The following is a 143,001-nucleotide window of genomic DNA, read 5'->3' on the forward strand; positions in this document are numbered from 1 at the left end:
TACGGCTGGCACCACAATTCCTTTATAAAGTGTCAATACCTTGGTAAGCTGTGCTGGGTATCAAAACATGACAGAAGCACAAATGAGGGGGGGCTAGAATAGGGTGCTATGGGATGACAAAAAAGGGTCACTTAATTTGACATGAGGGTGGAGGTCTTCCCTGAAAAGATAACTCCTGGTTTGAGTCTTTAAATAGGAGTGAGTTGAGTCTTTTTTTTTTTTTTTTTCTTTTCTTTGCTGTGATTATGGAGTCCCGGAAGGAGTCAGAGATGTTGCACTGAGTCCATGCCAAGTATGAAGGAGACAAGCTGTGGTGGGAAAGCCTTAGGGTCAAAAACTTCAATCCTTCCTCTTGCCACTGGTTTGCCATAAATATTATACAGAACCCAATGGTTCTGAATGGAAAATTGGTGAGGAGCATTTGTAAATGTACTGCTCTGAAAATCTGAGTTGCTTCATTGCCACCAGGTTGGTATCCATCCATAGATGGAATCTATGGAATCCTGGTTGTTAGTGCTTAGAAGGAAACTCAGAGATCAGTGGTGCAATTCCCTGCCTTGTAAAAATGCCATTCTGGTCATGTAAGTTCCCTGATTTTTGACAGATAAAAAGTGTGACAGATAAAAAGTGTGAAGGTGTTTCCCTGCCCTCAGGGAGTTCATCGTCATTGACAGACTCCAGCTCCCTGAATCAGAGCTGCACAACTAGCCCACAGGCCTGAACTCAAATATTAGGCTTTTTGTCCTCAATCAACCAGAATTCCCAATGTTTCTACATTTGCCCTGAGGGTTTTTTTTCCCCCAGTGGAGTTTTTAAATCCAAGAGGAACCTGTGTCCAGTGCTGGAGGTGCTGTGTCCTCCCATAAGGAAGGGGCAATTCTTGAACAATGAGGTTTGTCTCTCTTTTCCTACCCTAGTGAGGGGCTGCCCTTTCAAAGGAGGATCTGAGATTCCAGCTCCTTTCTCTGACATGCAGACAGACCAAAGGGACAGGCATCCAAAAAAATTATTTTAATAAGTGAAGATACTGTTAATAACCCTTTGGGTTATTAGAAGGAGAGAGCTGGAGGCCTGGGGGCTCTGAGGCCAGAAGTTTCTTGGGTTTATTTGCTGAGCTCTTCTGAGCTGTCCCACTGGGTATTGGGATGGAGGATAGGGGAATTCCCTTTAAGGCCTAGCTTCAGAGGCCCATTCTTCTGAACGTTTTACATAATCACATTTATGAAAGTGCTTGGCACATTTACTTAATAAATGCTAGCTTCTTCCCTATCCTAAGCACCCCCCAAACTTCAGGTAGTTTCATTGAAGAAACGGGTCCAGGGAGCAAGAGAGCAAGGTCAGTGGAACTAGAGTGGTAAGTGACAAAGTGAGGATGGAGGTGGGCAGGGACCAGCTAAGGTAGGGCCTGTTGGAAATGAAAGGAGTGTGGATTTTATTCTAAGTGGAATAGGAAGCCCTAAGGCGCGGAGCAAAGGAGTGAAGTGATGTGATTTACATTTTAAAAGGATTACTCAGGTTGTGTTATTTTAGTTAAAGTCTAATTTTCCAGTATTGATGGTGAAACTAAGAAGAGATTCTTTTTTTTCCCCAAGTAGGGTAACAATTCCTTAGGGAATCACTATCAATGCCCTGCTGTGGAGAACAGACTCTAGGGGCACAGAGAATGGAAGCAGAGAGACCATTTAGCCACTGCAAGAGTCTGGGCAGTGCCGAAGGACCACTGGGCTAGAGGATAGCAGTGGAGGCCATGTGTTGTGATGGGTTTGGGGAAACATGCTCATTTAATATCCAATTGTGCCAGCTCTTCCCTCGGCTGATGAAGTAGCATTATTATCTCCATTTTATGGATTAGAAAACTGAGACTCAGAAAGTTTCAGTAACTTGTCCAAGGTCACATGGTTAATAAATGCAGCATGAACTAGAACCCATATCTCCTGATTCTCAAACTGTACAGTTGACAGATCTAGATCCTGGAAGCCAGGTCTGGGACATTGTGATGCCAGCCATTAAAAAATTCCAAGTAGGCCCACCACACAGAGCACTCCAAGTCTTGGGACACCAAAGAACCTAGGTTGAGGTGCCAGATATGGCGATGGCCGAGCTGCTGGACCTGGGAACCCCTCTTATTCCATCTCCTAGGGATTTTTGTCTGAGAACCTGGCACTATCTCCCATGGCAGTGGAGGGGATGGTTCTCAGGGCCATTGGAAGATCAAGGGGCCCCCACTCCCTCTTGAGGAAGAGCCAGAAGACAGTGTCTGTACTTATTGATGGTTAGGAGGTGACGGAACGCAGAGAACCCTACTGGGTTGAGGTGGAGAACGCTCCCTCAGACTAGTGGGGTGCAATGGGGAAGGTTGTTTCCTACCCGTTGTTCAGAACTCACTCAGAAGGCAAGATGTGGAAGAGACAGGAAACCATATCATAAGAGAAATGGTCTGAAGAATCAAGAAGTATTTAACTCAGAAAAGAGGCATCTCAGAAGAGACATGACATCATGATAACTACGTTTCAATATCAAAAGGGTTGTTTGGGAAAAGGGCGTGGCGACTACAGACAGCATTGCCCTGAAGGCAGAATTATAGCCATTGGGAGAAAATTGCAAGGAGGCAGATTCATGCTCAGTAGAAGGAAGAAATGTCTTCCAATTAATCCTGCCAAAATAATAGAAAAGCTGTTTTTTTTTAAAGTAGTAATAATAAATTAACAATACTGCATGTTTACATCTCTTAGGTTGAACCATATAACATTGCTAATGTTCGACCATTTCTGACCTACAAAAACAGCAATTTCATATGGCTTGACTTACTACATTTTCCCATCTCAGAATAATTTCCAAAGCCTTGTAATGGCCTACAAGTCCTCACAGGATCTGTTCGACCCCACCTTTCTTTCTAATAGGATTTCCTACCACCTCTCTCTACTCCCCCTGGACAGACCCCTTGCTGGGCCTTGAACCCTCTAAACTCATTTCTTACCTCAGGGCTTTGCAGCTGCTGTTCCCTGTGCCTAGAATATTCTTTTTCCAAGTTTACCTTTCCTTTTTTTTTTTAAAAGATTTATTTATTGATTGATGGATTGATTGATTGCTATGTTGGGTCTTCGTTTCTGTGCTAGGGCTTTCTCTAGTTGCGGCAAGTGAGGGCCACTCTTCATCGCGGTGCGCGGGCCTCTCACTATCGTGGCCTCTCTTGTTGAGGAGCACAGGCTCCAGACACACAGGCTCAGTAGTTGTGGCTCACGGGCCTAGTTGCTCCGCGGCATGTGGGATCTTCCCAGACCAGGGCTCAAACCCGTGTCCCCTGCATTAGCAGGCAGATTCTCAACCACTGCGCCACCAGGGAAACCCCTACCTTTCCTTTTATCTTAGAGGCTTTCTCTGACCACCCAACATAAAGTCCATCCCCCACTGTCCCCTGTATTCCGCTCTGCGTCTCTTCAGAGTACTTACCCTTATCTGACATACACCTATTTGTTTATTGTCCATCTCCCATCATTATAATATAAATGCTACGAGAGCAGGGACTTTGCATTGTTTCCTGCTGTACCCCAGGGTTTGAAACAGTGCCAGACATATGGTGAATGTTCAATAAATATTTTTTGCATGAATGAAGGAACGATTTTTATCAACAAGGAAACTGAGGCCCGAAGAGGTCAAATGATTTTCCCAAAGGCATAGAGCTGGTGCCTGGAAAAGCTGGAGGGAAACCCAAACATTCAGATTCCAAAGCCCAGACTCCATAAAAAGCCACGCTGTTTTTCTGTCCCCTGATGGCCTTGACGCAGAACCCACTTGTCTCTGAGGCCGAATAGTGGCTCCTCCTTTGGGTCCATAGTTGGACCAGATGGTCCCAGAGATGCCTTCAATTTTTGAGATTCTCTTCTCCACAGGTAAGCATCTATTTTAGTGAGGGCTCTGAGAAGAGCAAGATTGTGGTCACCCCTCAGGCTATAGCATCACTGAGGATCCAGACTAGGAGGGTTGACACGATACTGTTTGCAAAGAAATCCTAACTTGTGTCTCTTTTGGGGAGTTGGAACATTTATCTGAACCTCAAAATATGAAATATTCCCCAGTTTGCAAATGAATGCGGGATGTGTTTGCATAGCGACCGCCAAGAGAGCAGTATTATGTGGAGAGGAACAGAAAGACAAAGCTCCCCGGTTCAGTTCTGGAAGCTGAGGGCTCTGCTCTCCCCGGGAGGTTGCCTCTGTGTAGCTAATTACAATGAGTAAAGGAAGTGGGAAAGTGAGTGCTGATGAAGTGATCTTTCTCCTGCCCCAGGTTCCTGCTTTGCAAAGAGCTGGTCTTTTGGTTTCAGAACCCTGGGGACCATAAAGATGTCCTCTATTGTCCCAGCTGGATGGGCACATTCTCCCAATAGCAGGTCACTGTTAAAGCTGCCAGTATCTTGTGTGCACGTGTAGGGGTGGGGGGTACGGTTGTAGGAGCAATGTGTGTGGCATGGGATGCTGCAGAGTGGCGATGGCGTGGGGTGGGGGTGGGATGCTAGCGTGTTAATAGACCCAAGTAATCAACTCACATTTGAATAGCATTTAGCAATTTACAAAGGGCTTTTGTGTACCTCATCTCATTGTGTGTTCACAACATTTTACAGATAAAGAAAAGGCAGCTCAGAAAGATGTGCTGACCTGCCCTGAATCCGAGTTCCAGGAGGCACTGCTGGGATTTTTTTTTAACAGTTTATTTATTTATTTATTTTTGGCTGCGTTGGGTCTTCGTTGCTGCGGGCGGGCCCTCTCTAGTTGCGGCAAGCGGGGGCCACTCCTTGTTGCAGTGCGCGGGCCTCTCATTGCGGTGGCTTCTCTTGTTGCGGAGCTGGGGCTCTAGGAGCCTGAGCTTCAGTAGTTGTGGCCCGCGGGCTCCAGAGCGCAGGCCCAGTAGTTGTGGCGCACGGGCCCAGTTGCTCCGCAGCATGTGGGATCCTCCCAGACCAGGGCTCAAACCCGTGTTCCCTGCATTGGCAGGTGGATTCCTAACCACTGCGCCACCAGGGAAGCCCCAAGCACTGCTGGGATTTTAACCTAAATCTTCTCATTCCAGATTCCATGCTCTTTTCATAACCCCTGGGCAATTGTTGACATCTTTAGTGATGTCTCTAAGGAGAGGGGCAAAGGGGAAGTGGGCAGATGCCCACTGTTCTCCTTTCTCCAGGCTAACACAAGCTAACATTTACTGAGTACTCACGTGCTGAGAACTTTGCTAAGCGCGTTATATGGGATAGGAAGTCTTAATCCATTTCACAGGGAGAAAGGTGAGACACAGAGATATAAAGGAACTTACTGTAGGGGAACAGAATTTGCCACCCTAAAATATGTTTTTAGCATATTGTTTTAATCTCGTTATTTTCTGTGAAACGGTAGACTTGGGAAGGGCTCTGAAAACTGAGTAGGCGTTGCCCTATTGTAAGAAACATTTACATCTGTAAGGGAAATCTCCGTTTGTCAGGATGTCTCCCTCCCTGTACCAGGAAGAGGAGGATGACCAAATCTATAGAAGTTCTTACCAATGAAGAAGGCAAAGACTTAAATCTGCATCGTAATCACCCTTGTTTGCTGGGTAATTATAACCTCCCATAACTGACTCTCCCCACCCTCAACCTCGATTTTTGTCTTTAGCTGAGGATGGTATTTAAGGGAAGGGCTTTGGTCATTTTGTTGAGTTACTCAGTTTTCCTGGGTCTCTCTCCTGTGTACATATTACTAAATTTTTGTTTGATTTTCTCCTGTTAATCTGCTTCATGTCAATTTAATTCTTAGACCAGCCAGAAGAACCTAGAAGGGTAGAAGAAAATTTCTTCATCCCCAACATTATCCAAGGTCAAGCTGGAGCAAGAGGTGAAGCTGTGTATTAATCAGAATAGGACACACTATGTTGCAGTAACAAACAGCTCCAAAATTTCAATATCTTAACAAAACAAAGATTCACTTCTCCCTCAAACTACGTGTTTGTCATGGGTTGTCAGAGGAGCTCTGCTTCACATCATCACTCAGGGGCCCAGGCCGAGAGGGACTCCACTATTATGAAGCTGCACCATCTGGAATAAATGAGCTCCTGTTGCTATGGCAGGTGAAGAAAGAGCTGGAGGGTCTCACACTAGCAATTAAGTGCTTTGGTCTGGAAGTGACATGTCACTTTTGTTTATAGAACACTGGCCAAAACTAGTCAGGCTGGCCTTGTCCAATAGCCAGGGGACTCAAATAGAGGACTCAGTATTAGTGAGTACTGGTAATGTCTATCAGCTTGGCAGACTGACTTGAGAGCCCATGTTTTAATCACCATGCCATCCCACTTCATCAAGGACGGACTCCTCCAGGGTAAATTCCCTTTATGCGTTATGTTTGTGGGTTTGGTTCCCTTCCCTCCATCCCTGCATTCCTTTAGCACATATTGAGCAACTATATGCCAGGGACTCTGTTAGATGATGAGCCTTCCAGCACCCTTATTTTAAGAGGAAAGTACTAATGTGTTATACACAAAACCCTGTGATCAAAGCTAACAGTTACAAATGAGATCAGTGAGAGGCAGCTCACCTGTCCTGAGACTTGCTAGGAGGGAGAGAAGGTGAGTACATAATGAATCAGGCAAGGCTTCCTGGAAGAGATGGCCTTTGAGCTGGGCCCTAAAGATATGCAAAATTTGGAAATAGGAAGGTAAAGGGACATGGGCATTCCAGGCAGAGAAAAGAGCTTAGACAAAAGCACAGAGGCAGCAAAGTGCAGGAGTATGCCAAATAAGGCATGATTCTGTCGGACTGTCTTGAAATGTTGGGTAAGTGAAAGGGAAGGATGAATGGTCTGATCCTTTGGAAAGGTGATCTTGGGGTAGATCTTGGAGGACTTTGAAGTTCACCCCTTTGGTGTGAAGGTACAGACAAGAGCACATTTGTGCCAAGGGCAAGAGCTTCTGCTGTGAGGCAGGAGACCTCCCAAGGAGGGAGTAGCTTGTTAAACTCTGCAAAGAGTGGTGATAAAGGGCCTCTTGGTGTCATTACTGTTAGGGGAACCCTGACTGAAACCGCCCGCCCTGGCCAGGCACCATAGTAACCACTTGCATGAGTTATCTTAAACAGGAGGTCCTGGTAAGGAATTCGGAACTAACAAGGTATCACCAACCAGAAGAATTCAGGAAAGGTCAAAAGGAGAGAGGAGACACCAGTCCATATGTCCTACCAACCTCCCAGAATCCTCCTCGCTGGAATCCATCTTGGCTGAGTTATGTGCACGTCACCGGGAAGGACGCTGAGTCACAATGATTGGCCAGAGACAACCCAGAAACTCATCCCATCACCATAAAACCCAAGACTGTTAGCCACGTGGCAGAGCAGTTGTCCTGGGTCCCCTTACTCTCCTGCTCTCCACCTGGGTGCCCCTTCCCAAAAAAGTCTCTTGCTTTGTCAGCATGTGTGTCTCCTCAGATAATTCATTTCCGAGTGTTAGACAAGAGCCCACTCTAGGGCCTTGGAAGGGATCCCCCTTCCCGCAACATTACTACTTGTCTTCAGGCTGGGGGTGACTTAAGGGAAGGGCTTGGGCCCCTGTCACAGGAAGAGCCCTAATACATGAGACAGGCTCAGGAAGAGCCCTAATACATGAGACAGGCTCCTGCTGCCTATCTAGTGCCTAGATATGAGAGTGGGTTCCCCCTAAAACCAAGTCCCCGTCGAGTTTATGACTAATCTCTCCATCTAAAACTTTATTCCGTTTCTTGTCCCACCCCTGTTCCCCTCAGGATTGAGAAATATCAAAGAAAAGTGGGAATTGAAACTGAACAAGACCCTGCAGGACGCTCCTGGGTACAGAAGCATTTCTGTGTCCCTCATTTCTTATTTGTAGAAAAAAGCTTTAGTCTCCTAGGTCTTCCCTGAGTTCCAAAGAGCAGACTCAAGCAGTTACTAATTAGGGAAGTGAGGGGATGCAGAAACAAAGGAAAAGCAGTCAAGAAACAATAGTTCAGTGATGGACAGAGTCCTAGTTCCTCCTCGAGGGACACACCTAACAATTTGACACACATCTTTGAGTTGTTCTGTGGGAACGAAGATGCCCACCCAGGTAGAGGATGGTGACTACATGCTGACCACAAGTCCATAGACCCCAGACTGGTTGGAACCAGAAGACTGATGATTAAGATTCCCAAAACACCACTCTGTTATCTCACCACCAACCAAAAAGAAAAAAGTCATGCTCCCTGCAACCCTCATCCCAAAATGCTGCCTTTAAAAACCTTACACCTTGGCCAGTCAGTATGATGAATCCGAGAAACGTCTCCCATCTTCTTGGTCAGTGTCCTCTTAATCAATAAACCTTTCTCTGCCCCAAACTCCAATGTTTTAGTTTGTTTGGTTCACTGTATGTAGGGCACATGAACTTGGGTTTGACAACAAGTATCGTGTGGTGCCCTATACAGCTCACAGACTTGTCCCAAAGTACCTGCTGGCCTTGGGCTGGGCTCCGGGGATGCAGAGAGGAATAAAATGCATCCCAAGCAGATACAAAGCACAGGAAACACCCCACCTAACACTACTTGGCCTAACAATTCACTTGGCCTCCATGTTTGCACAAACTTGCTTCTTCTCCTTTCTCTCTCTCTCTCTCTCTCTTTTTTTTTTAACTCTCTCTGTTTGCTTCTGGATTCCAACTATCATGCCATATTTTACCTATGCCAGTTCAACTTACCTGGCTGTAGCCTCGAGATTCACCTTGTACGGAGGCCTCTTATTCCCATCCAGGTTGAACGCCCCTTGAGCTACCTACAGGCTCTGGTCCAGGACACGCTCCAAACTGCAGCCCCCACTGCGTCCTGCCCCACCCTCTGTAGCAGCTCTGGGTTGTGCCCTACAACATTCTTGGAAATGGGTTGCATTATCTCTAAAGTATTTTTTTTCAGCTCTCTTACATCCCTAGCTCTGACTGTGTTCTGTGTCCCTTGTGTACAAAAAGGCTACTGTGGACCATCTTTAGTTTGCTGGATTGTTAACTGGATGAGGGAAACGATAAACCCTTGTACTTCTTTAGTGATTTATAGCTTTCAAAAACATTATCTGAAAACAATTTTTTCCCCCAGTTATCCTCAAACACTCCTGTGAAAAGAGTAAAGTAAAATCTTTGCAAATTCTACTAAACTCGGAGAATCTAGAATTTCTCAGCAGGATGGCCTCTGTGTGTGTGTACCGCTGCACCATCTGTTTTTTTCATGCTGTTTCACTTCAAGTTCAAAGGGTTGGTGACCTGGTAACTTTGCTTTTTACCCAAACCACTGCATTTTAAATAAATGAAATCAGTCCTGTTCATCCTCACACTCCCAAATCCTTCGCGATTTGGATCCCAGATTCATTCTCCCCCCCATTTCCTATCCCCATAATCAGATTTGGCACAGAACATTTGGATGCTGTGTTCCAAAAGCACAGAGCCTCTGGCTGTTTGTCCCTGAACTGCCATAATTGGCCTCAGGCTTCTGCAACAGACACAAACTGGTGAATAAAATGTGTTTGCCCCAAAGCCTGGAGGTGACACAAATATATAGTCTCTGCCATCTCAATCCAAAAATCTATCTTTTCCTCCAACTTAGATCATTTCACCCCAAATCAGGCAAGCTTTTAAGTAACTAGAGTTGCTCGTGCATTAAACAACACAAAACATGGTACTTTTTAAAACATTTATATTTATATATATAAAAAAATTAAATATATATAATATATAGTGTGCTTGAGACTAAAAATATAGTACATAATATTTAAAAAAAAAAGGAAAATGAAAAAAGGCAGAATAGGAAAAAGTGTGAGGGACACACAGATACACATTGCTAAAAATCTACGATGGTTTGTCCTAACAAAAATAATATTTTTTTTTCCTCTTCTCTTAATTATCATCATGGATCCATTTACTATCAGGGTTTGGGTGGAGAAAATTTAACTGGAGCCAGAAGTGGTGGTTGTAATCCCAAGAAGAGTGGGGTAGAAAAAGGGACCACAGGGAGCCCTGGGCCTCATTCTGGTGTAATTGGAGGCAGCAGCCTAATCTTCTGGGTCACTATTGCTAGCAAGATTGCGTCGAGAATTTGATTGTATTGGCAACTTGGCTGCTCTCTCCCCAGAATTAGGGGTACTCCCAGGGGGAAGCATCTGAAGATCCCAGAAGTGAACAGAAGAACCCATGGCCCACCAACACTTGCAAAGGCCAGTGGTTGGGGACAGCAAAAAGCCAGGATCAGGGGACAGGAGATTGGTAGGAATGAGTGATAGCTCTATGCAAACAGTTATTATTATCATTATTGTTATTATTTTTAAGGGCAGGCTTGTACCAGAACCGCCCAGTATGGCCTGTGACTTCTGCGCAGCAATTATTCCTCCAGGGACAGGGCCTGGAGCTCCCTCACAGTGATGCAAGAAAATGGGATTCTGCCCTGCCCCATCTCCCAAATTGAGGAATCTCCCGAGCCACACATCTTTCCATCCTCTTCCAGCAGCACAGAAGTGGAAGGTCAGGACCCAGCTGATAAGTGAGGCCAGTGCCTTACAGAAAGAGGCTGGCCTCCAGGAAAGGAGAGGTATCATGGGGGGATAAGGGGGAGGCAGGGAGAAGGGGATGGGTTATTTAAATGCTAATTTTATAGCCTCTTCACAAAAATAAATGCCTTTCCAATTACATCCCTTGGTCTGTGCACTTCAGTGTTCTATTATCACCTCCTTACTGGTCCCACCAGAGTCAGAAGCTTCACTAATGCCTTCCAGGTGATTCCCTCGACATGCAGAAGGGCCCGTAGGGGCACAGAGTGGTGACCTGGCTCAGGACACACAGCACTAAGTTGGCAGAGAAGCCAGGGTTTCCGAGGCCGGGGTGCTTGGGCGTGCAGCAGTGGGGAGAGAACCGCCCTCACAGCGGAGTGAGGCAGTGACTGAGCCAGTTCAGTCCAACTGGGCTCTTGGCTTTAACGTGGTTTTCTCCAAATCCGAATGGCCCAACACTGCTATGTACATGGGTCAAGTACACTGAGAGACCATCTGATTCCATCTGAAGGAGCCCAGGACTTGTGGCTCCTGACAGAACACCACCCGTTTAACGAGAGGGCACCAGGGTGAAAGAGACTCCAGGGCTCCATCCCGTAAAGCAGGAAAGGCTGCCTTCAAAATTATAAGGAAAGCAGCACCTGCTGGGACAAGGAGAAGGTGCAGTGCCTGGAGGCAGGGTGGGGATGGGCTGGGAATCAAACTAACCTCTTTCATCCCGTGCAGGACATCTGTGAGAGTATAGCGCTGCCCCCATCCCTGGCTGCTTTCCTTTCTGACTTATGGTGGGTTTTGCTTCATGCGTACTTTGTGGCTAGACTTGGAGGGATCTGGGATTTAGGATGCAAGCCGGGCCCTCCACAAGGAGACTGTGGGTCATCCAGAATCACAAGAACCTCTTCAAGATCCAGAACTTAAGTCAAAAACTGCTGGCCTCCCTCTTCACTCTACCAGCTGCCCTTCTGAACTGCTCCTGCAGAGAGGCCAGCTGTTCTCACGCCTTGCCCTCTGGCTCGAGACACCTTAGCCTGCAGGCTTCCCCTTGCTCAGTAAGTGAGGCTGGCTGTCCCCAGGCCACGGGAGTGCTCCTGAGGACTGGGGTGGAGGGTGGCTGCTTCCATTTCTCCCTACGGAGAAGGCTGCCTGAAACCTGGGTGCACAGACACCTTTGCAAAACTGTCAGGATTCTGAGTGGGGAGAAGCACAGTGGCCAAAGGATAACCCCACATCAATTTCACTGAGGTTTAGGATATGTTTTTTGTTGCTGTTTGGGATTAAGGGGTTTCTAGTGGAAATTCATTCACAACACTTCTGCCAAGGTGATGAAACCCACAGTGAAAGCTTCGTTCAAGATAGGAGAACCTTTCAATTCTCCCATCCCTCCCCCTGCTCGGTCACTGTTCCCAAATCCTTGCTAGGGATGGCAGGCCCTTCTACCTCACCAAATGAATACAGTAAGAGCAGGATAATTCGAGGTTTGTGCAACTCTCCCCCCTCATCTTAAAGACCAGAAAATAGGGGGCAATGAACCTAAAGAGGTTAGGCCAAGGTCACTCAGTAAATGGCAGCTTCAGAACTGGGTCCCACGTCTCCTGACCCCTTGCTCTTCCCACCAAAACTAAAATGGCAAAGGCAGTCAGGATCACCAAAGTGACCACATCAAGTACTGAGGCACCATGCTGGGGGACTCCAGCCTCAGACAGCAACCCTCCATGCTCAAGGGCACCTGCCACTCCCCAGAAAAGCAATTCCACTGGCTTAACAGGTCGGTCCCAATTCAGATTCTGGTCAGACCAGAGTGCAAGTTGCAGAGGGCAGAGATGGCCTTGGTTGCTGACATTCCCCTGTGCCTTGCATGGTGCTTGCTTGATACCCAGGTACTGTAACATGTTAAGGAACAGAGAACAGGGAAGTAGCTCTGTATCTGGCTTCCAAAACCCATGGTTCCTGCAGTGTCAGCTGAGTTACCGAGTGATCTCAGGGCCTCCTCCTCCCCATCAACAGAATGGACCCAGCACTAAAACCAAAAAGGAGTAAACAAGCGAATGTGGCCAAACCCCTAACAAAAGTAAATGTCTTTTGGAATATTCCTGTTTAAAAAGCCACCATCTTTAGATTTTAACTGTTTAGATTACCCATGGCTTCTGTGAAAATCATCAAAATATGCATGAATTTGCACAGGAACCTGCATCCTTAACAGACCTTGTCACTGAGCTCACAGAAAAGGACTCCGCAGGAAGGAGTCAGCTTCCAGGGGTGAGGGTGGAATAGCGCTGGGAGCCTGTATGATGCCTCTGGAAGGGCCGGTCCTCCGGAACTTGCCCCCGGTGAAGTGAAGGAGGATGGAGAGGCAGTTTGAGAGGCTGGAACTGGAACTACTTTCTTCCTGGGTATGAGCGGTTCCTTACCAGCCAAAGGATGGTGAGGAATGTCACCCCGCAGAGCCATCCGCAAAGGTGGCGATGGCCCGTGACTGATGGGCATGTAACTCATTAAAGCGAACATGACTAATGAACGGCGACCATGAGAAGGGCAAAGCGCTTTCTGGGGATTGCAGCGGAGGACCCGCCCGCTCAAGGGGAAGAGCAGACCCTGCTTTTTGGGAAGGGGAGGCCGGGGCAGGGGAGGGAGTTCTCTTTGGAGCGCCGGTTCTCTTTGGTCAGGTGGCGGCTGAGAATGCGGAATGCATGTGCAGGCGTGCGTGCGGCGTGTGTAGATGGAGGTGAGGGTGGGCGTGGGGGGCCGCCTGGGCCGTGGCTGCCTGCAGTGCCCTTCCGCGTGACCTTACCAGGTCCGCCTTTCCTCTTACCAGGCCCCCTCACCCGTCTGTCCCCTAAACTCTGCAACACTTGGCAGTGAGTTTGCGCTCACAATACCGGCTCCCTGCGCAGCCACCCACCCAGGGCCGGTCAACCGAAGCTGGACACTCAAGGCACTGAAACTGAAGAAGGAATCTGATTGGTCCAAGAAAAAAACAGACACAACAGAACAAAACCCGTCTAAAGAGAACATCTCCCATGCCCCCGGGAAGGTGGCCTCTCTAACCAGCTGGTTGGCCCTAGGGTAGGACAGCAGAGCCTGACAGCCAGGCCCCCTCCCTGTCCTATCAGCGCCCATCGGACGACAGGTCTCACCGCCTGAATGTTTAAAAATGGATTCAAAGCACTTCGAGACTGAAAGAGTAATGGAAGGTGTTGGGAATCTGGTGAAGAACAGATGCCCCCTTTCCTTTCCACTGGGACTTGTATTTGGGTGGGGGACTCCCTACAGCTTTTTTGCTTTTTTTCTCCAAATGAGGTCTTTATTGTTTTTTGTTGTCTTTGAAAAATAGCCTATAGCACTCCCACCCTCACCCCACCACTCCCCAGGCATGCTAGAGAGTTAAAGCCAGGAAGTGGGGCAGACTGGGGAGGGGAGGGGGCTTGGGGGGGCTCACTCTAGCGTGGGTTCTGGAAACTGCTATATAGCACACTGCTGTCTGGCTAGTGACTCAGGACATGGTTCCTGACCTTTCCTTCTCCATCACGACCCCCTGGCTTATCTGGCCGGCCCAGCACAGAGGAGAAGCAAAGGGGGCAGCACTACAGGACATACCTGGATCCCTCTGCAGGCAGACAGACAGGTGTCCCCATGGGCAGCCAGGATGACTGGCACTTTACTCCCAGCTGAAGGAGGGCTGGATCTGAACTTGGTGCCAGGACTAAAATAAATCCAAGGTCCTTTCTGCAGTCCCAAGGAGGGAGAGATGCATCCAAGGTATGAAGGCAGACGACAAATGGACTGGCCACTTATCTGTACCAGAGCCACCCACCCCTACACTTCATGCCCCCTGGGCCAAAACCTGTTCATCTCCACATGACCCCCTGTCTACTCACGGGAGATCAGAGGGGTGGGATAGAAAGGGAATGCTAAAAAGTGCCCCCTCTGCTCTCCGCAACCTTCACTTTCCCCGTCCCCAGGCTGGGGCCAGGCGAGAGTGCAGGTCAGAAGAGACACATCCTCCCGAAGAAGAGGGAAGGGCAGGCCCAGGAGGCTGGGGCATGCACAGAGCACCATCCTCGGGACGGGGTGTTTCCGGGAGACCTGCTCCCTGCCTGCCATGGTGGGAGGAGGAAGGCTGGTCCAGGACGGGAGCAACAACGAGCAATGCCCCTGAATATCAGGGAACAGCTGTGAGAGCCTTCTCCTCTGCCCCGCAGAGATGCCCCGGCCAGGCTCTAGCCCTACACGTGCGTCTGCATGCGCTGCTGGAATCTCTGGCCGTAGTCCGAGTGCTGGGAGGTGTAGGAGAATCGCGTGGCAGTGGCGTACTTGCCAATGGGGTCATATGCCTCATACGGGGTCCGCTCCAGGCCGGACGGAGGGGCCTGGGGGTAGCCCAGTCGGTAGGTGGGGTACCCTGCTGCCCCGGGGAAGGGATGGGAATTGAACTTCTCATAGTTCTCGTAGGACAGCTGGCTGGTGGTGTCGGTGCCAGCTGGGGCAGCAGGACCTGGGGGTGTGGGCTCAGGGCCGTAGTCAGAGGCCGGGGCCCGGCTGTAGGTGTTGAGCTGGGCATAGCCGCTGGAGTGGGAGAGGCGGGAAGAGGGGCGGCCATCGAAGCGGGCAGGGCCGGGGGCACGGTAGTCAGCATAGAGCACTGCCCTGGAAGACGGGCGGTCTTCATGGGCACGCACATTGTAGTAGCCATTGGTGGGATCCTGGGGGGCAACGAGAGAAGAGAATGGACGAGGGGAGTCTCTCTTGGGGGAAGGGTGTCATCGCGTCATGGCCCTCTGGGCCTCCTTCTCTGGCTCTGCCCTGGGTTCTCAGCCAATAGCTCCCCACCTCCTGTTTCCTCAATAACCTGCTGACCGCTCCTCCCCAAACCTGCCCTCACCTCCACCCTGCAGGCCCTCAGAGCCCCCCTTTCCACCAGCCCCCGTGCGCCGGCCCCTCCCGCTTTCCCACCTTCATCTCATACTCCTCCCGGGTGTCGATGGTGTCACAGCGCAGGTCCTGCTTCAGGTCCACGTCATCCTTGAAGGACTGCAGAGCAGCAGGAGTGGGGCATCAGGAGACGGACACCCTGCCCTTGTCCTCCCTTGCCCAGCCTATCCCCACACCCAGAGGTCACCTATTAAGGGGAAGGGTCTGGGGTCATGGGCAGACTTGAACTCTGTGTCCTCTCCCAGCAGAGGCTCTGGGATGTGGTGGGAAGAGGCCAGAGACCTGGGTTCTAGCACCAATTTTGTCGGTAACATGCAATGCTTGGGTATGTCCCTGCCCCTTTCTGGGGCTCTTTCCTCATCTGAGCAATGAGGCAGTTGGGCCAGAAAACTTCTAGGGGTTTCCAATTCTGACACTCTGTAGGGCGGAGGCTGGGGTGAAGGAAGCCTGTGCAGGCCCCACCTGCCTGTCCTCTAATGGAGGGAATTAGCCTGGGGAGCGGCGTGGGCACGTGAATGTGTTTATGAATGTGCATGTGCACATGTATGTGTGTGAGCGTGTGTGTGTGTATGTGTATGAGCGTGTGAGCATGTGGGGGAGGGGGCAGGACCAAGGGAGGATGACAGGGAGGAGAGAGTGACAGTATTGCTGAGCTGGGGTGGAGCCGGTCCCAAGAGTGTGAGGAGAGCTGGGCCAGGGAGGAGCGGACCCTCACCGAGTAGATGGCCTTCATGACACGGGTTGCCGTGGAGACGCTGGCAGTATCGTCCTCCCGGTCAGAATGCATCGTGAGTGGCTCCCGGTTCACTGTCTCCACCTTGATGTCCAGCTTTCTCAGGGTCACGTCTTTGCGACCTGGGACAGGAAAAGCAGCCTGGACGCTTTCTGCCAGCCTCTGCAGAGGCTGTTTCTGAACCCACCTGGCCTGGGGAGCGCTGCTGTCAACCCCCTCACCTCTCCCAGGCCCTGCCTGTTGGGGACCCCCAGGAGGGCTGAGGCCTGAGCAGGGCCCATACTCACTGCCTTTGCGGCGCCGGTAGAGGAAGAACACCAAGGCGATGAAGAAGAAGATGAGCAGGATGCCTGCGCCGATGGTGGCCCCGGCGATGATGCCCACCGGTAACACCTCTGCAGATGAGGGAAGGAAAGGGGGAGGGTGAGGATGGGGGCACACGGAGGATCTGAGCTCAGTGCTGGCTGAAGGTGAGGACAGCCGAGCTCCATGCCCCCCTGGATTGTGCACAGGTTTATGTTTCAGCTGAGCTGTGTTCAATTAAAGTCAAGGTGGGATTTGAGAGGAAGTCTGCACTGTTTGGGTTCAGACTTGTGCTTCAGCTTCATCAGAATTGGGATGAACTTGACCCTGGCCTTGGTGGTCCATCTGTCCCTCTCTTGCAGCCCACCTGTCTGTGAGGCTTGTCTCTCCTTCCTGGGTTGGGCTCTTGTCTGAGATCAGCTGTCCCCACATTCTCCCATCTGCCATGTGTTCTGACCTCTTTCACTGCCCTCCCCACCCACACCATTGTGACTGCTCCATCTGGACCTACCCTCCCAGGGCTCAAACAGTTCTGCTTGGTCCCCCCTGCTCCCCAGAGATGAGAAGGACCCAGGAATCCTGTCTCCAGCTTTTTCTCCCTTCCTGGCTGTCCTGGATGGATCAGATCCATGTAAGTCTCTTCTCCACAGAGCCTTCCCTGCAGAGTCCAACCTCACTCTACTACTCTGTTCTTCCCCACCAACCCCTTGCTCTTGCTAGTGTCCTCAGCTAAGAAAGACTCAAGGGGACCCCAGTTATTTTTCCCCATCTCCCATGTCAAATGGCTAGTTCTCATTAAAAAAAAAGAGGGGGGGGGTGGTTCTTTTCCTCATCAGAGTTGGGAGTTTCCAAAAAAGTCAAAGGCATGATGCCTCTTTCATCACACAGAAGTGCCTTAAGGGAGGGAATATGTGTCTCCTACCAGACTAAGGATTCGTGAAGAGGTAGGGGAACCGAAGATTCCTGGGCACCTATTCTATGCCAGGTACTTCATGAATATCTTCTCATTTAACGCTCACACCAACCCAGTGAGGTAGGGAGTGTTACTCCCTTTCACAGATCATTTCATTTTTCTCCATCTGAAGTCATTTGCTACCACTCTGTAAGTTCTCCACTGAACTGAAAGTTCCCGGAGGGCAAGAACTGTGTTCGTTCACATCTGTCCCTGCAGTTCCTAGAGGGGGCGCCTGGCACATAGCAGATGCTCCATAAATGCTTAAAAATGCGAGTGGGTTTTCCAGCTGAGCACCAAGGCCAGGCTCTGGTGGGCAGGCCCAGGAGGGAGCTGTCTCTCTGAGCCGTGCCCCCAGAGAGGAGAGGGAGCAGAGTCCCCAGGCTGCCCTGCACCCTGGCTACACAGCCAGTACTGCTGTCACCTCGCTCTTCCAGCTGGATGATGGCTGTGCCTGGGCCGAAGCTGTTCCAGGCTGTGCAGTTGTAGTGGGTCTGAAAGTCGGCCTCCATGACGTTATTGATGGTGAGCGTGGACAGAACCCCGCTGCCTGAGTTGGTCCTCTCCACCGTGTAGCGTTCCAGGGTCCCCACCTCCAGGAAGTTCTCCTTCCATGCCCATGCCTGGGGTGGGGAGGGCAGGATGGAATGAGGAAGAGGCAGGTGGCCCACCCTCCAGGCATCCTCACATCCTCACCTCATGTGCTCTTAAGCCCAGCCCCACACTTGCCCTGCAACAAGCCCAAGTCGCACCTGCTGCCTCAAACCCTGGCATCAAACCTCCGGTCTAAGAGAAGCAGCGGCTCCCAAACATGCCTGCAACATGTGTTAGGACCATTCAAATACGCTCAGAGACACTCTTTAACATGCAGATTCCCGGGGCTTATCTCCTAAATTTGACTCTCCAGGGCAGAGGCCCAGGAATCTCTATTTTGTTGTTGCTGTTTTTGTTGGGGCAGGGGAGAGCAATTTTATTTGGAAAGCCAGCAGACCAAGAAGACGGTAGACTACTGTCCCAAAGACCCACCTTCTCCAAGTTAGAATTCAGGCTTCTTTTATTGGGAATCTCTATTTTTGTAACAACCCCAGCTGATCCAATGAAGTAACATGTGGGACCCCTGATGTGGTAAAACAAATCCTGGGTGGAGAGCCAAGAACCCTGGGCTCTAGGCCTGACTCTCCCCTCGAGCCCTGTGTAGCCTCCCCTTCCCTCTCTGGGTCTCAGTTTCCTATAAAAGGAGAGGACCAGGCTAGAGGTAGACAATGCTCCAGCTTTCCTCCAGCTCTGATTGATAGTCTGAGATGCTAAGTAAACATAACTTAACCTTCAACCTCACCTTTAACCACCCCACAGCCAGCCCTACATAGCCCACTGGCTCTGGAGACTCATCCACAGACCCTTATAATGAGTGGGAATTGGCACCGGAGAGCTGTCTCTCCTAGGCTCCTCCATTCCCCGACCCCCTAGCCGGGGCACCCCCCCTTTGTGTCCCCTCCCTCAGCGTGGAACCCGAGGGAGGGAGAGCCACTGAGAACTGGCTCCTTTCCAGGGATCAGTCCTCCTAGCTCTGCAAGGAAAGCCCCCTGGGAGCCAAGCCGCCCACTGCCCAGGTGGCCATGGTAATGAAGTGTCCCTGGGCAGCCCTGGAGTTAGCCAAATGGTCATTAAATATGATGAGGGGTTTGACGGTTAATGGTCACGGAAGGAATTAATGGTTCATGATGTGGGGGAGAGGGAGGGGGGTGGAGAACGGCATGGGGGCTGGTAGGAGGAGGAAGGCAGGAGAAGGGAGAGGAGGGGCTGACAGGGTGGGACAGAACTGAGGGGGCAGGGTCGAGGGGCAGAAGGCAGAGGAGAGAGCAAGGAAGAGACCGGGAGGCTGAGGAAAGGGGAGGAGACGAGGGAGAGGAAACAGCAGGAGTGAAAGCCCAGGGGAACTAACAGCATATCCAGGGAGGCCCCACCCGGCCTTTCACACGTGTGGTCACATCACTTCTCATGGCAACCCTGTTTGGTAGGGATCAGTGCCCCTATTTTATGGATGAGGAAACTGGGTTTCCAAATAACAAGTAACTGGCTCAGGGTCACACAACAAGTAAGAGAGGAGATGGCATTGGAACAGGAAGAGGGACAGAGGGACAGAGGGACAGAGTCCCTCTGCACGGGGCACAGGAAAGGCCTGGGGAAAGCGGGAGGAGGCTGAGCGAAGCAGAGAAGCAAGCGGCTGCCGGCCCGAGGCCAGGCCCAGCACTCACAATGCGGTCTGGGGGAGGCGTGCTCCCGATGAAACACTCCACCTTGCCACCATCACCCCTGACAGCGTACTGCACGGCCTCGCTGGAGATAATGGGGGGCCCTGCAAGAAGCAAGAAGATGTGGTCAGGGCCAGCTGGAACCTCCAGTGCCCGCCTCCCCCCTCACAGGCCCCTCGCCCCCCTCAGGCCACTCACCATTCACATAAAGTGGCACCTCCCGCTCGGCCACTCCGATCCGAGGCACGATGGCCCGGCAGGTGTAGGTGCCGGCATCGGCCTGGGTCACCGACTTCAGCAGCAGCTGATTGCTGTTACTCAGGACCTGGGCAGAGAGAGCAGCCTCGGGTGGGGAGCCAGGAGGCCTGGGCCCCTAGATCCGTGCGGGCCCCCGCATTGGAGGCATTGGAAAGAAAGCAGGAAGGGCCACAAGTGAATTCCCAGAAGGGAAACAGGGTCCCGAGTCTATCTGGTCCATCCCCTGACTCTAAATAGGTTGGCACTTAGACACATCATCTCTATAAGAGCGGGGAGAAAGTGGGTGGAGGCTCAAGAGGGCGGGTGAGGCTGCCATCATTCTGTACAGAGGATGCAGCCGCTTCTGGTCATCTGTTCTAGTGCTTCTCTAGCCAAATGAGGTAGGAAGTTTCACTCTGAAAGCCCTCTTTTTTGCAACTGTGGCCCAAACTGTCCAAGGCAGGTCGCTGTAGAGCGGCACAATTCAGCCTTCTTTTCTCTAGTGAGTCATCCCAGCTGCTCCACCCTCCTATGCAACATTCTTTTACCAGGTCTCTTGCCACCACAACAGTTCCACTCAGGCCCCCTGCCCCCCTCCCACCCCACAGGTCATCACGTCCCTCCCACTGCCACTGCAGTGGCCAGCTGTCTGCCGAGGAGGGTGGGGTTGATTGCAAGCACCGTCCTTCTCTTCCAAATCCTGAGAACTTAGAAATAGCCCAGGTTCAAGTTGAAAAATAATGCTGCATCTCCTTTGCCCCCTCTCTCCCCAGCCTGTGGCCAGGCTCCTTCCTCCCAGCGTCCCGGAGAGGCAGCAAGCTTCTTACCATGTTTGAGTCCTTTTTGGTCCAGGTGAGGGTGAGGGGGGGATTCCCAACCCAGACACAGGTGAGGGTCACATCAGAGCCAATGTCCGTGGTCGTGGGTTTGGGGTCCACTACAATCCGGGGGGCAACTGAGGTAGAAAAGAACAGCCCGTTAGGGTCTTAGTCTCACTGGGGGTCAGCTCCAATCGCTCTCCTCTTCCTTCTCCTGTCCTGCCTCCTCCCCACGCCTCCTCAGCCTCATGGAGCCTCCCCAACTCCACCCCAGGCCCTTTAAAGCCCCGGCCCTCTGTCCCCACCCCCGGCCCTGCAGCTACTCACAGTGGACATTGACTAAAGTGCTGACATTGGTGCTCCCCACTTTGTTGTGAACCTCACAGGACACAGGCTCCGTGAAGAAGGAATAATCAACATTCGTCTCATAGCGACTCTCGTGGGCATCTTCGATCAGAAAGCCCCCCTTGGCCCACCTGGGGGAACAGGCAACACAGAGCGGGGTCAGGTCTTGGAGCCCTCTCACTCAAGTCCAGTGGCCTGTCCTCCTCAGCACCCCCACTCCTGGCCTCAAGGGCCTCCCAGTATCCTTCCCCAGAATGTGCCCCGCCCCTGCCCCTCCCACCTGTAGCCCAGGATCTCAGGGTTGGCTGTGGCCTGGCACGTAAAGACGACGCGCTCGCCCTCCTGCACCGTCTGTGGCTCAATGGACAGGGTCACCGTAGGAGGGTCTGCAAAGCAGAGGACTGGAAGTCAGGGTCTTTTCTGTCCCTCAAATTTCTTTTTCTCTCTCTAGCTCACACACTCAAACCTCACCCGTGTGGTGACCTGGGAATTTGAGTTTGCAGTGTACCAGCTCCAATAAATAAGCCTTCTTCACCTTTATTCCAGGAGCCTCTAGGGGCCGGCTAAGGTGACGACCAAGGATGATACCAGAGGGACAAATTAGTCAGAAGGTGTATTGACTAACTGTGACCACTAGGCGTCAGTGTGGGCTCGTTAGGCTCACTGACCGGGATGGGGGTGGGGCATCTCTCCAATCACTGCCACTCTCCCACCCTTCCCTGGGGAGTGGGAATTTATTGAGCACTTACCAAGTAGCATACTCCATGCTAGATGCTCTTACACTATATCTCAATGCTCACAACCCTGAGAAGCAGGTACAGGTCCACAATCCCTTATCTGAAACTCCTGGAACTAGATGTGTTTCAGAATTTGGGATATTTCGAGTGTTAGAAAGGTAACGGTGGGCACAGACCATTTACTGTGTAAGACCCCCAGCACAGTCTGGGCAATATCCCACAGACACACGCATTAATACATCTGCAGAGAAATGTATAGCTATTCCAATTAAGTGGGTTAAATAAAAGACTACGAAGAGCCTCGGTTCAGGTTTTGCCACCCAAGCACTTTTGGTTTAAAATTTCTGATAAGGTATTGTAGGCCTGCATTTTATTTTCTGCACGTATACCGAATTAGAAACTGAGGCTCAGAGAGATTATGTCATTGCCCAAAGTCACACGGTTTAAACCCGGGAACTGCCTGGCTCACAGCTGATGCCTCTTCTACCAGCCCTCAGAGTTCAAACCAGGGAATCCAAGACGACAAAGAAATGGAGCATCTGTCCCAGGGCGCCTGGGGGATTCTTCTGTGCTTCTCAAAGGGTGCTGCCCCCCGCCCTTCCCGGGCTCCTTCCCAGGATGCCACTCAAGGTGCACATTCCCCCCACCCCACGTTCCCTGCCTCCTCCCCAGGACCCTCCTCACGGTGCACGTCGAGCTCGATGGACGTCTCCTTGCCACTCGGGATGGCCTCGTTCACGCTGCGGCAGGTGAAGACACGCCCAATATCCAGGTCTGTGGGGTTGATGAGCAGCTGGCTGATGGTGGTCTCCCTCTTCCCATCCTTCAGCAGTTCCTGGGGTGGGGGAAACAAGGGTGGGAGACACGGTTAAGCTAAAAGCCCCCTCCTCTGCTCTCAGGGTGACCCGCTCAGAGCTGGCTTGCTGGAGGGGTATTTAAGCTGAAGCTCAACCCTCCCCCAGCCCCTACCTCCTCCCCAGGCTTGGGTTGGTTTAGTTTTTAATTAATAGACTTTATTATTTTTTTAAGAGAAGTTTAAAGTTTACAGAAAAGTTGAATAGAAAATACAGAGTTCCTGTATACCCTCCTCTCTGGCCCCCCAGTTTCCCCTATTATTAATTAACATGATGCACTAGTGTGATACATGTGTGACAACTGATGAACCAACATTGGTACCAATACTAACGAAAGCCCATAGCTTACATTAGAGTTCACTCTGTGTGTTGTACAGTTTTCCCCATGGTTTTTAGTCCCATTCCTGGAATGCCCTGAGTCCAACCCAAGTCCCTCCTCTTCTGGAAAGTCTTCCTTTGCTATCCCAGCCCTCAGGACTCTCTCCCAGCCTGAACTTGTGCCCCTTGCAGGCAGTCTGTCCTCCACACCGCTCTGGTCACATCCGGCCTTGCCTCTTAGGCACCGTGCATGTGTGTTTCAGTGCTGGGTCTCTCCTGCTAGACCGTAAACTCCTTGAGGGCAGGGAAGGGACTCACAGGCTCAAAATCTCATACCAGCTCAGTGATATCCAACCTGAGGTCCCTGGACATGATCATAGGAACACTTGGGCTGTTTTCCATATTGTACACTGCCTAAGGGAAACCATACTGTTAAGCAAAGTAGGGGCCCACAGTTTGACAGCAATATAGGCATCCTTGCTGGGCCCGATGTGGTACCAGAACAGCACCAGCCCAGTGCAGTAACGCCAGCTCCCTCCTGCTGCTTCAAAGCTCCATCGTGTCTTTAAAGAGTATAAAAAAGGGGGGTGGATGACAAATGGCCATTAACCAATCAGTTTGTTTGGTTGCCAAAATATTCAAAACATGAAGCCCTAGAGGAAAAAAATAACAGAGTTCTTGGTAGTGAAAAAGTTAAGCACCACTGAAGCCGAATTTCTGCTTGTCAAAGGGTGAAACGAAGGCCAGAGACAAGTGAATTGTCCAAGGTCATACAGAGAGTCAAGGGCAGAGCTAATCCGGGTACTCACTCCCTGGGGCCACACACTCCGAGGCACACACGTGAGCAGTCTCTCTCCCCTCAATGAGAACTGTCTCCTGAAGCATCTAGCAAAGGGCTGGGTACATATGTGCTTGTCCCTAGCTGGCAGGAGGAGCTCCAAACAGGAGATCTGGATTCTAATTCCAGCTCCACCGTCAACTTTGCCGTGTGATCCGGGGCAAGTCACTTGATGTCTTTCTCTGCCATAGGTTCCTCATCTATAACATGTACACATAATCCCTGCCTCCCCAAGCTCTTAGTTGCGCCGACGGGGAACGTGTACCAACTAGAGGCTGGGGGAAGAAAGTCGAGGGGCTCAGTAGTGAGAGACCACATTCTGATGCAGGCACAAACCCCAGCTCTGCTGCATGTCAGCTTTGTGACCCTGGCAAGTCACTCAACCTCTCTGACCATCAGTTCACTCTTTGTGAGTTGGAAATATCACCTAATTTATGAAACTCCTGTGAGGTTTAAGAGAGACTGTCCATAAAGATCTTAGCATGCACAGTGCCTGGTACACAGTAGGGGCTTAATCAATGTAGCTATTTTCAGTATTATTCGTAGTCTCTGCTAACTGTTGACTGGCCCTGTGAACCTGGGAATTCACTTCTCTTCTCCGGACCTCAACTTTCCCAACTATTTAATGGGAGGATTGGACCAGATGGTCTCTGAGGGCCCTGTTCACATCTGTCTCCCCCCGAGTCTGTGGTCAGATCCATGTGGGAAAGGAAAGGTGCACTGGGATGTGGCCCAGGAGCATCTGGGGGAACAGGCAGGGTCTCACCGTGCTGGCTATGGCACCCTCCTGCTGCGTCCCGTCCCGGAACCAGATGATGGTGGCAGCAGGCTTGGCGTTGAAGGCTCGGCACGTGAGGTTGTGGGGGGCGCCTGCCTGCAGCAGAATCACAGGACCACCATCGATCCTCGTGTCCTCCGGGGGGACTGTGGAGAAGAGCAGAGCAGAGTCAGTCCAGGATGCAGCCAACACTGCCCATATGACCAAAACCCCTGCCCCTGGAGGCATCTCTCCCTCTGCATGTCCACCCCTTGGCAGGGCAGGACCATCCTTACCCCCTAATTTATAATCACTGCATCTGTTGCTCCTGTGGCCTGGGGGGCCTGGCACAGAAAGGTGGCTACCTCCACGGAGCTTCTTATGTCCATTCCCTCCTGTGTGCGCCTCTGCCCTGGGGCAGCCAGATGAGGGGGTCTATCACAACAACCCCCGAAATGGACTCCCTGCCTCCAGTCCCTGCTGGCCTTAACCCATCCATCACGCTGGCAGGTTATTTTCTCTAGAGAGCAGGTCAGACTGTGCCACTTCCCTGCTCAAACACCTTCCATGTCTACCGGCTGCCATGGGCATGAGTTGCAAGCATCTCTGCCTGCCGTGCAGGGTTCCTCAGGCCAAGTCCTGCACTTTCGCATCTCCTCGTCGCGTTTTTGCTGTTCTTTCCCTCAGAGCTTCTCTTGAACTGTTGTCCATCCTGTTCACATCCTAGCTGCTGCACAGGGCCCTCCATGCCGCAACCCCCTCCATCACCACCTTGGTGGTTCCCAGCCAGTCACTTGGAGCTCCGAGCACTATCTACCTTGTGTTTGCGTTACTTAAGATGATTATCCATGCCCCCTCCCCAACCCAAACTGTCATCCCTGAAAAAGCAGGAGCTCCATCTCACTAATATTTATACAGTCTCCAGTGCCTAGAACATGACCAAAGCAGGCTCTGGCTAAATGCTTAAGGAATTGAATCAATCAGATGTCTGATACTAGGAAATAGGAGGGCCTCTCCCTGTCCTATTCCCACAGGCTTCTAAATGCTCAGGTGAACCAGACTGCAAGTTCCCTGGGAGCAGGGGCTGCTTCTTATTTTCTCTTAAAGCCTCAAGATCTAGTGCAGAGGTTGGTTGATAGCACATCCTGGGGGATATTAGCTGAATTAGTGGCTAAGTGATTGAGGAAATAAAGGCAGAAGTGTTTGGATTATAATTTTGATTTCTGGTCCACCTCATGTTCATTGGCCAGCAATGTGAAAGGGTTTTGTTTGCTTTTTGCTGGGAAAGACCAGAAAGACTCAGAGGGGCCTTTCCGAGGGAACCCTTGAGAGGAGACCCTGGGAGGCCCATGAGTCCAGTTGTGGGCAGGGCTGTCCTGTAGTTTATGAAATGACAGTCTCCATGCTGGGGTTTCTAGGAGAGAGGAACCACTTGTAGCCCATCCCAGTACTCTGCTCAACTCACGCATGCAGAGTGGGAGGGTGTGAAAAGCATGGGTTGTAGAATCAGGCTGCCCCAGTTTCAAATCCTGGCACCTTTATTCATCTGTCATGTGATCTTGGGTGAGGCCCTCAAGTCACAGTTTCTTCAACAGAGACATACGGTGCTCATTCCCGGGGCCCTCATGAAGGCCAGATGAGGGCTGTATATGGACTATCGTGTGCAGGGCACGTGTGACGTGTGCAGTGTGTTCACTTTACTGCTCGGACAAGAGGCACTAGTGCCTCCAACTCCTGACTGGTGAATGATCGCTGAATGCCGGGCTCTTCCTCTTTGTTCACTGGTGTACCTGGCTCCAATGCCAGGTGGGCGCAGATTTGCAAACAGGGTGGGAAGGAGAGAAATGGATAAAGAGCCGCCACTCGGGGTCTCCTGGTCTGCGTGGGCCCCTCCAAGGTCACACCTTGTTGCCACACCCCAGGAGGACAGTCCTGGATGGGCAGAGGAGGGGAAGGCTTCTCCTTCTATTGGCTCTCCCTTCCCTTGTAACGTTGACCCTCGCCCTTTGTTCAGGGAAGGCCGCCCACCTGTCACCTCTGCCACTAGCCCACCTTTCTCTTCGTATCTGGGGCAAAAAGGAAAATAAGGCTGTTGAGGTGTCTGCTTATCCATCACGACCATGCTCAGTTAGGCGTGTGTCCCTGTGTATGTTTATGAACACATTTTTAGGATTTGTGACTTAAGTCTGTATATCAATATGTACATGTGTCTGAGGCCTCAGCTTCCTTGTTTGTAAAATTCAAAAAACACATTGACATCTGTCCCCCAGAGTCGTTACAGTGAAGGTGAAAGGAGACCAAGGATATGAAGCTGACTGTAAACTGTAACGTGATCGACGGCATCTCCACCATCCACTGAACGCCCACCGCATGTCAGCTCAAGCGCCTCACGTATACGATTTCATTTCATCCTCACCACAAAGTACATTTCATTAATCCTTTCATGGTAAATACCATTAACCCCCATTTACAGACAAGGTACTGAGGCTCAGGGAGTTTAGGCCATTGTGCTCAGAGACGGGAGAGTGAGCTGAACGTCAGGGCTGGGATACGGACCAGGCCCGCCGACCCTGAGCCATGCCCATCACCACTGCACTCGAGCGGTTATTGCTGTGAGTAATGAGGGAGCCGTGGATCTGTAGATATATATTATGCCTGCGTCCGCATCTGCGAAGGAGTGGGAGGCAGCTTCTCAGAGTCCCGAGGAAGGAAGAATGAAAGGCCATTCTGTGACCTGGGCTGGTCTGGGTGAGCCACTGAGGGGCATGGCTACAGGGGAGGCGAGGTGATGAGGCTGGCCGTGTACAGGGAGGCTGATTCCAAGCAGTGAACACAGCCCGCTCTCGGCCCTGCCCCGCCTCTGAGCCCCAGGCTGCCATGAACGAAGGCTGTGCGCAAGCAGGTGAGCAGGGAGGATGCATAAATATCTTGCCTTCTCAGTGCCTCCACGTGGCTGCAGGAGGCAGGGAGTGTGAGAATTGCGGAGAGACAAGGAGGGGGAGGGAGGGGAAAGGAGTAGCCGGGTTCATCTTTCATCCCTTTTACTCTTGGGGCCTCCTCCTGCCCCCCTCATCCACCTAAATCACTCAGACAGGCTATGAAGGCCCACACCCTCAACACTGACTGTGCCCTGCAAACAAGCCAGTCTGCTCCTCCCTCGCTGGCTCGCAAGTTTTTGTATACAAGGTACTCCTCCTTCTGGGGTTCCCATCGATATTCTCCTCTTCCAGGAAGCCTTCCCTGATTGAACCAAGGCACTGGATGCCATTATGAAGTTCCTGGAATATCTACGGGCTTGGTTGGCCTTTACTCATCTCTCTCTATTTCTCCGTCTCTGTGCTGGGGTAGGAGAGGGAAGGGAGAGTATCAGGGGCCCCTCATTAGAATGGAAGTTCTCCAGTCTAGAAGTAGCACCTTCCAGGATCCAAGCCAAAGCAGTTAGGGAGGGAAAAAGACAGAAGGTCTCCTAAGAATCTCACGTTCCCTTGGAATGCCTGGTCGAACGTCGGGGCTCATACACTCTCCAATGAGGAGTGGAAGTTGATGTCTTGGCATCCCATGCCTACCCCTGGTGGTTAGCTAACTCTTGCTCCCTAACCTCCATCCTGCTCCTTGTTAAGTCTTCCCATTTGTCCTCACCGGAGAGGAAAAGCCAGTCATCCACCAGCCCTGAGTCCTAGTCCTTCAGGGTCTTTACATCCAGAGAAACTGGCTGTCGGGTCCCTCCAGTCCTCAGTTACTCTGACACCTCACATCTGCCCAGACCTTCGGAGTTTACAACTCCCTGCTCAGGGAGCAGCAAAGCCGCAGTTGCTAAGAAAAGGCTGGCAGCATTATGCCATGTTACCGATGAGAAAACTGTTGTCCAGAGCTTATGACCTCTTCAGGGTCGTGGTGCCAAAATGGACCAGGTCTCCTGACTCCCAGTCCAGACCGCTTCCCACCACACTCAGATGACTTGTCATGTTCTCACCTTTCTCCCCCAAGTAAGAACATGCCTTGTGTCTACACTCACTCACCTCAGCTCCCCCCTCCTTTCTCCCATCCCTCCTGGGGGTGTCCCCCACTTCAATGATTTCAGGACTGGGGAGAGAAAATAGAGGGAGCAGGACAGATCAATTGGAGGCAGGAAAAAAGAAAGGGACAGAGTGGATGACAAAGAGGAAGAAAGAGGGTGACAGGCAGACAGAGCCAGGCCGGAGACAAGCAGAGCAGAGGCAGAGGCCCAGCTTGAGGGAGACAGAAAGACTGATGGAGCTGGAGGTACCGCCAGGGAGGAGAAGGCACGGAACAGGGGAGGCGAGGGCGTGTCAGAGCTGGCCTCATTCCGTACTGCGTGCAGGAGAGAATCCCCTCATTATGCAAATGGCCCTGGGTGTTGCCATAGAGGGACATCTGTTCTGTATCCCATGGGCAGCAGCCGGGGGGCTCGGCTTCCGAGACAAGCACTCCTCCAGCAGCTCCTGCAGACTCAGCCAGGACCCCTGCCTACCCCCCCCGCCCCCACCCCCCAGTTCTCAGCCTTCAAAGCCCAGTCCTGCTCCCCTGTTCCCTGAGGAGGGCTCGAGGTGAAGCAGAAAAGAAGGGGTGTGTGCTGAGGGGGGAAAGGAGGGAGCGAAGGGAAGAGGGGCTGAGTTCAAGGAAAAGGAGCCAAGCGGGTAGTTTCTGGGGCTCCGAGGCAGCTGAGAGGGAGAGGAAGGGAGAAGCTTCCAACAAGCCCATCTGCCAGGAGAGGCCCAGTCCCCATCACCCCAATATGCCCCCACTCTGGTGGGGAGAGCTTTGTGTCCAGAAGGCAGAGCCCCGTCCCTGCGTGGCCTGGGCACAGGCAGGGGCAGAGAGGATGCCAGAGCTCACACAGTCTGCATGTCCAGCAGTGGGTGCCCACATGCCCATTTTTTCCTCTTCTATCTGAACTTGGCTTTGGAAGAAGTTTAAAGGATTTGGGGAGGGAAAGCTAGGGAGACAGTGGGGGCAGACATGAGGCCAGGAATAGAGAGGGAGAAGCTGGGAAATAAAAGAGGAAACTGGAGAAGGGGGGACAGCCAGGATGCCAAGAGAAAGAGACAGGAGGCTGGGGGCCCTGCAGGATGTCGGGGGTTATTACTGAGCACGGTGAGTTTCGCTCGCCGGGAGCGCAGGGCGGCCTCCGTGGCCTGGCACTCGTAAGAGGCGTCGTCAGAGAGTTCGGCATCTGTGATCTCCAGGTTGTACTGCCCGGCGTCTGCAGAGCCCACGACCCGGTACCGTGGCCAGGCTGCAGGAACAGAAAGGGCGAGCCCAGGTGAGCCCAGCCCCAACCTGGGGATCGACCTGGACCACCCTCCCCCGAAGGGTGCATCCTCTCCCCACGTCAGGGTCCGCATCCCATTCCAGGGCCAGCACTCCTCCCTCCACCCTCTCCTGGGACCACCCCCCCCCCAGGGGACCTTGACGAGGATGAGGTCCCCATGCAGACACTGTGATGTCACAACCTCCTACAGTGAGGATGGGAGCCACAAAGCAGGAGGAGTGATGGGGGAGAGCAGAAGAGGGGGCTGAGCAGAGGCAGATGAAATCTCCGAGGCTGTTTGCAGACAAATGTCTCTCATAATAATAGGAAAGAAAGAGGAAAAAAAAAAAAAAAAAAAAGGCAGACAGCAGGGAGAAAAGGAGAGAAAGAGAGGAGGGTGTGTGGGCGTTAAGAAATATAGGCCATCGCAGCTCAGACATGAGCTCACCAGGGCCAGAGGGAAGCCCAAGGCAGGCTAAGGTCTCACCATCACTCGCCTAGGGAGGGATGCGCAAGGCAGAGTCCTGCCAGCTCCCTGAAGGAGCCCCTAAACCAAGAGTCCCGTCCCCTGCAGAAGCCACGGCTGTGGCAGGTGAACCTCTGGCCTCTGCAATCCAGTCTCCCTCACCCTCCATCCTCCAGGCTCTTGCCCACCCCCTCACACTCTGTCCTCCTCTCTGGTGGTCCCCACCCATATCTATTGATCTCTCTCTCTCCCTGTTTCTCTCTTTCTATCATCAATAGATCTGCCAGCCCCATCTCCTTCCTTCAGACAGATTGCTCTATACAGACAAATTTCCCCTACCTGTTCTAATACACGGAACCCACAGCAAATAGTCTCAAGCCCTGGACAACAATAAGAATAAAAATACACCATCCCTCCCTACTTTCATCATTACACTGCTTTACAGTGAGCAATGTGTTTTCACAAAGTGTATTCTCTCACTTGGTTCAAAACTCGCAAACGCATTTATGAGGCAGGCAGACCCACGACTATTATGCCTGTTTTACACAGTAGTAAACTAAGGCCCAGAGAGGTGAAGTGGCTTTCCTAAGGTCACTCAGCTGGGAGGTGGCAGAGGCAGGTCTTGACTCCCCATCCACTCCGCCAGGCGGCCTTTCCAAAAAGTATCTTTACTTGCTTTGGAATATAGGAGGGTTTCCCCACCCCAGCACATTATGTTTGTTTCCGCAGTGGCTCCATAGTGCTTAATAAAGGCTTGATGAATGAATAAATAAAGTGCTCAGGCTGATATTAAAATGAATTTGTGACCACTGAGAGGACATTGCCTGGGCATGGGGCAGGAGAGAGGCTGGAGCAAAGCCAGCCTGGCATGAAACACTTGCAGGACATAGCAGTTACTGTGTCCTCCCCCTGCAAGAGCAGGGGAGCTCTGGAGTCTCCCAGCACCTCCTGCTTCGCCTGGCTGCCTGCAGCTCCCCTTGTGGTGTCTGTCTGTCTGAAGCTCTCTTATGTAAAGGTCTCTTGGTTTCTCTTGATCTCTCAGGCTTCCCGTTGGCCTTTCATGAGCCAGTCCACAGCCAGGAGGAAAGGCAGAGCTGTGGGTTTTGGAAAGCAGTGGAGACAGAGCTCGGGAGGAGAGGGAGGGAGACTGACTCACTCACACAGAAATGGGAGAGGGGAGGCTAGAGCACAGAGAAGAAACGTGGTGAGGAACGAAGGGATGTTGGGTCCAGGAGTCTCTGTTGGTGAGGGAGGGATGAAAAGATGGGGTAGTCTGGATGCTGGGCTGGCCGCATGGCCCACTCACCTTTGAGGCCCTGGCCCATGCCCAGCGCCAGCCCGTCCTTGGTCCATTGCACGATCCCCGAGTAGTTGAGCAGCACGCAGGCGAGCACGGCCCGCTGTCCAGCCACCACGGTCTGGTCGGCTGGCTCCTGGCTGAAGCGGGTCTGGGTCCCTGGCAAAGCCAAAGCGGCACTGGGTAAGGAGATGAGTGAGGAGAGGGCTCCACTAAGAGGCCGAGCCTCCCAGGCTCCCACTCCCACCCTGCAACGGGCCGGAGAGAGAGAGCTGAAGGCTGGGAAGGCGGACCCTCCAGCCCCTGTCCCACTTCAGCCTCAGCCCCTTCCCTCCAAGATGCCACGTGCTCGCCCTTGATTCCTTCCTCCCTCCGTGGCCCATGGGAATGGGTTTCAGGAACTGAGGTGCTCAGCAAGCAGAGAAAGTGGCGCAGTGTTATGTAAAGGCCTTAGAGACCAGACTAGTCCAACCCTCTCATTTTACAGACGAGGACACTGAGGCCCAGAGAGGACAGTCGCTTTCCCAAGGACACCCAATGAGTTAAGGACAGAGCAGGGATAAATCCTGAGCCTCGGCACTTCAGGTCCCAGGCTCTTCCTCAACCATCTCTACCAGTGCTCCCCTGCCCCCAGCCCCCTGTCAATGGGTGGCACATCCATGACACATGCTGTGGTGATGCCACGGTCCCCCTCAATCCCTGAGACATGAATATACCACCGTACCCCTACTTGGACTTGTGTATGTAGCCAACGTGAGGTCACACATGTGTACAACTATGCCAGGTACAATTCCCCCTTGAACGCATCAGGTACGTAAAGGCAGGTTCTACGGGACAGGCACGTCCACATGTACGCATATAAGTTTCCTGGATGGCGGTGAATCCCAAACAAAGTAGCTCTGAACCCACTTCTTGCACACTTTCCCCATTCCGTGTGTTCACCCCTTGCTCCCAAGCTCCGAGGGCATGAGTGCATACACATGGACACACCTGTACACGCCCAGCCTCCCGCCCCGTGGGAGTTGACAGGCCATGTGACTTGGTTCCGCTCTCCCTCTGGCTGCGGGAGCTACACATGGCTGCCCGGCTGGCAGCTCGGCCGGGAGCATTTGATTAGAGAACTGCAGAGTAATTGCCTTTAATTGTGGAGCCTAAATGGAGCAGGGAATTGGATTGCGGGTTTCTTCTCCCCCCACTGCTCCCACCCACCCACTCCAGCCAGCGCTGGTCGGCCCGGTGGTGGGGCAGTCCTGGCACTGTGCTGTGACCATCAGCTTCCCGCGCTGGGCCCCAGGAAATGGAGGGGCTGCGGGACAGCACAGGGAGAGGTCTGGGGCTTCCCACGCACGTCCCCAATCTGTCACACACTGTAACCCAAATCAGTTTTCCCCGAAACTCTGGGGACTCCTCCCCCTTCTTTCCCTCCCCAGCTCCCAAGTCTTTCCAGAGACCACAATCCCCAGATCCAACTCTTCCCAAACCCAGCTTTCCAAAATCTCTCTGATCCTCCATCACTCCCGTGTGTAAGCAAACAGAACTGTCCCCCGCCCATTCCAAGACCCCCCTCTAAGACACCAAAAAACAGGACCCTCGTCTTCTCATCGCCTCCCTTCTTCTTTTTCCTCCTCCAGCTCCATCTCTCCCCTTCTTTCCAAACCTGCCTCACATTCCCTTCTCCCAGGAAGTCCTCCTAGGTTGATCTTTACCGCCAGCTTGTCCCATCTTTCAGTCCTGCTGTCACAGCTCTATCCATGGCATTTCCTGTCTCACGCTATCAGTCTATGCCCATGCTTTTGTTTGCCATGGGGTAGAGGGCATCTGGTGGGTGACAGTGTTTGCCCTGTTTCACTAGAATGGGAACCTCTCCTCAAGGCCAAGGGCCATGCTGTCTTTTCTCTCTGAACCTCCCTGGACATTCGACATCCGGATTGGTAGTTGCACATAAAGAGGACCGAGAGAGGGGGCAGAGATGGGAGTGGATTGATGGCCAGCATATGATTTAATACAAAGAGGCAGCCTCTTTTGGTTAAGTGTGCAAATCCAGCTCTTTGGGTTTGCAGGGGGTCAAGAAGTTAGAAACAGCAGCTCCCCAACTCTGCTGACCTGACAGCCCATCCATGTCTTCTAAAGGAAAGGAAAAGGCTCACCCATATTTCCTGGGATTAGGGTGGCAGGAGCTGAGATCCTGGGGGAGGGGTGGGTCAGGTGAGTAAGCCGGCATTATTAATTCAGGCATTGCCCTCATTATTATTCAAATTTATTCATATCATTGCGCATTTCTCTAGTGCAGCTACAGGCTGCAAACTCTCCACACTCACGTTTCTCCTTCCCACAGCCCCCGGAGCCCAAGTCAAGGGCTTGCGAGTAGAGTGGCCTGTGACCCCTGGCTCAGAGATGGAATTTATATTCACAGCTTTCCTGCATGGGGCCTGGACACGCTGGTGTCCTGTTGAAGTCTCCCGAGGACAGTGAGAAGCTGGTTCCATCCATTGGGAGTGAGGAGGCAGCTCACCCCGCAGCAGGATGCAGTCAGAGTCAGCGATGGGCATCTTGCCGGAGGGAGGAGTGGTGTGACCTTGGGCTGTCACTGCCCCATCCCAGCCTCCTCCGTGTGCTCACCTGTACCTGTGACAAGTCTAGACTAAGTATTGCAAAGTCCCTTTTAAGAGCAGAGGTTTAGGAAACAGACTTAGGTTTGCATAGTGCCTCTGCCACTTCCTACCAGTGTGACCGTGGCTGAGTTACTCTCTAAGCCTCATTCTCCTTACTGGTAAACTGGGGGATGATGACGCTTACCCGGATTGCTGAAGAGTTAAATGGGATGAGGTGGATGACATGCCTGGTACATTCCCTTGCCTGTGCCCACTGAATGGTAGCTATGACCCTATTTCTCCTGGGCAGTTAGATAATCAGAGGGACCGGTGGAAACATGAGCAGTGACATGACAAAGAAGGTATCTGTCGTCCTGCGGATTTTGAAATAGTTCCCTCTTGGCATAGGCCTGGGTGAAGCAATTTGGAGACGGGGAAATGGAAGCAATAACCCAGAAGAGAGTCCAGAGAGGAGGGGAAACGAGGGGTCTCAGGAATTTAACTTGATGGAAAGGCCGTGTAGATCCTGAGCCTGCAAAAGTGGCAAGCAATATTGGTTGGCCCCAAAACAGCCCCTGCAGCCAAGACAGTATCTGAGAGAGAGGCCAGATGTCCATGGGTTGTCCTGACCTGGATCAAGATTAAGAGAAAGCCCCAAGCCTGCTATGCCACGGCCAAGTCCCACTCTCCCTATTTTGCACACTCCAGGCCTTTCTCCTTGCCTCCAGGTCCTTACACAGGCCTTTCCTGGACAGAACACTGCTCCCTCCCTTTCCCTTGGGATTCAAATAGTCACCTCCTCTGTGAAGTCCTCCTTGCTTGCCTTCATGCCCTCAGAGCTCTCTGTACTAACTTCCCACCTCTGCTATAGTAGGTCCACGCTGCATTGCCCACCACTGCCCAGCCCAGGGGAAACTCCTTGCGTCTGGACTGTGTCATTCAGAGCACCAGTCCCATCACCCAGCACAGGGCCTGGCTGCCAGGCACACAGCAGGTGTTGCGAATAAGTCTGTTGATTGATGGAGTGAGAGTGAGCAAATGCCTGAGTGAACAGTCCTGCCTGTGCAACCCCATCGAGGGAAGGAGGCAAAACACCCCGTTCCCCAGGTCAGGCTCACAGACTGCGGTAAAGGCAGACAGGGCAGGAGAGTAGAGGGGCGGGACAGGGCTCTCCCTGCTGGGGGGGGAGGAACGGTGCTGGGGGCAGTCCTGGGAGGCTCCCTGAAGGAGGGAGTGTGGAGCAGAGCTGAGACAGGTAGGGGAAACAGAACTCTGGAAGTTTCTGGTGCAATGATGGGGATGGGTGAAGAGGGGATATGGGGAGTGCTGAGAAAAAAAGCCTAGAAAGTGAGCCATGAGTGCAGGCATCAGACAGGCACAACAGGAAGGGAAGAGGTGGCGTTACAAACGAAAAGGAGGTACTGGGTACATGTCAAGAAGGCACCAAGAACCAGCATCAGTGGTCTCACAAGAATACACACAAATCAGAGAACACACACATGCCTCAGAGGTCCCGGTGGCCTGGGCCTTCCACCGGCCATGACGTCTGTGACATCTGTGACACCTGTGACATGGAGCAGAGTCTGCATTGGAACTGGCGGGTAGGGGTGGTGGTGAAATGTCAGCCCCATCCCTGTGCCCACACCCCACTTCCAGGAAATAAAACCAGGGCAAACCAAAATGCAGGGGACTGGCTTGATGTGGGATGGGACTCAGGAAGAGCCTGAACACAAACAGAATGGTGACAAAAGACCAGCCTCCGAAGCAGCAGCGGCAGCACTGAATCAGCAGCCTTGCCTGCCTGGCAGCTCCAGTCTGGGGCGAGTGCAAATCCGCGTGTGTGTTTTTAAGTGAATTCCCGCCTGCTTTCATCCCGCTGCCTCCCTGTCTTCAGACACCATCACAGATGTTGGTGAGCTCTCAAGCAGCCATTGTGAAGGCAGACAGAGAAGAAGTGTGCTGTACACAGCCGCACGCAAACTCACACACTTACAGACTGATGGGGAGGCTGGCAGAGGCGCCTATGACACCGGGAAGTGGAGACAAAGACAGACCAGGCAGAGGGAGAGTGAAAGAGAGAAAGGAGACTGGAGGAGAAGCAGGAAGGCAAGAGGAGATCTTAGTTAGAAAGAGGCCAGGAAAGAAAAAGACACAGGCCCAGAGCAGAGAAACAGAGAGAAAAGCACTGGGAAAGGTCTGGTGATACAAAGACGCCCCGGCGCCACAGAGACCCAGGCCAAGGCAGAAAAGCAGGGCAGGAAGGTGATGGTGAGTGTGGTCACAGGGGGCCAGGACCTCATCTCCAGCTCGGTTCCGTCTTTCAGATGTGTTGCCAGAAGGTTGGGGAGGTCTCAGACTCCAGATGGGTGCCATGGGGTGGGGCCTCTGGGCTCCTCCCCTATTTCCCCCCAGCTTCCCCCCAGCCCTCCTTCCTTCTAGGTTAACCCTGGCCCTCACCATCCCACCCCATAACACAAAGCTCCTCTGGCCTCCACCTTGGAATGGTTCCCTCCCCCCTTCTTCTTCCGCATTGTTTGGGCTTCTGGTTATAGCACTTATCACAGCCTGCCTTGGATTAAAAGTTACTCGTGTGTGTGCGTTTCTGTCTTTCGCGGTCTCCTGGGAGCCCCTGGAGAACAAGAGTTGCTTGGATTTACCTTTCTTGTCCCTTCAGTCCCAGCAATGTTCCTTAATAATGCTAACTCCCAATTAGAAGATGCTGACTATGTACTGGGCACCAGTGCAGATGTCTTAGAGACACCGTTCCCATCATTATAATCCAGGGCACAGTGGCGGTTATGGTCTCCACGTTACAGTGAAGGGAAATAAGACTCAGACAGGAAGTGGCAGAACTAGTGCTCTTGGCACTGTGCTGTGCTGTAGGAATATCCAGGAAGTATTTCCTGAATACACTGGACTCATGGCCTCCACCCCAGAGAACTTCTGGTGCCCCCAAGCTCTGCGCCCATCTGCTACTTCTGATCTCCACTCTATACTCAGACCTGCATCTTAACTGTGTTTACCTCCTGGGAGGGCGCTGCTCCCTCCTGAGATCTGGGGCTGGCCTGTACCCTATAGCCACGCAGGACTTGCCCCACACGCTGCAACCAACCATCGGAGAAGCCTTGATGTAAATATGCCTACATGAAGGGAGAGTGGTTCCAAAGGCTGGCAGGACCATCAGTGGCACCTAAAGAGGTTTTCAGTCAATCGCAAATGTCACCCTTTATAAGCCACCAATGCCCACCAGTAGAAGTGGTAGCAATAATATAGCCCCTGCTTATGAAGCGCCAGTCGCTGTGTCAAGTACCTCACGAAGACTAGTTCACTTAATGTACACACCAACATGATGAGGTAGGTACCATTAGTATCCCTAATAAGGACCTAAGGTTCAGAGAGATAAGCAACTTCCTGCCAGGCACACAGCTGGTAAGTGTCGGGGCCTGTAAGCAAGGCCAGGGGCCAGAACACCTGGCTCCCCCGGAACGCCACCTCGCCAGCCTGGCTACTGCTGCCTTCCACCTCTCACCATCCCCTGGGCCTCTTAGCTCAGACTCTGGCCATTGTGCAAACTGGGGCCTCTCCGTCTCCCCTTGATACTGTCCCCTCACTAGGACACCCTCTCCTCGTCTCTCAGCATCACCCCCCTCTCCTTCCCAACGCTGATCTTCCTGGGGTGACACTGCCTTCCAGCTCTGCTCACTCTCCAACTCCCACCTCCATCCTCAGTACAGCACAGGAGAGGCCACCTATCCCCATCTGTGTGTGTGAACACATCTTCTGTTCCCGCTGGGCCTATCCCCGCAGTTGGGAACTAGGCTCCCACAAAGGCCTGGTGAGGACAGAGAGGTTGAATCCCATTTTTGACTGAGAACTAGGAAGTGACCTCTACATCTATCGTAGAGAGGCTGGAAATGCTTACAGATTCTCAGACACAGCTGTATAGTTCTTGTGGACACATATGTACCACAGCACATAAGCACACGTTCACTGGTGCTCATGCACACACACACACACACACACACACACACAGACTTTTGCACCTTTGCATTCAAGTACAAGTTTCTGCACCCCATGGACGCCTTTTTGCACCCGTGTCTTGGCACATGTACCTTGGTGGTCAAGTTCCCGGAGCCTTGCCTGCTATGCCAGCCGGGAACAAGACAGGGAGTGGAGCCAAACACAGGAGACGCCAAGGAAGCCGGGCTGCAGGAGAGAGGGGTGGTGGAGGCCGAGCCCTGTCTCCCCGGATTTATCAAATGAGAAGTAATGAACCCCCCGGGCCGGAGCAGTCCCCATGCTCTCCACTCCAGATCGCTGCTGGTTCAAAGGGAAGACTTTGATTCGCACCGACAGCTTTCAGATGGAACTAAATCTCTCCACACTCTACTCTTCCTTCCGCCACTCTCCCTCCCTCTCTCTGCCCTCACATCTTCGCTCTCCCATCCTCCCCCAAGAGCTTCTCCCCGACCTCAGCCATCCCCTTGTTGCTCTATGAAACATACAACAGCCAGAGAGGGCCCCTCCTGTCCATTGGATTCTCTCACGGAGAGAAGAGGATTGCAATTCTCTGGGCTGGGCCAGCAAAGGGGAAAGGAGAGGAGAAAGGGAGATTTGCACTTTTGATAAAGGAGGCAGGGGAGAAGGGAGGAAGGGAGATTTCAGGGGGTGGGGGGGGTGGGAGGAACGAACTGGCTGGGGCGGGCAGAACGAGGACGAGGATAGGAGAGAAAGACAGAGACCCCGGCGGCCCACAGCAGAGACACAGAGGCAGAGAGAGAAGCAGGTTCAGAACCCTTAGACCAGAAGCTGCCAGGAGGGAAGTACCACGCCTGCCCAGCCGACTGGCCATGAGGGGTGTGGGTCTGCTGATTCTGCCTTACACAGAGCCCAGCCCAGAATCCAAAAGTGTCCAAACGTGATGTGACCTGGAGACTATAAGCCCCTCTTTTGAGAGGTCAGGGGTCAGGGGTCAGAAAGCTGCACTGACTTGCTCCCAGCAGGTAATCTCAGGCTTGGCTGTGAGTAGAGGTCTGGTGATATGGACATCAGATGAACACCCTGAAGACAAGTTTCTCAACATTCAAGGACTATTATGGCCTCCACTCTGCTGCCCACCAGCATTTACCATAGAAAGTATCTCACAGTGTGAAGTGAAAAAGACACAGTGGGCAGCAGGGGCCTCAGAAGCGGACACCTCAGCTCCACTGGCCCACCTACCTTCACCCCCTTCCCACTTTTGGTCCTTTCTCATCCCAGGAGGCCAAAGCCGTAGGTAGAAGAAGCAATCTCTCCTCCCTCCCCACAAACTGCTTGGCCAAGCCACCCCGATGTCTATCTCCAAGGCTGGGGTATGGTAGGGACAGCTGAAGGGGAATCTTTCCAGGGACCAGATGGGCTTTTACAAGTGGCCACAATCTGGCCTGGTTTCCTTGCATTGAACAGACCAGAGAGGCTGGCTGCAGAGGCCGGCCGTGGGGCTGGTATTCATAGTGACAGGGCACAGGAGTTTATTGGTCTGGGCCAGTGTGTTACTCACCGAAAGAGGCAAGAACAGAACCCTGAAAGAGGCCAGGGGAACTGGCCCAGCACCACCTGCTAGCAGGGACAAGAGCACTCTGGGCCAGAAGTCAGGAGGCGTGGGCTTATCTGGTCCCGGCTCTGCCCCATCCAGCTGCGTGACTTTGTGGGGGGCATCACTTCACTTCTCTGGGTCTCAGCTTCCTTAAACTGTAATGAGAGGGGGCTGAAGTACTAGGCATGGAAAGACCTTTCTGGCTCTGATGTTCTAAGATTCTATTGCATCTCCTGCTTTCCTGGGGCCTCAGCCAGACCTTGCTGACACTCCCAAGAACTCAGCCCCATACTCCAGACAGTGAGAGAACTGGTGTACCTGGGGCCATCCTGGCATTTCCTTCCAGCAGGGGTGTAGAGGGAGGGCTGCAGGTTTATGACACTAAGACAGCAGCTGAGAGAACCCACAGGATGCATCCAGCATCGGAAAGAAAGGCCATTCTTTGATTTCCCCTGTAAGGAACTCCCCATCAGAGTTCCTTGCATCCCCTTCCACTAGGTTCATGGTGGAAAAAAAGAGGATAGAGGGCAGGCAATCCTGAGTCTCCAAAGTGACCTGCCAGCCCAGACCCACTCACAAGGACGCTGAGCTCCTGAACTAAAAAAGACAGGCAGGTGCAGCTGGAAACGCTCCCTCCACACTGCCCCATTTGGGCCTCCAGCCCCCTCTGCCCTGCCAGCCGGGAGGCACCGGGGCCAGACCTGATCTGACAACTTTATGCAAATGTGCCCTGGCAGGGGACCCTGAGAGTGTTTTATGGGAAGGACAATGGCATTGTGAGCCCAAGTGGGGTTGGCTGGAGCAGGTATGACAGGCAGGAGGAGAAAGGGGGGGTGGCAGGGATGGTGGATAGTTCTGCTGAAAAACTGAATTTCAATCTGGCTTCAGTGGGCAAGGGAAGGGCAGTGCGGGGAGAGGAGGCAGGTGGCCGGCAAGGACTTAGCTCAGATAGGAGACAGAGGGTAAGAGGAAAGACAGCAAAAGATGAGGAGAGAGAGGGAAGGAGAAAAGAGAGCAGGACAGTCACAAAGCCAGAGAAGGCTGAAAGAGACAGAGCAAGGCCCCCGAGGGCTAGGGTTGGGAGGCAGGAAAGGAAGGAGACCCTCTGCTGCCTCCCCCCAACCTACAAGACCAAATGGAGGAGGGGCCCAAATGCCTGGCTCTCCAGCAGTCCCCAAATCCTAAAACACAGGACGCTGAAAGAGATGGCCCAACGTGCAAAGACAAAATGAGAATAGAGAAAAGGGTGGGGAGAGGGAGTCAGACAGAAAAAAAGAGAGCAAAGCAGACAAGGAGAAAGCTGGTGGCAGGAAGAGTGACAGAGAGGCTGTAAAAGAGTGTTTTAAGGGACGGAAGGAAGGAAGGAAGGAAGGAAGGAAGGAAGGGAGGAAGGAAGGAAGGGAGGAAGGAAGGAAGGGAGGGCTGAAGTGACACTGGTATAAAAGGGACAGAGGACAAGACAAAGAGACAGGACAGGGAAAGAGAAGAACATTAAATTAGAAAGAGAATCTGAAGGTTGGAGCTGGAAAGGGCCTTGATCACCAATTTAACACCTTTATTTAGAAGAAACTGGGGGTCAGTAAAGGAAAGACTGGGGGTCAGTATTTGGGGTGGGCATGTCTCCAAACTTCTGGTGGCTTCTGAGCCAGCCTCGCAATTACAGAGGGCTCCCCTTTCCCCCAGGGCACACCTCCAAAGCCTCCTCAACCTGCACTGATGATGGGGGCAAGATGGGGGTTGAGGAATCTTTACCTGGAAACCCTCCTTCCCTGAAAGGGGGGATGGGGTGGGGAAGAAGGAGCTGCAAGAGAGAAGCTATGGAGAAGGCTGGGAAGATAGATACAAATGCGGAGTGAGAGTCAGGAAAAGAAGTAGTGGGACCATCTGGGAGCGGAAAGCGAGGATGAAGATAAGGACACAGGAGGAGGAGGAAAGAAATCGGAGAAGGGGAGGGGGCAGCACAGCTTTGGGGGCTGTGCAGATGGGTGGGCGGGGACCTCTGGGGTGGATCACCACCCTAGGGCCTCATCGGAAGGTCCTGAGCATTTAGGTCAAAGGAAAGGAATGAAATCCTTGAGAAATGGAAGGGATTTTTGAAAGGATTAGCCAAGGCTGGGGAGGAGGAGAGGATGAGGTGGGCTGTATCTGAGGTAGTTCCTAAGGCAGCCGAGGGCAAGGCCCTGGTGTCTCCCCACAAATGAAGCGGGGCCCAGGTAACTGCTGGCCCTCGTCTCCTTCCCACAGGCGCCCCCGGGGGGCTAGTGCATCCTCGCCCCAGGCAGCAGTGTGCCCACCAGGGAGGTGACCAATGTGCCACTCTTCAGCCCCCGCCACCCTGCCTTTCCCCAGGCAAACACAAAGTTCATCCTGGGGTCTGACCCCATTCCCCCCTCCTACAGTGAACCCCTCCCCTCTGGCTCCTCCTCAGGCAGATGGGCGCAGGCACCCTACACGTTCTGCCCTGAAAGCTCCCTCAGCTGGCTTTAACATTCTCAGTTACCATGCTATGAATATGGCTTCAGAGTACAATCTGAGAGTGGTGAGAACTGTACCCCTGAGAGCCCCCAGCAGGCTCAAAGCCCAGGAGGAAATGCAGGTGGTCTCCAGACCCTGTCCATAGAAGTCTCCTGGCACTTTTAGGAACAGTCTCCAGAATAAAGAGCCTTAACTCTGAGAAATCCAGAAAGGTGTGGGCTGGGACAGCAGAAAGGAGGGCATTCTCTCCTTTACGCTGAAACCAAAAGAGCCCGCAGGAAATCCGGGTCTTCTGAGGCCTGACAGGAGCTCTTAGGAGCACTTCTCCATTTCAAAGTTTAATGAGCTTTATTATATTTCTGCATCACCTCGTACCCCTGTTCACCTCAAAATTAAAGAGGAAAGAGAGGAAGGAAGGAAGGGAGGGAGGGAGGGAGGAAAGAAAGAAAGAAAGAAAGAAAAGAAAGAAAGAAAGAAAGAAAGAAAAAGAAAGAAAGAAAGAAGGAAAGAAAGAAAGAGAGAGAGAGAAAGAAAGAAAAAAAGAAAAAGAAACAGCAGCAGGTCAGATCCAGGTGTTAGATCTTAATCTCCTTCCAGAGTCAGGAACCCTTCATCACAGATGACTTTACAGATTTCTCTAGGACTTCCAGATGGACTATCTGACTCTATGAGCCAGGTGAGCAGCTAATTTGGGAAGGCATGGGGCTCTGATGAGTGCTCTCAACCTTGGCCCTGGCTCTGCACTAGTGCCTCTGAGAAAGTCTGTCTTGGCAGACATGCTCCACGACCCCAGGCCCCATCACTGAGCCTTCCTTACAAACCCCCAGAAGAGACATTAATGACGGTGACCCCTAGGGGAGCAGATTTTTTAATTCATATAAGAACTATCTAATAGCACCTGGCAGTGAGCTCCCTGTCACTAAAAGTGTTCAAGATAAGGGTGGATGACCACCAGACAGCAATGTTCCAGAGGGCCCTGGGTAATACTTAAGATCCCTTTCAATTCTGGTGCTTTATGATTCTATTCACACACCTCATATATTTTCTTCTTACTTTGGGCACACACCTAACAAATAATCAATTTATAACAGTTTGATCAAGGTGGACTGAAATGGTTTGCAGAACTAAAGTTTAAAGGAAGGAATTCTGAACAGAGCCATCTACAGGGAAAAGAACAGTTCAAAAAACTGTCTAGGCTGGCAGTCAAGGATATAAATAAGACTTTGGTCCCACGGCAATTAATCAGGAAACTTCAAAGTTTCGTGTAGTTTGAGACCTGTAGTTTCATCTGTAGCTATACTGTATTTTATTCTGGCTTGTAAACTCCTTGAGGCAACAGATGTGATCTTAGTTGTGTGTCTCCCAAAGTGACTAGTACAGAAGTGCTTTGCACACAACAGGTGCTCAATAAATGTTTGTCATTTGATTCTCTGAATTAATGGATAAGGCACCTGCACCCAGAGAAAGTCAACTCAATTCAACATTCATTCATTCATGTAACAAACATTTTTTGAGTGTCTACTACAAACCAGGCACTGTCCTGGGCTCTGGGATGTAAAGTGAACAAGACAGACCTGGTCCTGCCACCACCCAGCTTACAGTCTAGTGGACACATTCACGTATCTGGGCAGTATGGCATGATGAGAGTCCTGATGGAGTGATGTGGAGGAAAGGGCATTACATCAATGGATAGACTGCATTTTTTTCACATGTCTGACTTCCACCCTGGTCTTCCCTTGGGCCGAGACCCCTATCTTCTTGGCCTTTGTTAGGTCTCAGTCCTTTCTACATCATACAAGTTAAACATTGGACACCTTGCTTGGCACACAGTAGGTATCCGATAAATACACATTTACTGATTAGAACTGCCTTGGGCCTTGAAGGCAAGAAGGATTTCAGCAGCCAGAGAGCTGGGGGCAGGGCATTGGAGACAAAGGGAACAGCATGAGCCAAGACATGGAGACATAGAAGACCAGCAAGCAGTTGGAAGTGGCTGGAATTCAGGCACATAAAGAAGTTAGAACCAAGGTCATACCTCTTTAAAAATTAAACACTTTCTCCTTCTGGGCATTCCTCAGTCTCTGCCCTCCAGAAACTTCTAGGCTGCTGAGAAAGACTGGACATAGACATAGAAAGAGGTCCAGATTCAGAGAGACAAAAGTGGAAGGTGGGGCTGATCCAAGCTCCACAGAGCCACCATGTGTCCACCTGGTAAGGTTAGGGGATGGGCTTAGAAGAATCAGAAGAACTAAGGCGGCTGTTTGGTGGTGTGAGGGTGTGTGTGGCCTTGTGTGCATTCCTGCGTCTAGTGAACTTGTGCGTGTTACCACACATCTACATACAAGTGTTGGTATGTGGCCACCAAAAGCGAGAATGGGGCACTTTCTGCCTGTAACTAGGACATCCAAGGCTTTCCGAATTAATCTCCATTTAAAAGATTTCCCGCCAAGGTGCTTCTAGAGGCCCCAAGTTGGGGTCATCTGGATCAATCCTGCATAAAGTAAAAGCAGCTCCAACCGGTAGCTCAATCGATCCATCTAACTCGGTTCATTCTACATGTGCAAGGGGCACGGAATGTTAATTTGCTGCACGGGGCTGAGGGAGTCTGGCAGTGGAGGCTCAGTAATTAACAGCTGGAGGAGCAAGGTCTCAGTATGGCAGCATTCAATAGGCAGCGGGCGGCACAGGGGAGGGAGCACCCAGAGGTAGGTCTTCAGGGTTGATGAGCGCTGGTTTCACTGATTGCTCCTGGTCTTTCCTGTTCCGCCTGACTCAGTTTGCTTGTCAGATGAAACACAAATGCCCCAAGAACAGGGGAAGCGCAGGGACACCAAAACCATTCATCGAACCACTGTTGGAAGTTTACAGGATATTGATGGCGGACATGGTGCTGATGACCAATTGGGAGTCCAGGGCAAGGGTCCGTGGAGAGACCTTCTCTTCAAGGCCATGCAAACTGATGTCTGTTCCTAGGACCCCAAAGCATGTGAAAGCCAGGGCAGCTCTATGGTCTTATTTCCATGAATGAGGCAGGAATTTAGCAGAAAGGGGAGAGCACCCTACATGTATACATGCCAACCACCCCATTATCTCCTAGCAGGTCTACACCTACACCCATCCAGTGTCTGCTACACACCTACACCCATCCAGTGTCTGCCACGCAGCCTTCAAATCTCTCTCCTCCAGGCAGTCTTCCCAGAGGGGTTGTAAAGAAGGTATTGATTTTCTTCTCCCATCCCTTCCAAACCAGCCACTCTGGCCTGTGCCCTCATCAGCTTCTCCCACGTGCCCTTTTCAACTTTTCTACAAAATTTCTACAAACATTTCACTGACCTGGGGACACCCAACCCTGCTCACTTGTCTCTTTGTCCTGTGTTCTGTGTCAGCCTCAGGACGGCCCAGACACCAGAGGAGATGCCAGGAGCACATCACTGATGGAGGTACAGACATTCAGGTATAGGAGAAACCTTGGAGAAAGCAGCCTGCCTCTCTCTGTATCTCTGATTCTTTCCTTCCCTTTCTGATCTCCCTGTGTTGCCCCCCAGGGAAATGGGGATGTGGAAAGGGGAGTCCTCTCCTTCCTCCACTTCTGTTGTCCCTGGTCTCTGCAATAACCTAATGATTTCTCATTTAGCTGCCTAGCTGTGGATGGGGAGAAGCTCCCTCTGATTGCTTGTGACGCCAATCTCACAACAAATTTATCACCTCGTTTCCTGGACGAGCCAATATTCCTCCTCGATTATCTCCCTGTGAGGGGGACAGGGCGCCATGCATTCCAACAAGCGGCTTATGCCTTCCCCGGGTATCAGAGTCAATCAAGCTCACAGCCCTGGGAAGGAAGGATGGAAGGGTGGGGTGGGAGACGGTTCTCATGGGAGCACAGGAGGGCTCCAAGAGCAAGAAAAAGACGGAGAGGACAGTGGGGAACAGACAGAAGCCTCTGGAAACGCGGCTCTCATCAGGTTTATGTGTAGGTTCTCTGAAATGGAAGCTGGTGATGGGAGCAGTGTGACCTTTGCTCAGATAATTCTGGAACTTCCTTCTCAAGCCACTCCTGAGATCCTGGCATTTCATCCAGCCACCCCCTAAATCTTGGCGTGGGGCTAACGGAGGGAGGAGAGTGATGGCCCTGGAGTCCAGCTATTTCACCCTGGAATGAAACAAGGGAGGAAGAGCCACTTGCCTACCCCATGCCCCCACTCCAGCATTCCTCAGCCCCTTGCATCCCACGGAAATGACTTTTCCTAACAAAAATCACTTGCTCCTGGCTGGGCTGCCAGAAGGGGCAGGTGTCCTGTGAGGGAACTGCCCCACATGACTGATGAGGGGAGACGAAAAGAAATTTCTCCAGCCCAAGAGGCAGTGAGTTGGAGGGATGGGGTGGGAAGTTCTCTGAAGGGAATCAACAGAGAAGGAAGGGCAGAGTGAAATCAGAGCCACAGGGGACTGCTGACAGGACCTTGGAAAATGGATCAAAGGAGAAGGAGGGAGGAGTCATGAGGAAGTGTTGCTTAAGGGCACGAGAGGAGGCCAGAGAATCATGAGAACTCCACTGGAGACAGAGGGTCCCACATGTGTGAGCACAGAAGTGGGAGAGCCTGGGCCAGGTGGGCAGTGTACAGGGGAAGGAGGGTGGGGTGGGTGCCTATGTCAGGGAGATGGAGGAGGGGCGAGGGACAGAGACTCCCAGGACATGAGAGAGGACAGGAATATCAGGGCCCCCCCATCCCCCAGGAAGGCAGGATGCAGGACCCCCATCAAGAAAGGCAGAAGGAGGAACAGAAGAGGAAAGGGAAAGGGGCTGATCACCAGGAGAGGTAGCAGATGGTTGCTATCGTTAAATGGATTCCAGTAAGTCCAGGATGCCTTAGACAGCAGAGACAGGCTTGGGTAAGCAGTGGGAGGGGGGAATTAAGGAGCGGAGCCTTAGAGGAAGGAACTTACAGAGAAGCCACACACCGATCTGTATGATTACACAGCATGTAACCCTTAGTTCTCCTTCAACACTAACCACAAGAAGGAACCCCGAACCCAGCCACAACCCAACACTAATCCCAATCCAGACCTGTCCTAACAGTCATTCTAACCCCAGATCTGAACTAGAGCATGAACTTTTTGAAGGCAACACATCTCAAATTCCCTCAGGGCCTGGTCAGCAGAAGTGATCAACAGATGTTTATTGAATACGTGAACACAGAAACTAAACCTTAACCCTTGCCCTTAACAGTCACCCCTGTTTCCAGCCTGACCCCTACTGAGCGCCGGTCAATCCCAAGCCCCAGCTCTCACTATACCCCTATCCCAATCCTAAAGGCCACCATTCTTAACTACAATTTCACTTCGTTAACTCTAATCTCCATTTTTTCTGCCTCCACACCTCTGGATAGATGGTTCAAATTCATCTGGGCAAACAAAGGTAGAGACAAACAAAAGATACCAACTCAACCTGGAGGCCAAAACAAGGTGGGAACGTAGCCCCTGAATTCTCAGGCTAATTCTGGATGCTTTCGTCTCTGGCCCAGCTGCCCAGACCTTTCTGCCCCAGGGTCCGAGAAAGTGGGACGGAGCATGGCTATAAGGTTCGGGGCAAAAGGAACCTAATGCTTGAGACCCCAGGAAGAGTGATTCAGATCTGAAGAGGCCAGAGTGAGCAGAGAGAAATGCGACAGAGAATAAGTGAATGGACTCCAGCTCAGGAGCCAGAGACCCAACATTTATCTTCCCGCTCACAGCTCCGACCTTGGGAATCACTTGCCCAGACACAGGGTGCAGGAACGCTTCGTAGGGTGCCTGTGGGAAGCCCTGCAGCAGGGAGGGTGCTGTGAAGGTGCAGAGCTGCTTCGAGACTCTCCCCCCTCCAAGGAGCAAGGCTCTCCCCATCTCTTAGGACCTGTCACTGCGGTGCCTGGGAGAGGGGCTGAGTATTCTGTTCTGTTCTTGCTGCAGCCAAATCTGATTATCGGGACGTGTGATGGGTGAGCTGGGTTTGGACCCCCAGCTCAGGGAGTGGGATGATGGAGTTAGCCTGTCCCTCTTTCCCCAGGGGATGAAGCATCGGGTCCTCGATGTCATCTGGAATGTGTGCACCTCTGAGATGTCTCTCTAACCAAGATCCTCGGGAGATCCCTCTCCAACCATTTCTTGATATAAAGACTTCTGAGCACTGAAGCGCCTGCACAAGCTCCCCACGTTCTGCCGAAAGCAGGATCGGAACCCCGGTGTGAGAATCCCCAGCCCCGGGTGAGACCTAGTGCCTCTGGCCAGCTGCTGCATCTGTGGGGGTCACTTGGAGGGAGGGAGTGGAAAAGCCTGCCTCTGCTTGGCTGGGGCCTCCAGGCATTTCTCAGTGACAGCCGTGGGCCTTGGAAGCCTGGGGCAGGGCAGGGAGGGAGGAGGGAGAGCGACAGTACAGAATAATAATGAAGGATTTTTAATAACTCATCAGCTACGGTGTCAGCTCAACAGCAGTGGCAGCGCAACCCGTTGGGAAAACTTTGCGAGGAATTGTCTTCCTGGGAAGTGAGAGGAGTCAGAAGGGCTGAGGGCAAGGGGAAGCGTCCTCCTCGTCCCCGGCTGCTCAAAGCTTTGAGTTAGTATCCAGCCAGTGGTGCAGGATGAAGTGCAAGCAAGGTCACAAAGCCCCAGGCCTGGCCCTCTGGGAGCTTCCACTCCGGATCAGACCCACGGGTCACGGACAGGACTGAGAACAGGAGCAATCTATGAAGTCACTGCAGACAGAGCACAGGCAAGCCGCCCTCCAGGAAAACACAGCCCCCCCCCCAACTTGCTCTCTGAAGTCTGCAAGGCAATTACACACTTACCGAAGGGCTCCTTCTCTTGACCTAATAATTCACCAAGGAATTGTTTGAAGTAGGGGTGTCATCAAAGACACTGTTAGAGAAAGCCCTTTCCAGTGGCCTCGTTTTCCTGATGAGGATACGGAGGTCCAAAGATGTTACAAAGACAGTTGATGGCAGGGCAGGATTCCTAGAAACGAGAAATCCAGGTCTCCAAAAAATAAATATGATTTTATAAAAACAAGTTCCATATACTTTTCAAGGGCCAACTGCTACAAAGAGAGCAGTACCCTGGGACTCCAGTGTGTCAAGGGCAGCTATCTTTTAGGTGAGAGCCATGAGGGAACTTGGGGTAACCATCATAACCATTATATGCCTTCTCTTTTCCTCAGATCACTCTAGGAAAGCTTCCTGGAGGCAGTGGCTATGGATGTGGCCTGGGAAATGGAGAGATTTCCCAAGCCCTTGGAGTGATAAGTGCAAAAGGGTTCAGTGACATGGATAGAGGGGAATATTCTAGGTCTATGAAATGTCTTGGAAAGGAATGAAAAGATAAGGCTATTTATCAAAGACATATGTGAAAGGCACGGGGGCTGATGTGTGTGGGCTCAGAAACCTTCCAGTTCTTGGGAGGTCAAGGACCCTAAAAGCTTAGTGGCTCTGAGCAGACCACCAAAGACAAAGCGGGGTTTCCCCTCCAAGTCCGTAGCAGTGAGTTAGCTACTGGAGGCCTGGCAGCCTGCAGAGAGCATCCCACACCCTCCCATATCCCCAAAATAGAGCAGAGGGGAGGGTGGGTGTCAATCCCTCAGTTGCCTTCACTTTAGGCTGCAGTGCTGGGGGCGTGGGGACTTACACCTCTATCCCATCCAATCCCAAGAGCCCCCATAGGCGGTAACATCTCTGCATCCCCAGCCCTGGCACAAAACAGTCCCTTAACCAGCGTTTGATGAATGAAAAAAGAAATGTTGGGGGCTTTCTAGGAGGTGATAAATGAAGGAGAAATGCAGGTCTGGAAGTAGGGGTTGGGGTGTGGCAAGGGGAGGCACCTCCATACCTGGCAGAAGGCCAAGACTGTCTCAGAAAGAGAAACTAAGGCACCAAGGAGTAGGCATGTGTTCCAGAGGAGAAGTACTGAAATGAAACTCGGCAGCCAGCCCCAAGCCCGGGCCCCCGCCCCTGCCCAGCCAGCCATTCTGCAAGATGTAAAGTGCTATCTAAACGTGATGCATTATTAACACTTCAGAAATCATATTTCACAGTCGCCTGGCTGAAGCTGGGAAATGAATTCTTCCTCCTGCTCTCCAGCAGGGGAATGATTGTTGGAACCAAATGTGACAGCAGTGACATGTGACCGGGGGCCAAAAGAGGGCATTGAAGGGTGGAGGCCATGGGCACCCACGCCCGGCAGGTCCCGGGTGCTCCTCCTCTGCCTGGGGCCTTGAATCAAACACTCTGCCTCCGCCCAGGCAAGGCAGCCAAGCTGACCCCTGCCTTTCCCACCTGATCAGCCTTCAGGAGTCCCTGGCAGAAGGCAGGCAGAGCCTGTGACCCAGCCCCTCACCCTGGGACACTGCTGAGCACTCCTCAGGTGCAGGAGGAGGAGTTACAGAGGGTGGAGGATGCTCCAGTCTGATGGGAGAGGCAAGGTCTCAGGATGGACACACAGGAGCAGATCTAGAAGGACGACGGGCCCTAAGTCACTACTGCAGGGGCTACACGGAAGAGGATGGCACGGAGCGCGTTGGGGAAGGAGAGCCATGAGGAAGTGGGACGAGTGTTCTGGGTGGGGTGAGAGGCCTCCAGGGAGGTCCAGATATGGAAAAGAGAACCATGTTGACAAACAGGGAGGTGTTTTGCCCAACTGGGCTGGAAGGAAAGGAGTGGGCAGGATGGGGGGAGTGGGAGGGGCATGTCCCCGGCAGACAGGAGGAAGCAGGCAGTGAGCTGCATCCTGTCCTCACTGGGATTCACCAGCCACGAAACAGGGAGGGAAGAGGGAGGTGAGGGAGAGTCCTGCCTGCAAAGACCAGTGTCTACTCATCGGTACGAAATCAGAGGGCCTCATGTGGCAGATGTGAAAGAGGAGAAGCTGCCGAAGTCACTGCCATCCCCATCCCAGGACCCAGCCCGGTCTTCCTAGAAGGTGCGGGGCTTGTGTCCGTGTGCTCCGTTAGCAGTGCAGGTGGTTTGTACTTAGGCACGGGGAACAGACGAACCGATTTTCAGTTAAAACCTTATCTACAGGGTGCAAAGATATAAAGGCGGGTGGGTTGGATTCTTTTCTAAGCCAGCCTTCAATATTTGCAGTGCCTGGAAGGAGACGAAAGGAAGGCGCCCAGGCAGCCCTGGCGACATATAAATTCTGCTCATAATTACATGACTCTCAACACCACGAGATGCCAATAACGTATTTGCAAGGCACACAGATTAATGGCGTGCCGGCATTCCCTAGGTGGTGCTTGGATGGCCAGGGCACCGGGAGGGGCTGCCGCTCTGGCCTACGTGGTTGGAGGAGCCGAGATTGCTGATGCAGACCCCTCCTCGGTTCTTCCTCAAAGCTGTCTACTCTTCAGGTCCCCCAGACCAGCCAGTTTCTCTCTCTTGGAACCCCCCAACTCTGTTAGGGTCGCAGACGTACAGGATTTAAGTTGTGTTTCTTCCAGAAGGAAGTGGACGGGGGCCTAAGGGGAGCAAGGCATAACAGAGCTGCAGAGCTGTGAACAGCTGCTGGGGATGACAGCAAATGTCAGGCTCTTGGACCTCAGGAAAGGCTCCCTCCCCTCCCTGAGTGTGGTCCCTTCCCTGGCTCCCACCTTTTTCAGGTGGGCCAGCAATAGGCTAGGCAGCCCCAAGCTCCCTCCTTCTTTTTCATCTAGAGGGGAAGGCAGATGGCGCCATGGCAAGTTCTTGGGGCTTCAGTTCCATCAATTGCCAGCTTTGCCTCTCGGAGCCCCAGTTTCATCAGTGGTCAAACAGGGATAGTGGATGGGCCGGGAAAGGCGGCAGCAAGATAGCCCAAAGAAATGAGTCTGACGATGCAACACGAAGTCCTCTAGGAAAGGAAGGTCCCCTTGTGTGCCCCCCATCGCACCCCCACCCCCACCCACAGTTTAGGCAGTAAACCTGTCAGGATGAGGAACTTCATCTTCCCCAGCTCTCTCTCTTGTTCCAATATTCCCCAGCACAGGCTGCTCTGCAGAAGAAGATACTCAATAAAATAAATATTTACTGAATTGAACAGAATGGAGGAAGAGAGACGACGAGGAACTCTCACAGCAATTTGGTGGGGGAAGGTTTTAGTAGAGGGAGTACCAAAAAGTGCATCGGCGGCTGGAAATCAGAAGAATTGGCTTGAACTCCAGCTCTGCCATTTACAACCAGGGAGATGGTGGTGGAGCCAGCACTCCTCTCCAGGCCCCTGATTCCTCATATAAAGAGCACGGGCTGGACAGAAGATCTGTGAGAAGCTTTCCAACCCCCGAGATGGTAGGAGGATGGGGAATGGGCTCCAAGAACCACCGTGAGAAAATGTCACGAGGAGTTCCTGGCACGGGCTTAGGTTGGCCATTGGCATGTTGCTCAGCACTCAGCATATTGTTTGGGATCATCAAAAATTACATAATAGCAATAGTCATGCTTCCATAAGCATCCACAGGCGACTCGTTGGCGAGAAATCCCATTGATAACTTCTGGGGAAGAGTTTCTGTCGAGTGGAAGCAGTCTGCCCCTGGTCCCACCCTCACTCACCCTCAGCTCCAGCCCATTCCTGCCACTTTGATCCCCTTCTGCCTGTGGTTCCAGCAAAAAACTGGAAGAATCCTGAAACCTAAGCAGTTGATCCAGTTCAATTCTATTCTATTCTAATCAGCAACAAGTATTGGGGACCTACTATGTGCCAGAGTTTTACTATAGAGATAAGAGGACTAACAAGGCATCACCTTGCTCTTGAGTCATTTATAATAAACCGCTTGTAGTTAAATCTAAGGCTCAGGCCAATCAGCAGCTTTGGTGTTTAGGAGAGAAGTGATTAATTTCAATGGCAGGAAGAGAGGAGGGAGTGAATAGGGACTGTGCAAAGGGTAAAATGAAGTCCTGAACCAGCAGGTATGGAAGGAAAGAGATTCTGGGCACAAAGCACACTGAGGACAAAGGCAGGGAAGAGTATGGTGTGTCTGGGGAATAGTCTGGCATGGCTGGAGCTCTGGGTATTTGTGGAAGGGCAGGGTTGTGAGGATTAAAAGTGATAATCCCCTTAAAGGCACTCGCAAGCTACATGTGCATGGCAGTTATAAGGGGCCATATTTTTACTGTTTATGGAACATAAGAAAGAATAGGTAGACCGGGATCAGATTGTGGCAGGTCTTGAATGTCATTTGTTCACTGATCCACTCACCATGTAATGCTCATTTATCCTATTAGGTATCAGGCATGGTGCAGGGGGCTAGAGACAGCAAGTAGAACCCCACGTGCCTCCAGCTCTCAAGGAATTTGCAGGGGAGTCAGACTTCAACATATGAATGCAGCATGGGGTTATAGGTGCAATGATGAAAGAATGGAAGGGATATAACGGATGCACAGAGAAAGAGTCAATTTGGCCTGGGCAAGGGGGGTGGGGGGGTGGCGATCAGGAAGGCTTTATAGAGGTGATATCACTTAGACTAAGATTTGAAAAATGGGCCCTAGGGTGGGGTCGAGGAATTCTTCCAGGCAGAATGCAAATGTGAGCAAGGGCTCAGAGGCAAGGATTTTTGGTGGACAATGGTATCTGCAAGTGGTTCGTGGTTTTTTTTTGGCCGTGACTGGGGATCGAACCCGTGCCCCTCCTGCAATGGAAGAGTGGAGTCCTAACCACTGGACCGCCAGGGAATTCCCTCTACAACTGGTTCTGATGAGGGAGGGAGAGAGAGAGAGAGAGAAACAGAAATGGGGCAAGGGAGGTAGGCTGGGGCCAGATCATACAGAGTTTTACATGCGGGATCAAGAGTTTGGATTTTAACACAGTGGCTGAGAGGAGTAAATGAAGAATTAGATAAAATTCTCTGCCAGGAGTTGGGGAGGGTGGACCCAGCAGGGAGCTGCATCACTGCTCCCGGAGAGAAATTATAAGGATGTAAAACTAAGACAGTGGATAAACTGAAATGGAATAGATATGAAATACATGAAGGAGGTAGAAACAACAGGATTTAATGGTTGGGAGAATGCGGAAGCTGAGGGGAAGGGAAACAATGTTCGGTTTGGGGAACCAGAGAGTGGGTGAAGGCAATTATGGGAATCCTGGAGAAGGAGGGTGGGGTGGTGTGGATGGCCGGGCAGCCAACCAAGGTCATTCTAAGAAGAATGGACTTTATCCTGTTGATGATGGGGAGCCACTGAAGGGTGGCGTTTAGAAAAAAATGACTCTTGCACCCATCCCAGGGAAAGAGTAAGCAAGAGAGGAGAATGAGTTAGGAGAAGGGAGGGAGAGGACAGTGGGCCTCCACTGAGTGTGTCCCTCCAAAGAAGAGATAACCGGAAGTCAAGTGTAGTGACAGTTACCCTAGTGTTGGCATTACTGTGGCTATGATTTGGTTATTGGTAGTGTCAACAGTTGTGAGGATTAAATGAGGTATACACAGAGTAAATACTTTAAAAATATTAGCCATTGTTATTATTTCATTAACATCAACTCTGTCATCTCTAGGTATTTGTTGTGTGGCCATGAACCAATAATAATAGAAGCTTGTCACCTGTGATTGTAGATGACCAGAGCTGGAAAGAGGAGCTGGGAGTCAGGGTTCTCATGTCTCCCCTTGCTTCAGGAAAGGCCATGGGAAGGAGCGGGAATAGCATGAACACAGGCACAGAGGCGGAAGGGCCGTGAAGGTACTGAGTGTGAGTGTGAGTGAACTTTACAGCTGCCGTGGGCTGCCCGTGTGCTCCTTGCTCTCCGCTCGCCAGGGCCCTCCCCATGTCCACCATCAGAATAGATGAGGGCACTCTTTAGCCAACAGTGAAGGCTGAGAGGAGGGGGCCTTTGTTCTGAGGAACGGCGAGCAGATGTTCATTCTCCCCAACAAGTGTTATACTGAAGCAGGAGAAACAGAGGGTAGACATGAAGAAGGACTTCCTGCTCTCAAGTTTTCAAGAATCAAGAAAACATAAGATTTTGAAAAAGTGTAGACAGTGAGACCAAAGGATCAAATGGGCGGCAGTTATCTGACTGCATTCTTTAGAATCACGGAATTTTAGAGTTGGAAGAGACCCATATGAGATGATCTAATCCAATCCTCTTATTTCACAGATGAAAAACCTGAGACCCAAAGAGGTGAAGTGAATTCTCCAAAGTCAACAGCAAAGCCAGGAGCATAACTCTGGTCTCTCTGGACTCCTAATCCGGTGCCATCTCCATCCCCCTCCCCACCCCAGCTCCCTGTCACCATAAAGATTTCTTGAGAACTGAACACTCTGTACTGCAGTGCTGAGTAGCCTCTCAAGTTTAAGTGACTCCTTGCTTTAATAAGCAATATTCTCCTATATTACTGTGAGCCTCCAAGTGCTCTATCTGATATCCCTGACCTCTCGCAGAACCCTGGGATGGAGGGAATTGGGATCGATCCTCTGTTCTCACCAGGAGGCTGCCGGTGCCGTGAGGGGCAGTGCTGCTGCCTGAGGTGTAAAAACACATCAGAGGTACAGGGGTCCTTGAAACACAGGAATTCCTGGCCCAATGTTCTAGATACTCTCTCCAACCAAGCACACACACACAATCTTCTCCCCGCCCACCAACACCCACCTCCAGACGCTGATTTTTGGCTTTAAACCTGAAACACTGCCAAGCCCTTGGTCTTCATCCAAGGATTTCTAGGAATTGCTCACCAGCACTTGAGACCAGCTCAGTCCACAAAAGCTGTGGACTCCGACTCTGGTTGACAAGCGGGCAGTGGCTGCTGTGATCTCGGCATCTTCAGCCTCAGTTCCTTAGGCCTTCTGCTGCCCGACCCTGCGATCTTCCCACCCTCCTCTAAACCAGGCACGCATCCCAGATGTTTTCTTCTCTCGTACCTCGTACCAGGTACCACTCAACACCCCTCCTACACAGGTCTCAATCCTCTCCCTCCCTCTCCCTCCCTCTCCCACGCCGACTCCCTTGGTTGAAGTCTTCGCCTTTGCTCCCCTGGACTATTGCGATAACCTCCGAATTGGTTCCCCTCCCCCAGTTTGCTCCCCTTAAATCCATTCTACACACAGTTGCTAGAATGAGCTTTCCAAAAGGCAAATCTGATATCATCGCCCTGTGTAAAACCCTTCAGTGGCTCCCCAGTGACTTCAGACGAAGTTCTAAAATTAGGTCAGGTCCTGTCCGACCTAGCTGCTATTTACCTCTTTAGCCTCATCTTCTGTTCTCTCCAATGTGCTCTTTACTTTCTAGAAATCCCAGATGTCAGAGGTTTCTGCACACTCCGAGCTGCATCCCACCTCAGCCCTCCACCTTTGCACGCTCCCCTCCCCCGCCATTTGCCTCACTCTTCTCCAGCCTTCAAGACACAGTTCAGGCTTGGTGCCCCAGGAAGCCTCCCCTAAACCCACGGCCTGGGCCAAGACCCCACCCCGAGCTCCCATGGTGCTCGTGCACCCTACGACTCTGAAGCACTGAACTATATAAGCTCCCTGAGGATAGACGCTATGTTTTTAATTCATCCTTATTCTTATCAAGGATGCCTGGCTTGCTCAACGAACAGCTGTTGAATTGAACTGAACTCAAAAGGTAACTTTCTCCTCCCTTTCCACCTCCCACACCACCTTGTCCTACAAATATTTTATTGGGACTTCCCTGGTGGCACAGTGGTTAAGAATCCGCCTGCCAATGCAGGGGACACAGGTTCGAGTCCTGGTCCAGGATGACCCCACATGCCAGGGAACAACTAAGCCCGTGCACCACAACTACTGAGCCTGTGCGCCTAGAGCCCGTGCTCCGCAACAAGAGAAGCCACCGCAATGGGAAGCCCGCGCACCACAACGAAGAGTAGCCCCTGTTCGCCGCAACTGGAGAAAGCCCACGCGCAGCAACAAAGACCCAACGCAGCCAAAAATAAATTAATTATAAAAAATAATTTAAAAATATATTTTATTCATTCTACCTCCTCACTTGCTAATCGAAGTGTTTCTTCTTCTCAAGTGCAACCCAAAGGTCCCCTCCTCCAGGAAGCCTTTCCTGAGGAGTCCTACCTGTCTGCTTCTCTTGATATCTCCGAGCTCAGTTTGGGCTGCATCACTTAGCATCTCTACCTTACCTTTCACTTCTCTTTTAAAAGTAAGCTCTACTCCTACCAAACTGGACTGCTCGTTCTTTCTCAAAGCTTTCATAAGCGCTTTACACTCTCTCGGTCAATGTCATACTATTTCCTACCCTTGCAATTGCCCTCCAGCTGAGGGTGGCAAGGACTTTGCCTGCCGCCTGTGGCAGCACCCAGCACACAGATTTCCTACCACAGGTGCTTGGCTGCGATTGTTAAGGGCCTGCGTTGAACTGCCGACTTGTATGCTTAATGTTATTTTTGTGTGTGGGCAAAGGTGTGTGTTCCCTTTTCCATCGTAGGTGTTTTGCTTCACCCCCCCCCTCCCCCGCCATGTCCCAATTTGGACATCTCTGAGACCCTTCCCGCTTTGATGTTCTGTGGTGCTGCAGCTGTGAGTTCACTGAAGGCAGGAACTAGATCTATTTCTTCCCCCGTAGCTTCAGCACCACGAAGCCTCAAAAAAATCATGCTGAATGAAAGCCTTCCCGAGTCTTTGTTTCTCTCCTCCTTTTTCCTCCTAAGCGAGGCAGTAGAGCACAGCAGCTTAACATGTCGACCCAGTAACCAGCTCTGCTACTCAACCTGGGGCAGTGGGCTTTACTTCTCCGTGCCTCAGGTTCCCCATTTGTAAAACGGAGATGATATTAGTATTTCCTCACACGTAGTAAGCCCGAGGTAAGTTGTTGTTATTATTATTGCCCTATCTTTCCTTCCATCCTTCTTATTTACAGTTTTTTGATATCTCAGCCTCTTTGTTTGGACTCAATAGGTCTCATCAACATCAGAGGAACCCAAGGACTGCTGGTCTAGGAAGTCAAAAGAATCCCATTTTAAGCCACTCTTGGTTTCCAGAGATCTCCTGGAAGTACGAGAATGATAAAGTAAGATCAAGAAAAGGGGAAGGGTCAGGGCCAGAGGGGAGGAGAAAGTCCTGGGCAGAGGACAGGAAACTGTCTGGTATAATCAGAGCACATTATTTTTGTGAGAAGCAGACTGGGGAAAGCTCCAAGAAATCAGGGGAGGGGGCTCGTGTTATGAAACATTTCACAAGAGACCCAGACCCTGGCCCAAAAGTACTTCTGTGCATGGGTCAAAGCAGGTTGTAATCAGCATGGCTGAGCATTTGGCAGCCCTGGGAAGGGTGTGCACATTGAACTCATGAACTTGGTTCTGGCCCCAGCTCCATCTTTATAATGATTATGTGACCTGAGGCAAGGCTCACTGCTCTGAGCCTCAGTTCGCCCAACGACAAAACAGGGATGACAGAACGATGTTGGCACAGCTGTTGTGAGGGTTAAATGTGATCTGTAAATGATAAAGCACCACCCACCTATTAGCCATCATTTTTATTAAGGCTGTATCTATATGGCCTAGTCATCCAGAAAATGTACCTGATAACTGAGGCTCAAGTACCTTTTTTTTTTTTTTTTTTTTTTATCAAGTACCTTTTTAAGCCTCCTTTATTTAGGCCAAGAGGTTCTCAGTTATCAGACGGTGGAAGATCCTCTGCGAACATTTATGACTCTCCTGCCCAGCCTGACCTTTCCCTGAACCCCCATTCCCCACCCTGTGCCCCTCCCCAGTCAGACACAGGGGCCCTTGTCAGCACTTTCCTCGTGTATTACAACTGTCTGCCCGTGTCATTCTCATCCACCAGCCAGAAGACACTGAGTCTCTCCATGACTCTCTCCCTGGTGCCCAGGTCAGTGCCTGTCACAAAGTAGGCATTCAACATTGATTTCTTGAATGAGTAAATAAATGGGGCACAGAATCCTTATTTAGGCTATGCTACAATCCTCCTCTTTGCAGCTTCTATAACCCTCCCAGCTCTTCTCTCTGGAGCCATATTAAATGAATCTAATTCTCTTCCATATGACAGTCCTTTAAGCACGTGAGGAGTTATGACATGCCCCCAGAGTCTCCTCTTCTTATGACCAAACATAGTTTCTTAAACTGCTATTTCCTCTCCACGGGCATCCGCATACAAACTTTTCTGGTCAAGGTCACCAGCAACCTCCAAGTTGCTAAATCCAACATTAATCTTCCTCTCAGTCCTTATGTTGCTTGATAGATCAGCAGCAATTGTTACAGTTGACCAATGCCTCCCTGGGTTTGTAGGACCCTCTGCTCTCCTGGTTCCCTTCCTGCTCCCCTGCCCCATCCACAGTCTCCTTGGCTAGTTCCTCCTCATCTTCCATGGGAGTGATCCAAGGTCCCAGGGGCTTGTCCTTGGCTCTCTTCTCTCTCCCCATTCACTCCCTCAGTGAATTCATCCAGTTATATAGTTTAAAATGTTTGCTCGTGTCAAACATTTTACCTCTACACTAATGTTCCAGCAGTTCTGCCCAGCTCTGATCTCTCCCTCACACTCCAGCCACACCTGTCAAACTGCTTATTTAACATCTTCGACTGGATGTCTCATTGGCATCTCAGACTTAACATATCCAAGACTGAACTCCTGATCTTCCACTCCCAAACCTGGTCCTCTCAGTAGATGACAACTTCATTCCTCCAGGTCCTCAAGACAAACTTCAAAGTCACCCTCCACTCCGCTCTTTCTCTCTTACCCTGCATCCAATCCAGCAGTGAATCCTGCTAATTCCAGAGATGGACCACTCCACATGGCCTCCATTGGTACCATTGTTGCCCAAGCCATCATCTTGTGTCTGGATTACTGAAGGAGCCTCCTAAACAGTCTCCCTGCCTCCACCTTTTCCTCACAGTCTATTCTTACCATAGCAGCCAGAGTGACTCTGTTAAAAAAGACATTATATCATGTCACTTCTGCCCAAAGCCTGCCACTGACTTTCCATCTCATTCAAAGTAAAAACCCAAGTCCTTGGGATTCCTTCAAGGTCCTTGTCCTGTAACAATCTCTCAGATCTTTGTCTTGGGTTCCTGGGACAGGGATTCTAAACCCTTGGAATTTCCCAAATGATAAGAGAGTCTTTGTTATTCATGGTGGGCATTTGGACCCTACCTGGTTTTATGCTGATAAAATGACTCTGGATGGGGCTGGTCTTGCTGGAAAGACCAACCGATTAGAGGGTTGGGGCTTTGGGGCACTGATATCAGCCAGACACGACCTGCTCACTTCCAGGGAGAGGGTAGGGCTGGAGACTGAGTTCAATCACACGCCCAGTGACTCAATAGTAAAAAAAAACTCTGGGCACTGGGGAGCTTCCTGGTTGGGGAATACCTTGATGATGGCTTTGTTCCACAGGTAGAGGACACAGAAGTTCTGCACCTGGGACCCTCTCAGACCTTGCCCTATGTGTGTGTTCATTTGGTTGGTCCTGATTTGTATCCTTTAAAAGTAAAACTGGGGGCTTCCCTGGTGGCGCAGTGGTTGAGAATCTCCCTGCCAATGCAGGGGACACGGGTTCGAGCCCTAGTCTGGGAAGATCCCACATGCCGCGGAGCAACTGGGCCCGTGGACCATAATTACTGAGCCTGCGTGTCTGGAGCCTGTGCTCCGCAACAAGAGAGGCCGCGATAGTGAGAGGCCCGCGCACCGCAATGAAGAGTGGCCCCCGCTTGCCACAACTAGAGAAAGCCTTCGCGCAGAAACGAAGACCCAACACAGCCATAAATAAATAAATTAAAAAAAAAAAAAAAATAGTAAAACTGTAACTAAGTATGGCACTTTCCTGAATTCTGTGAGTTCTATCAAATTATTGAAACTGAAGGGGTTGTGGGAATCCTGGAATTTGTAGCCAGTTGGTCAAAAGTATGGGTGGCCTGGAATGCCTTCTCCCCTTAATATGTCTGCTCCCTTGCCTCCTTTAGATCCTTTCTCAATTATCACCTTCTGAGTAAGTTTTCCCCTAAATACACTACTTAAAATGCACCACTGCCCCAGCACATTCTGGATTCCCTTTCTGTTACTTTATTATCCCCATAGCACATATCAATATCTAACTTACCATATATTTTACATACTAACTTATTTATTGTCTCTCTCCCTGACATGAGCTTTATAAAGTCTATGAGGGTAGGAATTTTTCCCCCTGCTTTGTTCATGGCTGTATCCTTACCATTTAGAAAAAGTGCCTGGTACTTTAAAAGTACTGAATGGATAAATGAACCTGTGTGACTTCTAGAAGCTTTACCACTGTCCCTTAGGAAAGCCCAGTTTGTCCACTTCCCATTGAAGTTGGTATCCAGAAAGGATGGAAGCTCTCCTGGCATGGACCTCCCAGTGCAGTTCAGAGGACCGTCCCCTCCTCCAGGGAGGAAGTCACAGTAAGCTCTGAAGCAGTAGGTTTGGGTGTTACCTCCCTGCCTTTGGAGGCAGGCAGAAGTGGGTTCACCTCCTGCTCTGCCACTTTTTTTTTATAGCTGCCTTTTACATCATGCTTCCTATACATGGCACTTATCAGGCCTTGCAGACAGTGCTCATTTCCAAAAAGGCAGGGTCCGTGGCCACTTTGCTCACTTTTGTAAATCGAGCATGTAGCACAGTCCTTGGCATCAGACTGGCACCCAGTTACATCTGCTAAATGAATGAATGAACATTCAAAACATCAAGCTTGTCATTTTGCATGGATTATCTCACTGAATCCTCAACAGCTACCATTGTGATACATATTATTAACCCCGTTTTACATACAGAAATGTGGAGTCTAAGAGAAATTAAGTAATTTGCCTAATGTCACAAAGCTAGGAATTTGCAGTTCTAGGGTGAAAAAATAGGATTAAACACTGGCCCTTTTTGGCATCACAGAGCAAGAGCCTAACCTCGGTGCTGCACTGCCTAATTGGTAATGTACCAGCGGACAAGTGAAGTTACCCCTCTAAGCCTCAGTTTCTTTCATCTGCAAAATACGACTGCAAAGATTAGAGGAACTAAAGTATGTAACGTGCTTAGCCATACAAATGCTATGTAAATGGTAGCTATTAGTAACAATTAAGACTGTAAAGTGACAAGAAGTTGCCTTAGCCCTATTGTCATCCACACCATGGCTCTCCATTCACCTTAGGCTAGTCATGGGCGCCTTCCCTTCCCTGGGAGGGAGTACAAGGTGCCCTCACAGGAAGCCCCTGGCCAACAAGCACGGGCTGCCAGAAGCCCCAGCCTCTAGGCACCTGCAGTGCTGGTCTGGGAGGGGGAAGGGGAGGGGTGTGGGGAAGAGGCCTCATCTCCATACCTCCCAGCTCCCAGCCCGGCCTCCTCAGTGCTCTACAGAAGGCACATTTTCTGCTCTGTTTCCTCCTCTCCCCCTAAGCAGGGACCCGGGAAAGCAAAAGCCTCCTCCACAGCCCCTGGAACGTAACTGTCATGGGGTACCCAGGCCAGGGGAAGGGGATGAGGAGAAGTGGCAGTGGGTGGAGAGAGACAGCGTTTATTTGGGGAGCCCCGTCTGACTTCCCAAAGCTGCCCCTTGGGCTCCCCTGAACTCTCAGTGTTCCCAGACACAGAGGCCCTGAAAGGGGGCAGCCAGGCAGAAAGACAAAGGCCATATCTGATCCCGGCTGGGGTGGAGGCCACAGGTTGGGGGAAGGGAGGAGTGCAGAAGGGGCCAAGCAAAAGGTGGAGGTAAACAGGAGCAGGGAGCGGGGAGGGGTGGCCTGGAGACAGGATTCTTTTTTTTTTTTTTTTTTTTTTAATTAATTAATTAATTAATTTTTGGCTGTGTTGGGTCTTCGTTGCTGCGTGCGGGCTTTCTCTAGTTGTGGAGACCGGGGGCTACTCTTCCTTGCGGTGCATGGGCTTCTCATTGGGGTGGCTTCTCTTGCTGCAGAGCATGGGCTCCAGGCGCGCAGGCTTCAGTACTTGTGGCTCACGGGCTTAGTTGCTCCGCGGCATGTGGGATCTTCCTGGACCAGGGCTCGAACCCGTGTCCCCTGCATTGGCAGGCGGATTCTTAACCACTGCGCCACCAGAGAAGTCCTGGAGATAGGATTCTTATTCCTCCCACCATAAGAGGGGAGATGAGATGCCAGCTGGTCACCGGGATACCTTGCACTTGTGTTGCCATTTTTATTTTTGAGGATTTTTCCATCCACTCTCTTTTCCCAATGTGGATCTCAAGGTTCACTCTGTATACAGCTTCTCCCGGTCTCCCCACCATCAACCTCCTTACAGTAGGTGTTGGAGGGCCCCACCATAAGTAACAATTCTTTACATGACGTACAATAATATTCCACACAGAGACAGGGCAGTTGGTGGTTAAGAGCACAGGCCAGAGCCAGACTGCCCAGCCTGCTGCACAACCTGTCTGCATCTGTGTTCTCACCTACACAACTGGGGAGGATACCTGCTCCCACCTCAGGTTCATGAGGCAGTGGGCACAGAACAGCGCCTGGCACTTAAGTAAGCACTCCACAAACACTAGCTATGGTTAAAGCAATATAGAGCCTTGCAGATTATCAAGTGCTTTCATTTCCAGAGTCTCACCTCATCTCAACAGCCCTGTGAGGGAGGGATGAGCATCCCCTATTACACATGTGGAAACTGAGGCTCAGGTAACAGGCAATAGCATAACCAAGGATGCAAATGCTTCTGGGCCCATGTTAAAGAATCCTTTGGAATAGCCTAGCTGCCTCTCAATGAACCAGGAAGTGGTTGGAGGACACAAGGGTCACCCATCCCCTGCCCTGAACATCCAGACTGGGCCCCCTCTTACCTGCATGCTCACTGGAAACTTTGCTCAGTTACCAATTCTCTCAAGCTCACACACACACACACACACACACACACACGCACACACTTGTCCATTGGGGAAGGGCCATACCATCACACGTCTGCTGGGTCTGCCTCTGGTCTCAGGTTTTTGAAGAGCTTTCTTCCTCTTCCTGGTCCTCACCCCATGCCTCCCGGCTGACAGCTCTGGGAATGCTGGGCAGTGCAGCAAATCCTCTGAGCTTCTGTGAAGGCCCTTGAACTTTGTTCTCACCTCCTTCCCCAGAAAGAAGCTCTGAAACTGACCAACTGTCTTAACAGTCCCATCTCCAGCTCTCCAAACTCATTTCCTCGGCCCATCCAACCAACCTGCCGCCCACAATGATGACGGCTAAAATCCTAATACCAGCTGAGGGTTTCACAACGTACAAAAGCACGTTCCCCCATTATCCCACAGCACACATGGGAGGTGGATTTGTTCACTGTCCTGCACACATTAGGTAATGGGGCTGAAGCTGGAATCTGGTTCTTCTGGGAGAGGATTAACTCAAGGAATCTGAAGAGGCAGAAGAGGGAGGTGGGGAGAAATCATCCTCTCCTTGGGGTTAGGTTCTAAAACGAAGAGAAGAGACACATCAGCCAGCAGACGGAAGAGCCCAAACCACAGTCCCTGCCCAAGGCGAGTGTCCCCCAGCAGAGATGCTGAGACTTCTAGCCACTCCCACCAGGGGCTCTACCACCATTTCTGTCCCTTATATCAGAGCCTCAGTACCTTCCTGAGAGGACTGGTCCGTAGAGGGGCTCAACCTCCTCCACTTCCTCAATCCTTACCTCAAATCAGTTGTCGATTGCAACTCCAGATTACTTTTTGGAGTTAAATGCCTCCTCTCCTGAGTTGTTGCTCCCTTGGTTCTAACTCGTATTCTCGTTCTCGTGGATAAGTTCAATACCAGGACAACCGGCTGTAGTTGTCTGTGTGCATGACACCTCTGGGCACTGTGTCACGTGTGCACATCCACGTGGATGAATGAGGGGCCTTGCCCGCAGCCTTTTTGATTAGCTGTCTCTCCCCTCAGGCCTCCACAGGACCTGCGCTGCTCTCTAGCAAAGCCCTTACCACAACTTAGTGTGTTCCTCATTTATCTGTCACCCTCAGGAACCTCTTTATCTTTGTATCCCAACGCTCAGTAGAGTGCCTGGCACATAATAGCTGCTCAATAAACGTTTGTTGAATGACTGTCTATATTCTCTCCCAGGCCCACACTCACCCTGCTATCTCTCCCCTACTCCACTCTTACTTCCACGCTGCCCCCCAAAATTATTACCCTAGAACACAAAATCGATTCATACTACTTACTGCTTAAATACCTCCATTACACCCCTGCTGTTTGCAATAAAATTCAAAATCTTTAGCTGGACACCCAGGGCCCTCCATCACCGGATCCCTGTCCTCCTACCCATCTTATCTCCTGCCACGACTCCACAGCACACACTCTAGCCCTCCTTCTCTGAAGAGGCCAGGCCTTTTCCTTACTAGGGTTGAGTTAAGGAAATGGATGTTCCCACTTTCTGGAATGTTCTTCCCCTCCATCTCCACCTGGACAACTGCTCTCCGTGCTATAAGATCAAGCTCAACAACCACCTCCACTGGGAAGCACTCCTAACTTCCCCAGGCAAAGTGAGTTACTCCTTTTATATTCTCCCAGGCGTGGAAAAGAGCGATCCATATTTACAGGGTTCTGACAATGTCATATCCAGCTTAATTCTCCTTTACAACAACCTTAGAAGATAGACATTATCACTGCACTGAACGTGGGCTCAAGAAGGTCACAAAACCAGTAAAAGCTGGAGTAAAGATTTGAGCCCCAGTCTCTGGTCTTCTCCACCTCACCACCTCTTACTTCTGTTATGGGGTCTCCTTCCTATGCTTTATGGCATATATCGGTCTACATTTCCCTTTCCCCTTTTAGACATATGGCTAGAGGTTGGTTCTTATATTTACATTCCCAGAAGCCAAGCCCAGGAGTAGTTTCATAGAAGACCCTCAATAAATGTGGTTAATTGAACAAATAAATGCATGAATGAATGAACTGAGGGTTGCATCACTCCCCCAGGCGTAAGCAGCAATGGAGGAATGGTCCAGAGGAAAATAAACACAAGGGACACCCAGTCTCATGCTCTGAGCAAAAGAACCCCTTGAGCATCAACTGTCTCCTCTCTTCAGAGCTCTGCTCTACGAGCAAATCATCAGCGCTCAAGGAGATAGCATGGTTCCCGAAAAACAAAACACCAAACACATCAAAACAAACCAGAAAACATAACAACAACACCCAAAGGTGACAAGCGCAACCCCCTATAAAGAACAAGACAGACACAACCCTGGCCTTTTAGGACCTCCCTCTGAGACCGACACACCAACACAGGTAGCAGCATCTAGGCCATTTGGAAAGAAGGCCTAGAAGTAGAAAATCAATACGTGGCCAGACTGTATTTACATCACCGGCCCATTCAGAGACGTGAAGGAGTGGGGAGGCCAGGGGAACACTGAGATCAGGCACAACCCTGCAAGGTAGGGGACTCAGGAACAATCGGAGTGGTTGGTTGGAGGAGAAGCAGCTTGATGTCTTGGTGTGGGCACGGGATGGGAGGTTGTAGGCATATGGCGATGTGAGCACCCGCTTGTCCTGGCCCTCACCACCCCAGCCTGCCCGGCTTCCACAGCCCGCTCAGCACTGCCTGGTCTCCTGTCCTCCAGCCCACATCTCAGGCCAATGCCGCTAATTGTTTTCTCCACTGGCCAACTGGCGGGAATGAGGGGCCATAAAGGAAGCAAACAGCACATGCCATGTGTCCAGCAATTTTACTCTTGGCAATTTGATGCAGAAGAATAAAACAGGGACAGAGCTGCAGGGTCAGGGAAGGGAAGTCTATTTCCAAGTGATTTTCCCTTGTAATGCGGAGCAGTCAGGGCTCCTCTTCATGGGCAATTCTGTTGCAAGCAAGACGCAGGCATTGTCAGCAAAGTCCGAACATTTATGATGCGACACCGGGCAGGCCGGGCCTGGGAAGAGGTGGTGACAGAATGGCAGAGCCTCAGTGTAGGAAGGGACAATGGAGGTCACCTTGCCCAACCTCGCCTCCCGATCAGAAGTCCACAGTCCGGTGTGCCCAGCATGTGATCATCCTGGCTCCTTTTGAACCCTCCTGGGCTTCGGGGTTTACTGCCTCCTGAAGCAGCCCTTTTGTTTGCTGGACAGCTCTGGCTATTAAGGAGCATTTTTTTTTTTGAATAGTCTATGAAGCTCTTTCTCTGTGTAATGTCCACTTCCATTCATCTCAGCTCAGCCCTCTGGAGCCAGCCAATATTTACTGAGGACCTACTATGCCCCACTATTCTAGATTCCGAAGTTAAGGCGATGAACGAAACAAAGTCGCTTGGAGTGTTTAAATCTACTGGGCCAGTCCACTGTTTCCTCCACATGACACAGGATTTTTCCCTTCTCCCCAGACTCTTTGGAGTCCTATTTGTGTTCAGTTTTCAGTTTGTGAGGTCTCTGAGGGCTAAGTGCAGTTTCTCCTTGGAATTCTCTGGTGGTCCAGTGGTTAGGACTCCACGCTTCCACTGCAAGGGGCGCGGGTTCGATCCCTGGTCAGGGAACCAAGATCCCGCAAGCTGTGCGGCGCAGCCAAAAAAAAAAACCAAACAAAAAAGAGAAATTTTCTCCTATTATACACCAAGAAGCACTACTTGAAAGAGGAAAAGTTTGAAAAGGATTGGAAGATGTCAGCCTTTTTCATGGCACCCTGTTTATTTTCACCATAATAACATTTATTCTTCGTTGATATATTCTTGTTGATTTACTTATTGGACCGCCATGAACCAGCTCGTTCCCGCTACACCAGGGCAGAGTCTCGTTTGCCTCATCACTGCTGATCACCAGGGCCTAGAACAGTGCCTGACACAGAGCCTGGGAGACTGTTTCCTGATAAGGAAATGGGAGTGAGTCACAGGGGGTCAATCAGTCAGGCACCCCCGGGCTCAGCCCCATGTGCCACGGGCAGGGATCTGCTCTGGGTCCCGAGGAGAGACGTGGGGAGAAGAGGAGCTGGGCCGTTGCTCTGGAGACCATGTTTCTAGGACACTCAGGACAACAAGCCAACAGCTACCCGGGAACCCAAAGTGAGGCCACAGGAGCCCAGGTTCAGCATGCAAGAGCGGAGTCCTATTAGCTTAGTCAGAGAGTGCTTCCTGGAGGAGGGGAATTGAAAATAAGGTTTGGAAGGAGAGAAGGGGCTTGACGGCTAACAATTTAAAATAATGTTCATTTCTGGGAATTCCCTGGCTGTCCAGCGGTTAAGACTCTGCGCTTCCACATATATACAATGGAATATTACTCAGCCATAAAAAGAAACGAAATGGAGTTATTTGTAGTGAGGTGGATGGAGTTAGAGTCTGTCATACAGAGTGAAGTAAGTCAGAAAGAGAAAAACAAATACAGTATGCTAACACATATATATGGAATCTAAGGGAAAAAAAAAAAAAGGTCATGAAGAACCTAGTGGCAAGACGGAAATAAAGACACAGACCTACTAGAGAATGGACTTGAGGATATGAAGAGGGGGAAGGGTAAGATGTGACAAAGTGAGAGAGTGGCACACAAAAATAAACTCAAGCTGATTCACTTTGTTATACAGCAGAAACTAACTCCAATAAAGATTGTAAAGCAATTATACTCCAATAAAGATGTTTTTAAAATATAAAAATAAATAGGTGAAATGAAAAAAAAAAAAGACTCTGCGCTTCCACTGCAGGGAGTGCGAGTTCGATCCCTGGTCGGGGAACTAAGGTCCCGCATGCTGTGCGGTGTGGCCCCAAAAAATAAAACAGTGTTCATTTTAACACTTAAGTATGCCGGGCACTCTGCTAACCACTTTATAGACACCGATTCATTTAATGCTCACAACCTCCAGAGAAGAAGATATTTACTTCTTTCACAAGTGGAGAATCAGAGCTTAGAAAAATGAGGTAACTTGGCTAAGGGCCAACTGGAATTTGAACCCATGTATCAAGGACTTCAAACGTGACTCACTGCTGCATGTCATCAGAGGGCCTCATGTCATCAGTGCACATCATGGCATAAGTGGGTCCCATGGCATCCTCTGGGATTTCTCTATCATAGGAAAGCCAACACTCAAGGGAAAAACTGAGACTGTACCTAACCTAGACCCCATCGAAGTCCAAAGCTCACAGAGGTTCACTGCAGACCTGCCAAGTCTCCTCAGACCTGTGGTGGATCAAAACCACACTGTCTAGCCCGCTAGCCTTCACCACCCTCATCCCCAGCATCCTTGCTTGTGTTTGACTGCCCTTGTGGGTCTGCTCTCCTGGTCTTTCTTGTCCAGCCAGCCTGCTCTCCACCTCAAATCGCCTTCTCTCCTCCCCTTTCAGCCTTAGACCAAGGCATATGAAAGCCATCAGGAGGCCTCGGCAACATACAACCCAAAGCCCTCACTTTACAGTGGAGGACATCCGCCCCAGCGGGCTAAGGTCGTGCCAGGCTCCATGGTCAGTGGGATGTCTGTCCCCTCCATCAGGCTGCCTCCTTCACACGGGCTGTGCTTCATGTGGGAGAACTTACCGTCTTCTGCTCCAGGCACCCTCTTACTCTCCTTCTTATAGGTTCCCATTCTCTGTATCCCTGTTACGGGCTGAATTGTGTCCCCCCCAATTTCTTCTGTTGAAGCCCTAACCCCCAGGACCTCAGAATATGACTGCTGTTGAAGATAGGGCCTTTAAAGAGGTAATTAAGTTAAAATGAGGACATGAAGGTGGGTCCTAATCCAATCTGACCTGTGTCCCTATGAGAAGAGGAAATTTGGACACGCAAAAGATATGCCAGGGATGCGCCCACAGAGGAAGGATCATGTGAGGACACAGAGAGGAGGCAGCCTTCGGCAAGCGAGGCAGAGAAAACCCACCTTGCTGACACCTTGATCTTGGACTCCCAGTCTCCACAACTGTGAGAAAATGAATTTCTGATGTTTAAGCCACCCAGTCTGTGGTATTTTGTTACAGCAACCCTAGCACACTATTATACCCCTTCACCATTTGTAAGTACAGGTAACCCAACAGATGGCCTTGTTACCTGAGCATGAAGCATGTTTCATCGTGCCCAGGTCTGCGAGGGAGCTGTGCATTTTTCACCCTAACACAGCTCCCTAAACCACCTAAACTATCTGCCATGGCCCCCGAACACCTCCAGCTGATATGTACACCCAGCACTACAAGTTCAATGCAGTATCCATCTCAATGAGTCAAACCAGAAAACAAGTCTGGAACAATGATTCATAAATGAATGAATAAATACACATTTTGAAATTCCACACTCTGATTCTGTGCTCCAGGGGGCGCCCTGTGCACTGCAGTCTGTGTTATTGATGCCCCTTGTCTTGCAGTGTCAAGGCCTCCAAGGTTCCTTCTCTATCAAAAAACAACAACTTGTAAAACGATCTGAAAAAGAATATATATATATATATATATATATATATATATACACACACATATCTGAATCACTTTGATATATACCGGAAACTAATACATTGTAAATCGACTATACTTTAATAAAAACAAACAATCCACAACACTTTTGGATTATCCCAGCATCCCTTGGTTTTCATGGAAGTATCTCCCAACACCTTGGGTCTCCGAAATTTTTGAGGATTGCAGGCTGACAGTACACACTGTCAAAGCATAAACCTACCCCCGGAAACACCAGATCCCCTTGGCTCTGTATGGTTCTGTAGGACTCTGTAGATTTCTGAGACTCTGGGGTAGTAAAATGTCTTTTTAAGGGGTAAAGGAATGTTCTTCCCAAGTTACTGGCACTACTGCTACAGGATATAGATTGTGGCTCTGGCACCCCAACATCCAGTTACGGTTATCAGCCACTTAGTCTCCATCTAGCAGGGACAGGGCCTGTCTCCTTTACCAGAGTGGTTCTCTGAGGACCTGAGAGATGTTGGACTGGTCAAAAGAGCTAGGAATCTGGGGTCAGACAGGTCTTGGCTTAAATCCCAGCTCCATTGTCACCTAACTGGGCCTTAACACCTCACCCAGAAAATAAGGTTACTTAATAGGTTTCCGTGAGAATTAAATGTAATGGGTCAACAGTAAGTAGAATATTTAGCAGAGTGTCTAGTGCAGAGTAGGTATTCATTATGCATTAATTCTCTCCTCCTGATTTCCCTCTTTCCTCTGTATCTACCCTCCTAGTGTGAAGGTCAGGGTCTTCTCGTCTCCCTCCTGATACCCTTGCCCCTCCACTGGTGGATGGGGGATGCCAGAGATGGGGGCAGAACTCCCTGCAGTCCTTGCTGTCGGCATGTTTGCGTGCAGTCACAATGGTACATCAGCAACACAGACTTCCCTTCCCTGTGACACTCACTGCCCGGGGCCCCAGTCCCAAGGGGGCTGTTCTAAACAGGTTTCCTTCCAAAAGAAAAAAGAAACTGACGGATGGTAAGTAATTGATCCCTTACAAGAGGTAGGGAGGGTGCCTGAATAGCTACCTAGCCGGGAGGCAGGGGGCATGGCTTCTACCAGTTCCTGCTTCAATTTGCAGATTCCAAGATGCGATGCATACCAAAAGAGGTGGAAGAAAAGGATGTAAGAAAAACAAAACAAGGGCAAAAATAAATACAAACATACACACGGTTCAATGTTTGTTAGGTAGAAAATACAGAGAGAATCTAATGTTGGCTTTCCCTAGAAATTTCATAAATTTCTTCAATGAAAAACTATACTCATCTATATCTGGTGGGATGAAAAACAAATGGGTGATTTGCAGTAATAACTATGTAGCCCCACATTATCTAAAATATGTCTACTCTAACTATCCAACTTGTGGATTATCTATAAAAGTCTCCAGTCCCTTGACCCCTATGGACTGGATAAGGGACAACAGGACTAACATAAAATTAGCAAGAAATAAAAATGCCTTCTTTTTGAGGAACAGCTTTATAATTCACAAATCATTGTCATTTTACTTTTGAATCACAAAAACTCAGCCCTGGGAAGCTGTAGCTCAGAGAAGTGACCTTATAGCCCACTTACAGAGAAGGGACCTTACAGCCCCAAGTTCTTACAGCTAGTAAAAGGAGACTATGAGCTTGAACCCACATCTCCTGACTCCTAACACATGCACTCAGGTCACTACATCACTAGGGAGAAACATAACATCATGTACCTGTGGTTTACACGCATGTGCACGCACACCACAAAGTAAAACATCCAGGTAACTAGAAAACAAAGATTTGACAACGACTCCCTTCTGTTTTAGGCGTTGCTCAGGATCCTATTAGAGCTTGGGGTTCATGGACATGAAGAACGCCAAGCACTTGCCTACGAAATAGAATGGAAATTGGGAGAGGACAATCTATGGGAATCTGAGGCTCCTAGAAGCAGAGAGAAGGATGAAGAAAAACTTAATATTCTGTCTCTGGAGTGTTAGCTCTACAGCCCTAGTGACCATTTGTCCAGGGCCAAACAAGAGAAAACGGACTCATTCTGTGACAGTAGGCTTTGAGACAACGATCAAACAACTTCCTGATTAGGGTGATGGTGGGGACCCGCAATAAAATGAGCTGCAAAGCAAGGAAGAGAAGGTACTATGGAGTAATGAGACCAAAACGCTCACCATCTGGCCTGGAACCGGGAGGTGGTCTGTGAGAGGGAAGGTGGCCACTCAGGGAAAGCCATGAAGTTTCCTATTAAGGGGAGTGATAGGGATAGTCACGGGGTCCTCTCAGAAGGGAGCAGGGACCCCCACCCCCCATCCTTGGCTGGGATGATTTATAAAGAGATTGGGGACGACTAGTGAAAGGGTGCTTGGTGCGGGGTGAGGGGCCCTTGCCCTTGGTAGGGCAGACGGATCTGGAGTTAAAGAAAGGGATATCCAGAGCTCACCTCTCCCCAGACATGCTGGGAAGGCTCTGAATGGACTTCCTTTTCCACACTCCACGCTCTGCATCCCATTCCTAAGGAAAATAATTTTAAAAATCTGTCTTCAATACCCTTTTGACTCCTACTGACCCCAGAGACAGTGGGTGAGGTCCCAATTCCCTGACAGCTCAACACATCACATCCAACTTTATACATTCATTCCAGCACCTAGGATGCTCCAGGCACTGAGGTGCTAGGAGAAAGTCATTGGTGCCCTCAGAGAGCCCCCCCAACACACAACCTGCCCCCCAGCTACACCAGCCTCATCTCCCTGCTCCTGGTCCACACTTCTTGCTTCAGCCACACGGACCCAGCCTCCACCCCATCCTCTTCAGGCCTCTAAGGGGCTTCCTTCCCATGGCAAGAAAAACGGCCCCCCTCCCCCCGACTTCTCCTTCCTGCTCTAGTCTCCACAGAGGACCCCCGTCCCCCAGCTCCCATCACAAGCCAAGTATTTAATACCTAGTTTTACCCCATCTTGTTCGCATCTGCATGTTTTTAAGACTTTTCAGGCTTCTCTAATCTCTCCTCCAATCAAATGGGAGCCCTCAAAATGGGACTCTTTTCCCTCTGGTTCTTTCCTCTCTGCCCACAGGGGGCGACCAGTAACCAGGAATTCACTGCCAGGCCACAAAGTGCTTCCAGATGTTGAGTCCTTTAGACTCAATAGATTATCTATTGAGTACCTACTGCATACCGATGGGACTCAAGTATTATATACTATATCTTCTGATGAGAAAACTAATGTCTCTAAAAGATCCACTGACTCATCCACATTGAAACATGATGAGTGAAAGAAAGGATTGGAATTGGGGTCAGGTAGAGTCTCTTTCTATCCCCACCCTGGCCCCAAGCTTAAGGACCAGGCTACCTGGGAAGTACCAAGGTCCACTAGGCAGTCCAGGACTCTGTGTGTGTGTGTATGCACATGCAGCAGAGGAGAAAGAAAGGAATAAAGAAAAAGGAAAATGAAGACAAAGGAGGCAGGAAGACAAAGGTATCTTCCTTCAAAAAAGTGGTGCTAGAACCGAAGGGAAGCTTCCTACTTATTATTGTATATTAGGGAAGACATCCTACCGTTTGTTTCCCATTACTGCCTTCAATTCCCTTCTCGTTCAGGGGACCTGAAGCACAGAGCTGGCTTGTTGATTGGTTTGAGTTTAATTCATTTGTGTAATATCCCTGTTCAGAACAATGTCTAATTAACACTTTTGTTGGGGGGAATAAAACCTCCCATAATCATTAATGAATGGGGGGGTGGGGGTGGGGGGTGGAGGGGAAGCTTTCCCAGGCAGGATGCTCGAGTCTACCAGCTGTTTGCTGGCTCCATCTTACAGGATGTCTTAATGAGACATGTCTTAATAACGGGGTTATCACTCACTGTGGACCAGGACAATCAGATGGGGCTGAGATTTGATGACGGGATGCTCAATGCTACATGAGTCAACACTCATACCTAGTACTGAGGACCTTGATTCTAGTGTCAACTCTAGAGAGGGCAGCATGGCTGGACAGCCTCCACCAAGCAGGACGGGTACTCTCCCTGCCAGTGGATAAACTTCCAAGTATGAGTCTACTTTCTGTTTGCTGCACTCCCTCCAGGCTTTGCAGGGAGAAATAATACCTTAGATTTGTTTATAATTTCACAGTTTGCAAAATGACTTTATAAATGTTAGTAGCCAACTCTTTGGGAGCAGAGAATATCAATCCCATTTAACAGATGAGGAAGGTGAAGCTCAGAGAAATTAAGGGACTTGTCTAAGGTCACAAAGGTAAGACGTGAATGGCAGGAGTAGAACCTAGATCTTCCGACTCCAGAACCCTGGGCTTCTTGGGGAACAGTCTCTGCAGGTCACTGGGCAATGTGCCATTGGTCTCCAGAGAAGTCCCATAAAGCTAAAACCCTGTTGAGGATATAAAGAAGGCGCTGGGATGGGTAGGGCTTCTGCACAAACCATATAAAATTATATGTCAGAATGTGAATGGCATTGGGCTGGGGGGAGGGATCAACGGCTTTCATAAGATTCTTGAAAGAGTCTATGACCTCAAAATCACAAGATTCAGCAACTTGGGGCCCATCTCTGACCATGCCTTCTAGTGTGAAATGTGGAGTACAACATTAGTAAGCTGGGTTACTAATAGGAGGACCTGGGTTTTAATCCCACCATTTTCAAACTGTTTAACCTCTCTGGGCTTCAGTTTTCATTCCTAAAAAACAGGGATAATAAACCCTGTCCTGCCTGCTACACAGAGATTTTGAGGATCAAAATACACAAGGAGAAGAGAAATGGTAGCTAGAAGACAACAGTGGGAAAGAGATTTTCAGTTTACCCTTTTGCATTAAAAAATTTTTGTACCATGTGCACTACCTACAGAAAATATATTAAAAAATTTAACAAAAATCCATTTGGTCATCAGGTTATAGAGTGCTTTATACACACAATCTCACTTAATTCTCTCCACAGCCCTGCAAGGCAGAGATAATTTTCCCAGTTGCACATGAGGCAACTGAGGCTCAGCCAGCTCAGATAAATTGCCCAATGCCATGAATGTGACTAAATATTAGCAGATCTAGGATTAAAATTCCTATTTTTCTGATTTCAGAGTTGCTCTCCCTCTCTCTCTCCCCCACCCCCATATTACAGGTGCTCATTCCATCTCATAAAAGCTCAGTGTTAAGAGATAAACTTGATGTATATGGGAGGAGAGTAAAATTTCACTATATTGCTACAAGAGGGCTAAAAGTTTCCCCATCATCATCTAAATATAGGACTCCCATAACTACTTGCCTTACAATCAACCCAATTGTTCACTGGCAGTCTGAAGAATTAGACATGTGCATGCATGCACTCACACACACACACACATACACACACTCACTCACACACACACACACGCTTTTGTTATAGCAAGAGGAGAAGGAATTAGGATGGATATTGAAAAGGCACCCCTGTGGTCTGGCACTGTGGAGAACTGCCCAGGCAGCTTGGCAAGAGGCGTTCATCCTGTTCCACCCCTAAAATGTACTCATCCTTGCCTTGCACAGACAGTCTTTAAATACTTTGCTGCCGATTCACCTTAGGTTATTGTTTTCATTCCGCTACCTACATGCCCTGTACAGGTTTATCCATGTCAGTGCCTTGGCTTAGACTATAGCCCCCAGGGGGCAGGGCCTGGGCCATATGTCTCTCTTTATACTGCATCTACTCTGAGCCAGACACAATTATGCGGTTAACAAAGGTTTGAGCAGATGACCACAGAGATAAAGGTCGTTTATTCCAACTTAAAGAGAAATGAAGCCTCCAGGTAGGGTAATTTTCATGAGACAGTGCTGTGCAGTGGAACACGCACCAGTACCTGGAAAAAGGGCACAGTCTGCCTCCTGGCTCTGCCTGGCTCTACCCGGCTCCAGAGCAGGGGAATTATCCTCTCTCGGTAATAGTTTGTCCACCTATAAAATGGAGATAACAGCTACTTCACGGGTCTGTAATGAAAATTAAAAGAAGGGATTGTGAAATGCTTAGTAAACTGAAAAGTGCTATATATCTGCTACTTAGGAAGAAAGAGAGAAAAAATTAACGGAAAAAAAATGACGTCTGAGGGACTTCCCTGGTGGCGCAGTGGTTAAGAATCCGCCTGCCAATTCAGGGGACAAGGGTTCGATCCCTGGTCCAGGAAGATCCCACATGCCGCAGAGCAACTAAGTCCGTGTGCCACAACTACAGAGCCTGCACTCTAGAGCCCGCATGACACAACTACTGAAGCCCGTGCACCTAGAGCCCGCGCTCTGCAACAAAGAGAAGCCACCACAATGAGAAGCCCGTGCACCGCAACGAAGAGTAGCCCCCGCTCGCTGCAACTAGAGAAAGCCCGCGCACAGCGATGAAGACCCAACGTAGGCAAAAATAAATTAAATAAATTTTTAAAAAAAAGGATCTCTGAGCAAACCCCAAGGTTTATCAGGGGAAAATGCCTCCTGTGCTTTCCACCCCCCAGCGATGGAAACTGTCTTGTTCACAGCTCCCCTGTGCCTGGCTTAAGGCCTGGCACATCACTGGCAAATGGAATGAATATTCCAGAGATCTTTGCAATTGCTGGTTGCTTCAATGAAAAGTTGGATTTTCACCCACCTTTGGAAACAGCTAACGAGAGAAGCAGTAGCCAATTCTCCCTAAATTTCATTTAAGTTGTCTTAACCCATCTCTAGCTATTCTGGATGGGATACACACACAGCTACACATTCCCCAAAGTTAGGGAGGGATTGTTCAAGCAACAAACCAACTAGTGCAGATGAGCACGCAGTTCACTCTGATGGCCCGGGGTTGGGGAGGAGACCCTGAGCAGCAGACAAGGCAAATCAAGTCACAGTCTCCGCTGGAGGGCTGAGGCTGGTTTTGCAGGAGGTGAAGGTCAAGGGTAGGCAGTGGAGTGAGAGAGGGCGTTCCAGGTAGTAACAACAGTGGCTTGTTCCAAGCCTGGAGGCAAGAGTGAGCTGGCCTTCTGTTAGGGACTTGGCAGTAGTTGGGGGGTGGGCTGGTGCGGGAGGGGCTGTGTAGGGGAGAAGGAGAAACGGAATTAGAAAAACCGGCGTGTGGGTGGAGTGGGGAGGCAGGAGTGTTGGTCCTTTCTTAAGTGGTCTCTGGATTATCATTCCCTCCCTGGGGGGGCGCCCTTGCCCTATCCCTAAGACTGAACTCCTATTAATTCTCCTTGACGGTCAAGCCTTCCCAGGACACCCTAATAAAGAAGTGAGTTGTCTATCATATGATATTGCTTATATGTGGAATCTTAAAAAAGGGTACAAGTGAAATTATTTACAAAACAGAAGTAGAGTCACAGATGTAGAAAACAAACTTATGGTTACCAGTGGGTGAGGTGGGGAGGGATAAATTGGGAGAATGGGATTGACATAGACTCACTACTATACATAAAATAGATAACCAATTAGGACCTACTCTATAGCACAGGGAACTCTACACAATACTCTGTAATGGCCTATATGGGAAAAGAATCTAAAAAAAGAGTGGATATATGTGTATGTATAAGTGACTGACTTTGCTGTACACCTGAAACTAACACAACATTGTAAATCAACTATACTCCAATAAAAATTAAAAAAAAAAAAAAAGACGTGAGTTGTCCTTGCTCTGAGCTTCCTGCCTACGCTACTCACAGGGCAATTTAGCATCTACTGCCTTGGTCCGAGAGGACACAAAGGTATTGAGGACCTAGTGGGTGCTTAATGCTTTCAACTGATCTACTCCTCCCCACAGCCCTGCACTCAGTTACATTATCCCCATTTCAGAGAAAGGCCTTAGAGCATGGTAGTTAGCAGCAGGATCTCCAGGCCAGACTGACTGAAATCTCAGCTACTCTGTCATCTCTTAGCTGTGAGACTTTGCACAAGTCACTTAACCTCTCTGTGCCTCAGATTCCTCTTCCGTCCAATGGGGATGACAAAATACCTATCTCATAGGACCACAGAAGACCATTAATGCATAATGCATAAATCCACTAATATCACTCAGAAAGGTGCCTGGCACATGGTTAATACACAAGGAAACTGATGCTTGGAAATTTGCCCAAGACCTTATAAGCTATACAGCTGGGATTATAACCAAGTGTGTTTGACTTCAAAATCCATGCTCTTTCCACTTTTCCCTACAGTCTCCCTCCCTTGGATTTCCCAAGTATACTATCCCCCATCTCACAAGTCCCTGTTACATTGTAAACCACTCATAGGACACTGGTGGTCTCCCACTCGCCCCTCTGTCCTCCACGGCACCTAGAGGGTGTATGATCCCTGTGAGTGCAGATAAGTGAGTCCAGGTGTTAGTATATAAAACTCAGCTCCTATGACACCCAGCAGGACAGGAGTAGGGGGAGCTGGAGTGGCCTGAGGCTAGAATTTCACCTGCTCCTGGCTTACTTTCGGTGCCTTTGAGATTAGAGGCGAAGCATCAGTACCAGGCAGTAATACTGGGCAGGGGAAAACGCCCCATGGAGGTGCTGGGGAGAAGAAAGCCCTAGCTGCAGCTCCTTCCTTTCCTTCCCCCTTCTCATGAGGTCTTTGGCTTTCTTAGGATGTCCCCAAGAGGACAACGGTGCCACAGGGCCAATGGAGATAGGTGTGCCTCCTCCCACCACCCATCCTGGGCTGGCAGTGTGCCCACCACCAGTCCACGGGAGGCCTGATTAATCAGGGGCAGGGGCCCCATCTGCCATCCTGCCGGCTCAGCACTCCTTCCTGCCCCTAGCCCCAGCCCTGCCTGCTCCCACCCCTCACTCCCCCTGCCATTCGGCTGGGCGAGGGCATTTCTTCAGTCCTCCTGACCTCCTCCTGCCCGGGAGGATGGAGGCATAATTAGCACGCTTCTGGGGAGTGGGAGAGGCAGAGTGGCTCATTAAACCAGCCATGCATGCCTCTTCTGTGGCTCCCTCCCTTTCCGCCTGTTTTCGCCTGCCCTCTCCTCTCTATCTCCTTTGCTCCCATCCCCTCATCCTTCTGGCCTCCCCTCCTTATTACCTTGTTCGCTCCTTTTTCTCTCCTGTACCACTCTTGGCTGTATCTCTCCCTCCTCATCTCACTGTTTCTCCCCTTCTTTCTCTGGCTATTTTTCCCCCTGGCCTTTCCTTCCTCCCATTTCCCAAGATCATCTTTTCTTGATTCCTGGCCCCCACCCCACCCAGATTTTCCGGCCCTCCAGTTTCCGGTCTTAGCCGCTTTCTCTGGGCCACCTGCCCTCCCTGCTGCATCCTCAGCCTCAGAATCCTTATTTCCTTGCCTCTCTTGTTCTTTTGCTCCATTTCTCTCTTCTGCTTTCTTTATTTTATCGCTCCCCTTCCTTGGTCCATTTCTCCTGTTTCTCTCTTTCCCCTTTTCTTACTGTGTTCCCTTCTTTCTGGCTCTTACTCTCTCCCCCTCTCCCACTCGGTACCTCCACCACACTGAAAGAAATGTGTACTTTGAGGAATTTGTATACGTTCTGTCCCTTTCCTAGTGGGAGGAGAGAATGGGGGGAAACTTGGGGGAGGACACTTGTGACTTCTCTCATCCTAAGTGCCTCGCTGCATTCACAATCCACTAGTTAATTCCCAACATGAAACCCAATGACAGAGAATAGCTTGTGGAGGAGCAGGGCCAAGGAGAAGAAATTAGACAATGGCTTCTCTACACAGAGGAGGCAGTTACAAAAGGGACACACTTTCTTGAGGAGTTACCATGGGCCACCTTGGTGACAGGGTACCTGCCAGCCACACTTGGGCTGCCCACAGCTGCTGGGAGTACCTCTTTTTGGTCTGATTTCCTCAGCTGAGGGTAAGCAGTTCCAACCTTTGAGGAATTACTGACTTGGTTTTGCCTCTCTCCTTCTAAAAATGCAGCTGGTGGTGAGCTGCCTTTAACTCTGGGGTCAGGGCGGATCCTGCAGAGCCATGAGGGGATGCTTGCCTTAGGGAAAATATCGGATTCCCTCTGCCAGGTCTGTTTCAAGTTCCTCTCTATAAACCGTTATGATCTTCTAAGCACCGGATGCAAAGGCCTTTCCACACTCATCCTCCAGATCTGCCAATTCCTATACTACTTGTTCACAATATCTTCAAAACCCTTTGTCTCCACTCTCTGCCTCTCTCCACCCTTTCCCACCTCTATTCTTCTCAGATGATACTACACAGCAGGGATGCCTTTCCCAGCACAGTAACTTAATTCTCTCCCCCCACCCCGCCCCATTTTTCAAACACTGAAATTGTACTTCTTCCAGGAAGCCTTCCTGGATTGATTCCATCTTAAAGATGGAAGAGATCTAAGAAATTATTTAATTGCCCTTCAATTTAGAAGTAGGATACTGAGTGCTGAGCAGTTAAGTGATTTGCCTGGTGCATATATAGTATTAACGGCAATGCTGGGAGAAGACACTCAAGTTTCCTAACTCCTCCTCTTGTGCTCTTTCCATTGTCCTGAAACTGCCATCTCCTCAGAGAAGGGAAAATAGTTGGCTTGGTTTGCTGGTTGGGGATTTCCATAACTGTTCCTTGTTCTCTATCCCAAAATACCTTTCCCTGTAGTCAGTCTCTTTGCTATGTCTGAGATAGGTGTCGTTGGTCTTAAATAAAGTTTACTCAACTGTGCGCTCCTGGAAGGCAAGCAACCATATTGTATTCATCTCTGTTTCCTCAGTACCTAACAGTGCCTGGCACTCAATAATTGCTTCACAAATTGAAACTAACTGAAATGAAAACATACTATGGACCCTGTAAAACTGCAGAGCCCTCACCCTCAATAAGATGATGGAGGTTTTTGTTGACAAGGATGATAAAGCATAGCCCTGTCCATTTGGGGCCAGCTCTCTCCTCTCACTCCCTACCACTTACAAAGGACAATGCGGATGTAAAACCATCACTTAGGGGCACTACTTGTACCTTTTGGCCTTTCCAAAGCCAAAAGGGAAAGGCATAGGTTTCCAGGCCAGGAACTTTGCAATTGATTGGCCCACATCATGGCTGCAGGCCAAACTTGTAGAGAGGAGATTGTAGGGGCTACACAGGGCTCCAAAAAGAACTCCAGAAAACACCTGTGGACCCTAACATCTTCTAGGGTGGTCACTCCTGGCTCCTCCTCACTCCTCCTGGACCAAATCCTAGGTCTCTCCTCACTTGCACCCGCACTGGGTATACGCAGGTAAGAGTCCACGGGAGGAAGAAGCAGGCTGGAAATAGGGCCCGTGGAGCTTTAGCAGAAGGCCTGCAGATGTTCTCACGCTGTTCAAAGGAATACAGATGTGGACGGGCGGGAGAGGAGCCCAGCAGAGCAGTACTTGCCTGAACACTTGGATCCCCTCCCTCCCTCCCTTCCGATTAAGTTATTGGGCAATCTGTGCTGGAAGCTGTGTGGGGAGTTTACATCTCAGGGCCTGGGATTCTGGCAGCTGGCAAAGGATCTGGGGCAAGTCCTGACTTTTGACTGTTGGGGACAGCCCATCGCTTGCAGAGCTCCTGGGGTGTGTTAAGGTCACTCTATATCCAGTGGAGCTCCTCAGGCACTACATGCAAATTTAATAGGGAAACTGAGGTCAAGGAATATAGGTGGCACTTAGCTGTCGCAGAAAGACCACTGGAATGAGAATCAGGAGTCGAGGTTTACAGCCCTGGTTCCACCAGAATCAGCTGTGTGGAACTGGACTGGTCCCATCCCTTATCTGATCTTTAGTTTCCTAATTCATGGAATAGGTCACCTCCAGAACTGACAGCCCAGAACACAGGAGGTGTTTAGCATAAGTTAAATGACCGAATAGATATAATTCTGAGACTCGCTTCCTCCAGATATTTACAATGTTTTCCACACCACTCGCATCCCACTTGATCTCATTTGGATGATAATGGCCCCTTCAGCATCCTCCCTGCTTCTTGATTTCCCCACTTCCAATTGCCCAGAAATCTGAATGCAGCCTCTCAAACTGCATTATGTTGACCCACTTCTCAAGAACCCGCAATAGCTACCTACTGAGAGTCCAGGTGCACAAGGCCTTAACAGCTGCCCACCAAAGCCCCACCCCCAACCGCGCCGGCCCACACACCTGGACTGGATTTCTTTCTTCCCTTGCAATCCATGCCATGTCGCCTCCTTCTGAGCCCTGTTCCAGACTTACCTCTTTAAGGAAGTCTGGCAAAACTAGCACCATCTATAACCACACCCGGTATTATTTCCTGTCCCTTCAGTATTTAACGCCTCAGGTTGCGTTATATTTATCCGTAGTTTCTTTTATATATATCCTGGTAAGTAAAGGCATAATTTACCCCTGAAACCTGACAAGTGAACAGAAGGGGCTAAGGAAAACCCCTTTCATAAAACCCACCACAGCCTGCATGCTCAACATCCGCGGCCCTCTCTCTCAGTCTTCCTCCAGGTAAGGGAAGAAGGTCAAAAACATAATAACTTCATATATAAACACAAAAGCTACAGCTAAAAAGAGCCTCTGCTTTTACCTATCCCAACTTCCTCATGTTAGGGGAGACTGAGGCCCAGAGAGGTTAAGCAACTTGTTCAAAGTCACACAGCTCATTTAGTAGTCAGGAAGGAAACCAAGATGGGGTAATGCCTCATGCACCATGATCCTTTCACCAGTTGACTGAATTAGCCAAACCAAGAAGTCATTTTGACATCATACAGCCAGCTGAATTGTTTTTTTTTGGCGGGGAATCCACATTCAAGTGCAGTGAAAAACCTGCACTTGCCACCCAGTAACAATATCTGACAACAAAAGGGGACACAAAGGTCTGAAGGAGAACCAAAAAGGTTTTATAATCCTATCCCAAGAAAGAATTTAACAGCCCTAGAATGAAATCCAGGATATGGCATTTTTGACTGTGAATTTTTGAGGTTTTGGTGGAGCTACTTCCTTGATGCCAGCCCACAGTGGCCATTTTTAGGTTGCTGCTGAAGGTGGGACCACCAGCGCTAAGTGCTCTGGACAAATCCCAGGATGCACAGCCACTGAGAAGCAAGAATTACAGAGGCCGAGGGCCACTGCCCCTTCCTCCTCCAACCCAGTGAAACCAACTGCCCTCTACAGTGGTCCCATCGTCAACGATGATGCAAACATTCACATCTCAGTTCTTGGTACCACTGAGGAAGACTGGTGGTGTAGACAATGCAAAAGTCGTTTCTTCTTGGCTTTGGAAAGCATGATAATGGATTTGTAGTGGCACCTAGTTATGTTCTACTGAAGATAATATTAAAAAAGTGTTTGTATTCTCTGAGCACATATTAAGTGATAGGGAGGAACAAAAGTGGTTAGCTGGAAGAAGAACCAGACTTTGAATTAAAATTTCATTATGGGGACCTGCCAATGACCAGAATATTCAGTCAACAAGCATGTGTGTGTGGACTTACTGTGTGGCAGGCACTCTGCTATGTGCTGGGGAGAAGAGGAAAGAGAGGGAAATTACAAATAGGAACAAGACACACTCTTATCCTCCAGGAGTGTTACAGTCTGATGAGAGAGGCAGAGGTAAACAACTCACTATGATTAAGACAGAATATAAGTGCCATATCGAAATTCAAGCAATTTGCTTTGGCAGCTCAAAGGAAAGAATAGTTTTTTGGAGGGAGTAGAGAAGACTACCTTGAGAGGCACTAAAAGTGCAACTTGGAGGCAAATCCTGATTTCAGAGGGCATGGGATGGGAAAAGGGGTCAGCAGTCTGAATGAGCATGGAGGTTGAGAAGATGTGTGGGCCGTTCAGGGAACAGTGTGAGGAACAGCATTGGCTCTCCCTTCCGCACCCAATGCTGCAGGAGGAGACCTGACTGGCCTCCCCCTCTGAGCAAAAGGAAATTCTGTAAACTCCCAAGACGCCTTTTAATGTGCTCCCTGCTCCACCATCATTTATTTCAACAAGACAGTTCTTGCTCAGGTCTTACTGAAGCAAGTTCCCTTCCACCAGTTATTCCTCAGAGCTTTAAAAAAAAAAAAAAAAATCACCCTGGGAAAAATTCCTGTCCCAGTCCACAGCGGTCTATTTTCAACCTCAAACTTACTTAATCCAGGGCCAGTTTCTCTGGGATTCCCAGACCTGGAACTTTTCTTACATGAGACTGTTATGTTTGGGGCCTCTCTCTTAGCCATCAGCCCCGCTAAACCCTTCTAATTTGCTGCTGCTTTAAAACTGCGAAGGAAAAAAGATGGGAGAGGAGGCAACCCTCTCCGCCTCTCGGCCTCTTTCCCTTGCTCTGCGGTTACGCTCAGCAGTGATCCTACAAGCCTGGAATTTGAGGAATTTCCTGCCCTGTGCTCCCTGGAAGAGCTGAGAGAGACCTAGCAATTAGGCCTGGAGTTTCCACTCCTGCCTCCCTCCACCCAGATGAAGTGCCCCGAGTGAACAGCTTGCTCTAAGGGGGCCACGTGGAGCTCAGCCTGGGACGTCTGTGGCCTTAACATTCTACACGAATGTCACCCCCGCTGCCACCCACTCCCTCACTCCTCCCCCACCACCCAAAAAGCCTCTGCCAAAATGCTCCACATCCTCTCCTTTGCCCACCTTAGATTGTAGCCGTGATAATACAGGACATTCACAGAGTTAATTCCTTCCTGAATCCATCACATTCATCTGCAACTGTCCCAGGATAATGCCGTACTTTTTTTTCTTTTCTTTTCTTTTTTTGCTTTCCCCCATCCCAGGAGCCACACTTTGCCTCAGTTCTTTATTTCCTCCCCCTCCAGTCTGCCCCTCCCTCTCTTGCTCCCTTCTGCCTCTTTTCCCCTTTGCTCGTATTTCATTATGCACTGATTTATTTGATTTGTGCCCTTGTTCAGTGTCCTTCTACAGGCTGAAGGTCTTAGATCTGCTCCCAGGCAGTGTGTCTGTCTCTGGGACTTCCAGAAGGCAGGGGTGGAGGCTCTGGACCTCTACTACTTTGTTCAAGTCAGAGACCTGGGGACGGGAAGGGGGAAGATGGTCCCAAGTCATTTGAATGAACCTTATGTAACTTCTTTGTTGCAGCAGCCAGAACTGCAGAAGCAAATTTCTCTTCCTAATTATGTTTTGTTCAGGCTAATATTAAAAATCGGTTCCTAGTCCCTCGTCACGCGTCAATCGATGGCTGGATACCAGGTGCTAGGGCAAAAGCAGCCTGGGATTTAAACACTTGCCACAAACAGTTCTCAAGCTGGCCCATACACTGCCCCAGGCATGGCCTCCTGGGAAGGTCGGCATTTAGATGGGCTTAATGAATGACTGGTTCCTGTCTTCTCTTTGCACTTCCCTCTGGTCCAGGTGTCCAGCTTTGTGTTTTCTTCCTCGTTCTAGTCTTCTCATTCTTGACCCTCCTTCAGTAACGCCCCGTGTTACCCTGTTTACACTGCTCCTCGATTCAAAGGACATTTCTGAGTCTTTTCTGCCCAAAGTCCTAGAGAAGTTATGACCAGCTGGAACTTTGCTTCCCCGCCTTCCTTCTCTATCCACATTACACACACCCTCTCAGATTCCATTCCTAGGTGGGCAGCTATCACTCTCCATCCTGCTTCCATGACAACACTGCCATGTGGCTGCCCACCTGCCCACAGGTCTCTCCTAAGGTTTCGCAGTGTATCAGTCCCCCTGGGCCTCTCACCATGCCTCCACTCTGCTTACTCTCTCCTTGTTCCCGCTCTCAGAAAGTCTTAAGGCTGGGCAGCCCACTGGGGCCTGAGGTTTCGAGGCCTAGGCTTTCTTTTCAATCATCCCAACTCTGACTCTTGACAATTCTGACCCAGGGTGAAATTAAAACAGTAGTTTCCTGCTTCCCTTTCCTTCCCACGCCCCAATTCTTCTCAGCATATCCTACGAGCCTCAAAAGGAGAAGACTCTCTGGTTAAAAAGGAAATCAAAGCTCTTCCAATACTTCAGTGGGAACGCTCACTATCTCTAGATTCCCTTCAAACCTCAAGATATTTGCCTTTTGAGGTTGAGAGTTGCTAGTTGCCAATTCCCCCCTCCTCCCCCTTCACATTCCCTTCAAACAAAGCTTTTCTGTCAGGTTTTTGACCCTGATGAAGATTTTTTAACTGGAATCCTTTTTTTTTTTTTTTTTTTCCTTTTCCCCCTTCCTCTCTAATTCTGAAGGATCTTTTGTCTTCTGAGCAAAAGAACTGAGAGATTGGGAGGGCTGCTGGGGTTTTTTTTTTTTTTCTTTCCCTTGTAAGTAATTGGGAAAGAGGTTTTTTTTAAAAAAAAAAAAAAACCTGAAGGAAAGAAGATCGAAGAAAACCCAATATAAACCTGTTTTCTTTCTTAAAAAATTATTTTAATAGAAAAAAAGAGAAAGGTCTTGAAAATATGAAAAGAAAAGAAGGACTTTGAAGAGGAGAGGACCTTGGAGAGGTAACAGAGAAAATGAGGGAGGGCTGGAGAGAAAGACCTTGAGGAAATGAGAGCTTGAGGAAGAGGGACCTTGAGAAATGCATGGGCAGAAGGGGAAAGAAGGGATATGATGGAGATGCCCGTTCTCCAGGCTGTGTATCCACTGGACAGTTTCTCCAACTTAGAGGTAACAGAAAGAACTAGAAGTCCTCCCTGAGGTGGTAAAGAGGGCTCTCTTCTCCTTGCACACCCACGGCATTTAACAGTGCCTAGTATATAGTAAATGCTCAATAAATGCAGGGTGGAACAAAACAAGGCGGTTATGGGTGATTGCGTTTCTTTTTGTTCCTGTTTTTTCTTTTTCCTCCAGGACCCAACGAAAGGTTGGTTGGAAAATAGACAAGGCAGAAACAAAGAACTCAGGCCCACCTCACCTGATGGAGATCAGGTTGTGCCAGGCTCACAAACAGAGGTCACATTTTGTCAACCTCTTCTTGTCTCACCCTACCATCTTCCCTGGGCTTAGTTCTCACCCTCGTCTGGCTGGGCATCACTCATCCAACAAAACGCTATCAGCGCTCAATTACTCACACGTAGGTTTCTCACTTTGGAGATTATCCATGGAAAAATCTTAATCCCAGGCAGGTTGATTCCCTTTGCCACCCAGAACGTCTCGGTTGTCAGTCTTGGTGTGAGCAGGGAATTAGAAACTCATTTAAATAGCAGTCCAAGTCAACTTTAATAAGCAAGGCAAATCTGATTATTATCATCATTATTGCCACCATGATGCATCCCAAAGTTAAAAAAAAAAAGATTAAAAAAAAATCAGTGGCTGGGTGTTATCCCTGTCAAGGCTCCCCCTCTACTGGGTCAATTGGGAGTTAACTGTATTTACAGACGACCTTTAATCTGGGGGAACTCAGCTCTCCACAGCCTCTGGTCCATCTTTACTGTACCTCTAAAAGGAAGATTACAGACAATTTATATTATTTGTTACTTAAAATAATAGCTGACATTTTAGTAGCTGCTGGCTCACTATGTGCCAGGCACTATGCTATGTGTTTTATATATTTTAACTCATTTAATTTATTCATTACAAAAAAGACTTGAGGCAGCATACATAGAGTCAATGATATAAACAATAAATTAAGAGATGACCTGAGACATTGTGTCGGGATGGTGGTGATTAGGCAAGCAGGGAAAGAGAATAAGCACAGGAGAAATAAACTGAGGGTGGGGTAAAGTCATAATACTAAATATATGCCACACGATCATGGGTGCCTCGTCAGAGATGAATTGCAAGGCTAGCCTTGAGCTTCCAAGCAGCACGTGCAAAGAGGAAAAATTCATAATTAGTGATGCAATTTACAGTACCCATAAAATAAAAACTAACCGGTGCCTTAGGAAAAGTACCACTACAGAACTTTCTTCTGTGGATCCTCATACAAAGTCACTGTGATGTGTTGAACCATGTCCTGGGCAACATCCCTACCATAAATACAATAAGGAGATTCACAGTGCTGCCCCTTAGAACATTCCTCAGTGCAGGCTGATGGCACAGTGCCAAAGGCTCAGCTCAGTAAAAGCAATTCTTCGAGGGGCCAAAACCGTTCAGTCTCAGTTTGCCACTCTCTGACGGTCTGGCTTAGTCTAAGGATAAAATTTAGAGTATCTGGAGGAATGGACTGGAGGTGGGTGATAACAGTGGGGAGACAGGGGTTGGGAAGCTGCAGATGTAAAACAGGACTCTTGCGACTTAGCTATTCTGGCCTTCAGTTCAGAACTGCATCCTGAGATGAGAGGAAGAAAGAACATCACAGCCTTCTTTGATATCCAGGATTTCTTGGGAGGCATCTGAAGGCAGGGGAAGGCAGAACTCAAAAGATTATTTCCCTGAGGACACCGGGCAAGGGGCCAGCCAGCTGTTGTGATGTCTGGGGTGGGAGTGAGGTGACTCATATAAAATATGAAAAAGTACTTTGGCATTTTCTTTCTTTTTTATTTCTGCAGAGTATACCTAACCCCCAAAATATCAGCTTAGCTTTTGGCCATCTTGAAGCTTGGGAAGATTAAGCCTGCTGGAAAAAAATCCTAAGGAGAATTCAAAGAGGAATTAGAGGTAGAATTAAACACAGTGAAGCAGCCCCAGCAAAGCTCCCAGACTAGACTGTACCTCCCCAGTGAAGGAAGAGCCCAGGTGCCCCAGCACTTCACAGACCCAGAGGGCGACAGTCAACACGGAGGTCAGCCTGCCTGTGACATCTGCAGCTCTTACCCTCGAGATCATCCAAAGGAAGAAAGTCCACAACTTAATTATCCATCTAGTAATTTAGCATCCACAAGTTCTTCTGTCTATCTGACCAAAGCCTTTTTTGTTGTTTTTCCCTACCAAGACTGTATTTTTCCTAATAGTGCAGGAGAGAAAGCTTGTCCAGCCTTGGTCTGCGGAGCTGGCACTGGAGTGAGAGAGGCAGTCCCCAGTTAAAGGGAAGAAGATTGGAGGGAGGGTTGGGGCTCCCTGGCTGCTTCTTTGAAATCTTCTTGGTGAGTGAGGACAAGGATAAAGGCGGGGGAGAAGGAGAGGTAGAGCAGGCTGTCATCTCAGGCCAAGTCCCCTGACAATGGGCAGGAGTCTGGAACCTGCAGCCTGTTACTTAATTATCTCTGAATGGTTTTTGTTCCTGGCTTTAAACATTTACCCCTATTGGGTTTTCACGGCTTCACAAGCTCTCTATCTCCTTTTCTTTGCCGTTGCCATGGCAACGACTCCAGGCACACAACTGCTCTCTGATTTTAAATAAAAGTTGAGGTTTCTCTCTCTCTCTCTCTCTTCCCTCCCAGCTCCTCCCTCCTTTTCTCTCCTAGCATGGATGAGGTTTCTCTCATCCCCTCCCTTCCTTTCACCTTCCTCTCTGCCCTGCTCTCCCCCCACCCAGCTCTGTTTCCTTATCATCACCTCATTTTCTCATTTCCTCCTTCCACCTGCCTCTGCTCTAAGCCCTCTCCCCTACCGTTGGGCTTCCTAGCTGCCTAATCCCCTGGTTGCCGTGACAGCAAGAGTAGGCCCTTTAGGAGGGATGGGGGCAGAGGTTGAAGCATAAGGGCATGTCTGGGGAAGGTGGGGGGATCTGCCAGCAGTCCCAGGAGCAGTGTTACTCAAGATTCTCTGGGGACCACCACCTTCCTCTCTGGGCCTCAATTCCTCTAGCAATTAATGGAAAATAGATTCCTTATCTCACCATTTCCCCTCCACCCCCAACCAAGAAAGGACTTTTCCATCTGTGCAGTCAGGAATGGAGAGGAGAGGCAGGGAGGTCTGTGAAGGTGAGGCAGGGAGGTCTGTGGAGGTGAAGCAGTGGTTTTCCAAACTGCTGGGAGGGGTGTGTGTGTGTGTGTGTGTATTGGATGGGGGGCAGGGCAGGGTGAAGGTGGAACTTCTAGTTCTAGTGTCTGCTCTGGGGCAGTGAGTCACTTACACTCCTGAGTCTTGGTTTTCACTGGTAACTTTTCAGGGGTTGGATTAAATCTGTGTTTTTTCTGTACTCTGAGGTGCCCTAGGCCGTCTCAGCAGCTATAGCTGGGGGAAGGGGGGTGAGGGGAGGGGAGGGAGGTGTAGCAGGTGCCTGAGACCCAAAACAGTCAGTCCCTAGTCCCTCTGTCTGGCACCACGGGGGACTGCTTTTATCTGCTTAAGGCAGAGAGTGGGTAGATCTCCCAGCAATCCTCATCCCAAACTTCGTTTCTAAAGGAAGTCAGGGCCTCCATTCACTCCCCGCTAGTGGATTGTCCAGGTGGCTGTCTTTGCCACCTGTCTGCTCCTTCCCTGGCCCCCCTGTCAGTAAGTTATGGTTTAGGTGGAAGCCTAATCATTTCTAAAATGGGCTAGAGATTGAAATACTCTACTCACTCCTCCATGACATAAACCTCTCTCTCTTAATTTTATGATATGGGTCAAGGTTAAATACTTGGGTAAAGGGAGAAATAAACACCAATCTGGCATTTTAGAGAAAGCTATGGATTGGGAGTCAGAAGACTCGATTTCTAGGTCTAGCTCTTCCTCTCGTTGGTTCTGTGGTTCTCAATCAGTGTGATTTTATCCCAGGGGACACTTGGAAACGTCCGGAGACATTTTTTATTGTCATACCAGTGGGCGGGGTGTGCTACTGGTTTCTAGTGAGTAGAGGCCAGGGACGCTGCTAAACATCCTACAATCCACAGCAGCACCCCCCGTGCCTCACCCCCGCACGCAACAAAGGTTAGCTGTATCCATCTTGAGCAATTCATTTTCCCACTCAGAGCCTCAATTTCCTTGTTCATAGATTAGTACCTTATACTCAATCATTCATGTAACACACATTTCCTGAGTGCCTAGGCCAGGCACCGTTCTAGGCACGGACGGTGGGGTAGATGCAAGACCAAGAGAGAAGATCCCCTTGTCCCCAAAGACTTTTCATTAACACGTTCACAACTTGAAACGAAATTGTACAAGGTCACACAGAAACTCAGGAAGGAAGCTGGAACCTGAACCCAGGTCTTCTGACCACGAATCCAGGGCTCTTCTCATTATTCCACACCATAAAATGTTAGGGTTCAGTTTAGCAATAAGAGCTAACACGTACCGCGTACTTAAAGCATCTCAGATACATTTGCCAAGCGTTCTACACAGATTATTTAATGCAATCTTTATCACCACCCTACGAAGCAGATGCCACTGTTCTTCTATACCAAGGTGAAGGGACTTGCACAGCGTCATGAACCCAAGCAGTCTGAACTCCAGATCCTGCTTTTTTACCCAGAAGGCAAAGAGTACTTCCGGGACCTCAGGCATCACCTAGTGAGCTCCTTGTTTTATGGTTGAATAAACCGAGGCCCCGAAAGAGCACATGACTTGCCCAAGAAGAAACAGCCCAAGAAGAGTCAAGGCGAAAATCCAGGCCACCGGACTCCCAGTCTAATATCAGATCTAATATACCCTCGAGCTCTCAATGATTGTAATCTTACTGGGGGAAGGAAGTGGGAAGCGCATTATAAGAAACAATGTCTGAACATCCCAGCATCGAAGTTTGAGGGAAAGAGGGTTTGGGAAACTGGGAGAAACAGCTAGTGGTCAGCAGAATGGAAAGAGCTGCCTCCAGATGGAGAAAGAGAAAGAGAGTTGGGGAGGGGGAGGCTGAGGGAGGAGGAAGCTCAGAAAGAAGAAAGATGCTGAGCACCCAGGGAGGGGCCAGACTAGGAAAGGAGGCTGCTTCTGAGCATGGCAGGTGACAGGGTCTTCCCTGCCCTCCTCCTGCTTCTTTCCAGGCTAACCTCAGGCTCTGCTTCACTCTGTGCCTCACCACCCATCACCTGGCCAGGCTGACGAGATTTCCTGATGCACTCCCTCACCTAAAACCCACTCTTGCCCCCCGGCCAGGGAAAGAGCCTGGAATCCCCCCACCCATCAGTGTCCAGAGGCTTCGCCTGCTGCTTTTCCGGACAACGAGCCCCGACCCTGAGGGAGGGGGCAAGAAGACAGGACAGCCCTTGAGAGAATCCTAAAGCAGCCAACACAGAACACTGCACAGAGGAGGTACCCGGGACCTGCCAGGCTCCCTCCCAGCTTCCCAGTTCCTTCTGGAGTTTCTTCCAGGCTCAGCTCATCTCTTCAAATCCATTTTACAAATGAGGAAAACAGGCCCAGAAGTTTCTCTGGGGGCCCTGACCCTCACCGAGGAGGCCCAGGCATGACTTATGAAAGAGGCTGAGGTTTGTTGTTTGTTATTTTTGTTTTGTTTTTAACAAAACATAATCCAGGGCCTTGGGGAACTTGCAATCTGGTAGAAAACTGAAAGGTCAGTGCTTTAAAACTGAGTATAAACTGAGCCTGTGAAATGAGATAAAGGGAGGGTTAGTCAGGAAAGGCCCTTGGAGGAGGTAACCCTTCTGAGCACCAGATGCAGGAGGTGGAGGGCGCAGACCGAAATTCCTGGGCTCTGGCTCCTAGGAGAGGGCCCTGGTTTTCATTTTTTCCCTTCCCCCACGGCTCAGCTCTGGTCGGCCTCTGAGATGATTAAAACCAAAAGAATTTTAAATGCCTGGAATTCACTTTTCACCACTGATGCCATTTGCTTATTTTCCCTCTCTCTCTCTCCCCTCCCTTCTTATAATTTCTCCTCTTGGGAGAGCTATCTGTTTGCCTCACTCCTTTCTTCTGGCCCGGTTTGCTCTCCATGATTCCCAGTACCCACCAATTCACTTTGTTTTCATCGCGGGGAGGAGGAGAGAGGGGGGTTGGGTGTCTCAGGCAAAGGGGAGGGAGGATGGGAGGGTGGAGGGGCCTTGGTCTTGCTGGCGAAAGTTCCCAGAAAAAGAAAGGAGAAGAAATAGCTTTCAGGGAAAGAAATCTACCAAATGTTTATGTTCCCACAAGACTCGGCGAAACCTTTTCACAGACCAAAGCTAAAGTTCAGGGTGAAGCCAGAGCACGTTTCTTAAGGAACAAACTCTTATCAACATGGAGACACAAGAACCCACATCCTTGATCCAGGGTCTCCCACCTTCCCAGAGCGGGCTGGATCATCCCCATCCCCAGGACAGCAGACTGTGTGTGTGTGTGTGTGTGTGTGTGTGTGTGTGTGTGTGTGTGTGTGTGTGTGTGTGTGTGTGTGTGTGTGTGTGTGTGCGCGCGCGGGGAGAAGGGCACTCCAGTTGTCCTCACCTAGAGTCCAGACCAGATCTGAAAAATGTATAAAACGTTTGCTTCCACCCTGGTTCCTGAGCAAATAATGCTTCTCCTGGAGCACCCCAGCTCTGGCCCTCTGAAATCAGTACCTCCGGCCTTGGCTGAAAAACCAAATCAGAGAGATCCAGGGCCTCATTCAGGAAGAACCAGTCCTTTTTTTGAACTCCCACCGGATGGCAAAGAGTCGGAAAACGGCACAGCCAGAAAGAGTCTTGGAGATTAACCTTCTCGTTTTATGATAAGAAAACAGGCCCAGGTCAGCGCATAAGGCCACTCCCTGACAGGCACAAACGGGGCTAAAATCCACAGCTAGACTCGAAATCCAGTGCTCCTTCCATATTGCCTCCTGAATATAGACTTTCCTATTGTAGTGCCTGGGAAACCAGAAGTTGCAAGTTGCAAGCCACATGAGACTGGACACATTTAACCCTTTGGCACAGGGGCTCCGCTGCAGGCGGCAGGAGCAGTGTGCAGTCTGAGGCCTGGAGGTCAGCAAAGGGAGGATCAACCCTGCCTGGAGCTGGAAGCCAATAAGCTCTGAGCTGGAAGCAGCCCCAGCCAGAACAGACAACTTATTTGTGGAAAGAAAAATTGCACTGGGACAGAGTGACCTGGGTTGTCAAGGCTCAACAGCACATCCCAGAAGGAACACAGGGTAGAAATTTTGTGCCCTCCCTTACTGAGGAAGTCGAACAAAAGGACCCTCTTTCCGTCACCAGCTTTTAAAAAAATTAACTTGTTTTATGTGGTTTCTAAGGGCATGGGCTAGGTGCTTTCATGCGTGGTGGTAATAACAATAGGAGTAGTGGTAGTAGTAACAGCTACCATTTCTTAAGCACCTGTCATACGCCAGGTTTACGTATACCATCTGCGGTCTTTTCAAGATTCCCATTTACCAATGAAGAAACAGACTCAGGTTATATGACGATTCCAAGGTCTCACAGCTAGTTAACAGCAAAAGTTAGTAGGATCCAATTTATTTCTTTCTCAAGATCAAGCACATTGTTCTAGGGTCATGGAAGAAAATTCAATATAGAGAGGGAAAAAAATGGATGTTCCCTCATTCTCCACCACTTCCTGTGGACCAGCAACCCAGGCCACAGAGACACGATGAAGAACAGTGGTGGGGACGTGAGTACATTCTAGAGCTTTGGGCTCCAGTCCAGCTCTGTGTCTAACCCTCTGGGTAAACTCTCCTGTCTCTTGAGCCTCTCAAATCCATCATCTGGACATCTTCCTCTCTGTTTGTTTCGGAGTTGGAAGCCCAAGGAAAGCCCCGAGGTCTGTGGTGATGCCACGGCTGACGGCCGAGTGGCAACAGTGCTTTCTCTCTGCCTCACCTCTTCTTCCTGAGCCACAGTTTTCCTCATCTCTGAAATGGGAATGCTGAGCATATCGTCAGACCCCTGGCACAGCACCTACAAGGCGCAGGTGTGAGGAAGTGCTAGGCTTTCCCCTCTTCATCCAATCACATTATTGAGTGGCCATTCCCTAGTCATGGCCATGGGATTCAGCCCCAGGGTGTGCGCCCTGCTCTCCTCAAAAAAGAAAAGTTCCCAGACCAAGACCTGGGTCCTAACTGGATGGTGGTCCTGTCCTTCCTTTCCCTGTCACCATTCTCACCCCAGCTTGCCTCGCTTCCCAGCACATGGTCGAGTGAACTTCACTTGGGACCATCTCCTGCTCCTCATTAAGCTTTCTGGCCACCAACCTGTGCACATCTCCTGATGTACCCGCCCCCCACCCCCACCCCCGGGGGAGGCCAAGGGAGCCGGCGAGTGCAGCTCAGGCTGCGCCAGCACTGCTGGACCAGGTGGGGCCTTCCCCAGGGAGCGCGGCCATACTCCCTGCCCACTGGCAGAGCCTCCTTGGGCCTGCTGGGCGGACCAGGGGTTCTGGTCCCCGTGCCCCCGCTCAGCACTCCTTGTTCCCGCCCCCACCCCCACCCCGTGCTGCTGCCCGAAGTCCTTTTCTTCTCCTCCCTTGTTCTCATGTACCCGCTACCTGCTGCCCGCGCCTCCCTCCAGCATCTCTCTTCCCACTCTCCCCTTCTCTCCCGCTTCCTCCCCTCCCCCCTCTGCTGCTGGCTTGGAGCAGGAGGTTATGAAAATGAGCTTCGTGCCCAGGAGACTGTAATTATCTGCTAAGTGTGAAAGCCAGAGTGATTAATTAAGAGATAATAAAAAGAAAAGGAGGGCGAGAGGGGGGCCTCACGGCTTTGCTTTGATGATAGAACCTGAGGTGAGCCAAGCAATTAGGGGAATCTTTATCGAGAGTTAGCTATAATCCACAAATTATCAAGCACCAAATGCTCCAAGAGCAGGGCACATTTCACTCCCGCCGAGTGACAGACCGACAGACAGGGAAGGACAGCAGGAGGAAGAGGCCTGGGGATCATCCGGCTGGGGGGCAGGGAGAAGCCCGGCGCAGCGGAGCATGTGTCTGTGCTGGTGGACAGATTGTCCCGTGCCAGGCCACCGGGCAGCACTTCCAGGACCCCGGGCCATGGCTACCCTTGAAAAAGGGTAGCAACCGCCCCCCGACAAAGACACGCTGCCCCACAGGCAGGCTCCACGCTGGAGCCAACTCGGAACACCCCCGCTGTCTCCTCTAGGGGGACCAGAGGGCCGAGCTCCTGTCTCCCCCCACCAGATACATCAGCTCGTCCTCTTCGAGGACTTACATTCCGCCCCGTCCTCCAGGCAGCAGGAGCTGCTTTAACACCATTCCTCTCCCGGCCTGTGTGTGTGGGAGTGTGTCACACGGCCAGTGTGAACATCGCAGGGGCCACGACTTGACAAGGCGACACCACAGCTCTCAGCTCCCGGAGCCTGCAGCCCACACTGCTCTAGCTGCGTAGCCCTCCCCCCGGCTCCCACTATTCTCCCATCCAGCCCTCCAGTAAGAGCCGTCTCTTCTACCTTCTTTTACACTGGGTTCCATTTTCCCCTCTTGCCCCTTCCTGGAAACCTTCCACAACTGATCCCACAGCTCCAGTACCTCTTTTTCCATCTTCTCCTGTGCTGATGTACAACAGGGTTCAAAATCCTCCCCTTATTTAGATGATCTTTCTGTGTGCGTAGACCCTGAGGAAGATGGGGAACCTATCTATCTCCTCTATTATAATTAGCTATCCGATAGCAGAAACCAAGTCTCCACGCTCAAGTTCAAGCTTAGAGCTAAAAGTTTGCACTGATCTAATACAGTCCAGGGTCCTAGTCCATACTCCAACAGATTAGCAGATCTCCAAAGGCAGACACCCTACCCTCTCCTTTCTCTGCCCACACTGATGGCACTTGGGATCTACCCTGTCCACCCAGGCATGGTTGAGGACATCCCTGTGTGATTCCAAAAGGAAAATGTTTCTGCTCTGAAGCTAGAACAGGGCCTGACTGTGGCATAGGCCTACCTCTGCCGTCTCCCCTGCAGGCCCCACTTTCCTACACGTACCAGGTGTAGCAGCAGATGCCAGGGCCTCTCTCAGCCTGGCCCCCATGGAGGGAGGAGGAGAGGCCCTCAGGCCATCAGCCAGAGACAGCGGCCCAGTGAAGAACACCAGAGCTCTCCAGCCTCCAGCTGCTCCGAGCCGCTGAGAAGGGGAAACTGGACAAGTAAGGGCATGGTGACTCAGCCAGGTTCCTGGGAACACTATCCTTCTAGCCCTGACTGGGGACACTGGGAAGAGAGCCTTGGCAGTTTGTTGGGAAGCAGATCTGACCCCTAAAGAGACAACCTGCTCTGCCGCAACTGGGGCCTCAGAGACAGTCTCACTTATGACCTCTCTGGGCTTGCTTCTCTATCACAGGGAACTTTGCCTTGCAGTGAGAGAAAAATGAACCTATTGGGGAAAATGTTATTTTTCCAGACAAAAAGAATACCGGACACTTATTCAGTTACAGTCTCAAGACAGTTTTTTTTTTTTTTCATGCAGGAGCAAGAAGGGTTCAGGTTAGACACAAAGAAGAACTTCCTGCTTGCCAGGGATTATTAGATATGAAAGTGAGTAGACAGAGAGAGCGAATGAAATTCCTTTCTCTTCAGAAAAAGGGCAAACACTGATGTGTCCAGGTTGATTCAAGTTAGTCCTACCTGACTAAAGAGAGAGATCTTGAGAGTCCAAAGATGTTAGGATTCTTCCAGAATCATCTCTCCATCTTCATTCCTGACCCCAGGCTCTATGTTCTAGGAAGCCCAATCTGATTGATCCCACCTCCTTCTTTATTTACTCTGAAACCCCTCAGGATGGATGTGTGCAGTTTGCATATGTCCCCATTTGCACTTGGAGATGGCTGAATGTGCAGTCAGTTTTCTGGGGGAGGGGGGGATAAGGGGAAGTAATGGGAGTTCCTGTTTCCCCTAGTGGACAGGATTCCCTAGATATAAGAACCAAGCTTCCCCCATTGAATCAGAACTCTGAAGGCAGAAGCTGTCTCTTCCCAGGCCTGTGGATCTTCCTCGACAGCCTGAGGCTCTGCACACAGACAGAGAAGGTAGGGAGAGAATGAGTTAGTTCATCATGTTGCCTGAACAACCAGTAGGTCTATGTGAGTGTGAGAAAATGACCTGCCCAGGGATGGTCCTCCATTGCTCCCCACAAATCATGCCCTCGGTTAGGCCTATGACCCACCTTCCTTCCCAAACCTCAATTTGCTCCTGCCCAAATTTTCAAGCCAAAGCCAACAAGGTCTAGGCCCTGGCTAGCAGGTCTGCCAAAATGTTTTCCCCCAAAACTCCACCAAATGAGAGCTGGGTGAGGACTCTTTTCATTAAAAAAAAAAAAAAAAAAAAATTGAGTGGAAATGACTGACTGGGTCAGGCATGGAGGAGTTTCCACCAACATACTGGCTAGTTGCTTTTCAACTTTGCAGCTGGCAGCTGTTGGCCTGAGTGAAGACTTGGTGGGGTGGAGTAGGGGCGGCTGGGAGCTTGGGAGGTGGCAAGAAGGAGGCTGGGCAGGTCAGGCTTGGGGCCGAAGATGGGCACGCTGGCACCCACTGCCCCCTCTTCTGTCCCACAACCTGCTTTCCTAAAACAAACATATAGACACTCCTGAATCAACGATCCATCCGGGCTCTGTTACACAACTAAGCTGGCTGAAAAGCGAATTCAGGTAAACGAATTCTATTTTCTCTTGCTTCCCATTAGAATGTTGAAGATCTATTTCCCTAGAAGAACACATCCTCTAACACTTCAGAGTGTGGTCCAAGAAGCAGCAGCATCGGCGTCCCCTGGGAGCTTGGTGCCAATGCATAAACGCCACCTGACCCCAGATCTTCCGCATCAGAATCTGCACTTTTTAACTAGATCCCCAGGTGCTTCATAAGCTTGTTAAAGTTTGAGAATCATTGTTCTAACACACTGAGTTGAAATCTTGTGGAGCGACAAACCTTCTGGTCATGCTTACTGTGCATTGCCAGATGCTTTCCCAGGGCTTCAAGTAAAAGGTAAGTGGCTGTGGTTGCTATCACTCCATTTAACGCTGAGGAGACTAAGGCTCACGAAGATGAAGAGACCACTGAATCTTCAGAGCCAGGACTCAGACCTAACTCTAAAGCAGGGTGCTTTCCATTAGGCTTTGCTGCCATCTCAAAAGTCCCACCACACTGCATTCCAGAAACCATAAATTCAGGGATTACCAACCTCACTGGCACAGTTCACAGAGACTTATCTGTCTTTGCACCATTATTTGTTCTTCACTCATTCTACTGTCTGCTTTCCTCGGATCTGCCTTGTACTATGAGCTATAAAAAGCCGGCACTGTGCAATATGATTTACTGAATACCAGCTGTGTTCCAAATCCCATTTCTTAACATAGATTCCTTCATTCGGTCCTCACAGCAACCCTCTGAGGTAGGTATTACTGTCTCCATTTTATAGATGAGAAAACTGAGGCTCTAGTGAAATGACTTGGTCTTGATCACACGGGTGGCAGCCCCTCTGGGCAAGTCTGGCTTTCCCATAGGCCCTCTGGTAAGGAGGTCCCAGGGCACTTGAGGGGTTATCCAACTCCAAAGGTGTGTTGAAAGAGACTAGTCTTATGACATGACCCTGGTATGAAACCAAAGGCAACGTGCACAAACCAAACCCCTTAGATACAGGCTTTACAGGCTCCCCTCTCAATTTTCTGCACAAATGGAGACAGCAGCAGTGCAGATAATCCAGAAGTCATTTTAACTTAGCTTTGCCATGCATTAGACTTTTTTTTTTTTTTTTGCCAAGTCAGATTTTCCTTTCTAATTATATTTGGCTCAAACAGACATTAAAATGAATTTGTATTCTCACTTCACCCACGGCCTGGTGAGGGAAGAATTCCCAGATGTGTGCAGGGTGATAGGCACATTAGTCTAGGATCAAACATCATCTAGGCAGTAGCTGACTTGGGGGTGGAGGCTGGAGAGTTGATAGCGCTGGTAGCAGGAGTATGTGTGTGGGAGAGGTGGGCAAAGGGGGAGCGGACTGCAGGGGCCTCTGGGAGTCCCCCCATCCCATCTCACAGTGAGGTCAAGCTAGTAGATTTCCAGGGAGGTAGGGACTGAGGCATAGAGCAGCATGTCAATTGCTCAGGGTTTGGGATTAAAACCCAGGAGTCCACTGGATGACTAGGGAATCAAGATGAAGAAAACCCCAACTTCTCTCTGGGGCTTCACCCTGCCAGCCTGCCTTCTCCCTCTCCCTTGTGTCTCTCTCTCTCTCTCTCTCTCTCTCTCTCTCTCTCTCTCTCTCTCTCTCTCTCTCTCTCTCTCTCGCTCTGCCCCCATCTGCCCATCTCAGCTTCCTTCCTTTTAATAACCTCCCAGTTAAGAGAGTCGAATGGGAAGAGCAGTTAAAAGCACCTCATGGCTTGACAATGCTGGGTAATGGAGCGAGCAGGGCCCCAGGCTGTTACTGGGAGAATTCAGGAAGGAGGGAAAAAACAAAAAGAAAGAAAGAAAAGAAAAAAAACTCAGCTAAGCTGATTACAAGGACAAAGTTAATTTAGAAATCAGCTCAATTGGGTGGGAGCGGGGGTGGGGAAGAGGGAACTGGACACAAGAGGTTGGAGATTTGGGGAAAGGGCGCTTTATATAAACTGCCTTTGTTCCTGGAAATCATAATCCTTGGGAGGGACCTTGCTCACTCCTTCGGATTCCTCAGCTCCTTCCATCCGGAGCAGGGGGCACAATCAGGGATTGTCCAGAGCCGGGATATCTTGAGTGGCGCTGCATTCCAGAGGCTCCAGCGCAGCCCCAGAGCCTCACATCTGTGGCTGTGCCCTCCCCCTGCCAGGCTGCCTCCTCCACTCCCCCCTCTCCGACAGCTAGACTTCAGCATTTTTCACATACCTCTCTCCCAACGTTTATCTTATAGTATTGTCAATATGTGTTTACACATCCTTCTCCTACACCCGCCCCAGAGTGCCTCAAGGATAGGGACCAAATCTCACTTACCTTTGTACCTCTGGTGCCTAGTTGAGTGCCCGGCCCAGCCCAACCATTAAAAACACACCGGCTTAGTTGGACACAGGCACTCACCACCCTAGCAGGAATCTTCTTCAAAGGTTTCCATTTGAAAAACCAGAGCTGGCTTCCTTGCAGAGGTTTTAAGAATCTCTAGGCTCAACCCCCAAGTGCACACACATCTCTGGCCACTGACCAGAGGAAACGGCCCAGGATTGACCCTGCAGGGACTGAATCTGGACTGGCCCTCTGATGGGACCAGGTGGTTCCCCTAGACTCTGGGCAGTGCAGACCCAGCCTAAGCTCCCAGGGAACATGTGACAAAGAGCCTAGGTATCCACCAAGCTGCAGGGCTCTCCATTGAACTCTGTCTCCGGGCATCTTTATCATATACCTGAGGATTCACTGAGAAAAAAGATCTTCTCATCATTCCAAAGCCTCCCCAACTCAGGTCACAGATCTGAGGCTTCCCAAGGCAGAACTGATTTTCTCTAAGGTTTTCTGCTCACTTCTGCCTGGTCAAACTCTGATCATCTGCCCATTTCACCTTTTTTTTTTTTTTTTTTTTCCAATTGAATGGGCTGCAGATCTCTACAGCAGGGGAAGGGGAGTTTAAGAGGTGAGGAGGGTTTGGTGAGGAATGAGGTAGGGATCGCACGGGTTTTTAACACTTCCTCTGCTTCAAAAACAGAAGTGCCTGGCTCCCCACTTCTTACAGGACAGTCTCTGGCCTGGCTTTTCAAGGCCTTCTTGGGTCAGGCCCCAGTCTACTGTTCTGGATCACCTCCATTATTTTGCCCTGACCCAAATCCTCATCTGCCACCAGCCTCAGTGGACCCCGCACATTCCGGTAGCCACACCTTGACTCGGGAAGTTCAGTCGGTCTGGTAATGCTCTCCCTCTTCCTGCCACAGCCACATCCTGTCCATCCTTAGACCCACTTCCTCCATGGAGCCTTTCCTGGCCTCTTCAGCCCACAGCAAACTCCCCAGCTCTGACTGTGCACACTGCTATCCTGACACCAACTACACCCAGCCTAGCATTACCTGGAATCTTTGCATATGTATGCGCATCTTAGCTTCTTGGAGGGAAGGGACCATACAATTTTGTGGGGTTTTTTAAATTCCCCATAATGCCTACCAGTATGTTTTATATATAGAAATATACATTTGCTGATTTGAAAAAAAAAATTAATTCTCCCCATTTTATGGAAGAGTAAACTGAGACCTACTGAAGCTAAGTGATTTTTGCACCTAAATCACAAAGTGAGACCCTTAAAGGCAAGGATAGTATTTATTCTTTTTGCAACACTGGTGCCTGGCACATAGTATAAGCACACAACACATTTTCTGTGGGATGAAGGGACTGAGTCCTTACTCTCTTCCCACACATCTTCCAGTGAGGATGGACTCCTCATTTTGCTTCAGAAGGAAATAAGGGGCAGAGAAGAAAAGCATCAAAGGGCCAGTCTGGAAGAGGAATGTATGATTCTTAATCTGGCCTGGAGTGGGGCAGCCTCCAGGGACTACCCTCTGGGCACAGAGCACTCAGGTCCCTGCTGTCCCTTCCCTGCCTCAAAACCCAGTCCCCGTGGCCTTCTGGGAGATTCTCCCGTCACCTTCCCAGAGCCAGACCTCCAGAGGAATGAAGCAGCAGCAGCATCTCCTGGGAAACTAATGGAATTTGCTAGGGAGTACTAGAGAGTTCCACCCTGGATTTAAGACCCTTAATCCTGAGGAGGCTGGCTGGCTACAAGGCCCATTTATTTCAATATGATCCCAATTTTGTTAAATGGACTCAAGGAGGGAAGAGAGGAATGAGGCTTCAGCTCCCAGAGGCTACAGAGGTTAATAAAAGTTGTTGGAGAAATTAAATGTGGAGGGGGAGAAACTGGGAGTTTGGAGAGAGCTGATGGGGGGTGTGGGAGAGTGGGATGGAAAAAGAAAGAAAAATGTGATCTTTGGCAATGTCTGGGAGCTAGAACAGCTTTCATCCTGGGAGCTCAAAGAACTCTATCAGGTTGCATTGTCTGTGAATCAGTAGTGGGAAAGTGTAAGAGCTGGGGTTGCAGGATGGAGAGAGACCAGAGTCACAGAATGAGGAACCCAAGCGTTCTAACTTTCTTAACCTTGTAGTGTGTATATCTTCAGAGCATGCGAGACAAGACAAAAAAGTAGTGCCTTCAAAGACTCTTCAAAGGATGGCTGCCATAACTGGAAGGGGAATGGTACACAGAAACATGGCAGTGTTGCTCTGGTGAATGGAAGGACCAGGGGAAAGCCAGAGATATCTGTCCATAGGTATATGGGGATGAGAAATGGCTGCGTGTGCGAGTGCACAGGAGGCCACGTGGGAATCTATGCGTGTGCATGTGGGCACACACACTGTGCAGTGAGACTTGCATGCAGCAGCAATGTGGAAGAGGTGGATATGCCCATCTTCAGGGGCTTCCTTCTGGGAATCATTCCAGCCCCCCCCACTCCAACTTCCCTGCTTGGGATCTAGTCCTGGCTCTGTCACTTCTTAGATGTATCACATTGGCCGATCTGCTTAACATCTTTGAGTCTCTCTTTGTCCACCCACAAAATGGGGATAATAACTCCTGCACTTAACAGATTATTGTTGGTATTAAATGAGTTACTAATGCACATAAAACACAAAGCAGGTCCTCCACAAATGTGAACGGCCTTCTCTCTCACTTGGAATGAACTCATTCTGTTTCCTGACTCCTGAGACAGCCTCTCCTTGATGTTGCATCTCAGCATCGAGGACCAAGGACGTGGCAGCCTCTTTCTCCTCCACTGCTGACCACTGCCTCCTCTACCCCCTACACCAGCCCTTTCCAGGTCAAAGCATCCTCCAGGACGTGGCCAAGTAAAGTGGTCTGGAGGCCTTGAAAAGAAACCAGGCAGGAGGTGGTAGGTCGGGAAAGGGCACAGCTTTCTCAGCCCTGGACGCATGGAGAGGAATTTCCCTATCCTTAAGCTGGAAACAGTCCCCCAAAATTGGGGTGACGGAGGAATTTGCCCCCTATCCCTTCCCTCCAGCCCAACCTCCCCCTTAGCAAGTCATTTCAACTCTCTAGGACTCTGTTTTCTCATCTGTTAAATGGAGAAGTAATAATGACACTGTCTGTATCACAGGATGATCGCAATATCTCTATTAAATGAGATTGTACATGTGAAAAAGTTGCTAAAATTGGAAAGTACTATACAAGCACAAAGTTAAAAAGACTCTACAGGTGGGAAGAAAGGGGGCTTTACTAACCTCCTTCTCCTGACAGACAAGGAGTTCCCATCCCCATTGAATAAAACAGATGATCACCAGAGCAAGGCAGCAAGATGGATATGCGCTAGGTGTGATGGGCTGAGCCCTGGGGGAGAAGGCTGAGTAAGGCACCAGGAGGAGCCTGTCCATCACCGTGGGGAAGAGGAGAAGGAAGAAGGCCTCTTCTCCCCTCCAGAGCCACCTCAACTGAAAGAAGGCACTTGCACAGGTGGCTCTGACATGGAGGCAGCCTGGCCTTGTAGTAAGACAAAGAGTTTAAATCTGGGATCTAATACCCCAGGGATGGCCTTAAGCAAGTTAATTAAACTCAGCTTTTGTCTCTTCATCTATAAAATAGGGGTAATGGTATCTTCACAAGGTCGTTGTTCAAAGGAATAAAGAATGATGAATGTGAACAGCACACAGTAGGGATTCAAAAAGAAGTAATTTTGATGCTTTGGTAGGGAGCCCATCTCCTACAGTCACTTTGCCCCACTCTAGGGCAGGCAGGGCTTCCCAAAGCAGATGGGAACACCAGATCCCAGCCTCTGTGTCTGCCAGGGACTGCACTGAATTGGAAGCTGACTGTCCTGGTTTTCTCCCCAGGCCCCCACTCAGCACTCCACCCCTTGCCTCGCCACGATTCTCCAGGAGTCAGCCTTGCATGGTACAGGGGTAGTGCCCAAGTTTGTAGCTCATGGACCTGTAACGCTGTGTATAATCTTAGAAACAAACACAGGTTGCAAACCTTTAGATTTGCCAAGTAAAGGGCTTTTTTAAAAAGTCATTTATGGGCACTGTCATATCATCAAAGAAAAACCTTTCAACACCTAAAAATGTAGAAGGACAGAATCTCAGAATAAAGGATGATTTTTAAAATTTGAGTGAGTTTCCATTTATGAGCACTCATTCCCTTTTCCTCTTAGTTCTCCTCTGGCTCTGGATCAGGAAAGACCCTGTCCTAGCCCAGCATCTGTCCCTGCTGGCATGTGGGATGCCAGGCAAAGGGGAGGGGTGCAGGATTTGAGGTGGGTTGGTTCCCCCAACTACCATCAAGACACCTAACCTGTCTAAACCTCGATTTCTCCTCCACGAAATGGGGATAATTACAGAGCCAATCTCAGGGGGCTGTTGTACAGATTAAATGAGATAATGCATATAAAGTAGTTAGCACAAGGGCTCAATAAATGATCCGTATTATTTCCAGACTCCGAAATGCTGCCACCTCGGGGCTAATGTTCCTCATCTCTCACGAGAGCTCTAGCTCCTTCTCACTAGAATGCCGACCTCTTCCACTTGGTCCTCTCCTTCTCCAGAGCTTTCCTGAGGTCTCCAACCAGGGGAAGGTTGGTCAGCTTCCCCTTCTGGATCCTCTACAACCCAGTTCTCTCCATGAGAGATACAAAGCAGAGGTACTGAAGCCCGGGACCAAAACTCTGGGCAGCTGGAGCAAGAAAACAAAAAGAGAGTCATGAGGAGGAGCTGGAAAGGAAGCAAACAACTCGGCTTCCTATGTCCAGCCACAAAGTCATAACAGAAGCACTTACTGGGCACATCTCTCTGTGCCAGACACTGTTCCATGCACCTTACACGGATTAACATATTTAACTGCCATCGACACCCTATGAAATGTTATTCCTAACCTTACTTTACAAACGAGCAAACTAAGGCACAGAGAAGGCACATACATTGTTCAAGCCAACACAACTACCCAGTGGCCAAGGGGCAGGGGGTTTAGCCAGGGAGCTGGACAGGAGTCTGTGATTTAAGCACCCTTTAATACTGCCTTCTTCCAACATCGTAGAACTCTCATCAAATCAATCAATTGATCAGATATTTAAGGGCACTTACCAAGCGAGTGTGTAGCACTGTGTCAGAAACTGAAAGGCTAAAAGAGAAATTAAGATTTGGTCCCCGAGGATATAAAGAGGGTCTACAAGAGCTTCCATCAGAGCACTCGGTTCTCAAGTCAAGGGGGTGAGAGCTGGGGACGAGGCTGGGCTTCCTCATCCTCACCCCATCGGAGAACCAAAGGCAGAGCAAGACAACCAACCATGCAGCCTTGTCAGCCAGCAGAAGGTGGGAGGGCCTAGATGCCTCCTCCTCCTGATCCAGGGTCTTCTGGGGTCCAGAACGTAGCCAGAGGTAATTCCAGGCACCAAATACTGGGTTCACACCCTCCCTTTGGGTCTGAGCCGAAGTCCAATCAAGAAGGTCAAGGAGGGCTTCCCTGGTGGCGCAGTGGTTAAGAACCTACCTGCCGACGCAGGGGACACGGGTTCGAGCCCTGGTCGAGGAAGATCCCACATGCCGCGGAGCAACTAAGCCCGTGCGCAACAACTACTGAGCCTGCGCTCTGGAGCCTGCGAGCCGCAACTGCTGAGCCCGCGTGCCACAACTGCTGAAGCCCGCGCACCTAGAGCCCGTGCTCCGCAACAAGAGAAGCCACCACAAAGAGAAGCCCGCGCACCGCAACCAAGAGTAGCCTCCGCTCGCCGCAATTAGAGAAAGCCCGCACGCAGCAATGAAGACCCAACGCAGCCAAAAATAAATAAATAAAATAAATAAATTTATTAAAAAAAAAAAAAAAAAGAAGGTCAAGGAGAGGGACCTGGTATCCTGATTTCTGCCATGTCGCCCCCTGCCTCTCTTCCCCAACCTCAAGATCCTGCTTTGGGCTAGAAGGGTGGGACATCTTGTGGGGGAGGGGGGGGTTGTGGCACAGGGAGGAGAGAGTCCATTTCCAGCTACTCTTCTTTCCAGACTCTTGTTCTCTGTCAGGATGTAGCTGTACTCGGCAGCTGAATACTGGGAATTTAGGAGGCCCTCTTCCCTTCACTCCTCACCGCCCTGCAAAGCAATGGCAGGGATGCCCGGGGGACTCTGGGGGCTGAAGGGACAGATTTTCCCCCTACCTTCACCTCCACCCTCCCCTGGGCAGCTCCCACCCTGGGCCAGCCTGTCATCCCACATTGCTCTGATTAGCTATAATCTTTCTTTTTCAATTTCTCCTCCCTGAGACTGGGGAGCGAGAAAATCTCCCAGAAAATGAATAAATATTTCAATTTTCGGCGCAATCAGTCTGAGGAGCCAGCGCACGATGGAAACAGGGGGAAGGATAATGGTTTTCATTTAGATAAGATACAGAAAATTATTTAGTGAAAAATGAAGATTGATGAAGCCCATTGAAATTCTTTAAAACGTGATTTTTATTTCTCTGCCTAGGCTGAACGTCCCCTTCCCCTCTCCTCTCCACTCCCCTCATTTCAACTGCCTTCTCCTCCCACCTTCTCCCCACCTCCCCACCACCCTCCCTCAAGCCCCTGGCGATCCCCGCCTTGGTTTCCCCTACCACTACCCCAGTCCCTGCCTACAACTCTTTCTTTCTAAGGATGGAGGCTGAGGAGAGAGGTCCTGCCGCCTCCCCCCACCCTGAAGAGCCCCAGATCCCCACTCCTTCCTGCCCTGCCTCCTCCCCAGTCCTTGCTCAGCTTCCCAGGAACACTCAGGAGTGACTTCCTCTCCCCTCCGTTCTATCCTCTCCCTTTTATTTCCCTTTGGTAACCCCTCCCCCCATCCCAAATACTTTTGCACACTTTCATCAGGTCTTGCTTTCACCCCCGCTGGAGGATGGGCGATGGGAGCTCAGCTAACCCCTCACCCCTCACCCCCTTTCCAAAGGGAGAAAGGCACACAACACACTTCCCTCGGACCGTTTCTGTCCCGATTCAATCCACATGCCTCTCCTGTTTGCTAACTGCAGCTTTTGTTCCTTGAAGCTCGTTTGTATCCACGTTGCTGACACATGAGGGCTGCGGGGAAAGGGTCAGACAGAAGCTTGCGCCCAACGCATATCAGTACAGACCCAGCTGACCCCTCCTCCATCACCGTGGGCCCTCCCCCATCTCCCCCTTCTCTAGCAGTCCGGCTGAACAAAGTCAGAACTTAAGTCATCTTCCCAACTTTCTGCCAAGTGGCTGGCTTGGCCTGCCAACCCCAGGGCCAGGCCTCCTTTCCCCCAGCACCACTTCTCACACCATGGATGTGCACCCTTCCCAAATCCTAAGTGTGTGGGGAGGGGGCAGGGGGGCATGGATGCCCTATGGGGAATGATGGATCGACAGACCCGCCCCCAGCAACTCAGCCAGGCTTTGGCTTCGGAGCCAGGGAGGCGCCTGGCCGGGATTGGAGGGGAGGGGTCCAGCATAACACCCCACCCCTAAACACACACCCACCGGGCCGGAAGGGAACTGAGAGCGGGGCAATGCCTGAGGGTGCTCTGTCCAAGCTAACTTCCCCCTTCCCAGATTCCCACCCTCCCCCAAAAAAAAGGAGACCACCTCCTCCATTTTGTTGTCTGTACATCTCCATAAGTGTCTGCCTATATGAATATCTGTTCAAGTTTCTTTGTTCAAGCTGGAGGGTTGGTATCCCTGGAAGGGTTTCAGTGTGTGTGTGTGTGTGCGCGCGTGTTGTGTCCTTGCAAATGCCCGCCTCATACATGTACTGTGTCTGTGAGTTTTGTTATGTTTGGGTGCATGAACGTGCACGCATGTGCCGATACGGGGGAGGAATCTGTCTTCCTCAGATGTGTCAGTGTCTTTGTGTATATGTGTCTGTCTCCGTGTGGGGGATGCTCGCGGGTATGTCTGTCTCAGTAGGTGAACAGTCTGTCTCAGTGTCTATGGCTGGTTTTTGGTGTTTGTATGACAACATCTGTGTGTCAGCTCCATTTTGGGGGTGGGGGGGGAAGCTTGCTCTGCAGGATTAAATCTTCCTTAGAGTCCGACCCAGGAGACAAGAATCCACTCCCACAGACCCCAGTCCGGGCTGAAATCTGGGCCCTTGGTTTCTTCAGTTCCCCCGCCGCCCCCCAGCCCAGCCTCCGGATACACTAATATCCTCATCTCTCTCTCAACCTCTCCCTCATCTCCCAGCCTCTCCCCCTCCAGTCCCAAATAAGCCCGGACATCAACACTTTCCTGACCCCCCCGTGGGTGTGAGCCCCGCCCGCAAGTGGCCCCTTCCATATCTAGCGGGCCCGAAGCTGCCTTTGGAACTCCACTCCCGACCCGGAGCCTCCGCGGGCAGGGGTTCAAATCCCCACCAGAGGCCCCGAAGCACCGCTCCCTTCCTTTGAAGGGGGCAGCCCCAGGCAGTCTGGAGCCGCCGCTCAGACTCAGCCCTCCGAGGGGCTGGGCTGGAAGGAGGACGGGGATTCCCTTAGCTGCATCTTCCGGAGCCCGGGCCCCCGGCTTTCCGCGCCCCTCCCACCCCCGAATCCGAAATCCCACTCTCTTCCCAGCCTTCTCCCGGCCAGGACCCGGGCGTCCTGACTCCCGGCCTCGGAGGGTGGAGGTAGGTAGGGCTGCCAGATGCTCCGGAAAAGACTTTGAGCGTTCGGATCCCTTTCTCACTCCGACCCCCGGCCCTCGCGGCCCCGATTCACCGGTCTCCCGCGCAGCCGGAGAAAACAACTTGGGCAAATCAACGGAAAACTCCTCCTCGCCACCAGCCCCCGTTACTCCGCGCCCCCTCCCCCAGGGCTCCGCGCCGGGACCCAGCCCCCGCCTAGTGGCGTCCGGACCCCGGGGGGACCGGCCGCGGGCCGCCGAGCCCCCCAGTGTTCCCCGGGCTGCCGGGGGTGGGGGTGGGCGGGGGGCCCCCCTCTTACCTTGGGAGAAAGTATCGGAGAGAGTGAGGATCCAAACGAGGAGGCTCAGCATGCTGTCCGCCCGCCGTCCGCCCGCCCGCGGCTGGGGCCCGGAGTTGGCGAGGGAGCGAGAGGAGCGGGCTGGGGAGGAGGGGAGCCCGGGAGCCCGCCCCCCGCCCGCCCGCGCCCGCCCCTGCACACTCACACGCACACACGCACACTCACTCACGCGCACAAACTCACTTCCCTTCCCTCCGCTTCTCTTTATTTCTCTTTCCTCCCGGTCCCGTCGCTCGCTCGCTCTCTCTCTCTCTCACTCTCTCTCTCACTCTCTCTCCCTTTCCCTCTTCTCCACCCCTCCTTCCTCCCCCCTCCCCCCCCCCCGCCCCCGCCTTTTACTATTTCTCGCCTCAAGCTTTATCTCTCTGGGTCTCTTTCGATCTCTGCTCTCCCTTTCTCCCCCCTTCTCTTGCTTCCCTCTCTCTTCCTCCTCAGTCCCTCCTCCTGACGTCTACTCTCCCTCCGACGGCGCCTCCCTCCACAGCCCTCCCCCTGCCCCCCCAGTGCGCGCGCACACGTACGCACGCACACACACGCACTCACACCCCTCGCTGGAACTGAGATGGACGGAGCGCCAAGAGAGAAAGCGGTGGAGGGCAAAGGGGGTGACTAACGTGACAGAAGCGGGCGCTGGAGCTGGGACGGCTGGACCCCTACCCCCCGCACCTCCCTCTCATGTATATATACAGCCCTGGTCCCGGGCTACGGAACTAGGCAGTAGACTGGGGAGGCGGGGCATGGGCTGAGGACAAGCCTTTAGCCCAGGGGATGACTGGTGGGGAAGGGTGTGTGAGTGTTTGGGTGTGTTTGGGTGTGTGTAAGCGTGTGTGGGAGAGGAGGGGGTGGGCAGGTGGCTGTTCATGGAATCAAAAAGGATAAAATCCTTTTTTTTTTTTCTTGTTAATTCCACACCCAGAATCTAACCCCTACATCCCCCAAATTGGGAATTCTCAATTGACTGATGAATGCTGGAGGTGAGGAGGGATACACTTCTCTTCCCACCTACAAAACCCAAAGCTGAAGAATTCCAGCTGCTTCCTGGACCGGACTGAGGCCCCTGCCGGGGGGGTGGGGGGGGGGGCCCTCACCCAGCACATAGTGACACCAGAGTCCTCAGCCGGTGGGGGAGAGGCGCAGTTGACGCCTTCCTTTGTTCATCTTGGGCATCTATCTACCCATCCAGAAAGTAGTCAACTAGAGGGCTTCCAAAGGCCCAGGAGAGGGCAGCCACAGGAGGATCTCCAAGCAGAGTTTCAGATCCTTTGAGGCTGAGGGATCTGGGTACTGGGAGGGGAAGGAATTCCTGGAGATTGATGAGGTTCTCCTCTTTCTTAAAGGGCCCAGCTTGACAACCAGCCTCTCTCCCAATCCCTAACCGGATGCTTCTGCTCACAGGGTTGGGGGTGCCTCGACCTCTGGGTTCTAGGGAATGAGTTGAGGAGAAATATCAGAAACTGCACAGGAATTGCACAACTTTACAGCACTGTATTGGTCCAGAGAGGTCTCCACTTCTTTCCTCCCGGATCCTAAGTCTCCGGAGTCCCTAACGACCCGCCAAGATTTCTGGATTTCGGGCCCTGAGCAAAGGCACATGGCTCTTTGGTGCCCTCTGCTGGTGCGAGGCAGTTACAACACCTCTTTCTTCCACAGATCCTGACACCAGGCTGAAGGGTCCAGACACATCCACATACAGAAGACATAGAAACACAGGCAGAAACACACACAAACTCACATTCAGAAGCACACTATGCATAGACCCAGAGAGTCCTCCATATGTTCAAAAACACATGTGCACAGGCAAACACAGTTTAGAAATAAAGAGCATACCAAACCCAGAGAAATAGGAATATAATCACAAGTACATACAAAGAGCCACACACCAACATGCAGATACACAAGGGCTTTTCATTTACTCATCTATTAATCTTGCATTCCACAGATATTTCTTCAGTGTCTGCTTATGTTCCAGTCAAAATTCTAGGCCTTGGAGATATAACAATGAAAAAAAAATTTTTTTTTAACAAAGTCCCTCCTTCAGAGTGTTCCATTCTGCAGAGCAGGAAGAGGCAGTAGAAAAATCATAGAATACACCAGGTTGTAGTAAATGCTATGAGAGACAAATAAAGCAGGATACAATGAATAGGGAGTGGAAGGGAAGGAGAAATTGCTACTCTTACTGGGAAAGCTGCTCTGCTAAAGTAACATTTAAGCAGAAACCTGAAGGACCTGAGAGATTCAGATGTTCGGGCATCTGAGGGGAGAATATATCAGGTAGGTGGAAACAGCAAGTACAAGGGCCCTGAGGTAGGGATGTTCGTGCAGTATCAGGGAGACAGCCTTTTCCCCTTTTCATTCTGCATGGACAGGAGGCCCATGGTGATACGATGTAGGAATATGTTTAGAAGAAAAAGTCCAGAGAGAGGGAAGAGAATATTCTTAGCTTAGTGAGTGCTTCTTGCCCACCTTCCAGCTTCTGCTATTCAGGTTTGATGGTGATTCTCAGTGTGAGGAGGGACTGGGTTATCAAAGCTTTTCCTTCCCCTTGGCCTCTTATCTCACCTAGAAACCCTAGCAACAGAGAAGCCAAATTTCTCCAGATCCTTAACAGCCAAAGCAGTAATCTCACTTCCCTCTCTTGGTCCCTTAACTTCCCTTTCCCCCTCCCTGCCTTTAATCTCCAGTTCCTACCAGCTCTGTTCATAGCAAACACAATTCTCCAGAATCCCCTCCACAAAAGCCAGTCAACATCCCAGATGCCAGAGCTTAAGACCCTAACTCCAGCTAGGGGTCCCCAATACCAGCTGTGTATTAGGATCTCCTGAGGGGCATTTAAAAATCATCAGTGCCTTGGCCTCACTCCCGAAGATTAATTGTTCTTGGGTGAAGCCCCAAGCATCAGGATTTTAAAACACCTCCCCAGGTAATTCTGATGGGCAGCCAGGGTTGAGAATCACTGAGCTAAGCAAACCCCCTGCTTTCCAGGCATTACCCTCAGCAAGGACGCACGCCATGAGGTGCCTGCCGTGCCCTCTTCCCTCTACCAGCAGTTCCGCTTATTGCCAATCCTGCTTTGCCCTCCCCTCCTTCTGGAGAGAACCCCAATTAAGCTCTCTTAACTTTCCTCCATTCTCATCTCTCTCAAATGAATGTTCACAATTCTAATTGGATTAACTGAGTCTACTCGAGTTTAATCACATAACTCTCATCAAACTGGGGGCAGCCTGGGGCTGAGTCCCCAGTATCCGATGGATGCTCCCAGAAGCAAAGTCTGTGTCTTTTCCATCAGACTAGACATACCTCCCCAGGACAGGATATCTGCCTCCCCATCAAACTTGGGGGTCCTTTGGGGCAACAGCTATGCATGTCCTCTCAGTCTGGAGCTCCCCGAGGGCAAGGAAGAAGCTGGGTACCCTCTCCCCATCAGAGAAGCAGCAGACTAGTGGAAAGCAAGGTACGTGAGCACGGAAACCAGCCCGAGGGGATCCTAACCCAGGTTCTGCCCCTTACTTTCTGTGTGACCTTGGGCAGCCTATTTACCTCCCCTCTCTAATCCTTGATTTCTTCATCTGAAAACAGAGATAATAACAGTACTTACTTTATGGGGTGATTGTGAGGATTAAATGGGTCAATATCCATACAGCTCTTAGAACAGTGCTGAGCACCCAGTAAGCTAGCCGGGTCTGGCTGCTGGATTAGTCCTCATCCCCATGCACAGGGCCCTGCCCAGAGAGAAGTGTGTGGGGCGTGGAGGTAGAGGGAGTAATCTCTAAGGAGGCTACTTCACCCTGAAGGAAGGAGAGAAGCAGCCAAAGGTTGTATATGGAGTTAAGAGAAATATTAATAATTTTCTGAGCACAAAAGCAAAGAGATCAAGAGGTCAGGGAATGAGCAGCAAGGCAATTTATGACCACCAGCAGGAGAAGCCACCCTGAGAGATGGAAATGAAGTCTTTGTCTCAATGAGGGCTAAGAACAGCAGAACAATTCGATAAATTGTCCTTTTTCCCCCTAGAGGGGGCGGAGGATTGTGTTCCTGCTGCTTACTAGAGACACAAAAGGGAAGGGCCAAGATCCTGATTTTCAGCCTGGAAAATAATCCTGACCATAAAGGAAACCCTGAGTCCCCGAGAGCGAGGAGCTGCCAGAGGTCACCGTGTCCCTCCCCCTGCTGCAGAGACTGCAGCCCAGAGCAGTGAGAGAGGCACCCTTTCTTCTAAAGTCCTCCCAGCAACGGGGCTTGTCCTCATTACTCCTCCACTTTTGTGTCGTATGGCCCAGGTGGCTGCATAAGTCCTTCCACATGTCAGGCCTTGGGCTTTCCTGCTGCTACACCAGTCTGTTTTCTCTTGTTCTCCTCTTCCTTAAGATGCCCAGCTTTTGAGATGTATGAGGATCAGAGTAGAGACAGATTCTCTTAATGGCGATGGGGAGAGATTCAAATCTGTACCGTGAGGGGTGGGAGTCGGGGCAGGAAGAAGAGCAGCAGGTTCCTTGGAGGATGGTGGACCAAGGAATCAGGCTCCTTGGATGGGGCTTGGGTGTCAGAGGATATCTGAGGGAGCAGTGCTGCTATTGAAGCGAAGGACTAAAGGCCAGACCCCAGAAGGGACTGTCTACTGAGGATGAGTGTCCAAAATATCTGGGGAGAGGTTTGGATAGGCTGAAGCTGCTCTGAGGCAGGGGAGTAGAAAGAGTGACCTTGGCAAAGGCAGGCTCCCAGGGTGTGTTTACCACGCACCAGCCTTGCCTGTGAGCCACTGTGGTCCATTCCTTCCCACCCATTTCATCCCCCTCTTTCTCAGTGCTTCACATCCCAAGATGGGGAGACAATTTGTGCTAAATGGACCAGTTACCTCTTATTAGGTTTAATGAGGATTTCATTGCCTCAGCTCACAGGGATTGGAAGATTCCTGCTTCAAATGAGCAGCCCAGTTGAGGAGATCAGCTCAGGGAAAGAGAGGAGAGAGTCAGCACTCAGGGGTCCTGGACAGGGGCAGGGATGTGGGGAGTGGGTATGGAGGAGGGGAGAGTGGGGAATAGACTTAATTAGGAAAAAATGGAAAGTAACGTCAACTAATGACTCAAACATCAAGCTCCAGAACTAGATGAAGCCTCAGACAACATGAGGTCCATTCCCCCTTGAGATGGTGAAATGATCTGTCACAAAGTAAGTCATAGTCAGAGTAAGACTGGCACCAGAACCCAGGCAGGCCTCTTGCCTCTTAGGCCAGGATTCTTGCTAACTCCTACTTTCCCACCCCTGCACCCCAGGCCCATTCCAAGTGCTTTTATCAGCAAAGGCACCCCTTATGTCCAAACAGCTCTGATCATTATGTAGCTCTGGTCTCCCATAGGTATCTGAAAATCAGAGACCATAGTGAGCACAAGGTGGGGATGCGAAGGAGAAAGAGAGAGTCTCTCATCTTCCTTTGGCCCTTGGTTTTAGTTCCCTGGGATCCTACTCCCAAGTCCACAGTCTCCTGATCTTTAGCATTCCCTAGTGCTTCTTCAAAGACCTAAAACCACCCATCATTAGATCTATTTAGTATCAGGTCTGGCTGTGAGAATTGTGGTTTATGTTTGCATTCAAGCTGGCAGCTAAGATTATGGGCTGAAGTTGTATTAAGGTTATTGAACATCATAGTAGGTTTAAGGGTGAAGTTGAATAAGGTTCACATGAATGGAAATATAGAGTTAGGCTTACTTAACCCTTATTATAAGGGGGGCCATTACCTTAAAGCACAACCCTTAACAATGTCACTCCAGAAGGGAAGGATTGGGAGTTTGAGATTAGCAGAAACAAACTATTATATATAGAATGGATAAGCAACAAGGTCCTACTGTACAGCACAGGAAACTATATTCAATATCCTGTAATAAATCATAATGGAAAAGAATATGAAAAAGAGTATATATATATGTATAACTTTATCACTTTGCTGTACACCAGAATCTAAGAAACTAACACAATATTGTAAATCAACTATATTTCAATTAAAAACAAAAACAAACTTACAGGATATAGCCAAAGCTGTGCTTAAAGGGAAAATTAATAGTCTTAAATGATTTAAACTTAAAAACTAATAAAATTTTTAAAACACTCAAAAAAAAAAAAAATGTCACTCCAGTCCTAATAACCCCAATGGAGGCTTGCTAAGGGTTTGGGTTAAGATTAATTAATTAGCTTGTTCACCCATTCATCCATCTCTTCATCTCACAAACATGTATTGAAATCTTACTCTATGCCCAGGCACTAGGCTAAGCACTTAGGAAACAAAGACGAATAAAACACACCCCTTGTTCTCCTGGAGCTGCAGTCTAGTGGGAAAGATTGACAGATAGCTACAACTGAGTTGGGAAGTACAGAGATAGAAACATGCCCATTTCTTTAAGAGTGCAGAACACCAGTTACTGAACCTAGCTTGGAGACATCAAGGAAAGTTTCCTAGAATTGAGTACTGAGAATTAGGATCTTCAAAGTCTGAAATATGGCCTTAAATAAGACAGCTCCCCTCTCTGGGCCTCAGTTTCCTCTAGCTCTAACAGCCCCATGGTATTGTCATCATCTGTTTGTTTCTGCTAAGGAGGCAGAGGCCGTTCCCTAGAGATGCCTGCTGAGGGGTTCCATCAGGACATATATAGGGGTGTTCTATAAATGCTCCCTGGTTTTTTTTTTTTTGTTTTTTTTTAAATTTATTTTATTTTTGGCTGCATTGGGTCTTTGTTGCTGCACGTGGGTTTTTCTCTAGTTGCGGTGAGCGGGGGCTACTCTTGGTTGTGGTGCACGGGCTTCTCACTGCGGTGGCTTCTCTTGTTGTGGAGCACGGGCTCTAGGCACGCGGGCTTCAGTAGTTGTGGCTCTCGGGCTCTAGAGCGCAGGCTCAGTAGTTGTGGCGCGCGGGCTTAGTTGCTCCGCAGCACGTGGGATCTGCCCGGACCAGGGCTCAAACCCGTGTCCCCTGCATTGGCAGGCGGATTCTTAACCACTGCACCGCCAGGGAAACCCCTCCCTGTTTAAGAACTGCTTCTATTCCTCCTGAGAGCCAGGGTCAGGGACCAATTTCCTTACTCCCTGCACATGACATGGTGAGTATTCCTACATGAGACAGCCACGCTTCAGGCCAGAGTAGTCCTCCCTGCTCCCACTGGCTTCCCAACCTCTGGGCCAGGGAACAGGCCTAGCAGTAGCTGCCAGGCAGGGTCTGGCTGCTGGTTTCGGTGGCATTTCTTAACTGGACAGATGGAGAATGTTGATTTAATGTCCCTTTAGTGCCTCCATTCCAGCCTCTGAGACACAGGCAGCAATAAGGCACTGGCACCTAGTCCTCTTCTGGCAGGCATGGCAGTTCCCCTCCTCCACCAGCCTTGATCCCTGAGCCTCCAGCTTCCTCCAGCCCCATCCCCAAGTCCTCCCCATGTAAAGCCCGAGCCTAGGCTCTGGGACTAGGTCTAGGGGAAAGTAAATCCCAAGGAAAAATTTGCCCCCGATGAAAAAGAACAAAACAGCAGAAACCTGGCTCCTCCTCCGGTGGTCCTTCAAGAGGCTCTACCGGAGAGCAGGATGGTGTTTTCCAGGGGACGGGGAGGGGGAAAGGGGAGGTATTAGTCAAATGGTACAAAGTTTCAGTTATACAAGAGGAGTCAATCCAAGAGGGCTACTGCGCAGCTTAGTGCCTGTAGTCAACAATGCTGTGCTGTACGCAAATATTTGCTATGAGAGTAAATCTTATGTCGAAATAAAATAATAATAATAATATAGGGCTTCCCTGGTGGTGCAGTGGTTGAGAGTCTGCCTGCCGATGCAGGGGACACGGGTTCGAGCCCTGGTCTGGGAGGATCCCACATGCCGCGGAGCAACTGGGCCCGTGAGCCACAACTACTGAGCCTGCGCGTCTGGAGCCTGTGCTCCACGACAAGAGAGGCCGCGACAGTGAGAGGCCCGCGCACCGCGATGGAGAGTGGCCCCCGCTTGCCGCAACTGGAGAAAGCCCTCGCACAGAAACGAAGACCCAACACAGCCAAAAGTAAATAAATTAAAAAACAAACAAACAAACAAACTTGGCAGCTTAAAAAAACAACCACCAGCTTATCTCCTCCATAATTCTATAAAATAATAATAATAATAATAATATACAAAAAGAAGCAGAAGGAAACTTTTGGAGGTGATGGATATGTTTATGGCACAGATATTGGCAATGGTTTCATGGATGAATACTTACCTCCAAACTCACCAGGTTCTATACATTAAATAGGTGCAGCATTTTGTACATCAATCAATCATCCCTCAGTAATGCGATTTAAAAAAAAAAAGATTGGCACCAGCCTCCATCCTGTTGTTTAAACCAAAGACCTGCTGTACTTGACTGCTCTTTCTTCCTCCCCATTCATCGCTAATCAGTCTCCGGTTCCTGTTGGTGGTTATTAATGTCCATTTCCTTCCGTCTCCACTGCTACCACCTTGGTCCGTATGCTATGACCTCTCCTGCCTGGACCACCAGCAACAGCCTCTCGGTGTCTGCTCAGTTCTGTTCTCTGCAGTTCTGTGTGTCTGCAGTCCCAGTGGTCTTTCTCAAGCTCAAATGTAACCACCTAATTCCCCTGCTTAAAACTCACTGGTGACTCTGTTGCCCTATGGATCACACTCAGAATCTTCCCATTAGCTACAAGAGCCTGCCTGGGATGGCTCTGTCTTGCCTTCCAGCCTTCTGCTTCCCACACTCCCTCTTGCCCCTTATACTCCAGCTCTGACAGGCTTCTCTGAGTTTTTGGAACTGGCCACATATCTGTCTTCACTGGGGCCTCCACATGCCCTGTTCCCTTGCCTGCAATGTTCTTTTCCACCCTGGCCCCTAACCACTCCCCTCATCCCCTACTCATCCCTTAGACCTCACACTGAATGTCACTTCTCCATGGAAGCCTCTCTAATTCCTCCAAACAGGTTAGATCACCTCGTTATTGCCCTCAAGCACCCTCTATTTTCACTGGCAGCATTAATCACACTTGTAATTAGGTATTCAGTGTCTGTCTTCCCTGCTGGATTGTAAGTCCTGTATAGGTAGAGACTGCCAGTACTGTTCACTGCTGTCACCATACTGCCTGGCACACAGTAGGCTCTTAGGACTGAGAAAAAGAGAGAGATGTTCCCTATTCTGAATTCTACAAAGAATTTCTTGCAGTAGAGAGGGGGCTAGGTTCCCTGTAACAAAGTACAGATCCAGAGGGCTAGCAGTTAGACTCAGGAGGAACTTCTCCACTAAGTAGTGGGGAAGTTCCAGATAATCATCCTTGAAGGCACCAGAATAAGAGCAGAAATGGCATGTAAGTGAAAAAAAAAAAAAAAGTCCCAAGGAACAGTGAACAAAGCTATAAATACAGCCAAGCATCAGGTGACATCACCTGAGCACAGTGCAGTGATTTATGGCCAAGTCACACGGCCCTAAAGTGTATTTATAACGGTGTAACTCACTAGTACTTCTCTCTGCCTGCTTGTCCTCCCTCCTTCTCCTGTTTGATGGTGGCCACAGTCCTGCTCTTCTCATGAAACAGGATGGTTGGGCCGGGCCCCTGCTTTGGGAGTACCAGGATGCTCTGAGGAGTAGGGCTGTCTCTCCCCCAAAACTGTGCATTCAAAAACCTGCCCCCGTTCCCTGTTTCCTAGTGAGTTGTGGACATTTAAGACATGCAAAGGCCCCATGGCCTTCACTTACCTTTGGCTTCCATGGACAGCTATATCAGCTTCCAGCTTTATTCACATACGCCACGTGGTCCCTAGTCTCCGGTGAGTTTCCCCAAATAGTCCCTAGGGGTTCACCCCTCCATCCTTTGCTCATGCTTTCCCCTCCATGTGGTGTATTTTTCTACCATAAATCTCCAGTCAAAACTGCTCCTTCAAGGCCCAACTCAGATGTAACATTTTCACTGAGCTGCCTGGTGGGATGATGTACCTTTTGGTTCTCTCCTCACAACGCCACTGACTCTGCACTCTCTGCAACTCGAGGTCACTTGTTTACTATGATAACCTTGCACACAGACATGTCTTGTTTCCACCTCAAACTGTGAGTCCCTCCCCCATACATCTTAGTTCTTCCCTCAGGGTCTTCTCAGGACCTGCCACATGGCAGAAGCTCAGAGAATGTTTGTTCAATCAAATATCTGTTCCTTCTGGGACCCTAGTCCCCCTTGAGCTTCTACAATATGTCCAGCATGGTGTTAGAAGCTGTACTGGCATGATTTTCAATCCTCACAATGACTAGAAGGGTGTCAACATCTCCACTTCTGTGTAGGGGGATTGAGGCAGAGAGAGGTTAAGTAGCTTGCTCAAAGGTACAGAGCAAGTATCAATAAATGTGACCATAGGATTCTCAACAAGTATGTCAAAATCTACCATGTTTCTTCTATTCCTGGAGACCTTGCACTAAGTGCTCTATAGCCTGGTTTCTATCTAATATCCCGGGATTTGCATTCTCTTCTCAAAAAGACACTGCACACAGCCAGCTGACAGCCTGCCTCTTCACAACTGGTTCCAGGGTGGCTTGCTCAGGTGCTGGGGTTATCAAAGTAGAGTTTTCTGAGGAGGCTTGTGAGAGAATCACTGCTTTGAAAGAAGAAGCCCCAGGCCCTTTCTGTGTTCTGGGGACCTGCCCCTCTCCTACCTCATTTACATGGGGGAAAGAAAGCTCAGAGCCAGCGAGAGAGACTGAGATAAACAGTCAGTCACCTGGCAGTCACCCACTGTTCAGGACACTGGCTTTCCTCTCCATCTCTCCTCCTCTGCTTCTGGATCTTCTTGGGTGATTTTATCGCCACTTCTATTTAGAGTCTTAAATGGAAAGAGAAGCAACGGTGAACTGAGATTCTCTTTCTCACCAACAAACCATCAGATGCTTACCTCTGGGAAAGTGGGAACTAGAAATTACCCAAGGTGGGTGGGGAGTAGGGTGTTGGTGGTGTAATTCAGTTAGGCTGGGACCTGAGTCATGGTCTCGAGCAAGCAGAGTTTGGGAAGCAGAGATTGGGAAGTGGGGGCAGAGTGACCGTGAAGGAAGCAAGCCAGAGCAAATCAGAAAAATTATGTGTCTTCCCCACTCACCCTCAGCTAGGCCACCAGCATGTGGCTTAAGGCACTGAATAAAATCCAAAATATTTAACAAGCCAAGTGATTTCGTTAAAAAATTGCTATTAATATTATAAGTGATTCTTAACTCTTTTATTATTGCTCAGAATTGAAAAGTGACTAAAAATGATGCTGAGTTCCTATAGGTGTTCCCCACAACTCCACCCTCTCACATAGGCTGCTTGCAACCCCAGATTTGGCTGCAGAATCCAGCACATTCATTCCCTACGCAAAGTGTGAATTGAAAGAAGTTTGCCTTTGGTGATACAGTCTCTTTCTGGAAGTGTTATTCCACAATCTTGAGAGCTCTCTTACTGCTCTAAACTTTCATTGTCAAATGAGTTTATACTAAAATGTGAAAGACTCCATATCCTCCTGCCCCCACAGATATATATAAAAAATATATATTATATATATATATATATTTGGCCGCACCGCATGGCTTGTGGGATCTTAGTTCCCTGACCAGGGACTGAACCTGGGCCCTTGGCAGTGAAAGTCCTAACCACTGGACCACGAGGGAATTCCCAGATATATTTTAAAAGAGAGTAGCACTGGGGCAATGCTTTAACCAAAGAAATATATGTCTGACAGTGTAGTCATAGACATCTTTATACTTGATAAGGAGGCATTTTGGGGGTACTATAGAGAAACCTTCTAGAGCCCATAAAATTATACCTGGCCCAAGAGTCTACTAGCAGAGGCAAACTTACCATGAAGTTAATGAAGCTCACTTGCTCATTCTAAGGCCCTGGGTGGTACCCTGCCAGTGTGTTCATGTGGTTCTGCATAAAAAATGCAAGAGTAAGATATTGTAATCACAACTGATTGTGTCTGTAGTTTCTTTTCATTATAATTTCCCCTCCACCTCCACCTCCCCTCTTGTCAGGTGGTGGAGAAGCCACGGGCATTCTGGGAGTCTGGCTAAGGGGAAATTGAATTGGGAGTACATTTAGGTTGGATTAAAGGGTTATGTAGTATAGCTCACAATCACTTGCATGAATGGTTATGCTCTCTGGTGTTGGGATGGCTTCCGGGAATGCACCTACGGTCGCCAAGCTGACTCATGCAGCATCAGGACATGTAGATGCACAGCCAGAGGGTGGTGGTGGCAAGAACGTGTCCTCTAGCACCCGGACCTGGAGGCACGGAAAGTGGAAGCTAGTCCATGGAAAATTCTTCTAATCATCTGACGTGTAATATGGCAAGTGTTGGGTTTGGTTCTCACTGATGCTTTGTTAAAATGGAAGTTCTTTCCTGTCAGGAATATGCCTAATGATGTAGCGTATAAATTATAAATATACCATACAAAAATGTTTCCTGTGTATTTTTATATTAAATGATTAGATAGAAATTATTCTGACATTAGGAAGGGAATTGTAACACAAAACTCAGATTATCCCCTAAGAGACACTGCATTAAGAGGAAGAGATAGTGGGAATTCCCCGGCTGGTCCAGTGGTTAGGACTCTTTGCTTCCATTTCAGAGGGCATGGGTTCCATCCCTGGTTGGGAACTATGATCTCGGATGCCATGCAGCACGGCCAAAAAAAAAAGGGAAGAGATAGTTTTCTAACAGGCTCTGGGATTCTTTAATAATCCAATTAATGAAGAAGGTAACACATACAATTACAGTGGGAAAAGTTTTAAATTTCTTAGTGATTTGATAAAGATAACATAAAACTCATAATAGACCACTACAATGAGGACAAACTGGTTAGTAATGACTGGTGTCCTTTATAACAAGTATTTAAGATTAGTTACAACATAAGAAAACTCGAACTGTCCTGATATCTTACAGCTCAATTATTTTTTTAAAAAGTGTGTAGGTTTGGGCTTCCCTGGTGGTGCAGTGGTTAAGAATCCACCTACCAATGCAGGGGACACAGGTTCGAGCCCTGGTCCGGGAAGACCCCACATGCTGCGGAGCAACTAAGCCCGTGCGCCACAACTACTGAGCCTGCGCTCTAGAGCCCACAAGCCACAATTACTGAAGCCCTCGCGCCTAGAGCCCGTGCTCTGCAACAAGAGAAGCCACGGCAATGAGAAGCCCGCGCACCGCAAGGAAGAATGGCTCGCCGCAACTAGAGAAAAGCCCGCGCACAGCAACGAAGACCCAACGCAGACAAAAATAAATAAATAAATAAATAATTTTAAAAAGTGTATAGGTTTTTCTTTTTCCAAAAATGACAAAAATCCTAAAATTACATATGGTATTACCAATAGCAATTTTAAAGTTGAAAGACACTTTTAAAGACTATCAGTAATAAAAAGATAAATTTTGATCAACCATTCCAGAGGAAAGCTGAATTATCCTTCTCCTCTCTCTATTAAAAACATTACAGAATCATTATGAGGAATCAAAGGGTACACAGCCAAAAAAGGAGAGAAAAATATTATATGGGTGCTTCAGGCAGTTAATTAATAAAAATGATTATTTCACTTTTCTGGATTTTTAATGATTTTCGATTTGTCAACTTTTTAAAAGCTGTAGCTTGTTATGAATCCTTTTTTCATTTTTAAAATAAATGGTCACTTCTTACCTACTTTTGCTTTTATAATTTTGCATATTCCTTTCCTTTATTAAGGACCCTCCCCACCACCTCCCCATACGGGCTTCAGGGCCGGTAAAATAGGGTTAATCTCTGTCCACAGCACTGGTATTTTATTAAGATAATGCTGAATAATAATAATTATAATAGCCGCACTTTTTATTATGAGCTCACGTTATTATAAATGCTTAACTGTGAACTATCTCATTTACCCCCCTCAATAACTACTTGTTTGCCCCATTGGAAACTACTTGTTTCTTTCATTGGCAACTACTTGTTTCCTCCATTTTACAGATGAAGGAACTAAAGTCCCAGAGATGTTAGGTCACCTGCTCCAGGTTGCTCAGCTGGGAGGCTGCAAAGCCTGGATAAACACAGAAGCTTGTTTCCTCTCTGTTTCCGGCGATCTAGGCCCTGTTTCCCTCACCTCCCCTGACTCCAAAGAGAAGAGCTAAGTTCCCAGACTCCACCGCTCGTCTTACACTCAGAGAGGCTGAGTGACTTGCTGGAAGACACACAGCCGGCAAACGGCAGAAGGAGAGTTCGGCCTCGGCTGCAGGGTTTTCCTTTCCTCCCTCACACCACCCTAGGACGCCTGCTTTGGCCTTGGCCCCAGGCGGGCGGGGTGAGGCCCCAGGCGGCAGACGCTCTGGCAGGTGGGACCCGAAGGCCGCCTGGGGCAGGGGCGGGAGAGGGAAGGGGCCGGGGGCGCAGGCTGCAGCCTCCGGGAGGAGATGCCTTCAGAATTTCAGCGTCTCCAGGGGCAGCAGCCAGGACGCAGCCTCCCCCCACTTCATTAACTGGAAAATAAACTGGAGCCACAAAAGCCTGGGGGAAGGAGAGGGCGCAGGCCCAGCTGCCGCAGGGCCGAGGGGCGGAGGTGGCAGGAGGAGACCCCGCCAGCTGAGGCCGCAGTCATTCCCTGGCTGCCCATCCCCCACCTGCAGCCCCCTCCCCAGCCTGGGAGCCGGCCCCCTCTGCTCCCGATTGCACCGGGGAGCCCTGGGAACCAGAGACTTTCCCGGAGCCGAGGGAATGTGCCCCTCAGAATCACCCCTCCAAGCTCCGAGGGCACAATGGGCCGTCAGATGGTGGGGAGGGGGGGGGCACGGCTCTACATAGGCCCCTCCTAAGAGCCAAACCTTCTGCTGCTGGAGCAGAACAGAGGGACATTGAGAGTGTGGCCCTGGGGAAGGGCTGGCTCTGGGGAAAATGGGATTTTAAGAGAGAGAAATGAAAGACTTGCTGCCTTCTACTCCCTGCCCTCCACCCCCCAGACACACACACGTTTCTCCTTCCTCTCTTCGATGCTCTACCTCTCTTCCTTTTCTCCCAGGATCCCCCAAAGCTGTGACTCCCTCAGTATCACCGCCCCCCCATCTCATCCCTGCTTCTCTCCTGAGCTCACCCCTTTCTTTTTTTTTTTTAATTAATTTATTTATTTTTGGCTGTGTTGGGTCTTCGTTTCTGTGCAAGGGCCTTCTCCAGTTGCGGCGAGCGGGGGCCTCTCACTATCACGGCCTCTCTTGTTGCGGAGCACAGGCTCCAGACGCGCAGGCTCAGTAATTGTGGCTCACCGGACTAGTTGCTCTGCGGCATATGGGATCCTCCCAGACCAGGGCTCGAACCAGTGTCCCCTGCATTGGCAGGCAGATTCCCAACCACTGCGCCACCAGGGAAGCCCTCACCCCTTTCTTAGCAAAGCTGTTCTCCTTGCCCTCCAGTCCCCTTCTGTATTAGTTTGCTGTGGCTGCCATGACAAAGTACCACAGACTGGGTGGTGTAAATATTTTCTCATAGTTCTGGAGCCTAGAAGTCCCAATCAATGTGTCAGCAAGATTGGTTTCTTCTGAGGCCTCTCTCCTTGGCTTGCAAATGGCCGTCTTCTTCCAGTGCTTTCCTGTGGTTTCCCTTAGTGCACATGTGTGTCCTAATCTCCTCTTCATATAAGGACACCAGTCATGTCGGATTAAGGCCAACCCTAATGACCTTATTTTAACTTAATTACCTCTTAAAGATGGAATTTCCATATACAGTCATATTCTGAGGTCCTGGAGTTACGACCTCAACAAATGAATTTGAGGGAACACAATCCAGCACTTAACACCTTCCTTGTCCAGACCAGTCTACCACCAAATCTTGCAGCTAACATGGTAATCTAGGGTTGCCCTAGTCTGGACACTGTGACATCCCCACACACAGCCCCACAAACACAACCTAACACCTCCCTCACTTTACCCTCACACATTCAGGACTTCTCAGAAGTACCGGTTCACACAGATCCAAGTTACCTGGCAAATGTAACCTAGCACACAGGGATATCACCCTCTTGGTTGCAAAATCAAATCTGGCCTCTGTCTTCTTTCTCTGAGATTTGGGGGCTGCCTAATGCAGGATCATAGCCCTTCAGTTCCTTTGGTCATTTAGGAATCTCTTCCCCTCAAAATGTTTCAGTACCTTTATTTATTTATTTTACAGTTTTATTGAGATGTAACTGACATACAGCACTGTATAAGTTTAAGGTGTACAGCATAATGGTTTGACTTATGTACATCATGAAATGATTACCACAAAAAGTGTAGTGAACATTCATCATCTCATATAGATGCAACATAAAAGAAGTAGGAAAAAAATTTTTTTCCTTGCTCAGTACCTTTAAATAATTTGAGTAGGTTCAAAGGTTTAAAAAATGATATAAAAAGGAATGCATTAGATTGGTTCAAGATGGCAGAGTAGAAGGACGTGTGCTCCATTCCCTCTTGCGAGAGCACTGGAATCACAACTAACTGCTGAACAATCATCGACAGGAAGACACTGGAACTCACCAAAAAAGATACCCCACATCCAAAGACAAAGGAGAAGTCACAGTGAGATGGTAGGAGGGGCGCAATCACAATAAAATCAAATCCCATAATGGCTGGGTGGGTGACTCACAAACTGGAGAACACTTATACCACAGAAGTCCACCCACTGGAGTGAAGGTTCTGAGCCCCACGTCAGGCTTCCCAACCTGGGGGTCTGGCAACTGGAGGAGGAATTCCTAGAGAATCAGACTTTGAAGGCTAGCAGGATTTGATTGCAAGACTTTGACAGCACTGAGGGAAAGAGACTCCACTCTTGGAGGGCACACACAAAGTAGTGTGCACATCAGGACCCAGGTGAAGGAGCAGTGACCCTGTAGGAGACTGAACCAGACCTACCTGCTACTGTTGCAGTGTCTCCTGCAGAGGCAGGGGGTGGCTATGGCTCACCTTGGGGACAAGGACAATGGCAGCAGAAGTTTGGGGAAGTACTCCTTGGCATGAGCCCTCACAGAGTCTGCCGTTAGCCCAAACCAAAGAACCAGGTAGGCTCCAGTGTTGGGTCGCCTCAGGCCAAACAACCAACAGGGAGGGAACCCAGCCCCACCCATCAGCAGACAAGCGGATTAAAGTTTTACTGAGCTCTGCCCACCAGAGCAACACCCAGCTCTACCCACTACCAGTTCCTCCCATGAGGAAACTTGCACAAGTCTCTTAGATAACCTCATCCACCAGAGGGCAGAAAGAAGAAGCAAGAAGTACTACAATTCTGCAGCCTGTGGAAGGAAAAGCACATTCACAGAAACATAGACAAAATGTAAAGGCAGAGGACTTTGTACCAGATGAAGGAACAAGAGAAACCCCAGAAAAACAACTAAGTGAAGTGGAGATATGCAACATTCCAGAAAATGAATTCAGAACAATGATAGTGAAGATGATCCAGGACCTTGGAAAAAGAATGGAGGCAAAGATCGAGAAGATGCAAGAAATGTTTAACAAAGACCTAGAAGAATTAAAGAACGAACACCTAGAAGAATTAAAGAACAAACAAACAGAGATGAACAATACAATAACTGAAATGAAAAATACACTAGAAGGAATCAATAGCAGAATAACTGAGGCAGAAGAACAGATAAGTGACCTGGAAGACAGAATGGTAGAATTCATTGCTGTGGAACAGAATAAAGGAAAAAGAATGAAAAGAAATTAAGACAGCCTAAGAGACCTCTGGGACAACATTAAATGCAACAACATTCACATTATAGGGGTCCCAGAAGGAGAAGAGAGAGAGAAAGGACCTGAGAAAATATTTGAAGAGATTATAGTCGAAAATTTCCCTAACATGGGAAAGGAAATAGCCACCCAAGTCCAGGAAGCACAGAGAGTCCCAGGCAGGACAAACCCAAGGAGAAACATGCCAAGACACATAGTAATCAAATTGACAAAAACTAAAGACAAAGAAAAAGTATTGAAAGCAACAGGGGAAAAACGACAAATAACATACAAGGGAATTGCCATAAGGTTAACAGCTGATTTCTCAGCAGAAACTTTACAAGCCACAAGGGAGTGGCATGATACATTTAAAGTGATGAAAGGGAAGAACCTACAACCAAGATTACTGTACCCGGCAAGGATCTCATTCAGATTCGATGGAGAAATCAAAAGCTTTACAGACAAGCAAAAGCTAAGACAATTCAGCACCACCAAACCAGCTCTACAGCAAATGCTAAAGGAACTTCTGTAAGTGGGAAACACAAGAGAAGAAAAGGACCTACAAAAACAAACCCATAACAATTAAGAAAATGGTAATAGGAACATACATATAGTTAATTGCCTTAAACGTGAATGAATTAAATGCTCCAACCAAAAGACACAGGCTCGCTGAATGGATACAAAAACAAGACGCGTATATATGCTGTCTACAAGAGACCCACTTCAGACCTCGGGACACATACAGACTGAAAGTGAGGGGATGGAAAAAGATATTCCATGCAAATGGAAATCAAAGGAAACCTGGAGTAGCAATACTCATAGCAGATAAAATAGACTTTAAAATAAACAATGTTACAAGAGACAAGGAAGGACACTACCTGATGATCAAGGGATCAATCCAAGAAGAAGATATAACAATTATAAATATATATGCACCCAACATAGGAGTACCTCAATACATAAGGCAACTGCTAACAGCTATAAAAGAGGAAATCGACAGAAACACAGTAATAGTGGGGAATTTTAACACCTCACTTACACCAATGGACAGATCATCCAAACAGAAAATTAATAAGGAAACACAAGCTTTAATTGACACAATACACCAGATAGATTTAATTGATATTTATAGGACATTCCATCCAAAAACAGCAGATTACACTTTCTTCTCAAATGCACACAGAACATTCTCCAGGATAGATCACATCTTGGGTCACAAACCAAGCCTCAGTAAATTTGAGAAAACTGAAATCCTATCAAGCATCTTTTCTGACCACAACGCTATGAGATTAGAAATCAATTACAGGGAAAAAAACGTAAAAAACACAAACACATGAGGCTAAACAATACGTTACTAAAGAACCAAGAGATCATTGAAGAAATCAAAGAGGAAAACAAAAAATATCTAGAGACAAATGACAATGAAAACACGACGATCCAAAACCTATGGGATGCAGCAAAAGCAGTTCTAAGAGTGAAGTTTAGAGCAATACAAGCCTACCTCAAGAAACAAGAAAAATCTCAAATAAACAATCTAACCTTACACCTAAAGGAACTAGAGAAAGAAGAACAAACAAAACACAAAGTTAGCAGAAGGAAAGAAATCATAAAGATCAGAGCAGAGATAAATGAAATAGAAACAAAGAAAACAATAGCAAAGATCAATAAACCTGAAAGCTTGTTCTTTGAGAAGATAAACAAAATTGATAAGCCATTAGCCAGACTCATCAAGAAAAAGAGGGAGAGGACTCAAATCAGTAAAATTAGAAATGAAAAAGGAGAAGTTACAACAGACACCACAGAAATACAAAGCATCCAAAGAGACTACTACAAGCAACTCTATGCCAATAAAATGGACAACCTGGAAGAAATGGACAAATTCTTAGAAAGGTATAACCTTCCAAGACTGAACCAGGAAAAAATAGAAAATATGAACAGACCAATCACAAGCAATGAAATTGAAAATGTGAATAAAAATTTTCCAACAAACAGAAGTCCAGGACCAGATGGCTTCACAGGTGAATTCTATCAAACATTTAGAGAAGAGCTAACACCAATCCTTCTCAAACTCTTCCAAAAAACTGCAGAGGAAGGGACACTCCCAAACTCATTCCATGAGGCCACCATCACCCTGATACCGAAACAAGACAAAGATACTACAAAAAAAAAATTACAGACCAATATCACTGATGAATATAGGTGCAAAAATCCTCAACAAAATACTAGCAAACAGAATCCAACAACACATTAAAAGGCTCATACTCCATGATCAAGTGGGATTTATCCCAGGGATGCAAGGATTCTTCAATATACGCAAATCAATCAATGTGATACACCATATTAACAAATTGAAGAATAAAAACCATATGATCATCTCAATACATGCAGAATAAACTTTTGACAAAATTCAACACCCATTTATGATAAAAACTCTCCAGAAAGTGGGCATAGAGGAAACCTACCTCAACATAATAAAGGCCATATATGACAAACTCCCAGCAAACATCATTCTCGGTGGTGTAAAACTGAAAGCATTTCCTCTAAGATCAGGAACAAGACAAGGATGTCACTCTTGCCACTATTATTCAACATAGTTTTGGAAGTCCTAGCCACGGCAATCAGAGAAGAAAGAGAAATAAAAGGAATACCAGTTGGAAAAGAAGAAGTAAAACTGTCACTGCTTGCAGATGACATGGTACTATACATAGAGAATCCTAAAGATGCCACCAGAAAATTACTAGAGCTAATCAATGAATTTGGTAAAGTTGCAGGGTACAAAATCAATGCACAGAAATCTCTTGCATTCCTATACACTAATGATGAAAAATCTGAAAGAGAAATTAAGGAAGCACTCCCATTTACCATTGCAACAAAAAGAATAAAATACCTAGGAATAAACCTACCTAGGGAGACAAAAGACCTGTATGCAGAAAACTATAAGACACTGAGGAAAGAAAGTAATGATGATACAAACAGACATATATACCTCATTTTACCTTTCTGTTTTTGAACTTCTTATGTATGTGGTGTTTCTGTATGTATGAAATTAAATTCGATTTTCTCCTGTTTAAAAATAAAAAGGAATGTATTGAGGACTCTCGTTTTTACCATCTTCATTCAACCTGCTCCAACCCCATTCCACCTCTTATAGGGAACTGGATTAATTTGCTTTTGCTTCATCTTCCCAGCACCTCCACGAGCCAGTACAAATGAATGTGTTTATAGTCCTCCTTTCTTAGACAAAAGATGGTATGTTCATTGTTCTGCCCCTTGCTGTTTTCACTTAACAATATATCCAAGAGATTTTCCCCATAGCTCTACAGATGGCTTGTTTTTTTACTTTAACAGCTTCATAGTATTTCATTATATGGATGTAACATGATTTATTTAACAAAGCCCCTAAAGAGGGACCCTTGGGTCATTTCCAATGCCTGTTCTCTTGAGAGGAGAGCCTTGAAAACCTTCACCAATTAAGGTTTCCTAATACCTGAGAAATGTAAGGGCCTGGAGGGAAGGCAGGAGGGTGGGCAGAAAGGATCCACAGGTAGCAGGAAATGTGGTCTCTGGCCTTGGGGATGTTTCAAACTAGTGGGGGAGCTGTAGCCATTCTTCTCTGTGGAGCCTTCTTCATGAAAAAGACCCTACAGAATCTCACACTGGATGCATTTCTTTGATACTTTGCTGATTCAAGATCTCTTAGATTAGTGATGTCCCTGAGAAAGGGGCTAAGATTAGAAGTAAACCTTATAGGTCAAATTTTTTTTCCTCTCTGTATTAGTTATCTATTGCTGTGTAACCAAATACCATAAATTTAGCAGTTTTAAACAACACACATTTATTTGCTCACAGTTCTGTAGGTCAGAAGTCTGGGCAGAAAGAAAGACATGAAGCTGGAATAGGGTAATGGGGTGGGGGGTGGAATTACTAGCCCAGTGGGTCTAAAGCCCAGGATATAGGGAGAGCATCCTGGAAGTCTGTAGAGCTGTGGTATGGAGACTGTGAGGGGGTTCTCTGCTCTGTTCCTTGTAGTTGTGGGACTGAGGCCCTCAGCTCCTAGAAGCCAACCCTCTCTATAGTCTGCTCAAACTATGAATGTTTGCTTTTTTAAGGCGAGCAGAAGACTGTTTCTGTTGCTTTGAGTCTCTTCCTTCAGTGAGGGCCCAGCTCCTCTATTAAGGGTTTTCATCTGATTAAGCAGGCTCACTCAGGATAATCTCCCTTTTAATTAACTCAAAATCAACTGATTGGGGACCTTAATTACATCTGCAAAACCCCTGCACCAAGTTTGTGTCTGACCTGGCCTCATCACTGCCAAATAGACTCCTACCTAGTACCAGCCAAGTTTCTTCTCCAGACACCCTTCTGGCACACAGGGCAGGCACCCAGGTCCCATCTCTTCCCTCCTTGGAATAAATGTCTCAGAATACCATCACCTTGTCAGACCTACATTTTTTGGTTGTGTTGGGTCTTCATTGCTGTGCGAGGGCTTTCTCTAGTTGCAGTGAGCGGGGTCTACTCTTCGTTGCGGTGCATGTGCTTCTCACTGCGGTGGCTTCTCTTGTTGCGGCGCGCTCGGGCTCTAGGGCACGCAGGCTTAAGTAGTTGTGGCTCACGGGCTCTAGAGCACAGGCTCAGTAGTTGTGGCACAGGGGCTTAGTTGCTCCGCGGCATGTGGGATCTTCCCGGACCAGGGATCAAACCTGTGTCCCCTGCATTGGCAGGTGGATTCTTAACCACTGTGCCACCAGGGAAGTCCCCAGACACACATTATACTATTTCCTATGGGGTCAGGTCCAGCATTTACAGCCTCCGTGACCGGCACTACCGAGCATCCCAGTCCTATTTCCTAGTCATCCCTTACAGCAGAAGCTCTGGACCCACTTGCCTGCTTATTACTCTTCCACCCCACCACCATCAACTTATTCCAGCTTCCATGCCTTCATTTGTCCTGACTACACTGCCTGGAATGCCTTTTTCATTTCTCGCCACTGATTCTGCTCTCTTCCATTGCTTATATTTTCATTTAGCAATTATTTTTTGAGAGACCTCTGGGTGTTCTGGGGATGCAGAGGTGCAAGGCACTTTCCAGGTCCTCAGGATCTTTGCAGACTGGAGCAACAGATGAGCAAGCAATAACAAAGCACTGTGTTAAGTGCTGAGCTAGAGGTAGATGTTGGCGAAGGGCACAGTGGGATAACAGAGGGGAGTACAAAACCCAACGTGGGGGTCAGGGAAGGCTTCCTGGAGGAGGTGGTTCTTGAGCCATGTCTTGAAGATTGACTAGATGTGAGATGGGTGAATAGAGGAGTTGGGTGGGCTTTATCTGGAGAGAAGAGCATGTTCAGACCTAGGTCTATGAGCAAGAGGAATCTTGAGAAAGGCAGAATGCAAGGTGTGAGGAAGGCCTTGGCAGGAGCTGAGATTGGAGAAGATTTCCCAGCACCACAGAAGTCGTTAGAGGTGTTTGGATTTTATCTTGAAGGCAAAGGGGAGTTTAAAGGCTAGAATCAGGGGAGTGATCTGTGTTGTAGTAAGGATATTAAACAGCAGACTTGTGGCTAGAGAGCTCACTGGCTGCAGTGGGCAGAGGTCAGGCTGTAGATAGGAATGGTTAGGATGAGATGGCAACAGCCCAGGCTCCAAGTTCTACCTCCCCAGGAAGCCTTCCTGGGGAACTCACACTGGCCTCTCCCTTCCCAGAATAATGATTGTGTCTAGTAGCAGCAGCAGTTGTACTAGAAGCAATAGCAATTTAAATAACGACAAGCTCATTCTTGTAAATGATAGCCCTGTGAAGTAGGCAGGAGAGTTATTAGTCTTTCTATTTTACAGATGAGGAAAACAAGGAAACTTACCCATAGCATAGAAGCAGCAGTGATGGGCCATGAACCCAGATTGTCAGAATCCCAATGACATGTTATTGCCACTATAGCAAACTGCCTCTTGGCTTGCTTTGCATTTAAAGCCTTTTCTTAGTATTCAGTCTGTTTAATAAATATATACATTATGTCTGCTGACTTGTACACAGTGCCTGGCTCAGTGGCTGCACTCAATCAAATGTGAGTTAATGAAGAATATGGTGGTTCTTGAGGGATCCTATGATATAGTTTCTCCAATTCTAATGAATGAAATGATGGCACATTCATTCTTTCTTCATACCCTCTCCCAGCACCTAGTTCAGTGCAGGGTGAAAAACAGACATTAGTAAATTTGTGTGGAATTTAAATGGCTGATGAGGAATATCAACCATTTAAAAGAGAAGTCAGGACTGTATGTAGCAATTCTGGAAGGGAGGAGGGGTTGGGAGCCAGGCTGGGCCTATGGGGATTGGCTAGCGGGACAGAGAGCAACCCACCAAAGGTCCCCCAGCCTGAGCAGCCTTGGCAGCCAAGTTGAGTCTAAGTAGCACTTTTCTGTTAAGTGCTCTGTGAGGAGGTGTATTGTGTCTCTATTTAAAATTAATTTTTCAGAATTGGAAGCTCTATTCTGAAAGGCAGTGCTCCCTGGGTAGCTTCTGGCAGGATTGGAAAGCCGTAACTTTGTAGAGAAACACAATAAACCAGAAATTTCCTCCCAGGTGAGCAAGAAGCTGCTTCTTTCCTTTTGAAGAGAGCATTTTCCAGAACTTTACTCGTCAAGTAGCTGGTTTTCAAGTCATTGCTTCTATTTGTAAGTGAACTACATTCCAGTCGACTGTCTGTTCTCCTCTCTGATAGATGGAATAGAGGCATAGGCAATCCACACAAATAGGAGAACAAAAAAGTAATTTCTCTTTGGCTTGGGGCTATGTTTCTGTATTTACATGTGAATGGAGTGACATCTGATGCTTTGAAAATGTGCAGTGCTTGCTGCCAATGGAGAAACACCACCGTCACTGTATAGTGGATTTTGGAGGACTTGTTCAGGTCCTCAAATGCTTGTCTAGATGCTAGGGTTACAAAGGTTCATTCATTCATTCATCCAATATTTATTGAGTGCCTACTATGTGCTAAGTATTGCACTAGGCATTGGAGAAACAGCAGAAATTAAAGCAAACCAACCAACCAAATAAAAACTTCTGCCTTTATGGAGGGGAAATAGACAATATTATAAATAAGTTTATAATTATAAACTTATAAGTTTATAAGTTTATATAATATAAGACAATACTATAAATAAGATAGATAGATAATTAGATATAACTAAGGAGATAAATAAAGCAAAAAGAGGGAATAGAAAATGTTAGGAGAGGTTGCCAGGGAAAGGTTCATCGAAAAGGTGACATATAATGAAGAACTGTAGGAGGTGAGGGAGTTAGACACGCAGAAATCTGGGGAGAGCATTCCAGAGAGGGCACAGCAAATGCAAAGGCCATAAGGTGGGAGCACATCTAATGTGTCTGAGAAACAGCAAAGAGAGGAGAGTGTAACTTGAGCACAGAGGGTGAGGAGAACAATAAAGGGACAGAAAGGGAGAGGTCAGAAAGGCCTTAGAGATCATTGCAAAGACTCTGACTTCTAATATCGGTATGATGTGCTGTGCTGCCAGTGGAAGGTTTAGAGCAGAGGAATGATAATGATACAGCCTGACATGTTTTCACAGGAACGTTTTGGCAGCCACGGGAAACAGGCAGAAGCAGACAGGCTGCGTTGGGGGTGGGGGGTGGGGAGGCGTGGCTCAACAATCACTTAAGAGTGACTTGGACCAGGGTGAGAGCTGCGAGAGGGGTGAGAAGGGGATGGAGTCTGGTTTTGCTTTGAAGGTGGAATGGACGTGATTCATTGACAGATTAGATGTGAGGTGTGAGAGAAACGGCAGAGTCAAGAATGATTCTCAGGATCTGAGCGGCTGCAAGGAGGAGCCACGGTCATTTCCTGAGACAGGGAAGAACGCAGAAGGTGCAGGTCTTGGTGGGAGAGGGTGGAGAGCACAAGGGAAGATCAGGAGCTTGGTGTTAAACATGCTAAGTTTGAGGTGTGTACCAGACACCCAAGTGGAGCTAGCCAGTAAATAGTTAGGTGATGGAATCTAGAATTCAGAAGAGAATATTCTGAGCAGGAGATATAAATTCGGGAGTTGTTAGCATATAGATGTTATTTAAAGTCACGAGACAGGATGAGATCACCTAAGATGTGAGTGTAGATAAGAAAAGAGAAGAGATCCAAGGATAGAACTTGGGGACACTCCAATGGGAGATGAGAGGGAACCAGCAAAGGAGACTTGGAAGGAAAGTGAAGAGAAACACAAGGAAGTGTGTGTGGTGTCCTGGAAGCAAGGAAGAGGGAATTTCTAGCAGGAACGAGTGGTCAGCTGTGTCAAAGGCTGCTGGTAGGTCAAGATAACAATGAAAATAAGGAAGTCCTGGGTGACCTTGACATAAACCTTCTTGGTGGAGTGATGAGGGCTGAGGCCTGGCTGAAGTGGGTTCCAGAAAGAATGTGAGGAGAGACGTTAGAAACAGTGAGTACAGACAACTGTTTGAGAAGTTATGTTGTAAAGAGAAGGGAAAATACGGTGGTATCTGGAGGGGGGAGTAGGGTCGAGCTTTTTCCTTCAGTTTGGAGAAATAAAGGTGAATATGGTAGAGTCTGTCCTCAAGTTCCTTTCATTCTAAAAGGAAAGAGACACATCAGCAGAAGTCATCACATAGAGATACTCACCTGGTTCCAAAGCAATACACTCTAGAAAAATCTAAAAACTCTAACCTAATTTAGGGAAAAAAAGATACTTTGAAAAGAAGTCCTACACCAGGACTTAAAAGATAAGTGATATTTATCCAGGGGAAGAAAGAAGGAAATGATATTTTAGGTAAAAGGAAGAATTTAAGTCAAATCATGGAAGCCTGAAGCAGCTTGTTGGGTGTGGGGATCACAAAGAGATCAGCATTTCTGTTCTAGAAGTCGACTGCGTGGGTGTGACTCCCAGACTCTGCAAGATATGTGACCTTGGGCAAATTACTAACCCACTCTGTGAATCTGTTTCCTTACCCGTAAAGTGGGGATACAGTAGTATCTGCCTCGTAGGGTTGTCATGAGGATGAAACAAACAATACATGTGAAATGCTTATAACAGTGTCTGGTACATAGTAGATGCTCCATAAATACTAGCTCTTCCAATTACTGGGTGCAGACAATGATACAGGAATTGATGGGATGTAAGATTGAAGACATCGCTAGCCAGACATAGAGAGACTTATATGTCATACTAAGGGTTTTGACTTCATTCTGGGGATGGGAGCCGTTGAAGGGTTTTAGGCTGAGGAACAACACAATCTGATGAGTGTTTTAAGAGGTTCACTGTGGCCGCCTACGGAGGATGGTTGTAAGGGGAATCGCAAAATCCTGGAGGCAGGATTCCAAAGACCTGATTGTGTGTCCTGGCTCATCACACTCATCAATGTGTGAGCCAGTTCTTTCCTTGAGCCTCGTTTTGTTGGGAAGCAGGGTTTACAAAACGCAAGCAAAGGGCTGCTGTGAGGAGTAAATTAAATCATAGAATGAAAGTGTCTAACCCAGTTCATGAAACATAGTAGATATGCAACAAATATTTGTTTTTTTAATCAATTAATTAACTAATTAATTTTTGGTTGCGTTGGGTCTTTGCTGCTGCGCGTGGGCTTCTCCCTAGTTGCGGCGAGCGGAGGCTACTCTTCGTTGCGGTGCGCGGGCTTCTCATTGCGGAGGCTTCTCTTGCTGCGGAGCACGGGCTCTAGGTGCGCGGGCTTCAGCAGTTGTGGCACACGGGCTCAGTAGTTGTGGCTCGCGGGCTCTAGAGCGCAGGCTCAGTAGTTGTAGCGCACGGGCTTAGTTGCTCCGCGGCATGTGGGCTCTTCCCGGACTAGGGCTCGAACCCGTGTCCCCTGCATGGCAAGCGGATTCTTAACCACTGCGCCACCAGGGAAGTCCTAAATATTTGTTTTGATTTTATTATGAGAAGCATTACATGTGAGGAGCAAAATTTGTCAGTTTCCCCGTCTTTTTTTTTCTTTTTTGGCCACACCACGCAGCATGCGGGATCTTAATTCCCTGACCAGGGATCGAACCCTCGTCCCCTCCATTGGAAGCGCGGAGTCTTATCTTAACCACCGGACTGCCAGGGAAGTCCCAGTTTCCCCATCTTTATGCCCCATCCCACCAGGCTCAGATCTCCCTTGCTTCTGGAAACAAGAGAGGGGGCCCCCGACCTACGCAGCATCATTCTCGCTCTCTCCTGTCCCGCTTTTCTCACCTCTGTAGCTGTCTGGTTCCCTCCGCTCAGTGGTCAGACCCTGATAGCCCTAATGTGCCTGCCTTCTCCAAGGCCAGGACCATGTCCACAGGGCTGGAAAGTGAGTAAGGAAAGCTTCTGAGGTCACAGGCTTTCCTTTACCAGCTGCTTGTTATCAGAGGGCTCTTGTTCTTCCACTGACCCTTGACACCTGTAACACCTTTTGCTTTAAGTCATTTCCCAACACCCACGTGTCATTCTCCCCAGTAGCCGGCACATGTCCAGGAGGCCCAGACAGCACCATAGAGATGTCTGAGGCCCCACCTCTCCCAGCACAGCACCTCGCTCAGGGTAGGGACTTGGTGTGGAATGAACTGAATAAAGAGTTGACTGATGTTCCAGCAACACCGATAGCCTGCCAGGCTGTGAGTAAGTGTGAATTTGTTGGATTATGAAAGACGGGAAATCACGTCTTCAGTTTTAGAGTGGAAATAAAACCTCGCAGCCGCCCCAGGCTTACTTAGACAGAGTGGGCAGGGCTATGACCTGTGGGCCCAGAATGGTACCTTTGATAAGCTAAACAACAGGCAGCTCATTAAGCCTTGTGGTCCCCATGAAAGCTGAAGAAGGCACGGAGCCTTGATGGTCAACGACAGTTCAGGACCCTCCTCCCAGCAGTGGGTTTGGGTCTCTACCAGTCAGCTTGAAACACTCAGAGCTAAACAAGCTGATTTGCAAGATCTTTTCCTCCTGTTCCCGTGGCACACGTTTTAGGCTGCCATGAGAGCCACGGGAACAGACGTCTCTCTGGCCTCTGGGAAGGCAGAGGAAGCCCATGCCACATCTGATGCTCCTCCTCTTCTTCCCAGGCCACTGGGAACTTAGGCCTGAGTCATGCAGGACCAGTGCAGGAAGGTGGGCCAGTGAGCGGCAAGGCTTGAGGGTGATGACAGTTGGAAGGGAGACTCAAAGGCCTGGGAATGGAAGGGGAATTCAAGAGATCATCTGGCCCAGCTCTCAGGTCTTTAGATGATATTGTTGCTCTGGATTTGCAGTGAAGTAGGTACCTGAGGCCTGGCATGGGTGAGTGACCTGTACGAGGCAAATGCTTAGCGTGTGTGCAAAGAGGATGGAAGATGGTGGCTCAGCTGCTCAGGCCTGCTGCCCTGCCGTCACTGCCATCTGCTTCTGATTGAAGATGGTGTTGGTGGTGATGGAGAGCAGATGCTGGGAGGATGGTTCACCCAAGAATAAGTTCACCAGTGAAAGTCAGTGTGCATATATGTGTTTGTGCATGTGTGTTTGTGGGAGTGACCCATTCACTCTTCAATGTTCAGCTTCTGCTAGGATGCTACTACTACTACTACTACTACTACTACTACTACTACTACTACTACTGACAATGGGAACTGTAATAACAATAGCCAACCAAGCTACTGAGCACTTTCCATGCGCCAGGTACAGTGCTAAGTGTATAACATGGGTGATCTCACTTAATGCTCTAAAAAATAGTACTTATTATTATTACCCCTATTTCACAGCTGAAGAAATGAAAAGATAAAGAAGTTCAGGAACTTGCTGACAGCTGTATAGCTAATATATTCATAGAGTCAGAATTTGCACTTGGGGTAAGCCTTAGGGCCGTTCACAAATATTTCTCCCTCTCAATCTGTCCCTGGCCCTGTCTCTTTCTGTCTCTCTTTCTCCAGGTTGTCTCCATTGAACTGGAGCCCAACTATATGACTTCTCTGGCCAGTGAAATGGGAGTAGAAGTGACCCTTCTGGACAGCAGCTCTAGGATCTGGGGTGTGCTTTGCCACATTCTCTTTTTCCTCGGCTACAACGACTGGCAGTGTCCCAGGTGGTGCGGTACCATCAGCCTGGGTCCTGGTGGGAGGATGGTGGCGGGGTGGAGTAGAGCCCTCAACTGAGCTGCAGTAAGTCTTTGTGGTTGTACGACACTGAGGTTGTAGGGCTGTTTGTTATCACAGTGACACAGTGCAGCCCATCTCGATTGAGTTGGAACCAGACCTCTCTAGACAGTGAACACTCTTAAATCCCACACGCAGATGTCTTCCCCGATTTCTCCAGCTGAGTTAGCTATTTCCCCAATGGGCTCGAATAGCACTCTAGCATGGCTTTGATCACATTGTATGTCCATTCTTGTCTCCATCATTAGACTGAACTTGCAGGGCACACTTCTGTGTTTTTGTTCACTGGCACCGAGCCTGGAAGACGGGAGGTGTTAAAAGCATGCTCACTGGGTGAATGTCTGTAGGAAAAGAACCCTGGGCACTGCAGTTACCCTGCACGATGAACCTCCAGGTGGCCAAGAAGGCCAGTCTACCTCTGACCCCACATTCTTGTGAGGTGACACAGGAAGATGTCCTCATCTCTGGGGACTCTGCCAGGTGGCCTGACACCTGGGAATCTACCCAGCTGGCTAGCAGAATTTGTCCCGTCTTGTCCAGACTGCAGCGGTAAATCAGCAGGTGTGAGGAATTTACCCCAGAGAGTGATCCAGCAATGGCACGAATGAGTAATTTACAAAGCCCATTAAGGCAGCACAGAATTACTTATTTATGAGAACTTTTTGACAGATCTGTGCCTTAATCATTTATCCCTCTGAACATTTAGCCAGGGTCACTAGTAAATAATTCACTTATACACATTCTGGAGTAGTTTATGGTACTGTGACTTATGATCTCACACAAGTACACAGCCAGGGGAACTGGAATGGGAAGGCCAGGGAAGGGAAGGGGAGCTGAGGGTCCTCCCCCCAGATCTATGCTGGGCCTTCTGGATCCAGGGGGAAGGCGTGCAGGCCCCAACAATTCGCTCTAAGTCAAATTGATGTTACGGGGAGAAGGATGTGAGTCCCTAGTCTAATCTTTGGGGAGACAGTGAAGGGAGAAAATAAATGTGTAGAGACTGGTCTAAAAATGTTAGGTCTTACCTCTAGGTGGAGGCGAGACAAACCCCAGCTTCAGGAGCTCTCCAGGGCCTCATGTGGAAATCTAAATGCCCACCTGACATTCAAGACCCTCCAAGAACTGTCCCCAGTTTGTTCCCAGTCTTATCGTTCCTCCTCTTCTTATCCCTGCACTAGCCATTGGAGCCCCCAAATAAGGTGTGTCTTGTCCTTTCTCTATGCATTTGCTTGCAGCATCCCTCCTGCTTGCATTGCCCTTCTATTCTCTTGTCTAACTGCTACTTTTTTGTTCAGTTTTCAGCTCAAAGCCACCTCCTCCATGAAGTCTTCCCAGGCTACCTGAACTAGGCTTACTGCCTCCGTAAAGTTCTTGAAAACCTACGAAGTGCCAGGCATACATTAAATACATTACATATGCCATTGATTGGCCTGTCTCCCGGGCTATACTAGGTGTCTCCTTAAACTAGGTGACTCAGCATTAACTGAACATGACCCCTGCTCTAGCTAGCCCAGAGCCTGCCCCCCAGGGAGTTAAAAAATGTAGGCTGTTGTTGGTGATCATAATAAAAACAATTGTGATGTTGACTTCCTCAGCCTCCCACCTCTGCTTCCCTTCTCTCTCTCATATCTTCCCCAGTCCCCAAAGACAGTGGAAGCACATGGCCAATCTTTAAGGTTCTTTGAGTTTCTAACTGGCACCATAAGTGGAGAGAGGAGCCCCTGTTGGGATGGACAGGTGTGCTTGGGTGGAGTCACTGGAAAGGAAGCAAGTGGACGGAGACCCAAGTGCAAGTGTCATGCTCTACACTTTTATCGAAGATCCTTTCCAAGCCACACCTATCCCACCCATAACCTTCCAGCAAGACCCTACAGATTCCAAATGTGTTTCCCAGTGTCCTGACCTTGAGGGGAGTTTAGCTGTTTCCCGAGGTTGAGGCCACCTGAATGAGGTCTCTTCCCTTTGTATCAATACCATCTTGCCTGGATAGACTTCAAAGACTTCAGTTTTCCCTATTTGTAGATCTCCAGTGGGAAGAGAAAGGAGATAATTTACCCTCTCCCACCTTCTGCCTAATGCCTCTTGCCCACCAGCAAGTCCTTTCTGAAGTCTAGTCGTGGGCAGTCTTGCTCTGACGTTCAAGAAGAAAGTGTAGGATATTAAACATCTCATCTTTCAGGGAGGGAAAGCCTGGACCTGCCTGAGATGAGGTAGGAGAAAAGAAAGGACACCATCATTCTCCTTCCTTCCTTAGGGAATTTTAAACAGGTCTCTAGTCACTGCCTAGAGTGGACAGAATCATACGGTTTGTTATCTATTTATTTTGATGGATTCCCATAACATCCATGTCAAATAGGTATTCTTGTTAGCTTCTGTTACGGACCAAACTGTGTTCTCCCCAGATCTGTATGTTGGAACCCTAACTGCCCAACGTGACTGTATTTGGAGATAGGGCCTATAAGGAGGTAAGTAAGGTTAAATGAGTTCGTAAGGATGAGGTCCTAATCTGATAAGACCGGTGTCCTTGTAAGTGCAAGAGACATGAGAGAGATTTCCTCTCTTTCTCCAGCGAGTCCCCCCACTCCCCATCCCAGAGGACACGTGAAGACAAAGCAAAAGGCCAGGAAAAGAGGTCTCATCAGAAACTAACTCTGAGGGCACCTCAGTCTTGGATTTCCAGCCTTGGGGACTGTGAGAGAATAAATGTCTGCTGTTTCAGCCACCCGTTTGTGGTATATGGTTATGGCTGCCTGAGGGGACTATGACAGCTTCCTTTTACAGGTTGAGAGAAGTGAAATGGCTTGCCTAAAGTCACCCAAAGGGTCGATGACAGAGTGAGGTCTTGAAATTAGGACTGGGTCCCATTGGATGTACCAGATCCTGCTGACTCCATCCTGCGAGTGAAACTCCGGAGCTGAGCCTCAGCATCTAGCAGTCTCCCTACTGACCCTCCTGCTGTGGGTTCTGGTCACAGCTTCTGCCTCTTCTCTCTGCTCTCTACTCCAAACCCATCCCACACTTCCTGTTGTTCCTGCCGTCTTCTTGTTCGGGACACTTTGGTGTCCTTTAGCAGGGTCACATCAGATTCTGTGGTGCAGTGCTGCCATCTGCTGGCCGGAGCCACCAGCCAATCCAGCTGCCAGGGCAGTAGTTTTTCTGTTCATTTTTCTTGTGGCAAGAACACTTAACATGAGGTCTACCGTCTTTAAAAAATTTCAAGCGCACAATACAGTGTTGTTAGCTGTAGGTACTATGTTGTAC

The 143,001-nt window shown here is 49.5% G+C and overlaps 1 protein-coding gene across 4 annotated transcripts; it reads right to left on the reverse strand.

Moving 5' to 3' along the window:
* Positions 1-13,461: 13,461 nt before the first annotated feature.
* On the reverse strand, positions 13,462-110,367 carry KIRREL1 (kirre like nephrin family adhesion molecule 1). 4 transcript variants are annotated; one of them, XM_061183258.1, is made up of 15 exons: positions 110,288-110,367; positions 31,643-31,792; positions 29,706-29,855; positions 24,608-24,765; positions 22,516-22,666; positions 21,375-21,480; positions 21,077-21,225; positions 20,759-20,886; positions 19,893-20,067; positions 19,698-19,798; positions 17,867-18,065; positions 16,475-16,582; positions 16,170-16,309; positions 15,476-15,553; positions 13,462-15,225 (listed from the first exon to the last, which is right to left on the reverse strand). In XM_061183258.1, the coding sequence occupies exons 2-15, from the start codon at positions 31,659-31,661 to the stop codon at positions 14,749-14,751; spliced, it is 2,139 nt and encodes a 712-aa protein (XP_061039241.1). In that variant the 5' UTR covers positions 31,662-31,792; positions 110,288-110,367; the 3' UTR covers positions 13,462-14,748. The 4 variants fall into 4 exon arrangements, with proteins under 4 accessions (XP_061039241.1, XP_061039240.1, XP_061039239.1 ...); XM_061183257.1 differs by lacking the exon at positions 110,288-110,367 and adding an exon at positions 109,910-110,229 and having other exon boundaries at positions 19,893-20,019; XM_061183256.1 differs by lacking the exon at positions 110,288-110,367 and adding an exon at positions 109,910-110,229.
* Between the last annotated feature and the right edge of the window lie 32,634 nt (positions 110,368-143,001).

This window comes from Eubalaena glacialis, chromosome 3 (genome assembly GCF_028564815.1).
Source record: "Eubalaena glacialis isolate mEubGla1 chromosome 3, mEubGla1.1.hap2.+ XY, whole genome shotgun sequence".
In the NCBI taxonomy this organism is placed as follows: Eukaryota; Metazoa; Chordata; class Mammalia; order Artiodactyla; family Balaenidae; genus Eubalaena; species Eubalaena glacialis.

What these genes read in the sequence shown, in the direction of transcription:
- KIRREL1 (XM_061183256.1), bottom strand. Translation starts at nt 109,961, where the DNA reads ATGCTGAGCCTCCTCGTTTGGATCCTCACTCTCTCCGATACTTTCTCC. An exon ending in CCTGAGATCCTGGGCTACAG is followed by an intron (nt 21,226 to 21,374) that starts GTGGGAGGGGCA and finishes CTGTTCCCCCAG; the next exon opens with GTGGGCCAAGGGGGGCTTTC. An exon ending in CATCCAGCTGGAAGAGCGAG is followed by an intron (nt 16,583 to 17,866) that starts GTGACAGCAGTA and finishes CCTCATCTGCAG; the next exon opens with AGGTGTTACCGGTGGGCATC.